This window comes from Lutra lutra, chromosome 10 (genome assembly GCF_902655055.1).
Source record: "Lutra lutra chromosome 10, mLutLut1.2, whole genome shotgun sequence".
NCBI classification, from domain to species: domain Eukaryota; kingdom Metazoa; phylum Chordata; class Mammalia; order Carnivora; family Mustelidae; genus Lutra; species Lutra lutra.
Window position 1 is genome coordinate 80,222,872 of NC_062287.1, and position 144,179 is coordinate 80,367,050.

General features: G+C 38.5%; 1 protein-coding gene and 1 pseudogene across 2 annotated transcripts; both read left to right on the plus strand.

Annotated features, from left to right (window-relative positions):
* The first annotated feature begins 42,927 nt into the window (after window positions 1–42,927).
* Window positions 42,928–104,962, plus strand: BBOX1 (gamma-butyrobetaine hydroxylase 1). Of its 2 annotated transcripts, none has more exons than XM_047747275.1 (8): window positions 42,928–43,270; window positions 51,225–51,652; window positions 52,909–53,023; window positions 70,597–70,795; window positions 91,205–91,310; window positions 95,361–95,557; window positions 102,555–102,721; window positions 104,429–104,962. In XM_047747275.1, the coding sequence occupies exons 2-8, from the start codon at window positions 51,434–51,436 to the stop codon at window positions 104,587–104,589; spliced, it is 1,164 nt and encodes a 387-aa protein (XP_047603231.1). In that variant the 5' UTR covers window positions 42,928–43,270; window positions 51,225–51,433; the 3' UTR covers window positions 104,590–104,962. The 2 variants fall into 2 exon arrangements, with proteins under 2 accessions (XP_047603231.1, XP_047603229.1); XM_047747273.1 differs by lacking the exon at window positions 42,928–43,270 and adding an exon at window positions 43,296–43,768.
* On the plus strand, window positions 68,634–68,759 carry LOC125080321 (uncharacterized; annotated as a pseudogene).
* Window positions 104,963–144,179: the final 39,217 nt, after the last annotated feature.

Sequence of the window (144,179 nt, forward strand, 5' to 3'; positions counted from 1 at the left end):
TTCCTTTTACACAAACACACACACACACACACACACACACACACAGGAAAATAAATAAATGTTCATAATCTACTCTTCAACATTGAAGCATTTTTTTCTCTCCCATGCATGAAGAATCCAGTTTTCTATTCTTATAATGTGTCCAGTATATTACTGTAGGGGATACTGACACCCAGAATGGCTGACCCTTGTTGTAACAGCTTGAGGACTCTTAACGTGCTCCTTGCAAGGATGTTGAGGCCTGAAACTTTGCATAGCTACCTCATTGTTTAAATATAAAAAAAACAACGCATGGAATAATACTTAAAATAACCGTTTGTAATTTCTTTGCATCACTCAGGAGACTGCTTTTAGCTGCCTCTATACTGGTGTGTGGGGAAAATGTAAATGATTGTTGAAAAGTGTTTCCTTCTTTATGCTATGAAAGACGAGGGAAAAACAGCAGAGGCAAAGGAGATGACATTTGGCACTTAAATGATTGTAGTTTGCAGTTACAACATTTAATATCTCAAAATTTTCCTATCACTCACTTCACAGGACTCAAGTCTAATCCATGGACATATTAAATGTCATCTCTTCAGTCTCCCCATCTGTAATAAGAGAATATTAAGCACATGACATGGTTAGAAAACTGGCTTCACTGTGCATGCTAATTTCAATCAACCCGTAACGGGCTGCATACACTATTAGGCTAAAAAGGATTTAAAAGGCACAGATGTAAAGAAGGCTGTCCCCAGTTAGAGATGCCTTCCATGGGTGCAGAAGGAGGCACAGTGGCACATCTGCTACAAATTTGAAAACCCTGAAACAGATTATGTATGAGGTTCTTTCCAGGGCGAACATTCTATGAGTCCTGCAAAACCAGAACGAAATTATCTGACATTGAATCATCCATTCAAAGCTAGATGTATAGCCAGTAATCCCACAGCGTCTTATGTAAATGGCCCTAGAGGGCAAATGAGAATTTCCAGGTGGGGGGACTGAGCCACCCTAGATACCAACCCAGAGACTAACATCTCAAGTCTTTTCCAAATCCTCTTATTGGGGGATTGTGGGGGGGGGGGTACAGACCCACTCAGCTCTTTCCTCTGGACTACCTTGTTATGCTTATTAGGACCTCCTTACTCCCCAGGTGACAGATTCTTTTCAATAGTGCTTCTTTATTTCTCAGACCATGAAGTAATATTTTGAGAATCTGAAAAAGACTACATACTTTCTTCCCTGAGAAATCTGACAAAAATATCCATATAATTTAAGATATGCATTATTTTTATAAATACCAATCCCTTAGCTTGCATCAGGTAGGTTGCATCTCTTAAGGATGGGATGCATGCATCCCTTAGCATGCATCAGGAGTTAGGTTGTGGGTAATTCTGGGATACCACAAAGCTATGGGACTTAATCTAACTAAAAGTTTTTAAAAGCCTCTTGGAGTTTTATTTGAGTAAGAGACATTTTTGTTATTGTTATAGTTTTCAGTTAGCTTATTTTTAATGTTTTATTGACTTATTCGAAAGAGAGAGTGAATGAGAGAGAGAGAAAGAAAGAGAAAGAGAGCACAAGCAGGAGATGGGGGAAGAGACAGAAGGAGACACAGACTCCCCACTGAGTGGGGAGCCCAATGCAGGGCTTGATACAGGACTGGACCCCAGGACCCTGGGACCATGACCTGAAGGCAGACACTTAACTGACTGAGCCACCCAGGAATCCCAAGTTTTGGTTAGTTTTAACAACAAAACTGCTAACTTTTTTGAGAACTCAGAGCCTGTGCTAAGAACATTGCCTGAAATACTTCCCTTAATTCTAGCAACAAACTGTGTAAGGAAAGTATCATAGAAAAGGAATTATTCCATGCCAAGTGCTTCAAACAGTACCTGACACAGAGTGAATCCTCGATAAATGTTCATTATTATTATGATTATTTTGATAATTGAGCCCAGAAAGCCTAGAGAATTTTCCCAAGGTGAGAACTGTGTCTTATATACTTCACTATGTTCTCCCCTTTTAAACTGATGGTTATCTAGTGGAGTATAGATCAAATAAAAGAAGAATGTGGAGGGTAGGGGTACCCTGGGGCCACCAGCTGTCTACTGCAAATGTTGTCCCTATAGGTCTGTCAGCTGACATCCCACAACAGTTCAGATGTCTGACCTCTGTCAGTCAGAAGCTGAGTGGCTCCTGTGTTTACAGAATTTCTCACTGCTACTTTCTCTGTGTGATGCATTGTTAAATACCACTACTCCCCATTCTCCCAAACTGATCATGTGAAAATTTCCATATCCCTACTTTGAAACATTCCATAGGTGTCTGTCTGTCTAGAGTCTGTTGATAAAGGACACCAGGCCGTGTTAGCCTCTGCAACCACAAAGCCACACTCCTAGAAGCTGGCAGAAGCCTGCTGGTGGAGATGTGTTATGAAAGTCAGCAGGGAGAGGCTGTGCCACAGATCACATACTTTTCATTGTCTTTTAAATTCTTTCTTATAACTCTGCTAAGGAAATAGGCTCAAAGATTTCTGAGAGAAGCCTTGAAACATAGATTATAAACTATTTTAGCAAGTAATAAAAATGTCCATGAAAACCACTAAAGATAGGAAATCATTCTAAATGGTTAGGATGCTTCTCTTGGGACATTTTTCCGAGGATGTTAATAAAATCTTCTTGATAAGAAACAATAATCGGTTGTGAAATATAAATGCTAACTGTGGTTTATCAGTGTTTTCATACAAAATCAGTGTTTTCATAAAGAACAACTGGAGACAAGTCTTGGTTAGAAATAGAATACAGAAATGCATAAGCACAATTCGCTGATCTAGAGAATGAGATTCTGTACGTCATCTTAGCAATTTTGGAGTTGGGGTTATCCTTAGGAATACTATCTCCAGAGTCAAGATCCCGATGGGTATGTCATTCATCCAGCATTTTTAAAAAGCCACCATATAAGGTACCCATGATAGAAAATGGCATGTAGACATGTGAGAAAAAGGACAGCTAGACGAAAGATCATAGTACCATGTAGGATTGGCAAAGTACAAGCTTCTATGGGAGCTTAGCAAGAATGTAAGCTAGAATTGTTTGGGAAATGTAAAGCAGTGTAAATAAAATAAGGATTTGGTATAATCATACATTCAAAAGACATAAGGGTTTCATTGTTGTTGGTATTATTGTTATTCTGCTCTTAAATAACATTTTTTTCCAACTATACAAGCCATAGCTTTGTATTCTAATGACATGTAAACAGCAAAACACAAAGAAAACAAAATCATTCCTAGTCTCAAACTCCCCCAGCAAACACCTACTATTTGCATTTTAGTGTACTTACTTCTTTAGTATTTTTTAATGCATACCTATATAACTGTATTTTCCTTTGAGAAAAAATGATATCCTAGTAATACATTGTTTTGTAGCATGTATCTATTTTAGATATTCATTATGTTCAGTAGCATAGATCTTTAAAAAATGCTTAAATCTCCCCAACGGTACTTCAGGAGGCAGAGGTTCTGGTTTCTAGATCTTGTCCTACTATGTCTTAGTTGTACAACTTTGAATAAATCCCTTAAGTGATCTGAAATTCCTACCCTTTGTTTGCAAAATGCAGATAATAGCCAATATTTATTAAACAAGCACAGCTCAAAGTATTTCTGATACATTATCTGACATAATCTTCCCAGAGTTATATTTTAGGTAGCTGTTATATTTTCTAAAATTTTGAATAAAAAGACTGAGGCACAAAGAGTAAGTTAAGCGACTTACCCAGGGTCTCATAGCCAGACAGGAATGGAGTCAAGATTCCAAAGCAGACGGGTTGTCTCCTCTACTAACCACTAATGATGAAAGTTTTTTCCTTTCTAAAGGTAGGAGACGAGACACATGATTTCTTAACTCCCTACCTATTCTAAATGGCCTATGAAATGAACATTTTCCTAATATGATTTTCATAATTGAAAAAAAAATGCAAACCCAGGTTTTCTCAAAGAACTTATTTCTCTGCTTAATTTTATGTTGGATGAAGAATCTCCTTCACATGCATGTGTCGCTCCATGATTCTTTGCCTAAGAGCAACCGGCTTCTTGCTAAATCTTGTATTTTCCAAGCACTTCCAGCCATATTATCACATTTGACAACAAATGATTATCAATGCTGAACTGGCCAGGACAGTTTGTGGTGTTTAGCATTTGGTGCTGGGAGCCCAATGTTCATATCTAGACAAGTTACTCAGTCAGGACGGATGCCAGATGGAAAGATTCCTTGTCTGGGCACCATGTACCTTATAGCTCTGCCTTTCCTGCATCCATTCATCCATTCAAAATACACTCACTGAGTGCTTGCTAACATGTATACTAAAAATGGAAAAAAAATACAGCCATTGAATCCCTCCTGGGTATCAGGCCCTGTTCAGGATACAGCAGTCAGACAAAATCCATGTTCTCCTCAATCTTATATGGAAACATACAAGTTTAATGAATCATTAGGACTCCTCTTGTGGGGTGATAACAAATAAATGAAAATATCTATAGAATGGGATATTAGGCAGTGATATATACTATTTTAGTTAAGATGGCGTTAAGGAAGACCTCTCTGAGTAAATAAGAGATATTAGAACAGAGCCTTAAATGTTGAGTAGAAGACCAAGAAAATAAATGTTAGAGGAAAGAGTATTCCTGGTAAAAGAATAATAAATTCTTCAGACAGAAGACAAATTCAAATTCCTTCAGACAGAGACAATTTTATGTTTGAGAAGAGAGGGCAAAAAAACAATGGGCCTATAGCAGAGCAAATCAAAGAAGGAATTAGTGAACTTGAAGTCAGAGAGGAGATCTGGACTAAGTAATATAGGAACTAGATGGCCATCATAAGAAATTTGGATATAATTCTAATTTTAATACACTGGAGATCTAAGGAGAAGACATATTTGAATACTAATTAACATATTTTATATAATATATGTAACTAATATATTTGAGTACTAATGAATAATATTTGGATATTATTCAAATTTCAGCGATCTCATTTCCATTTTAATTTCAATACATGGGGGCCTAAGGAGAGGAGTGATTTGATCACTTTGATACCCAAAAAAGATAGTCAATTTTCCCAGACATTTACATATAGTCTGGGGAAGATTCTCTGTAGAGGAGCAAGAACAGAAGCAGGAAGACCATGTGGTTTGGTGAAAGGTCATCTGAAATGAGATGATGGAGGTTTGCTCTAAGGTTGGGGTGGTGAAGGTGACAGAAATGTACTTCAATCTTCCACATGTCCCATTGTTGATTTTTGTCTCAGAAGAATGTGCATCATTCTTCTCAATCTTCTTATATATTATTCCAACTCCCTAACTCTTTTTTTTTTAAAGATTTTATTTATTTATTTGACAGAGATCACAGGTAGGCAGAGAGGCAGGCAGAGAGAGAGGAGGAAGCAGGACCCCCACCGAGCAGAGAGCCCAATGCGGGGCTCGATCCCAGGACCATGGGATCATGACCTGAGCTGAAGGCAGAGGCTTTAACCCACTGAGCCACCCAGGCGCCCCCCCAACTCCCTAACTCTTAACTTCATTTCTTCTCTTCCCCCAACTTTGGATTTGACAGCACTGATCCCTCAGATTCTTGACCACCTTCCCCTCCCCCACCAAGGTAGTTAGATATGTCTGAATTGAATTCAGCTGCTTTCCTGACTGCATCAAGATATATTCGGACCCCTGCGGACCCCTCTAACTCAAAGCCCCAACTCCGACCCACCAGCCCAAGCCCCGTCTAACCTACTTGATGGCCTGGGATAACAACACTCTGCAGGTGGAGATTTGCACTCAACCATGGGAATGCCTCACATGACTGACAAGTACACAAAAATAACTGTGATTGCACTAAAGCTTAAATATCTATCTTCCCTTTACTAATGATGTCAAGCAGCATCATTGTATTTCTGCATTTTTCCTCACAGACACTTTAAGTAGATAACCTATATCTAAAGATAAAACTTTTCTCTTGAGGCTTTCTGATGATTTCAGAATTTTGTATTGCCATATATTCAGTACATTAGGATACAGAGTATCCTATTTTGACTCTAGGAAGCATTTTCTCAGAAGGCTTGTACAATGCACCATTTCCTGTTTTTTGCTATTACACACACACACACACACACACACAGACACACACACAACCCAAAAAGTCACCAAAAGATATTTTGTATCTCAACAGCTTGCTGTTTACAGAAAGGAACCTGACAGTTGTGATTAATGAAGTAAAACCTCCATGCTCCAAGATTGGCAGTAATGGCGTGCATTTTCCAGTTGTGAAAAGTTTCCTCCTGCAGGCAGTTGAAGAAATGTGTTTCCTTAATGTCTTCTCTTGCTATGATCTTTGCCCAGCGTTCATTCCAAGACCAAGCAAATATGGGCGCTCCACTCAACTTTCAAAATATATGCTTTGCTGGCAGTCCCACTGAGTCAACCACTAACATTTTCCACATGATTCTACTACGAATTAAATTATAAAGAACAGAAAACCTAGTGGGTTTACTTTGCTCTGAATTATATTTCCCTTTACCCCTCAAGTGTCAGTTTTCTCTGTCCTGGTTTCCCCCTCCTGCTTGCCATAGCCAAGCTCTTCTTCTCCTGTTTCCTCCTTTGGTCTCTCTTCCCCTCTTCTTGGTGTTAAGAGCATGGGAAGTTGAGGCAGCAAACTCTGTTTCCCATAATGCCTCTGCAACTTATTAACTGCAGGACCAAAGCAAATTGTGTAACTTCTGGGAGCCTCCGTTCTTTCTGCTCTACAGTGGGGATTATGACACATAGTTTACATGGTGTTTGTGAAGATTTGATGAGCCCATGTATGGAAAGGAGTTACCAAAATCCTGCACAATAGCAAGTGCCACTCATCCCACACTGTTTGACCATGCAGGTCTCATTGAAAAATCCTCTTTTGAGAAAGGACAATCTTTTGAGAAGGGACAATCTTTTAAGAAAGTTGAATTTTTCTTTAAATGTATTTCAAATAAACCTTGGACATTCTATGTATGCCCCCTGGACCAGTATTGGGCTTCCTTCCCATCCTAGGCAGGTACCTCAGAAGCCAAAGATGCATTTGTTCCCATCCATATAAGAGATGCTCTATGCAGGTGTTTGCATTACAAACATTCCTCGCTATTTATGCCAAGAGAATGAATTCTGCAGCAGAAAATAAGTTAGGCATCTTGCTTACCTCTCCTTTCCAAATGTTAACAGTGCCTCTGCTCTCTGCCTCTAGCATGAGGCCGAGGTACATGAGACGGGAAGCTCAGCATGTAGGTGGCTACTGTGAGAGAACTCTCAAAACTTGTGAATGGGTCCACCAGGTGAGAAAGAATAAGAATATTAATTCTTGATATTTATTGAGCACCAATTACATATTTGGTTCTGGGTACCTTGGAAAAGTTCAGTTGTTAGGTCTCTAAGACTGAAGGCCAGACACTATTTGCAGTGGTCTCAATATGGAAAGCAGTAGGGTAAAAACACGAGTCTCTTTAGAAAACCAGACTCTCTCTGTGTGGTTTGCTGTCCCCAGCTGCCTGACAGGCTTCTAGAGTCTCCACATCGTGAGCTCGGCAGCACTGATAGAAAGGAATGATCCAAGTGGGTTTCACTGGGAGTACCTGGGGGCATTTATAGTTTTGCTGACTTTCTGAAGTAAGGAGGCAGCTTCATAATTCTGTAACTCACCTGCTCCTGTTCCTGAGCAACCTCTCCCCAGTCTGCGAGGGAAGAGGCCTTGACTCAGCTGAACACAGACTCAGGATAAGGCACGCTGACCCCTGCAACTCAGGCCCAGAAGAGACTTGAACCTACATCCTCTTCAATAAGAAAGCAGACACGTTGGCTCAGTGAACACTAATATGTGCATATATTGAGCAATAAATACAGGGGTGGAATAAGCAGTGTTTCTTTTCCAATTAGTGGCATTTTGGTTCCTTGGAACACTTCAGAAGCAGAACAATTTTTCACTGTTTGGCTCAAACAAAAACTCATTCAGGCTTAGAAATTGGCAAAGGGCAGACTATCCTAATCTACTTATCCTAAATCACATTTTCCATAGACCCTCTAATTTCCAAGAGTTTTACCTTAAAAAGAATCACAGAGAAAAATCTGAACTGACAGTTCACAATAACGACATAATATTAACAGGATGTCAGAGTTTACAGGGCTTTCCCATTTCCTCTGTAAAAGCCTTACCATTACCAAAACATGCAGTCACCACTTTGCCTTTCAACCGCTGCTTTTCAAAGCTATTCCTTCATTTATTTTTCATGTTTTTCAAAGCTATTCATTCATTTTCCTATTCATTCAACAAATGTTTCTTGAGTACCTACTATGTACAATTACTGGACTAGATTCAGAGGGTGATAATTGTAATAATAATGGTAATAACAATAAAGCAAGACAATAACAATAACATTAAAACCCATACAGTATTTTTATGCTATTTACCATGTGCCCAGCACACTATTCTGAACATATCACATATATATAACACAGGTAATCTTTGTAACGACCTTCACAAGTATTTCTTGTAAACTGCTCAGCAACCTTTCTAGAATGTCACCTGATGCCTGTGCCAACCCTTGTTGTCAACCTTTCCACAGTCCCTTCGCTGACCACCAGTCTCTTCTGGACCATCTTGTCCTCTAATGGAACCCTTATCCTGAAATACCAAGAAGTCTTTAAATCAGGAGCTCAGGAATATTGGAGAAAGTTGTTCCTCAGTGACCCAGGGAGCTAAATAAAACAAACTTTGGATTTAACTGAGAACAAAATGAGAGGAAATTAGCAAAAGAGAACCTTGACCCCCGGCTCAAGTTCCCAGGACTGAGCTGGCCAACCTGAGAATGAAACCCAAGATTTCAACATTATGTTAACCTCTGTCAGGTTAAAAGAGTAATAAAACTGTACTTGTAACTATATCCCTATATATAGTTTTGGCCCCGAGAGCTGAAAACTTCAGAACTGGAAATAACCTTCACACATGGAGAATCTGAAGTCTAAACTGGTAAAGATACATATTCCGGGTCAGATAAATTCATGGTCTTAAGGGCAGGGTAACACAGAATTACAACCCAGAGAGCCAAGCTCAATATTCACCAGGTCATCGGCTGCCTGAATCTTCCCTACAATATTACAGCCTTGCCAAGTGATTATAGAGCCCACACTTGCACTCCTCAAATTATGGGGCACTCTCTTATCTCTGGAGGAGTGCATTCATCTGTCGGATAGTCCCAACTCTTCTGAAGTGCTTCCATATTTTGACCTGCAATCTCTCCCCATGTGGCTTTCTTCATTCAGGGACCCACAGCCCCCATTTATCCCTTTTCCATGTCAAGTTAATCAAAGACCTGGCAGCTCCTTTGGCCAGGCTCAATATCCCAAGTTCCTCCAACCCTTCCTTTTGTAATTTAAACAATAACCAAGTTCTCCTAGCTTTACAAGAAACAAGGATTTACGATGGTTAAAAGCATGAGCTTTGCAAACAGATAAACCTGTGGGCTGAATCTGTTCTATACTTACAACATCAGTGTCTAAGGGTAGTTTACTTCCTATAACCACACCATGGGTTCCTTTTATGTAAATCGGTGATGGCAATATGCACCTCAAAGTGCTGTTGGGGTGAATAAATGAAAGGCTATACATGAAACTCCAAGCATCGTATCTAACACTTCATAGGAATTCAAAATCTATTTAAATGAATGAATGAACTCCTGGTTGGGGGCTAATAAGGAAGTTTAATAGAATGAATAGCAAACCTGAAGAACTCCCTGTGGAGGAGAGTGCCAAAGGAAATATAAAGGAGAAAGACCCAAATGAGAACCCAAAGGGGCCACAGTTGACAAGCTCCTCTGTGCGGGCCACTCTATCACAAGTTCATCAGCCATCTAACGAGCAGTGTGTTTCATGCTCATGACTCTGCTCATTAAGGGGAGAGGAGGGAAGAGTATTAAATTCAAGTCCTTTTAAACTGATTCTGGACGTTCTATAAAGGTCTGATCACATACTAATTTGAAAGCCCAAACACGAAGTTATTTTGGGAATGGGAGAAAAGGTACTTTATAATTTTTTTTCCCCCTTCTACAAAAACAGCTGAACAGACTTTCCTAACCCTTTCCCAAAAGTTTCATGTTTGGGCTGAGCTCAGCCCTGGAAGTCCTCACTCTCAGGAGGAAGGCCTGAGAAAGCCATTAAAAGCAAATGAAAGCCTGGAATGGAAATACACAGGAAAGATGGGAATTCAATTGGCTTTTTCTCCCAGGTGATCCATCTTGCAATAACAGGAAGATGAAACCAAAGCAAAGTATCTCAAAGATCATATCTCCTAAATCACTATAAAGTTTAGCATAACATCGAGGAGAGACCAACAGATAACCTGATTTGCATTGGTCATGGCTCATCCTTTGATTATCAGGGCTATCTGTGGTAAATGACTGACACTTCCTGAGATTTTGAAGAAGATCAAATAAAAGAATCCAGCTTGGTATATGGTGTGACACAGGTGTTATACCATTTCATGAGGTGTAAAGTGACATACAGCAATCAACCTTTGTCCTATTAGTATAATGGGCTTGAAATAATTAATACCTGGAATCCATACTCTTTCTCCTGTTCTTTGGCTGTTTGACCTCTCCTCACCCTCCTCCTATTTCTCTCCAGGCTCTTGGTAGTAAACACGGCACTGACACATTATCCACCCCACTTCCCAACAAACTGTATCAAAGTGAAAGAACCACATGCATTGAGGGATAAAATGTGACACAGGAAAAAAGTGGGGGAAGAGACCAAAGAGTCTGATAAGCATCTTACAATGCATGGAACAATCCCCACAACAAAGGATTATCTAGTCCAGGTTGAGAAACCCTGACCTATAACATGTAGAACCTAAGGATATAGTGGGATCAGGGGCGGGGGGGTGGGGGGAGGTACTAGTTAGACCGAAAGATCTTGAATATCAGACTAAATCCTTCCCAAAGGTAATGGGTGTATTACAGGATTCAAGGTATGAAGAAAATAGAATTTTAGCAAGATGTGTATTACAAAGTTTTGTCTAATATGTTAGGGCACAGAGACACCAGAGAGTTCCAAGTATCCTGATGCAAATTCATATATTTTACATAGTATTATGGTTATAATGCCCCAACACCTAGCTGAAAAGTGAAAGCATCTTTCAACAGGCTAAATTTATCTCCTTGGCTTCTATAGACAAAAAGGCTAGATTTCTGTTCTTTCCATTTTAACCAATGGAAAGGGCTTCCTCTACACGTTGGCAAGACAATTAAAGGGGATGAGAGGTGTTGATTTAGTCTAACTAATAGTTTGGCATGATGTAGACAAAACATCTGGTTGATTGGTGCTTTCGTTCTTCACTTGGTGGTTTTGACATGAAGGAATCATAATCATTGTTGGATACTTGCTAGTCATCATTGTAAGCCCAGATGATAACAGGGTAGAATGAACTGGTCCTAAAATAAAGAATCATAGGTATGAATCTTCAACCTGAAAGACCATTGCTTATAAGAAAGGGGAGCTCTAGAATTGAGAATGATGGACTCAAGAATAACCTTCATTTATGTTTCCCTGTAACTGCTCCTATCCAAATACGCTCTCAGTTTCCCTATACTCATGGGAAGTTTGTGCAACCCATAAAAGCCTCCATAAAAGTTTCTCTGACGATCCTGTCAATAGTGTTATATATAATGCATAAAAACTTTGATTGGTAAAAGCATCAAAGTCTTGTTAAAGTTAGAGGAGAAAAAATTCTATGGTTCATAATGTAGTGCCTTTCATGATTACAAGATGGGGAGGAGGTAACGTGACTCCAATATCGGCTTTCCTCATCCTTTCCTGACACTTACTGACATTGTCATTCATTTTTGGTATCAGTGCTACATACCTATGTAGCAATAGTTGAACAACAATAGATATTATCTCTATGTTCTTAGAACTTAAAGTCTAGTAAAACAAATTAGTAATCAAATAATCATATAACTTCTGATGAATTAAAAACAGTCCCATTTCTTTACTACTTCATTCATCAGAAAGTGGTGTTTTACTTCCCTCCCTTTGAATCTGGATGGCCTTGTGACTTACTGTTATCCACAGAATGTGTTGAAAGTGACACTGAGCCAGGTCTGGACTCAAACTGTAAAAAACCTGTCAGCTTCCACCCTTGTTCCTGGAAGTTAGCCATCAAGGGGTGAGGAATATTGGTCTAGACCGTTGAATAAAGGAGCCCACGTGAAGAGAGATCGGGGAAGGTGAGAAGCCGTGTTGATCACAGCAGGGCAGAAAGATCTCCCCGCTGAATGTAGCCACATCAGCAAACACATCTTACAATGTGGAACAGGAAAACTACCCAGCTGAACCCAGTCAACCCAAAGACTTGTGAGAAATTTAAATTGCCATTGGTTTAAACCACAAAGTATGCAGGTCATTTGCTGCATGGTGATAGCAAAAATACATCATATCTAAGGTAGACCTCTACCACATCCTCTTTCTGTCACATTACCCTTTTTTATTTTCTTTAAAGTTCTAATTGCTACCTAAAATTATTTTCTTTATTTTTCTGTTGTCTCCCACAACAAGAGAAAAACTCTGACAACAGGGACTTTGCCTGTACTGCTTCTTGCTGTAACGCTTGTGCCTGGAGCAATGCCTGGCATAGAACTGAATGCTCAATAAATATTTGTAAATATTTATATTACAATATTAAATATTTATATTACATTTATTATAGATGGACAGTTGCAACTAGGATAGATGAAGTTAACTAAGAAGAAGATGTTGCTGGAACAGTTTCTTTCTTTTTTTTTTTTTTAAAGATTTTATTTATTTGACAGACAGAAATGACAAGTAGGCAGAGAGGCAGGCAGAGAGAGAGGAGGAAGCAGGCTCCCTGCTGAGCAGAGAGCCCGATTCGGGGCTTGATCCCAAGACCCTGAGATCATGACCTGAGACGAAGGCAGAGGCTTTAACCCACTGAGCCACCCAGGCACCCTGCTGGAACAGTTTCTACATGAGGAAATTAGAAGGGCACCTGGGTGGCTCAGTCCGTTAAGTGTCTGCCTTCTGCTCAGGTCATGATCCCAGAGTCCTGTGATAGAACCCGCATTAGGCTCTCCACTCAGTGGGAAGTCTACTTGTCCCTCTGCATCTGCCCTTCCTCCTGCTCATGCTCTCTCTCTCTCTCAAATAAATAAATAAAATCTTTAAGATTCATTAAGTAAATAAACAAATAAGTGGATTAGAACTGGTGAGGGAAGTCATAGAAGATATGACTTTTTTGATAAAATCTTCACATGATCATGTCCAGCAGGAGAGTGGGGATTATTTTCTTCCTAGTTTATTGTTCAATTAACTGTTATCTCATAAGGGATATTATCACTTTAAACTTTCTATTGAGGCAGAATATAAAATATTTTTTAAAGATTTTATTTATTTATTTGACAGACAGAGATCCCAAGTAGACAGAGAAGCAGGCAGAGAGAGAGGAAGAAGCAGGCTCCCTGCTAAGCAGAGAGCCTGATGTGGGGCTCGATCCCAGGACCCTGGGATCATGACCCAAGCCAAAGGCAGAGGCTTTAACCCACTGAGCCACCCAGGTGCCGCCTAGAATATTTTTAAAACTATTTTTAAAGCACCTTCTAAGGATACAGCTATTAATTAATTAAGTAGGTAAGGAATCCCCTAAGCTATCAGAAATTCATTTTACAAAAATTGCTCAGGAAAAGAAGATGTAGAATCTGCTCTATTACTCCACTAGAAATTGAAATTAAAAAGAAAATTCTTGCTCAATTTGAAGCAATACTTTTTTCTAAGTGTGAGGAAAGTTTTTAAAAGAGCATTTTGTTTCCAAAGCAGAGTTCATTTGGGAATTTCTTTACATAAAGAAAGGGTTGTTGGTTTTTGTTTTTTTTTTTAAGATTTTATTTATTTATTTGACACAGAAAGAGAGCGAGAGACAGTGAGAGAGGGAACACAAGCAGGGGGAATAGGAGGGGAGAAGCAGGCTTCCTGCTGAGCAGGAAGGGCAATGTGGGGCTCAATCCCAGGGTCTTGGGATCATGACCTGAGCTGAAGGCAGATGCTTAACAACTGAGCCACCCAGGCGCCCCAAAGAAAGAGTTCTTAAAAGAGGAAGTCAGCAAGAGAGAAACATGGAAATATCTTTCCTCCTTCTTCCTAGAAAATACTTGCTGGGAAAGAGGAAAGCAGAAGAGGTCCAAAGTTGAGTGATCCAAACACCAGAATGCTGTGGACCCATTGTCTCAGGGCTGTGAGTGAGATGTTGAGTAAGCAGCTAAGACCCTTCCTTTAAAGCCAAACAATGAAGATAAGAAAATGAAGATCAAAAAGAGAAAAAGATTTAAAGTGTAAAAAGGAAATAATACAGCTAATGTCTCTTTTGATGTGTGTGTAAAATATATATCGGGATGGTGGTAAAATTAAATAAGTCTATTTTCTTCCTTATACTTTTATGTATTTTATAATTTTTTTAAAGATTTAGTTTGTTTTAGAGAGAGAGTGTGAGCAGGTGGAGGGACAGAGGGAGAGAGATAATCTAAAGCAGACTCCATGCTGAGCACAGAGCGCAATGCAGGACTCAGTCCTGCAACCATGAGTTCATGACCTAAGCTGAAACCAAGAGTCAGACACTTAACAGACTGAGCTACTCAGGTGCCCCATCAATGTTGGTTTTATATACATACACACATACATATAATAAATATATATACATGTACATACAAATATATACATACTTATCTATATATATGTATTTATACAAATAAAATACATGTGAACACATATATATAAATATATGTGCATATATGTAATATCTATGAATATATACATATATGCATCTTGGGTTTCTATTTGTCTTAAAATTTTTATTTACATCACTGTTTTAGATGAATGGATAATAAAGATGTGGTATATATACACAATGGAATACTATGCAGCCATCAAAAAATGAAATGTTGCCATTTGCGAGAGCGTGGATGAAACTAGAGGTATTATGCTTAATGAAATAAGTCAATCAGAGAAAGACAATTATCCTATTATCTCCCTGATATGAGGAAATTGAGAGGCAATGTGGGGAGTTTGGGGGTAGGAAAAGAATAAATGAAACAAGATGGTATTGGGAGGGAGACAAACCATAAGAGACTCTTGATCTCACAAAACAAATTGAGGGTTGCTGGGGGTGGGGGGTAGGGATTGGGTGTTTGGGTTATGGACATTGGGGAGGGTATGTGCTATGGTGAGTGCTGCGAAGTGTGTAAGCCTGATGATTCACAGACCTGTACCCTGGGGTTAATAATACATTATATGTTAATAAATCACTGCTTTGATCTTGACTCAAAGCTTAGTTTGTCTGTCTTAACAGGAGATTAGGTAAATTGTTTAGCATAAATGGGATGGATATTCATACTTATATAACTCTGAGTTGAGTCTGAGCAAAAAATACTGTCACTTGATGTACAGAGCGGTAAGATTCAGATCAACAAGTAAACAGACTTTGGATTCATTTGGATTTTTGTTTGAATCTTTGATTCACCACTTGCAATCTCTAGAAACTGGGAAATTTATTAAGCTATTTATCTCTGAAAGGCAAGTTCTTTCCATTCAATTCAAGAAATATTATGGAGTACCTTCTTTGCTAGCATCTGAGACTACAGCTGTGGGCAGGACAGCTAGCCACTGCCCTCATGGAGTTCATAGTTTGGGGAGAGACACATTTACAAAGAAGATGATAAGTGAGCAGAGAATCCCCACAAAAGATTTTCATTTGGGAAATTTCCCTTATAAAGTGGCTAGGAGAATTTTGTAAAATAATTCATACAATGTCACTGGAACTGTGCATAGTCATACACATTCAATACTTTAGAGTTCTAAGCTCCTCAGCTCCAAAGCAAGCAGGAAGTAGAAACCCCATACCTTCCATGTTCGAAGAGTTGATGAGGGCAAGTTCTTATCTGTGTATTCTCCATGACAGTTCTGGTGCTTAGATTGGATTGGTAGATGACTGAATTGATCCCTCTTCAGGTTTAAATACAAAATAAACTATGTAAGCACGTAACTTTGTAGTATTGCCTGCTCTTTGTGGGCCAGAAACTGTCTCACCCACTTTTTACAGTCCCACGGTGATCACCACAATACTTAAGAAATTACGGGAAGTGTAGACCAAAGGGAAAGCACTAAAGAAGAAACAGCTCTCTATCCACACTTCTCACCTGCAAATTATATAATCTCTAAAGGCCAGAATCCTTACTTTCAAGTGGGTTTTGAAATTCTTCCCTCACAAAATAGTCAAATGAGATAATGTAAGTGAAAGTGTTCTGAAAACTTTATGACACCAGGAACGGATACAAGAAGTTTTATTAAGATATTTTCATGGTTTAACCCCCTGAAGTCTGGCTTTACCTGGCCATCATTTCTCTGAGACTCCTCTCTTCAAAGTTACTCATAAGCTCGGTCTTATTAGTTTCTCGAAGTTGATTACATTTGTGATGATGACTCATGCTGATTTGGATGTAGAACCCAGGGTATATGTGTAAAAAGAGAAATAGAACAAACTATTTCCTTTGCATGTTCTTTCCCAGTAGAAAAGTCACATGGAAGCCAGTTTATCAGAAGGTACCTTAGTAGGCAAAGAACTAGATCTCTTGTAGTCTACTCCAGTGATCGGAATGTTTAATGACTCCAAGGGTGTCTGCTTCCAGGATAAGGAGGCATCTGCCTGTAAAACAAAACAAAACAAAATAGGATGTTTATACTGTCTAATCAGGGCACTCATTTCTCTGGCTTGTGCCCGTCTGCTCCTCTCTTGTTGGCCAACATCCTTCTGAATGACACATTCTTTCCTTTGATAAGGTAATGCCTTCAATCTGGTTTCAGTCCTGTCTAACTGGCCTGGGCAGCAACTGTCTCTTATGTAACCCTGCTTTTCTCTGATCCATGAAACCTCAAGTCCTTGTTTTATGGCTTCACTCTCCGTGGCCATCCTATTTCACTTTCTGTGTGTTCTTAGAGGGTCCCTCATCGTTATCTCATCTTTCACCAACAGTGATAGTCTTCTAATTCATCTCCAAATTCGATGGCACAGGTTAATTCCTGCCTTGCAAATGCCTACCTCCAACTATGGACCAGACTTTTGTTCAGTCAGTTTAGGAATGTGGCCAAATCTCAATCAATCAGAAGCTTTTGGGATTTTCAGGTGGCATTCTTATGATATGGGAGGACAGAATAGCAGTCACTACAATGTCATACAGAATGCTGCAGGTATTTGCCAAACAGTCCAAGTTTACTGCATCTTGGGTTTCTGGATTGATATATGTAGATTGATATTTTATGTACACATATATATATAATAGGTATTATATAAACATACACATATACTTATATAATAAATGCAAAGTATATAATATACAAACTACATATTATGTATTATATCTATTATAATACATGTTACATTAGGTTATGTCATAACATATTACACATTGGTTTCTACCATTTCTAAGCCTTGCCTTTCTACTATATATATATTTTTTTAATATTGTAACACTTTCATTGCATTTGAGGACATTTTCTTTTTCTTTTTTTTTTAAAGATTTTATTTATCTAATTGACAGAGATCACAAGTGGGCAGAGAGGCAAACAGAGAGAGAGGGGGAAGCAGGCTCCCCGCCGAGCAGAAAGCCTGATGCAGGACTCCATCCCAGGACCCTGAGATCATGACCTGAGCTGAAGGCAGAGGCTTAACCCACTGAGCCACCCAGGGGCCCCACATATGAGGACACTTTGAATAAGTATCTTGAGTTTGAAGCCTTGGCTAGGTAATCTTTTTGCACTAGAAATCAGAGTTCTCTAAAACAACTCCATTGCCAGCTATGGGATTTATCAAAACTATAAATCCCTTCAACACTTTATTTGGTTGTTCATATCTAACAATCTCATTTGCACTGAAACAAATCAAATATAAATATTTAATATACAGTACAAATCAATAGATTTTTCACAGAAGAAAACAACAAAAGACTAATTTTCTACACCATGTCCCCTGCTCATGAGATCTTCAGTAATATTACTCAGGTTATTTCAAAGATAATAACACTTATATACCATTACTCATGTTTTCTCAAATTTTTTGTCTGGCTTCTACAAAGTAGAAACAAGGATGCCTATAGTCAAAATTGTTTTTGTAAACTTTTGATGTTTATTTTGTCCTACATCTTACAAAAATGAATATATGGAGAGGAGGACAGATGTACAATGACAAATGTACATTTAAGTCATTAGTGGTTATATGAATTTTGTTTATATGGCTATTTGCTCATAATGGCATTATAAATGATAAGAGAAAATAATTCTGATTCTATGATCTCTTGAAATTCTTCTACTAAATTCATTTTCTTCAAGTATTGAGCTTTTATTGCTAGCTGCCAAGAAATGTTTAGTCTCTTTATGAAAGCAGCAAAATGGCTTCTCATCACCTCCCCAGCACAGTACCTTTTACATAATAGGTGCTCAATAAAGTCTGTATAATTGACCTATTGTGTATTAGGTATTCAGCAACTAGAGTTGAATTGAATTGAACTGAAATGAATTGAACAGGCTTTGCTCAGACCCATAGCAACAACGAAACTAGAATATTTCCCACCATTGAGAAAACTGCTCACAAGATTACATTCTGGAATCCTGACAAATAAAATTTCAGCAACTCTTTATTTAAACACTTCTTAGACAAATTATGTGTTGCACTGTTACTAGGAGTTCTGGCAAGGTTCTATCTACAAGTCATGTTGTTCCAAAGCAACTGTGTGTGTTTGCTGGCAGTGTGTCATCGTGAAGTGGCTGTAAGGGACTGTGCAGTTAGTCTGGGCCTTTGGTTTCCACCACAGGCTGTGATTCAATAGTGACATTGGTTTGCAGAATCAGATGGAAGAATGTATGCTGAATCAGAATTTCAGAAAATAGTGTGGGTTGGTTTTTTCCTTCTGAAGCACAGAGAAAAATTGTTTTCTCCCTCTGTTACAGGATTTCTATAGTACCTCCCTTATCCAGCATTGTATCAATTCTACTTGGCAGTTGTGCAAAAGTCTGTTTAATAAAAATGAGAGATCGCAGTTGTGTTCCTGGAAACTTCTTCTTAAGCGACTTATTCAGTAAAATACATTTTAAAAATATTAATAATTGACTTTTTTTAAAAAGGATCTTATTTATTTACCTGAGAGAGAGAAAGTGCAGGGAGGAGGGGCAGAGAGAAAGGGAGAAGTAAGCTCCTGGCTGAGCAGGGGCCCTAATGTGGGTTTCTATCCCAGGACCTGAGATCATGATCTTAGCTGAAGGCAGACACTAAACCCACTGAGCCACCCAGGCACCCAAGAATCAACTTTGATTAAAAAAAAAGGAGAAAAAAATGCAAGAATTTATGTGACTCAAAAGTTTACCAAAATAAGACTATGCTCTAACTTTGTCAAGTAGTATTTTTACTTCCTCCTGACTATGAACTTCCCTCCCTGAAGAGAACTGCCATTGAAAACCACCAGTTCTTGCTATCCACAGAGATCTGAGCTTCATCAGTAAGGCCACAGAACTTGCTAGACACCACCCCATGCTTCTATCAGGCACACGGATGCCATGGAAACAGTACCATCTCAGCAGTTTTTCATTCCCAACACAGTGCATCCTTCCCCAACTTTGCGGAACACTCAAGCCTTGAAGTGTCAAAATGACCCTGGAATGTCATTGATGAAACCTCCATGGAGGGAGTACGATCAACTAAGACACCCAAGGCACACATGCTTCATCTTTAGTCACCAATGACTATTAGGGAGGGAGGTTGTGGGGGTCCAGGACCTAGCCAGGTCCAGGAAAATCACCCTGGAAGAACTTCTTTAAGAAAAATGGCTTAAAGCAAAACAAATAAAATAATTTCACCACTAAGAAAAATGTAAGAAAGAAAGTCTAACTGGGTTCACTATAGAAAAAACAAAAGCCTTGGTGAGGAGACAACCCTCCCTCTTTTGGTTAGAGTATAATAGGGACTTTGTCTCAAGGAAAAAAAAAAGATGTGGTGGTCTCTTCTGTCCCATGCATAAGTTTAACCCATAGAATATGGGTTAACCAATATTCCAAAGATTACCAATGATGTAATAGATAAACCACCAAAAACTGGTTATCCATAAAAGAAAAAATAAAATTAGATTTCTACCAGTCGCACAAAAATCGGTTCCAGATGGATTAAAGATCTTAGTGCCAAAAGTGAACATTTTAGTGGGAAATATGGGTGAATTTATTTCTGACCTTAAGAGAGAGAAGGATTTCTTAAAACACAAAATGTGCTAACATGTATGAAATAAAGGGATGAATTTAACTGTCTTAAAATCAAGAGCACTTTGCTAATGAGAAGACACATTAAGGAAAATGAAAATTCATCTTATAAACTGGAAGATATCTTTAATATGTAAATTATAAGAAAAGCACACATAACACAATAACAAACGGTCAAATGCACAAACAAGCACTTGAAGATAAAGGAAATATATTGCCAATATACATAAGAAGAAAGATTTAGTTTCATGAGATATCTGGAAAATACAAATTACAACTTAAACAAAATGATAAAAATGAAAATGTTAATGTTTAACAATGACCAATTGTTGAGAAAAATTTAGATGAATAGGATTGAGAGGTAAAGATTAACTTTCAAAGACCAATCCAATTCAAAATGCGATCAGTTCAAAGACTGATCTCCCAGTTGTGGAGCTGGCCTCCTGCAAAGCACCATGGAAACCAGCATTAGACAAATACTTAAGGTGACATCAATTCTAGTTAACCCCAAGGCTTAGACCACAGCATCCTGATTATGCCCCATGATTGACTGGTGATTCTGAAAACATGAATACTCATGTCAGGCAGCAAATTCTGCCATTCACTCACATCATCCTACAGCTACAAGGGATAGATGGGGAACTTAACCTCCTGACCACTGCAGGAGAGAGGTTGATGGTACAATCTACTAAGACTCAACCAGTAAGACAGGGCTGGACTAAAAGTTCTGCTATGTCACTTTGCTATTTTACTTTGGACTCTCATCACATTGGGAGAGGGGCAGATTAACATCAACTGTAGAGATTAAATTCCTACAACCCAAGAACCAGAATCTTCTGTGGTCTGACATCAGCTATGATAGATTACTATGACCTACACCATATAGAGTGGCCAAAGTGGACTTTGCAAGTCAAATTCTGGTTCTCATATTGAGTGGTGAATCCTTTAGTGATTGCTGTACAAATAAGTAATTATGAACAATAAGCAAACAACTAAGCAAGTTCATGAGTCAGTGATGAGAGTGCTTCATGGCCAAAGACGATGATTAATTCAATGCTGTGCTCCTAGGTGCAACACAAAAGGAAAATTGACTTTATATACCTTTAACTTAGGTGGTTTATATAACTCATCTAAAATTCTAATAATAATTTGTGATGTATCTACTTTTTTAGAAAATTTTTTACTTATTTATTTGACAGAGAGAGACACAGCAAGATAGGGAACACAAGTAGGGGAGTAGGAGAGGGAGAAGCAACCCCCCTGCTGAGCACGGAGACCGATGTAGGGCTCGATCCCAGGACCTCTAGACCATGATCTGAGGGGAAGGCAGATGCCCAACCAACTGAACCACCCAGATACCCCATGTAGCTACTTTTATATCCATATTTTACACAAAATAACAGACTCATAGAGGATAAGTGAACAGCCCAACATCTAATGATGGCCCAGCATCTAATAAAAATTAAATATCAGATTTGGATGTAACTCTGATTATGTGTTGGTTGGACTAAGCTGCAGTGATACTAACTCCCAAACTTTAGGTGGCTTAACACAATAGATATTCACTTCTCATACACATGAGGGTCTCAGGTTCATCATTTGAGTTACTGGAGTAGCTATCCTCTATGTGGTCATCCCATGGCCTAAACTCCTTCCCCCTGTGGCTCCATAACCCTCTAGATCCTTACCATTATATGTGGGAAAGAACATGAAAGAACACACTAGGGAGATGTACAGGCCAGGTTTAGAGTGATAGTCATTACCCATTGAAGTTGCATTACAGTAAGTGTCACATGAGCATACTTAACTGTGGGGGAGGCTGGCCCATGTGGGAAGAGTAAATTTGAGTGGCCAGCCAGTGACTTCCACCACAGGCTCCAAATCTCATGGTCTTCCCAAAGTAATATAAGTTGTTTCCTGTAAAGATAAATGTTGAAGATCAAAAATGACTTTGGATAATCCCTTGGTAATGGCAGGCCATGAGCAACAAGTTCTGTGATGTTTGGGAGCATGTGCTCCCTGGGGACCGAGTTTGCTAGAGAAGAGAAAACATAACCTAAGAAAAGCTGTGAGGTGCTTCCTTATTATGCTTGAATCCATGGATGCTCACTAACCAGCTGCATTATGCAGAGAACTAGTCACCCTGGAATTAGCAACTTGTAGAAGAAACCACACTGAGGTGGTATGTGTGTGACCATGGGAATGAACAGAGGGAGATAATGAGAAACAGAAATAATCATAGCATTGAATATCAGTGTATGTTCATTATCATCTAAGACCACCTTTCCTGGGAATTGCTTCACCAAATATAGAATTTTTCTTTTCTTTCTTTTTTTTTTTTTTTAATTTTGGCCAGATAGTCAATTAGAGTCTAATGCATTCAAGAATTATCAATATTAAATAAGTTCTTAAAAATTAAGACATAAAAAGAGAAGCCTTCTCAAACAATTTCTGCAGCCTACGTTACTGGGAGACAGTAGCAGATATTGTCCAGCTAAGCATGTCCATGTCCTACTAACCCAATGATTTATCTGCTTTCTTACTGTTCTAAATAATAGTAGTAACCATTTGTTAAGCAAAAACTGTGTGCTAAGAGCTTTATATACACTGTGCCATTTAATCACAATGATGTCATCTGGTAGTTATTAGGATTCGTAATTTTCAGATGCAGACACTGAATTTAGAAAGGTTAATTGCCTGAAATCACAGAGCTAGGAAGCAGTACATCAGGATTATAATGCAGATTTCTCTCATTCCAGCCCCCCTTTATTCCTCCCCATCATGATAAGCAGCCAAAAGTCTAGCTCTGAGTCAGTAATGTTATCCACAGTGTATTGGAAAGAATAACAGTTTCCTTATCTTGATGCAAGTTTTTCTACTGGGAAGGCTACAGCTGGTACTATATATGGTGAGTATAGATAATATCCTTGCATTTTGTATCTCAAGATTGTTCCAATTATCTACCCAATTCTGGCCCACCCAAGAAACAGGGTCCCTGACAGCTGAATTGAAAATAGAAAAGATTGAGATATTCTCTTGGGTTAGTCCTTATGGAAACAACATTTATCCCTAGGCTCCATCAGTTTAGAATTTTTAGTGTATTTTTCTCAACATGGGACTTGAACTCACTGATCCTGAGATCCAGACCTGGGCTGAGATCAAGAATCAAACACTCTGGGCACCTGGGTGGCCCAGTGGGCTAAGCCTCTGCCTTCAGCTCAGGTCATGATCTCGGGGTCCTGGGATCTAGCCCCACATCAGGCTCCCTGCTCGGCGGGGAGCCTGCTTCCTCCACCCCCCTGCCTCCCCTGCCTGCCTCTCTGCCTACTTGTGATCTCTCTCTCTCTGTCAAATAAATAAAATATTATAAAAAAAAAAAAAAGAATCAAACACTCAACCAACTGAACCACCTAGGCACCCCTAAGAATGTGTGTTTCTAACAATACGGGATATTTTCGATGACACTCAAGTTATATCCTTCAGGATGAACAATTTCCTTAGTAGCATGGCTGCTCTTGACAGGAAATCCATTTTACATATACTATGTAATATGAAATTGAATGGGATTTTTCTCATTTCCTTAGAATTGACTAAGTGCTGATGGTGAAAACGTGACATTTTTAAATTAATGAAAATTATCATATGGTTTCACTTACTTGTGGAGCATAACAAATTCATGGAGGACATTGGGAGAAGGAGAGGAGAAGTGAGTTGGGGGAAATCAGAGGGGTAGACAAACCATGAGAGACTGTGGACTCTGAGAAACAAACTGAGGGTTTTGGAGGGGAAGGAGGTGGGGGTTGGGCAAGCCTTGTGGTGGGTATTAAGGAGGGCACATGTTGCGTGGAGCACTAGGTGCGGTGCATAAACAATGAATTTTGGAACACACACACACAAAATCAAATTAAATTAGATTTTTTTTTTAAAAAGGAAAGAAAAACAAAGTAGAGCCAGACTCTTTCTAAGATTTACTTAGAAGCAATAGACCTGGCTCCTCCAAACCCAACCATGTCTCAGCTACATGAATTCATCTTCCTCTCCCCATTCCCTCCAACCTCCAGCCCAAATAAAGAAAATGTTAGAGCAGAGGTGCGTGGGAGTAAGGAGTCAGTCATTGGGCTGGGAGACAGTGCCCCTTAACTTCATCCCAAACCAAATCATAAGGGCACTTGGGGAACCACATTAGAACTTGGGGGTACCTACCGTAGTATGAAATTGTCATCTCATCCCTCAGTTGGACTTTCTTAAGCAATACACATGCTAATCTACCTACTTCAGCATGGGAAAGGGACTAAGGAAAGATGGCAGCAAGCAGATAGGCACATCGATGGTGAGAATTCCAAAGGCGTGTGAAAATAGCACGTTACTTGGACATTACAAAAGTAGTTAAACGGAAATACCTTGCTGGTAACACATATGTCGAAGAGGGCTGGGCACTCAGTAAATACCAAGAGCATCAAGAAGCTGTGGGATAAACTGCCAGGAGTACAAATTGAATAATTTCAAGAAAGTTAAACTAGAAATAATCTCATATTAGAGAACTATGCAATAAGGAAATCTCAAAGGCCCTCTCACATCCCAGAATAGAGCCAACATTGAATGTTTGCATCAGCAGCCAGCCGGTCTTAGCCAGAGACTCAGAGACTGCCAAGAGACATGAAGAATTGAAGTGACCTGCTAAGTTAGACACTTGTCCTATTCCACCTTCTTCCATATGAGAGAGACCAAGAAAAGAAAGACAGAAAAGTGAAAGATCTTTGCCCCGAGTCAATCTGAAGTTGGATGCAAAAGAGCAGGACAAAAGCAACAAATTGATTATGACACTGAGTCCTTAAATTAAACTAGATTGGATTGCCCTTCTTTGTGTTTAAAGTTTGCTGGAAACCTCTCAGATCTGTCTAAAGTAGTTTAGATTATTAACATAATAGTTGTCATTAGGTTATTTGCAAATGGTCACTCCCTTCCCTTTGACCTCCGCTATAGGCTGGAGGAGAATTACATGAATCCTGCCCATTCATTAGGTCATGGCTATGGCACTTGCTTTGGTATATGGGATATGGGATATTGGCAGACTTGGTATAAGCAAGAACTTAAACAGCGCTTATGTGGATTGGCTGGCCCCTTTTCACTCCTGCCTTTCACCATGAGAACATGCCTCAGTTGGTCACTGGTCCGAAAAGGATGGAAGACGCATGAAGAGGACATGAACACAACTCAGGAACTACAGCAAACCTTGTCTCGTACAGCTGGAGCCCAGCCAACTGGTGCAATGTAGGAAATAATTGGATAGATATGAGTTAATTTAGCCATTCTACAGTATTGATAAGCATTAGGTTTTTTCTTTTCATTTTTTTTAAATTCAGAATTTGCTTCAATGAACACATCTTTCCATATATCATTGTGCATATGAGGGATTATTTCTATAAGCTAGAGAACTGGCAGAGGAATTTCTGCTCAAAGGTATTGCACACTAAGACTTTGTTATACATTGCCAAAATTACCTGGAAAGCTGTTGTAACTATTCATATCATCACTATTGACATGCCCTCCCACTGGCATGCCAATAGAGGACTTATTTTTCCATGCCCTCCTAAGGACAGGCCTTAACAATCTTTTCCAATTTTACCATACCAAGAGGGGGAAAAATCTCATTGTTTCAATATCATCAGTTGAAAATAGCAAAGCATTACTATGTGTGCACACATGGTAGGGTTTCTACAACATAAGTGAAAGATCAAGTTGCAAAATAATATGTAATATGATCTTATTTCTTCTATATACATGCCTCATGTATAAATGTATAAATGTGTGCACATGTACGTGTGCATGTGTGGGCATATCTTTATGTAAGTCTATATAGACATTTAAATATGGAAAAACATTCTCCAAACTCTTACCATGATTTTCTCTTACAAAGTGGTTTGAGGACAAGGGAATAAAGAGAAAACTTGAATTTGTGCACTTCATTAGTTCCACGTTGTTTAAAATTTTATGATCATGTAAGATTTTATAACAGAAGAGGGGCACCTGGATGGCTCGGTGGGTTAAGCCTCTGCCTTCAGCTCAGGTCATGATCTCAGGGTCCTGGGATCGAGCACCGCATTGGGCTCTCTGCTCAGCAGGGAGCTGCTTCCTCCTCTCTCTCTGCCTGCCTCTCTTCCTACTTGTGATCTCTGTTTGTCAAATAAATAAATTAAATTTTAAAAAATTTTATATCAGAAGAAATGATACAGATAAAAATGTTTCTTTGACTATAAAACAAAAATCTTCATTTTCCTGAATTATGCAACTATAATCTCCATTTAATGATTTCTTTTTTCTTCATCTTCACTGAGAAATAAGTTAGCTGAGTCATGTGCTATATCACAATTCTTGTATGCTTGACATTTACATTAATATTATTCAACTTAGTAATATATCAAATATAGTAAGTTAAAAATTTTTTATTTTAAATTTTAATTACATTATTTATTTAATTAAATTTATTTATTTAAACTTAAATTTAATTATTTTATTTAAGTTTTTATTTTAAATAATATTTTTATTTTATGTAAAATTATTTATTGATAAGGCAGTCAGTAGTAATAATCCTCTTACTAATTACAGAGGGACAAAATTTTTAAAATCTTGATTTTTTAATCAAGTGATTAATTAGTGATAAATTAGTTAGTGATTAATTAGTGATACTAATTAATTAATGATTGATCTTTTTAGTTTTTAAGAAAATCTAAAAATTTTTAATTTCAATTTTAATTAATTAATTAGTGATAAATATATCACTAAACTAGGCACATGGGAGTAACAAAGTAGTGCTAATGTACTCTAAAACAAGTAAGTCCAGGGATGCCTGGGTGGTTCAGTCAGTTAAGCATCTGCCTTCAGCTCAGGTCATGATCCTGGGGTCCTGGGATCCAGCTCTGAGTTGGGCTCCCTGCTTAGCAGGAAGCCTGTGTCTCACTCTCCCTCTACCACTATCCCCAGTCATGTGCGCTCTCTCTCTCTCTCTCAAAAAAATAAATAAATAAAATCTTTTAAAACTGAGTCCAGATTTCCACTTGTATTTCAGGAGGTTTTCAGTCTCAGAGCTCTGTGTTTATCCTTTTTTTGTTTTGTTTTGTTTTTTTTTGAAGCTGTTAATGGACCAACTTAATCCTCTAGTTAAAATAATTTCTCCTTTGAGATGTTTTTATACCTCTAATTTATCCCTAAAAGCATCTCAAAATTGAAATATACTCATATATTTGCAAATCAAGTACACATGTCTGGATGAAGCATTTTTTAGTGGCTTTTGATATTCAAGATGACATATTCTCTGAAGTAGGAAAAAAATCAAATATTTTGAGAAATTGATATTTGGCTAGACAAATAATGAACATACAAATCATTGTTTCTCAAATGTTTTATATAAACAGTGTATCCTCTTCTCCCGTTGTTTCAGTCATTCAGTGAGTAAGGAGTTACACTCTTGTAAGCCAAAAATGCAATCAGAGCCTTGTGAGCTAATTGGAAAAATGATCATGAAAGAAAAACAAAGAACCCTATAAAGTTAAGAACAAATAAAACATATTGTAAATACATCTGGCTAAGAATATAAGATTTAGGATCTAGTTTCAAGTGTGCAAAAGACATTAATATGCTTTCCCGAATGCAAGTTTGCCCATGAATTACACACATTTGGACAATGTTCTTGAAGAGATTTCAATGTAGCATTTTTTCCCCAGTCACATTCTAAATTCATCTTCCACAACATATTATCAAATCCTAAATCCATTTTCCCAGGCATATGTTGAAGTGTTTTGTTGAGATATTCAAACACCCTGGAGAGTACTTCATTTGCTAAACAACAACTCAGCAAACAGAATTATTTTTTACTTTGTTGAAGTAATTTGATTGCTGGTTTCCAGAAAGGGTTCAAGCAGGAGATATACTTACAGGAAAACAGCATGGAAAGTTTCCTTGGGTCCCACTGGCACTCCTAAAATTTAGCTAAAGAATAAAAGCGTGATCCATCATTAAGATCACGTGAAACTTTGTACAAAGACTCAAAAGAAATTCATTAATTTCAAGGTAGGCCAATAGGATTCAGGCCAATATTACCAAAGTTATGATATTGGTTTGAGAGCCATTTGATAACCTTGGGAAGTCAACAGTGTATCAGCTACTGTACTCAAATCCACAGGTAACATTCATTTAGTCTTATTTCCAGCTTTTTGAGTTAACCTCAGCCACCATCAGTGTGTTACACATCCTTCTAAATGTAAAAATTCTAAGCACTAACTTCCAGAGAGGAGGAGGTGGCTGAGGTCCAGATGTTTGTAAGAATGTTTGCTGGAGGAGCCCCTGGGTGGCTCAGTCAGTTAACCACCTGCCTTCTGCTCAAGTCCCTTTTCAGTGTAAAGACTGCCCTTCCCCCATTCTCATGCACATGCGCACACTCTCTCTCTCTGCCTCTCTCAAATAAGTAAGTAAAATCTTCTAAAAAATAAATTAAAAAAAAAAGAATGTTTGCTGGACCCAACTATTGTCAGTACTGTACATAATCTCCTGTCTTGTGTTCAACAGGTGTTTGAAGGAATACAATGGTTTGCATATCTACAGCCAAAACTGTGGTATATACCTCTGGGCCTTGGGGGATAAAAGTTAAGCATTCCTAGCAGCAGGGCTAGCCCCTGGAAAGAAATACATGTATATATAAAAACTTCTGCCTTCCAAGACTCTTCACCTTTTCCCTCTTGAGCCTTTTAGTGACATCCAAGAGTGAATGTTGTTCCCCTCTTTTCCTGTCCATCTGTCTAACTTTGATTATTTCTATTTTCCCTTTATCTGCGCATCTGCAAGGGTCTCTCTGTTCCTCAAGTGCACCATCCTCCCCTCTATCTCAAACATTTGTGCATTGCCCTTTCCCTTGCCTGGAATGTTCTCACACTGTCTCCTATCCTTCTGTTCTTTCTGCCTGGAAGGTTTTTCACCCTTTCCCAAAAGCTGACTTTGTTTCATTACTCAGGTCTCAGCTTAAGCATTTTCTCCATAAAACTTAAAAAAAAAAAAAAAAAAAAAAAGCTTCCCTGGACCAGCACACTAATATCCTTTCACTCAAATTTCTCCATCCAATTACCCTGTTTAGTATTTTTATATCACTTACCACTAACTGAAATCATCTCATTAACTTACTTGCTATTTCATGTGTTCCTCAATGGAATAACAGCTCCTTGAGAAGCATCTTGAAGAATTCATAGTGGGCTCTTAAACATGCTTGTTAAATAAATGGGTAAATGATTATTTCAATTGCTTTTAGTCTCTCCATTGCTACATAGTAATGAGAAGCTCAGTTTTGTTTTGGTTTTTAAGACTTTATTTATTTATTTGACAGAGAGAGACACAGTGAGAGAGGGAACACAAGCAGGGGGAGTGAGAGAGGGAGAAGCAGGCTTCCCGCTGAGCAGGGAGCCCAATGCGGGGCTCCATCCCGGGACCCTGAGAAAATATCCTGAGTGGAAGGCAGACGCTTAATGACTGAGCCACCCAGGCACCCCAAGAAGCTGAGGTTTTGAACTCATAACTACATTCGAATCCTACCCTTGCTAATTATCAGCTTAGTAATTGGACCACTTACCACGTTTCTTTAAGCTTCAGTTTACTCATCTGTAAAGTGGGAATAATAGCATTTACTTCACTGAGTTTTATGAAGATTAAACAAAATAAAGCACAAACACATACCAAAGGTTCTGCTCTGTAAAATTTGCTCAGTAAACATTAGTGACAACGTTAAATTTCTCTCAAAGGACATGCATATTTGAAAAGATCAGGAAGAGACTCAATCTTAATAATCTTACTGCCTACAGTAGGACACCACCCACTGTTAGAGTAGGCAGTTATACCTGAGCAGGAGGGAAGAAAGCCAAATGGCAGGTGGGAGATTGCCTGGGACTACCCAGTCTCTGCCCAGGGACTGCCCTGTCTCTTAGACCAACCCCTTTTGTGGTTTATCACAGCTTGGTAAGTAGGAGATAGGGGCCGCAGGGAGTGGCCCAACTTTGGAGAATGTACACTTAAGGAAAACCATGTGTGCTAGTAACCCAAATGCTGTATTAATATCATAATATCGTATACCTTGCAGTTTTAGCCACCTTCCCCCATCCCCCAGTGGTTTTGCTTAGGTGCTCATGGGAAGAGAGTGTACATGAGCCTGCATCAAAGGTTGGAGGTGAGGAAACACGGGCAGATCCATAGGGTGGCATGACAGTGACAAGATAGGAAGGAGAAGACCCAATAGACCCCCATAAAAATAACCCGATGTAGAATTCAACAGGCTGCTAGCATACCTTCCCAGTCAGGCTGCTCCTACGACTGGAGAGTATTTTCACATTGCTAAATAAAACCTTCACCATTTTAACTCTCTTTAACTCTCTATCAAGTCTCATCACTGGATTCTATCCTTGAAGAATTCAAGGACAGAGGAGTTGTACAATTCACTACCTGGTCACACCACAACTGGACTTTCTTTGGGCAAAAAGGAGATCATATGAAGAAGACGAGTTAGCTAGCATCTTTCACATCATACTTTGAAGAGAACATTGCCAATGGAGAGGGCAAGAACTGTCTTTGGAAGACTGAGACAGGAGGCCAGATGCTGCCAGACTACCTGACTGGTGAGTAGAAAGTCGTATCCAGTAGCATTTCCTGAGTGAATTTCCCGCAATCAATTATTAGCCCTGTAGATCCAGAAATGTCAATCTCCCAGAGTTGATAAGACTCAGTGAGGCAGGCTTGCAATATCCAAACTAAAGCATATAAACTAGAGGCCAACTTGTTGAATTAGAATAAGAATCTTGGGGCACCTGGGTGGCTCATTCACTTGAGCATTCTCTTGATTTTGACTTAGGTCATGATCTCAGGGTGGTGGGATCCAACCAGTCTTGGGTCTCCTGCTCAGGTTGAAGTCTGCTTGAGATTCTCTCTCCCTCTCTCTCTCTCTCTGACCCTCCCTCCACTCATATGCCCACACACTCTCTCTCACATACATAAACAAAATCTAAAAAAGAAAAAAAGAATAAGAACTCTTAAGTTCAAAATGTCAAATATTCACATTAGCCTGAGAAGTCCCTCTAAGAAAAAAATCCAAGAGAATCTAGTTTTGGTGTAAAAATGGCTTGGTGAGCAAGAAAACTATTCGTGCATGTCAAATGTTATTGAGAACGTGCTACCAGACACTAATGTACCCATCTGTACCGCCAGACCCACTGATGGTGTTGGAGGGACAATATCAGTTTTCCTCTTCTAATTTCTGTTGTTTTTTTTTTTTAAGATTTTTTTTTTATTTATTTATTTGACAGAGAGAAATCACAAGTAGGCAGAGAGGCAGGCAGAGAGAGAGGAGGAAGCAGGCTCCCTGCTGAGCAGAAAGCCCGATGTGGGGCTTGAACCCAGGACCTGGGATCATGACCTGAGCCGAAGGCAGCAGCTTAACCCACTGAGCCACCCAGGCGCCCCTAATTTCTGTTTTTTTAATGTTCCCTCACCTTTCAACTGATCCCTTCCTTAGATATCTTTACAATTTCCTGCAACTCATTGTCTTATTAATTTAGCTAGGTGAGAGATGGAAGAAACTTTCAGCCAGTTAACCATTAAATTCCATTGTAATTCTCTAGAATTAATTTTCTATAATTGCATTCTCTAATCACCTTTGTAAAGATCTTATTATACTCTAGTATATTCCATGTTTATGGAATAACTGAGTTCATACACATAACTGAGTTCACACTTTTGAAAATTGTCAGTGACTATAGGAGTAATAATGATTTGTACACATTGGGGTTGTTCATAAATATTCCAGTTTCCTCCTTCCAATAACATAGCCGGATTGCAGTTCCCTACCTCCTTGAAGGGATACATGACTGTTGATTTGCTTAGCTGATGAAATGGGTGGAAATGATATGTGACACTGACAGGTGGGAACCTTTAAATTCTAGGCATGATTAGCCATTCTTACTTTCCCTCTACCATAGCATCTGGTGATGTTCCAGAACTTCATCAATCCTGATCCTTGAGCTCATGCAGTATACCTCACCACCCACCCGTGATGGGCATGTCACATGTAAGAAATACCAATCCCTCTATTGTCTTAAGTTACTGAGCTTCTACAGTTATTTATTTATGCATGATAACCTAACCTATTCTCACTAATAAAGATGTGAACATCTCTGGAGTATCTCCTGATGATTATCTTGGTTTTTTGTTTTTGTTTTTGTTTTTGTTTTTAGCTTAGAAATGTTTCAGATTTGCCATCTATAAAATAAGATTATTAGATCAGAAGATGTCTAAGATTCTTCCAAATGGGAAATTAGGCTCTACGTTTAACTGAGTTTCCTGAGCTCTGCCTTTAAGCTGATGTCATATTGATGAATCTGTGGTTTCATTAACTGCATTTCAGATGAGTTTTCCCATTCTTTTGGGGTCTGATCATAGAATGCTCCTTTTTGAAGATATTTTTTTTAATAGTGTAAGGGAAGATTCCCAGACAAGATCTTTTCTATGTTTACAAGAGATTTCTTTCCAAAGTTTTGAGTTCATAGAAACAGAGCTCAACTAAGCAACATTTTGGTAGGAATTGGTAGGTAAAACAAAAGACTACTTGTGGCCCTGTGAAGGGAAAAAGATGTCTATCGAATTCTAAAAATGTGTTGAGGAGGGGGGAAAATGGCTCATTGAGCACACAGTAGCAACACTGAAATATTTGGGGAGGAAGAAAACATCCTCAGGTGAAATAAGATACCTGCTATTTAGGAATTACTGAAAAGAAACAATTCTTATACTAAATATATCAATTACCAGCCAATGGAATATGTTCATGGGTGACAGCATTCTCAAGTGGAAATTATTATCAGAAATTATCAGTTGATTAACTGAGCAAGTGAGAGAGAGAATGCCACTGCTGAACCCCTTAGCCTTCCAATTTCTCATGTATTCATCCTGAAAACTCAATATATTCCTCGCTGAGAGTAACATATGGGATGACTAAATCTTTAGTATTAATTCTAAGCCATTTTTTTTTCCTCTCTACTATCCCAGGATACAAAAGACAGCTGAGAACAAAGTCAAAGCATAAAAAACATAGCCTTTCTCTCCTAGGCTCAGATAACAGACTTGTAGCCAAATGGAATTTTACCAAACTTTCTAAAATGAGTAACATTGTGTGAGCACTGTTCCCTTGGGAACTGTGTAAAAATGAGATGTCTATCTCAAAGTGTTCTCCAAGAAAAACCCTAAAAGAAATGGGCATTTGTCTTGACCTAGAGACAACTGCAGAAAATTACAAACACCTAAGAATAGCTTAAACTAAAAACCTTGAATTTTTCCCAAATGTGATAATAAAAAAGATATTAAAATTTATTGAATGCCAATTATTCATTCTTTCAACAACATTTATTGATTGTGTATAAGGTGCCAAGAACTATGCCAGATGCTTTCACATAAACTGCATAATTTGGTCAGGAACTGTAGAGTACAGATTACCTTAGAGACAAATGGCTTATCTGAAAAGTCACACAACTAATAGGGCTTATTTTATTCAAGAAGTATTTATTAAGGGTCTACTACATGCCAACAATTTTCCATGCCCTGAGGTGTGTCATTAACTTTTGGAGGGCCAAGGATGAGAGTACGAAGTGAAGCCCCTATATCATATGTCTATGTATTTAAAATTATAAACAGTGATGTGCTGGATCCAGCTTTTCTCAGCTCAGAAGAGCCAACTATATTTATCTCTTCCCAAATTCAGATTCAGTAATGTTGTTATACCTTGAAACTGGCCATGGCAGGAGCATTTATACACGAAAACAAATGGCAAATGCTACAAATGGGTTGGTGATGGGTGGTGTTTTCAGGGAGCATCTCATTGAACTCTTACCAAAATACCACTGCTTATAATAATCTGACTGTTGAATAAAATGTTTTATCCTCCAACCTTGAAAAATATACCTAGAAGTCCAAGTTTGAACTTAGGATTCCCAGACACCATATTATACTATATGCTAACCAACTAGAATTTAAATAAAAACTTGAAGCAACGACCACACACACACACACACACACACACACACACACACACACAAATAGAATTCCCAGATATCTTGTTGTTTCATACCAGAATTTGGGAAGGGGGGAAAGCCAGTCCCTAGACTGTAGCTCCCAGCCTGCAGCCCAAGAGCCACAGACCCCTCCACTTTTCATTCTACCCCAGTTTCACCCTGCACAGGGAGGGAGACAGTGTGGATACTCCAGAATACACATCCACGCTTCATCTATCCATACATCCTACACACATATACCACCACCACTGGCTCATCCCACTGGCCTCAGTGTGTCTATACTAGGGCAGTAGTACAACCTCTATGGCCTAGAGAAAGAGAAGAGGTCACTCACAGAACCTAGAAGAAGACCCAAGTCTTTGCAGGTCTGAAATCTTAGGGCCTGGGATTTAGAGCATTATCTAGGATGGAGGGATGGTGAAGGCTCTGGGTGGATCCCTTGGTCTCACAGATGGATCACACATGGTACAGATGAAGGAGTGCCAAAGTAGAGACCCCTAAAACACAGGGCACTATTGTCTATTCTAAAAATGGTACAAAATACAGAAATCCCAAAGTCCTCATGGAGTTCATGTTCCACTAAGAGGAAATATAACAGTTTAAGTATTTAAAACAAATTATTCCAAGATCAAATTGGCTATATTACGACCACTTTTTTTCAGCCCAAGTGAAAAAAAATTAATATCTATCATTTGTTGACAGCTTATTATTTACTCAGAAATTACTAAATTCTTGGAAACTGAATGACTAAAAACTCAGAGCCTAGTTATTGCTTTTATTTTTTAAAAAATTATTTATTTATTTATTTATTTATTTATTTTTAATGTAAATTTTTAAAATTTTTTTAAATTTAAATTCAATTACTTAACATAATTGTCGGACCCTATTGACTAGTATTTTGATAAAATTTTGTATCTGTGTTCATCAGGGATATTGGTCTGTAATTCTCCTTTCTGGTGGGGTCTTTGTCTCCTTTGGGGATTAAGGTAATGTTGGCCTCATAGAAAGAGTTTGGAAGTTTTCCTTCCATTTCTATTTTTTGAACTAGTTTCACAAGAATGGGTATTAATTCTTCTTAAATATTTGGTAAAATTCACCTGGGCAGCCATCTGGCCCTGAGCTCCTGTTTTTTGGGAGGTTTTGGATTACTGCTTCAATTTCCTTGCTGGTTATGGGTCTGTTCAGGTTTTCTATTTCTTCCTGGTTCAGTTTTGGTAGTTTATACATCTCTAGGGATGCATCCATTTCTTCCAGATTGTCAGATTTGTTGGCATATAGTTGCTTATAGTATGTTCTAATACTTTGTATTTCTTCAGTGTTGGTTGTGATCTCTCCTCTTTCATTCATGATTTCATATTTTTAATTATCTAAGCTTTATTATTTCTCTTCTCCTGCTGAGTTCAGGCATTATTCGCTGCTCTTTCTTGAGCTCCTTTTGGTGTTAGGTTAGCTTGTACATTTGAGAGAAATTTCTTGTTTCTTAAGAAACACTTTTATTGCTATATATTTCCCTCTTAAGACTGTCTTTGCTGTATCCTAAACATTTTCAACAACTGTGTTTTCATTTTCATTTGTTTCCATTATTTTTTAAAATTCCTCTTTAATTTCTTGATTGACCTCTCCAATCTTTAGTAGGATGCTCTTTAGCCTCCATGTTTTTTAGTTCTTTCCAAATTTCCTCTTGTGGTTGAGTTCCAGTTTCAAAGCATTGTGGTCCAAAAATATGCAGGGAATGATCCCAATCTTTTGGTACTAGTCGAGACCTGATTTGTGACCCAGGATGTGAACTTCTGGAGAATGACTCATGTGCACTCAAGAAGAATGTGTATTCTGGGATGTATCTGGGATGGAATATATCTGTCCATCTGGTTCAGTGTGTCATTCAAAGTCCTTATTTCCTTGTTGATCTTCTGCTTAAATGATTTGTCCATTGCAGTGAAGGGGTGTTAAAGTCCCCACTATTATTTTATTATTATCAGTATGTTTCTTTAATTATGTTATGAATTGGTTTATATAATTTGTTGCTTCCATGTCAGGGGCATAAATATTTATAATTGTTAGATTTTCTTGTTGGCTAACCCTTTAAGTATGATATAGTGTCCTTCCTCATCTCTTAATACAGTCTTTGGTTTAAAATCTAATTTGTCTGATATAAGAATTGCCATCCCAACTTTCTTCTGATGTCTACTAGAATGATAAATGTTTTTCTAGCACCTTCACTTTAAATCTGGAGGTGTCTTTGGGTCTAAAATGAATATCTTGTGCTTTTTTAACCCAGTCTGATACACTGTGTCTTTTGATTTAGTGCCATTGTATTATCTGTAAAGTGTCCATTTTGGTATATTGTCTCTGTTTCTTTCTGGTCTATGTTACCTTTGGACTCTCTCTTTGCTAAGAGGATCCCTTTTAATATTTCTTGTAGGGCTGGTTTGGTGATCACAAATCCTTAGTTTCTGTTTGTCCTGGAAGCTTTTTATCTCTCCTTCTATTTTCAATGACATCCTAGCTGGTTAAAGCATTCTTGGCTGCATATTTTTCTCATTTAGCACCCTGAATATATCATGCCAGTCCTTTCTGGCCTGCCAGGTCTCTATGGATAGGTCTTCTGTCATTCTAACGTTTCTACCCTTGAGTTACAGACCTCTTGTCCTGAGCTGCTTTAAGGATTTTCTCTTTGTCTCTGAGATTTGCAAGTTTAACTATTATATGCCAGGGTATTGATCTATTCTTATTGATTTTGGGGGGAATTCTCTGTGCCTCCTGGACTTTGAAGCCTATTTCCTTTCCCAGATCAGGGAAGTTCTCTGCTATAATTTGCTCCAATATACCTTCTGTCTTTGTCTCTCTCTCTGTGTCTCTTTCCTCTTCTTCTGAGATCCCAATTATTATAATATCGTTTTGCTTTATGGTATCACTTATGTCTCAAATCCTCCCCTCATGATCCAGTAGTTGTTTATATCTTTTTTCATCAGATTCTTTATTTTCTATAATTTGGCCTTCTATGTTACTAATTCTCTCTTCTGTCTCACTTATCTTAGAAGTTAGAGCCTCCATTTTTTATTGCATTTCATTAATAGCCTTTTTTATTTCAACTTGTTTAGATTTTAATTTTTTTATTTCTCCAGAAAGGGATTCTCTAGTGTTTTCTATGCTTTTTCAAACCCAGCTAGTATCTTTAAAATCATTTGGAACTTTAGCTCTGACATCTTACTAATGTCCATACTCTTCAGGTCCCTGGCAGTCACTATGTCCTCTTGTTCTCTCTTTTGAGTGAGTTTTTCCATCTTGTCATTCTATCTAGAGAAGAATAGATGAACAAGAGAACAAAATACTAAAATGGCAAAAATGAGCCCAGAGATATATGCACTAAATAAATCAGAAAGGACCCAAAACCAAAAGAAAGAAAGAAAGACAGACAGACAGATAAAAGAGACTTTAATCAGACAGGTGAATATAATAAGGCAACACACTAGATTCTGTGTGTATTCTGATCTGTTTTTTAGAAAACTAGATCCCAAAATTGTAAAGAAAGAAAAACTTACATATGTACAAAAATAAAATTAAATACAATGAAAGGATAGACTGCAACTGTAAAAAAAATGAAAATTAAAAGAGAAGAAAAAAACAAAAGAGAGGGGCGCCTGGGTGGCTCAGTGGGTTAAGCCGCTGCCTTCGGCTCAGGTCATGATCTCGGTCCTGGGATCGAGTCCCGCATCGGGCTCTCTGCTCAGCGAGAACCCTGCTTCCCTCTCTCTCTCTGCCTTCCTCTCCGTCTACTTGTGATCTCTCTCTGTCAAATAAATAAATAAAATCTTTAAAAAAAAAAAAAAACAAAAGAGAAAGCAACAATAATAAAAAGTAAGGGATATAAACAGACATGTGACTAGAACAGAGCAATACAATATCTCCTGAGTGGATTTTGATTGCTTTGTTAGAAGAAACTACATCTCAAAATCGTAAAGAAAGAAAAATTTATATATATGTATATATATATAAAAATTAAATACATTGGAAAAATAGAATGTAACTTTAAAGATGAAAATTAGGGGCCTGGGTGGCTCAGTGGGTTAAAGCCTCTGCCTTCGGCTCAGGTCATGATCCCAGAGTCCTGGGATCAAGCCCTGCGTCGGGCTCTCTGCTCAGCAGGGAGCCTGCTTTCTCCTCTCTCTCCCTCTGCCTGCCTCTCTGCCTACTTGTGATCTCTGTCTGTCAAATTAAAAAAAAAAAAAAGATGAAAATTAAAAGAGTTTAAAAGAACAAAACAAAACAAACAAAAAAACAAAACAAAACAAAAACAAAAATAAAATTTAAAAAAAGGAAGAAAAAAAGAGAATATGATTAGACAGGTGAATAGAACAGAGCCATACACTAGATTCTGGGTGTATTTTGGTCTGTTAGAAGAAACTGCACCCAAAGTTGTAAAGAAAGAAAAAAATATATACATATATATACATATATACATATATATACACACACATATATATACACACACATATATATACACACACAAAAAAAATTAAATACAATGAAGGGATAGAATGTAAATGAAAAAAATGAATATTAAAAATGTTTTTTAAAAGAGTTGATAAAATAAAAAGTTTGTTGAAAAAGGAAAGAGAAAAAAACTTTTAAAAAGACTAAATGAAAGACTAAAGAATCATGGGGGGAAAAGCCATGAATTCTATGTGCTGTATTCCCCTGGCGCTGGAGTTCTGCAATTCTCACTGATTGGTAAACGTGGTCTTGTCTGGATGTTCTGGCTGATCTTCTGGGGGAGGGGCCTGTTGCTTTGATTCACAGGTGTTTTTGCACAAGGTAGAATTGTACCACCTTGCCAGGGGGCCAGGCTCAGTAATCTGCTCAGGTTTGCTCCCTGAATGCTTTCTGCATAGCTTTAGAGGATGAGAATGAAGATGGCAGCCACCCAATTTCTGGCCCCAGAGCCGAAAGCTCATGGCCCCACTCCTCAGTGCACCCTCAGAGAAAAATAATCACTCCTGTCTCCGTGGCCTCTGGCTGCACTCCGCGCTCACCCAGCCTGTGACCAATTATTTCTATCTCATGCACAAGACCTCGTTTCAAGTCTCCAAACCATGCACGCTCCTGTGGTGTGCTCCTGCACCACTCCTCCTGGGGAAGAAGAAGGGGTCTCACTGGTTCAGTGTTTGTTGGGCCCCTGCTCAGAGAGCAGTCACCCAACTCTGCCGTGGTTTGAGGAGTGAGCTGAGAGCCCACTCCTGGGCTGACTCTGCAGCCAGCCCCCCACTCCAATGCCTGGAAGCTCTGCTGTACACAGCCACCCCCAGTCTGCCTGTGACCCAAAGGATCCTGAGACCACACTGTCCCACCCATGATTCCGCCCCCGCTTTGCCACCTGAACACCTTTCAAGCAGGGGTGTCCCTCACCGGAGCAGACTTCTAACTAAAAGCTCTGATTTTGTGCTCTGCTGCTCTATCACTTTCCAGTAACCGGCTTGTGGAGGCTCCCTCCCCTCACAGTTTGTGTTCCCATATATCACCTTGGATTCACTTCTCCCACCTCCTACCTTGCAGAAAGTGGTAGTTTTTTCTATTTGTGGAGTTGCCCTTATTCTTTTCTTCAATCTCTGGTCGACTTCCCAGGTGTTCAGAAGGACTTGATAGCTATCTAGCTGAATTCCTGGGACCAAAAGAAACTCAAGACTCCTACCCCTCCACCATCTTCTAGCTATTGATTTTAGTTAGCAAAATGATTCCTAATATTTATTTAGCATCACAGTATTTGTTATGGGACAGACTTGGGATAGCTTCCCACTCAAGGCAAATGTTCTTATAACCTACCTGGGTGAATCCTTTTGCAAATTCCAGACTGGGCTTGCTCTTTACTCATGGGACCTGTCAGCATGGATGGTAAAAACACTTTTGTTATTTATCTAAGGATTAGGACCATGTGGGCACCAAGAACTGGTTATTCATTGTTTAATAGCACACTGCTCAGTTTCCCTTTTTTATAGTAAACACCTCAGTATAGGCCAAATACAAACAAACAAACAAACAAACAAAAAACCAGTAATTATATTTGGGAAAAGGAATCCAAAAGAAGGAGAAGATAGAATTAATTTTCATTTAATTTTTCTATATTTTTCTCAATAATGTGAGGACAATCGGATTATGGGCCTTGGTTTCCTTCTTTATATAAAATTATAAATCATTACAGTCTTTTTTTTTTTAATCTTATTTATTTCTTGGTGAGAGAGTGCAGAGCCAGAAAGAGAGAGAACAGGAGCAGGGGCAGGGGGCAGGGACAGAAGGAAAGGGAGAAACAGAAGCAGACTCCCCACTGAGCAGGGAACCCAATGCCGGGCTTGATTCTAGGACCCTGGGATCATAACTTGAGCTGCAGACAAACGCTTAACTGACTGAACCACCCAGGCGCCCCAGTCTTTTTCATATCATTAAAACACTTTTTGAGCTTTGTAAACCTTTTGAAAATGACTAAAATTTAAACAAAAAGAATGATGCTATATATCAACTGCTTATACTGTAAATATTTTTCATAAATCCTGCTGTTTTTCATTCTTCCAAATAGGAAATTGTGTAAGCTGCAGAATTTTTCCATAGGTCCTAGATTTCACTGACGCTAATGAGTCCTGCCATCTGTAGTAGCTTCTTAAGCCCAGGACAACTCCCTGAGCATCACCATATGTTAAATATAACACGATGTACGTCTGCCACCGCTGAAGTCACCAGGCTTTCTCCCCCGGAAACAGCACCCACCTTCAGATCTCTGAGTGGGATCATGCTCAGTCCCATCCAGTCTTTCTGCAGGGGCAATACCGAAGAAGGCTTTCAAGAAATCCAGAGCCGCTTTTGTTGGTGCACGCTCATCATATATTTCCATGTTTCTCCTGTGTAACACACTGGCTGTACTTAAGTTCAACTCACTGCACTCGACATGCACTTAATTTTAAGAATAATCTTAGACTCTCAATCTCACAAAACAAACTGAGGATTGCCGGGGCGATGGGTTAAGGAGGGGGCGGTTATGGACATTGGGGAGGGTATGTGCTATGGTGAGTGCTATGAAGTGTGTAAGCCTGACGATTCACAGACCTGTACCCCTGGGGCCAATAATCCATTATATGTTAATAAAAAATTAAAAAATTTTTAAAAAAGAATAATCTTCTTAAATATGAAAAAAGAAAGAAGGAAAGAAACAGATGGGCAAAGTGTCAACAGTTCTGGTTCTGGAACCAATGCTACCTCCTGCACATTTGGTTACCGTTTGTGGTTCATGAACCTCTGTGGTCTCATTTCCTCCATCTAAAATCCGGACTCGTGATATGGTTTGCTACTTCCCAGATAGAACCCTAAACAGCCATATGTGAAAGCAAGCTGAAGACTCTGAAGGAGGGGCACAGATAGGAGAGAGCCCTCGAGAAATGCTCATTTATTTATTTATTTGTTAATCTTAACGAGGCTTCTCGCAGTCAAGAGTACGATTTGTTTGTTCATTGTTCGTTTTCAGTGTGGGAATTCATTCTTTAGGTGCAGGATTTTAAACTAGAATTGTTGACAGGTGTGTGTTGTTTTGTTTGGTTTTACTCTTCTATTAGAATACATTTTTTCAACAACTTTCTTAAAGCTGGAGCTGAGTTTACCTAATTTATTCCAGTGATGGTTACGAAAGCACAAAGTGTGAAAGAAAAATTAGTGCAATGTGTTTCTATGATGTCATCTGAATGTTTAGAACATAATTAACCCCACTGCTTCTGGCACACCTATAGCTTCAGTTACCGTGGGTTTTAAAACGTTGGCAACATATATGGGGGCACCTCACTTGCACATACCCTCCTCCCACCCTTGGGGGAAAAAACAAACAAACAAACAAAAAACTGCTATTATTTTCACTGGACGCTGGGTGTCAGTAATTTGACCTAGGGACTTGGGGAAAGGAAGAAGGAAGATGGAGGAGGGAACCACACAGATGAAGAGACATGGTTTAACTTTTCCTGTGAAAGGAACCGACAGGGCATCCTGGAGGGAGGGGACCCTGCAGTTCTGGGAGGGGCAGTTGTCCTGGGCAGGAACCCACAGCAGAAGCTATGGGAGAGTTGGGCTGCATATTCTCTCTCCTGGGTTAGCTCTTTTGTTCCTGCCTGTCTCGCAGCTGTGAGAGTCCTTCAGGCAAGAAGCAACAAGTTGCTGGCTGAGACGACTTCAGTGTCTTGTGGGTAGGGTGGTTTTGTGGGAGGAGGGCAGAGGGCTCCTGTGGCTCTCTCCTGGACCTCAGTTGCCACCTGCAGATTTCCTTTTAGTGGAATCTCCCACTCTGATAGGAACTACGACTTGAGACTTGTCTTCCAGCCCTCCTCTGCACTGGGCACTCTCCATCTGCATGTCTGGCAGCCAGGCTTTGGGTCCCTGGCCCACCGCCCACCTCCGCCTTTCCCTTTTGTTGTCTTCAGGCCTGTGTAATTGTGAGTCAAGTCACTGGGCAATCGGGTGCCTTCAGAAAAACCCCGTGTTCTCGGGCAGCTACTGTTCATTTCAGCGGTTGCTGCCCTGAAAGGAGGGCATCGGGCTTAAGGGGACTCATCCCAACCTTCCTCCCAGTCCCAGAAGTAGTCCGGCATCCTTCAGAGAGGCTCGAATGGAATATTCTATAGGCAAGCAAATACCACCTCACCTCTGCTGAGGTGGGAGCTGGTGGGTTCTCCCTGTTAACTGTGCATCTCAGTGTCTTTTCTCCAAGGGAGCTTGACCTTGAAAGGACTGTCACTGTGAACCAATCAGACAGGAGTCTCCTTCACTGGCTTCCACTGCTGCTGCTGGCTCAGGGTCAGGAGAACAAACAGGTGAGAACTGCTCTACCTTCTACCAGGAAAGACTCTGAACTAAGACAGTGCTTTGCATGGAGTCCTGGGGTTTTGTGGCTTCAGGCACTAATTGGAAATCAAATGTTTTCTCTTTCTAACTGCTTCTCCTCCAGGCCATAAAACTCTTTCTTTTTCCTTTCCCTTCCTCTACCTTCCTTCCTGCTGTCCTTCCTTTCTTCCCTCTCTCTCTCTCTCTTGCCCAACCACCTCTCTCTCTCTCTCTCTCTTTCTACCTCCAAGCTCCCTTCAGGAGTTGCTACACCTTCAGATTGGGACATCCTTCTTCATTTGCAAACCTCAGCTGTGTCTGGGGGCAGGGCTTCCTTGGAGCTGCCAGGAGCAGAAAGAAAGGCTCCCAAGTAATAGTGCTACATCACATGTCAGATGTAGGGAAACTGCGGGCAGATCAACTGGGATGTGCTGGTTACCAGAAGGCTCCCTCCCCAAAGGACGTGAGGATCAAAGCTGCTGTCCTTGGTAAGTTTTGCATGGTTTGGTGCCTGAAGCACATCTGAGAACAGGGAGGACTGAGCTCAACTTTGCCTTGTTGGAAGAGCTTCAGGTCTGTGGATTGGGGGTGGGGGGGAGCATCTAATTGGAAATCCAGGCACATGAGTCTCACAGCCATGTGGGCTGCGAAGGGGATGGTCCATCAGGCATTTGGAGTAAGCTTGATTTTGGAATGCAGTGGATCTGATTGCTTCTTGGCAGCTTTCTTTTCCCAATTATGTTTGGCTTAGTCTAGTAGTCAAGTTACTTTACAGTCCCTAAGCTGATCTAGAAAGCCTACAGAGGGGACAGAGAGGATACTGTCTCAAAAGCAGACTTGGCGGTGGGAAAGGGAGGGCTCTGGCTGGATTGGAAACATTCACTGAATAAGCCACAATCCAGACCACAGAAGGGGACTGCGTATTATACCTTGGCCCTCTGTTAAGTCCAAAGACTTAATGAGAATGCTTCTCAAGAATACTGGTCAAGTAAGACTGATGTTGGTGTGCGTTTTCAGTTGTTTTATTCCCCAAATGTAGCTCAAGAAGAGACATAACAGGTATTTTGAATTGATTTTATTATAAAACATAGGATTTCCCATAATGAATATATGTCCTGGTTCAAAGATTTAGAAATCTTAAAATCTAGATCCAGTATGCTTCATTACACCAGTCAACAGATACTTGGATATAGGAGCTTCAATCTGAATGTGGTAATTCTACCAGAATGAGGCTTTTTATAAAAAGTTTTCTTTTTTATAATTTATGAAGGTAGTGTTTACACAAAATTTGATACTTTAAACAAGGTAGCAGGCAGAATGTTAAACGTACTCACAAGAATGGAGAGTTTTTTCCAACTTTGTAGAATTCATTGTCCACAGGAGTATATTTGTGAATTATTAAGTAGCTCAGCCACTTACTAAATCAAGATTATAAAAATAAAAAACAACAGGTTCTAAGTTGAAGGCCCTTAGGTAGCAGGTGTAATGAGTAGAGTGTGCATATATTCAAATGATACTAAAGTTCAGACACACAAACACTCAAATACAGCCTGGTCAACCTTTACCTTACCAAATGGAAATGAGTTGAGTTTTATGATTTAAAGGTTGATATATAAAAGAATAGTAATACTTCCTAAGCCTTTATGGTGGAATGTCCGGAAAACGTCCTGTCCTGTTCTTCTAGTGGTCGGATGGTGAGGTCAACTAACAACCAACAAACTTGAGATCTGGCTACTATTTTAATATTACATTTTTGGTAAATTAAAATTATTGCCTGGGAAATTATTTAGCCACAGATTCTCCATGATGTAGTTCAGTGTAGTGGTCAGGTTCCTATTTCCTCTGCTTTCAAGTCAGTTATTTCACATGTCCAAGCTCAAAATCACCTGTAACACAGCAATGACAGCACTGAACTCAGTGTTTCTGGAGGATTAAATAATTAATATAATCAAAACCATTAGCAGAGGGGCCAGAACATAATAAGTGCTAAATAAATGATTTTATACATACAGCACACACACACACACACACACACATTCCCATACATTCTGCATGTTTCTTGCATTGTGATCATTTTCTGATCCTACCACCTAGAAGCAGGAGGACAGACACATTAAGAGAATCCTGTGGTCTGTTGGCAGGTCTGATGACTTACCTAAGGAAGAGGAGATGGAAATTAACAAATACTGACCTTTGATAACATGAGTACTCTATTCTTTCCTTCTCTTACAAAAAAAAAATAAGTAAAAAATTATAGCCTTTTGTTTTAGGGGTCAGTAATCCAGTAGATGAATCAGGCTTCTTGGATTTACATTATTAATTTCCATTCGATTTAATTTTTATATATAGTAATTGTGGAGCTTCTACATTAATTTCTTGAGAATCCCATCCAAAACCCATGGTACAAATTAATACAATTAATTAGTGTTTGAGGAAATTTTGTGCTCTCTTTTATTAGAACTAGGAAATGTTTACTTTATATGTGCACAGTGAACTGGCAAACCTAGGTTTGGAGCAACCTCTCCTACTAGCCAGCATTGCTGGCTTGAACAAATCACACCCAGCATCTCTGAGCTTCCATTATCTTTGCATATCTGATGAGGGCACTCAGCCCAGTGATATCATGAGTTGTTTCTTTCAGGCTCTGAGAGTTCTCGTTCTAAGTTCTTTTATTTCCAAGAACAATGCATGAAATAACTTTCAGAACTACTTTCTTGAGTTTCCAAACAGTGCTAGAGAAAACCAGCTGAAAGAACTTGAATTTATAAAATTTTTAAAAAGACAAAACCACACCCATTGCCGAAGTAGGATAATCTCTAAAACAGACAATTTAGTTGTGCCAAACAGGAGTCCCAAATAAACTTCCGTAACTCTGAAGGGGAAAAATACAGTGAGTCAGTTAGGAAGGAATACACACACACACACACACACACAAGTGATGGGATTAAATTAAAAGAACTCTATCCTATCAGATTAGAATCCCCCTAACCCAAGATTTGTTTTCCAGGACAAGGAAATCTACTCCCTCCTACCCAAACCAATCTGATATTTTAAAAACAAAATTATAGTTGTGAGTAAGAAGCCAAATAATAATTAAGTCCTAAAATAAATCAGCATTTTTGTTTTATAGGTGCCCTTTAATTTAGCAAAGAGGACCCCTGGTCAAATATATATTATATATAGAGAGATCTCTCTATACACACACACACACACACACACACACACACACACACCTAGGAATACCTACTTTTTTCTTTTTCTCTTTTTTTCTCTTCTTCAAAGAAACACAGTGGTTTATCAGATAGGTACAAGTCTATGATGCTTCAATAGGGCTCAATTTTAACAGGTCATTTGGACTAAATGGAAAAATGGATTTTAACAAGTCACACTTATGTACAAACCTATAAACTTTCAGAAAGAATTTGCCTTTAAATACTGATGATTCTTGATTATTCTTTCTTTTTGAATGTTCATCACATTTGTCCCAGTAGAGCTTTAAGTAAAACAAGGTTAAGTTAAAGGGGGAACCATATTCCCATTTCTCTCTGCTTTTTTTTTTTTTTACTATTCACATTTATCATAAACTGAGAAAAGAATTGTGAAGAATAGAAATGACCCAACAAGCTCCTTGATAGATACCCAAACAATTTAACTTGAGCAACACCCAAGTCTTTCCAGTTCTTCCACACTCTCCCTGGTGCCTCGGGCAGCTCCCATCAGGCTCTGGTCCTGATGGCACCTATTCTCTTGAAATATCCTCCAAAGGATCTCCATTTGGCCAAGCAGGCTGGGGGCAAGAGTCAGGTTCCCCTATATCTGGAAGTACGCTTTTTCCTTTCCAGTTCAAACATGTTAGATAGAACAAGGAAAGAAAGGAAAAAAGAGAGAGAAATGGAAAGCTTCTGATGCAGGTTGGAATATAATTAGTGTTGGTTGGTACAGATGTCTCTAAGGTGTGATCACTTCAATGGTAAGTGGGACATGGGCACAGTGCCATCTTTAAGTACAGAGACAATGTATATTATAGGGGAAAACAATGTATCCATTACCTATATATGTATCAAGTTTCAAGTTTTATAAAAATCCTTTCAACCAAAACCTTTTCAAACCCACTAATGAACAAATAGGAAATGAGTGGAGTCTGAAATATACACTGACATACATGGAATTGTGATGATAAAAATAAATGAAAAGAATCTTTCCTCTTAATTGTCTTACTCCCTTGGAGAACTTATGATGGATTCTACTACCATCTGTATACTGATATTCCCTAGCCTCTTTCTTCTGCTGCTTATTCAGGTAATTGCAGCGTATTTTTCATTGGATTTTGATGAAGATTCAATAGGTTATTGTATCTGAAGTCCTTAGCTTGTATGTGAAGCCCTTAGCATATGATTGGCATGAGAAGGCATTTGGTAAATGTAAACTTTTACTATTATTACTAGTATTGTAATCTTACCATCAATATAATTAGCACCAGTATTCTTATTGTACAACCAAGCTAGTTAGTCTTTCTTAAGACCTATAAACAGTTACCACTATTCTTCCAAACTCCCAAGGTAAAAATAAATAAATAAATAAAAGTTAAAACATTTCTTTCCTCATTAAGGTACTAATTCCCCTTTTCCTTATACTAGAAATGTTATATCTCTGCTATACTGTAAAATTTGAAGCCCCACATTTTGAAAGACATTTAAAACTGGAAAGTAACCATGCATCCTGAAAAGTATAGAATCAAGAGATCATATAAAGAATAGTCTGAAAAATGGAGTAGATTTAGAGAAGATAGGGAATGAAGGAGACATATGATTTCAGTTCACTGTATGTGAAGGACTATTACAATGGAATAAATACATTCTACACTGTTTTGAAATTAGACCAGGGCCAATATGTCAAATGTATTTTAAAATGTAGCCAGGTTGGGGTGCCTGGGTGACTCAGTGGCTTAAGTGTCCTGACTCTTGATTTTGGCTCAGGTCATGATCTCAGCATTGTGGGACTGAGCCCTGCATCTGGCTCTGTGCTGGGGGTGGAGCTTGCTTGAGATTGCTCCCTTTTCCTCTCCCTCTGCCCTCCCCACAAACATGTAGCTATGTTCTCAATATAAAAAGAGTGAGCTTGAAAACTACATATGTTTATCTTGTGTGTGTAGATATTCTGAGGTATTTTTGCCTTTGATTCTTGGCAAGTGATTTTAGCAAGTGAATAATCCATCACTTTATAAATAGATCAGGTTAAGTATCAAAACGAATAAATAACAAAATAAACAAATTAGGATATATGCATGTATTTTTTTTCCTGCTTCTATTTGCCTGTGGGCTCTCCATTATCCATGTTGATATTTATTTGCTGTGAAACCAGAACTTTTTCTGTCTCTCATCAGCTTGCCACCCACTGAAAAACCATAGCCTTGTACTAAGACAACTTGTTATAGCTTCATTCTGGTAAACATATCCACATCTCCACATGGCTATCTATGGGAACAAGGAATTCATATGCATTCAGAAGCATTGATCATATCCTGTTAAGACTTCCTCAAATAGATATCCTCTCTAAGCAGGTGTCCAGGAGCTTCTCAGACGACTCTCCGTGCTATTTGTCTCCAGCCTTATTTCCTTGTTTACTTTAATAATTATCTTACTTTTTTCTTGAACTCTGGAGCTTCATGGTGAAATTTGAACTTTCTGATACAGCATTTCAGGCAAAAAGAAGATGCTTAGTATTATTCGAATAGGTTTAACCTTATGTATAAGGAGAAGTGAACTATTTTCCGTATTTAAGTATGATTGTCTACCACTGTAATAAAAGCATGCTTTACATAACTCGGTCAAGGACAGGCAAATTCTTTTTGAGATTTTATTTATTTATTTGACAGAGAGAGAGATCACAAGTACACAGAGAGGCAGGCAGAGAGAGAGAGGGAAGCGGGCTCCCTGCTGAGAAGAGAGCCCGATGTGGGGCTTGATCCCAGGACCCTGAGATCATGACCTGAGCTGAAGGCAGAGCCTTAACCCACTGAGCCACCCAGGTGCCCCATGGCCAGGCAAATTCTTGCCTGTGGGCCAAGTATGGCCTACAGCCTGCTTTTTCTAACCTATGAGGTAAGACTAGTTTTTACAGTCTTACAAAAGTTTTAAAAAAATAAAACAAGAATATGTGCTAGGGACTATAGATAGCCTGGAAAGCCAAAAATATGTACCATCTGCCCTTTTACAGAAAATATTTGTCAACCCTGACTTAAAGAGTTACTACATTTCTCCTTTTTGTCCTTGTGTATCATATGTTATTTAAGGATCTGCTTGGATTATACTGTATTACTGCAACCATCACTGTCCCTGAAACCACATATAGAAAAAACCTGCCAGCCTCCCCTTCTCCTATCAGGGAAATTAAACATCCTACCCATTCCACATAGGAACTTATGTTTGAACTTTCTGAAGTCCCCTTACTCAAAATCTATGAGGTAAACCCCCAAGTTTGAACTAAATAATATTTTTGATGATTTTTCTAAGTAGTGCTGCCCTGTGGCTATATAAATTATTAAGAAAAAAACGGATGAGAGTTCCTGAGTAAGCATCAGCATGGGGCCCTGTGAATTGTGTTTCTCTTTTATCATTAGGTAATTTCAGTGTGGTTGAGCTAACTGGAGAAAGCAATCTTTTCTTGTCTTGGCTGGCTTCATAACCTGACTAAATCATCCAAGTTAATGATTTGAGGAAGTATATGTAAAATAATCACCTAAAAGTTGTTTTATTTTAATGTGGTATATTTTTTAAAGTTATGTTAATGGTACATAAAGTCTTCCTCTCTGTAAGTTTAAGAAAGACTGGGAGCTGTTTTGTCTTTCTTGTCATGGAACCCTCCAGTGTCTATTGCAGTGCCCGATACATAGAAGGAATGTGGTTAACAGTCACTCTGTGTGTGTGTGTGTGTGTGTGTGTGTGCACGCACATGTGTGTGTGCATGTGTGTGTATGTACATGCCCATGTGTGCATGCCTCCCCTTCATCCCAAGACAGTGAAGTCTTGTTTCTATCATCACATGTCACCTTCTCTTAATGAGCTAATCATTATATGGAACAAGTTAAGAAGTTCTATTTCTTCCATATAAATTCTACCTTTTCCAGCTAAGTTCTATTTCTTCCATCTATGTTTAGAGTCCTGGCAAATTATATATGAAGAAAGTGAGATTTAGAACATTGACAGAATTTTGGAAGATCCCCCATATAGTCATCAATAGAATCATAATCAACACTGAAGTGTTCAGTCTGTAATACCTTGTACTTCTTTTTTCACTTGATTTCCTTTCCTATAAATACTTCATGCCCTCAAAATTTGGTGTGTTTCTTAAAAAAAAAGAATGTATGTATTCCCAAGTAAGGTGAAATTTCATGAAAATACTCTGTAAAGGTTTAGATTAGATGTGCATTATCGAGGCACACTCTATTAAAACAGAAAATCCCAGAGAACGAATCAAGCAAGACAAGAATGGGGACCTTGCTGAGCCTGGGAACTTTTATACTGCATTTAGAAAATGAATTGTGTAAGTAAGAAAGCAAATGATGGAATAGAAATAGCACAATGTACTGAATTATAGCACCTCTTAAAATAAATAAATAGCATTAAAATTTCCCTCAGTAGAACAAGTTCACTAATTTAGTGTCATAAAAACATTTTTCCCCAAAAGACAGGTGCAATTATATGTGTTAAAATAGCACAGATATCATTAGTGACACTTTCAATCTGTGGAGCATTTTTCTCCCTTAAAAAATTTTCAGAGCCCTTTATGCAAACATAATTATAAAGTGCCTGTGTCATTGGTTCCAAACTCATTATCTAAAATTTCTGGAAAAAAAACCCCAAAAAACAAAGAATTCTTTTCATCTGGATCCTGATTCAGCATGTTTATCTTATTTACTTTTAGTCACTGTGTTTCTGTTTACAGCTTATGAAACACTCTCACCAGAACAAAGGTCCCAGCGCTGATAGGCAAACCTCAAGCTTGGGCAGCTGAGCCAAGAACAGGAGCCAGAGTCCACCTGCATTGTTCACATGCTTAGAAGTCAAGTGCAGGCTTGATCTGCATCAGATTCCTTTTGCCCAGGATCTGTCATAGCAGGTAGCTGACGAGATTTCCCTGCAAGGACCAGCAACATGCACTGTGCCATCCAAAAGGCAGCCGTGCTGGACGGGGCTCATTTGATGCAGGTCTTCTGGCAGGACAGCACGGAGTCTCTCTATCCAGCTGTATGGCTGCGAGACAATTGCCAGTGCCCTGACTGCTACCTGGATTCTGCAAAAGCGCGGAAGCTCCTCATCGAAGCTCTTGATGTGAACATCGGGATTCAAGGCTTGACGTTTGACAGGAAAAAGGTAATCCATTCTAAATGATCTCTCCTTTCTCTCCCAAGTTCAGTGAAGGGACTAGTCTCCGATGACCTCAATAATGAATTGTTTTTCATTTGATCGTATACATAACTACAGCTAGCACCACATGTGTGTTGTGCTTGGTGCAAAATCAGCACGCTCAGTAAGTGGGAGCTTCTGTTACTGTTATTGCTATTTGTATTACTACTATTTTGAAGAAAAATTGCAGTGTTGCTCATTATTCCTTCAGTACATGGACAGCCTTGAAGACATAATCAGACGATTTCTATAATTAAAAGAACGTTTCTGGGCCTCAGTGTACTCACCTGTAAAATAGGGATACTAGCAACTTGTTCATACAGACGACATGAGGATGCAATGAGATAATATGGGTAAAAAGGTTCAAAATGGTATCTGGCATTTGGTGAGCACTCAGAAACGTGTATTGATCAATGTATTTTTAGTCAAATGAGTGAGTCAAATGCAAGCCTTGTTGCAGGATTCCCGAAAACAGAGCTCTCAAAACTGCAAACTGGATGCGGCCACCACCAGCCTGTGTTTCTGCCTTCAACATTCACTAGGATAGTTATCAGAGGAGCAGGTGTGAACAGCTGGGTCTCTCTCCCCTCTTGTCTTCATCTGGACTCAAGGACTTTACTCCCAGGGTTCACTGCTTGCGAACTGTGTGACCTTAGCATTGTTACTTAACTCTTACGTCCCTCACTTGAAAAATGTGAATGCTAGCAGTACCTTCTTTCTAGAGTTGTATGCAGGCTAGATGACTTATGTCTACAGTGCTCATTACCCAGGATGCTGTTGCCATTGTTACTTATGGTGATGATAGTCTGTCTCGTCATCCTCATTCCTAGTTCTGATACTCTTGGAAGGAATATTATATTCAATGATACCTGACTTTAAGTTATATAGAAAGTTTGGAAACAACAGGTTTAGAGGACATAGAACAAGTAAAAGAACTTCAGACCAGTTTTTATTTCTTGTGTGGTATTTAAGGGAATTCAAACCGCAAATGTATCCCCTTGGCTTTCAGTTTTCTTGTTTTCTAAAAGTGTATTCTATGTCTATGTGTACATAAGTGAAAATAAGATAAAATAAAAAATAAAAGACTAAGGACTAATTGGATCCCCTGAATATCTTACATTGACTTTCAAAAGCAGAGCAATAGTAAACCAAAGTACATAGAAGCATGATAAACATATATGTAATATACATATACATATGATATTTGCTTTCTGTGTTACAAGGTTTGTATCACGTGGCCAAATGAGCATTACAGTGAATTTGAAGCTGACTGGCTGAAGAAAAGGTGCTTTTCACAGCAGGCCAGAGAAAAACTCCAAAGAGAATTATTTTTGCCAGGTAACCTTGCTGTGGTCGTCAATGTCTTTTAAAACTTGTATGGTAAGGGGCGCCTGGGTGGCTCAGTGGGTTAAAGCCTCTGCCTTCGACTCCGGTCATGATCCCAGAGTCCTGGGATCCAGCCCCACATCGGGCTCTATGCTCAGCGGGGAGCCTGCTTCCTCCTCTATCTCTCTCTGCCTGCCTCTCTGCCTACTGTGATCTCTGTCTGTCAAATAAATACAATCTTAAAAAAAAAAAAAAACTTGTATGGTAAGAAATTTGCTCAGAAGCAAATTCAAACCCTTGTGCTTTGGTTAAAGCATTATGTAATTTATGCAGGATGTTTAATGATTTACCAGCACCAATCGTTTGGGTAGAGATGAAAGGAAATATAAAAAAGTGCAACAAACTTGTATCCTTCCTTGTCATCTACCATGAATCCTGGAACACCAGATACTCCTTAAGTGGCTGCTGCAAAGGAGTAGGGTGAACGAGGAAGGCTTCTTAATTTTATCTAAAGCCACAACAACACAAAATCAACAAAGCAGAGTTCCTGACCTGGTATTCACAGAGAAAATTACGTGATCCCTGAACGCCATGGAATGGTATACATGGCACTGAGTGAGCACAGGAGCGTGTGTGTGAGCACATGTGTGCATGTGTGTGCATAGCAGGTTTGTGCGGGGAGAGAAGAATGGGTCTCAAGAAAATCTGTGACCACAAAAATATTTTTTTTTAAAAACCGCAATAGTTAGATTCAGTGGAAAAAGACTCTATTCTTGAGCTGAGAGACAGAATAAAAGAAACACTTAATATAAGTAAAAAGTTAATTATTTACCCTCTGTAATTTGGACAGTGGTATCATAAGACTATGTGGGTCAAAGGCAATTCTATAAATGTCACGATTCTTATGTATTTACTGGAATTTGGACTTCTACAAACACACTAACAAGGCAAATGCCCCTCAACTTTCTTTTCCACTGTTAATCAGATATATTGGACCAGCCTTGTTGAATTCTGTAACATCCCTTCTGAGAATTCTGGGTCACACACCAAGACAGAGACCTCACCTACTGCTTTCAGAACTGAAATTCTCAAATACATATAGTGAGTGGTTTTAAATTCGAGTTTCCTGGGTATGGAGATATTACTAATTAATTAGCTTGAACCACACAGCTCTGCCTTGTCCTACAGTTATCAATAGGGCATGATATTGTCCCTTTCTTGTTCAGGCACAGGCCGGTGTTAAGAAGTAGGTTCCTCTATAGCTTTGTCTCATCATTCCAACAACGGACAAGTTTTTGTTCTAATGCTTTCTGTCTAAACCGCCAGGAATCCACCTTCTTTATCTAGCTAGTTGGTGGAATCCAGATGGGCATCCAGGGAAAGATGTCTATCCTACCTTTCCCCAGGGAGGGAATTGTTAGAGTCTTCGAGGAGTCTCCAGTTACATAACTGAGCAATGATCTGGGTCAAATAGCTGTTTCACAAATGTATTGCTATTTTTTATTTATCTTAGACTTCTTCTGGTACTCAAAATATTTTTCCTTAACTCTGCCCTAATTTTGTAATCCTCTTGGATTTTTCTTTCATTTCCTTCAAGTTCTTCTTTTGATTAAGTCAGGGAACAAAAGCCAACTTTTTATTATTACAGCTTAAGCTCTTAAGCATTGTAAAAAGCTACAGCCACTCTCCACCATTAATATTTCTTGACGAATGTAGCTTTGTAGCTTAGCTTTCTCCATACTATCAGGCAGTAGCAAAATGGAAATGATGCTACACTCAGTTAAGTAGTGGAAAAAACCAGTCACAGGCTGCAGTCATGAATAATATAAGGAGACCTGGCTGCTATTTAGACACTGGAAAATACTTTAATGATTTAAAACAAGATCAGATTTTTAAAATATATTCTCAAGCTGTGCAATTGGTCGGGTAAAGGGGAAAGTGAGGGGGCCATTTTTGGAATATTGTTTCTATGGCTTTTTGCCTGTAGAATTTGACACCTTATTGTCCTACCATTGCATATTTTCCAAACATTTATACTCCAGAACATGAAAACAAACTCAGCTACGTTTGTGAAGGGGTTTTGTTCTTTGTACTCAGTGGCCATGTTGCCCCTACTGCTCTTTCCTTAGAGTGAAGAAAGACTTTTAAAATCTGGCATCAAGATGCAGACCACTTTTCCTTGATCTTCCCTTGGCACTAGCTGTTGAACTCAAAAATGAAAAGACCCGTGATGATCAGCCAGAAAAACACTCTTGTCAATGGACAGCCACAGCTGGAAGGAAAGACATGGATAACACTCATTCCCTCATAAATTTCTATTAAGTTGCACATATATTGGGCATCTATTTCGTGCTGGAAACTCTAAGGAAATACCAAGTTAAAAAAAGACACAGATTCTGTCCTCGAGCATTTATCATGTCTAAGAGGGGGATCCGAGCCATGAAAACAGATATATATAATATTTTATTTTAAGTGCATGAAAGCCTGCAGAGAAGGTTAATTATAACAAAGAGGAAGGAATTGGAAGAGACAAGAAAGTAATCCTTAGAAGGCAGGTGACACGTGAGCTGGATTTTGAAGAATCAGTTTGTCAGGCAAAGATAGTGAGGAAATTCTTGACAGAGAAAAGGGCATGAAGAAAATCATGGATGTGTAAAATAGGAGAGTATGCTTGGAAACTTCAATTTGTTTAATATGGGTGAAGTTAAAATTGTTAAGGCAGCAGAGAAGAAGGAAGGGGCCAAACCATGAAGCAGCTTCATGCCCTACTAAGGAGCTCAGTCCAAACCCCTGCAAAGACGTTTACTCAACATAGAACTCAGGTATATTCCCTTCCATTCATTTTCCAGGCTGATTCTCTTCCTATAGGGCCAGAGAAATGAACTCAGTATCTTTATAAGTTTAAGAAGATTGCTTCATTTTCTTTTGAATGCATTTTTCATCTTCAGTATATCGTTCTGATTTTGACCAGATGTATATAATTTCTCAAATGCTTACACACTTGTGAATATCTTCTTTGCTTCCTCTTTCTCTGGTTGCATTCTCCCCTCCCCCAATAGGTCCTTTTGGTTCTAGGTTTGTATTTATCTTCCAAAAGAGGGTGGAACAATCAGATCCGTGTTGCAATTTCTTGGTCATGGTCATCTGTACTGGATGGGCTGATGTGGGGAGCAGGACAGGGAACAGGGCAACCATAGCATGGCCTAGAAATAGTACTACAAGAGGCACTACAAGAGAATTTAAGCTAGGGAAGGAGCAGAGATGATGGGGAAGAATTTGTATTCAAGAGAAACATATATTGACCAGTAGGATAGGAGATTCCTTGCTTTGTTCTATATTCTCCACCAATTTAAAAGCTAAATATTGAAACCTAGCATGTAAATGTTTCCAAACATATGAATGAAAACTGAAAACTTAAGACATTGGAAATATGAAGAATTTTATTAATGTAGTTGTATTTTAGCTTCCATGTCAAATTGAAATGATTATACACTCATTTTTGTGCTTCACTTTGAGATGCAAAATTCTCAAAATATAATTGATAGAACTAAAAATGAGATAAATCCATATATCGTATGATCTTATACATAGGAACCTAAATATTCGTCCTTTTTACTAACATTCAGTGTCAGAATGAATGCTTGTTTTCTTATCTTTTTGAGTTGGTACTAATATATTTATGTACTGTTCTCTGACTTTAATAATACTTGTAATTTCAACTTGAGGTTTAAAAGATTATAATTCAAAGAAAATCTTTTTCCCATGGAAACAGTCTACTCACTTTTCTCAGCAGTCCAGGGATTGAGTATACTGCATAGTCAGAAAAGAACATTTCCCCTCAATTCGATATAGCAAAGCAAATCTTAACCCTCGCATTTAATTGGATTACCACCCATAGGTCCATAGCTATAAAACCCTCTTTTCTTTCAAGAGGAATGTGCCATTTCCGTAGTGTAGTGGTTATCATGTTTGCCTCACAAGAGGAATGTGCCACAGAGGGAGTCAGAACTCTCCTGTAACTGTTAGGGCCCTCTAAAAATCTCTGTGTCACTCACATAGCAGGGGGAGTAGGGGAGTAGCAGAGCTCCCCCTTTCTTTGCTATGCATTTCCTTGAAAATAAAGATTTTTTTCAATTTTATTTATTTATTTATTTATTTATTTATTTATTTTTGTCCATCACCCAGCCACCCCATGGCACAAAGAACAGAGTTGATCTGGTGCAGATATTATTTTTATAGAGATTTGTGAAAAAAAAATCACTATTTTTTTAAATTAGCAAGTAATGAGCACAGTATGTCTAACTCCAACTGCTAATTCACCCATGTTGCTAAGCCTTGCTCCACACTTGACCCATCCTTGAACCCTCAGAGGTGGGAGTTTGCCGTGCAAGTCAGGGATGGAGCCAGGAGGGTATTTGCTTCATATATTGCTTGGTAATTATAAAAAGGGCTGGGAGCTTGTTTTTTTCAGGATGCCTCAGCCTGCTCCAACTGGATCAGGGCTTTTCCTTTCGACTTTGGAAAAGCTCTGTGAAAACAGCTACATCGGGGGCGCCTGGGTGGCGTAGTCGGTTGAGTGTCCAACTCTTAATTTTGGCTCAGGTCATGGTCTTGGGGTTGTGGGGTTGAGCACGTGTGGGACTCCTCACTTAGTGGGGAGTCTGCTGAAGAATCTCCCTCTGCCCATTCCCTGGCTCATATGCTCTCTCTCTCTCTCAATCTCATAAATAAATAAATATTTAAAAACAAAACAAACAAAACAAAACAATCTGCTGCATCAGAACAATCAAGCCACCATGTCAGGTACCCAAATGTATTCCCTTCCCAAGAAAGACCTAGTCGACATCCCCTACCTACCATTATCCAGGCTCACACTCTGATGCACAGGTGGGAGACGAGCTCCGAGTCTTCATGTGTTTAAGAAGCAAGTCTCTGGGGCACCTGGGTGGCTCAGTGGGTTAAGCCGCTGCCTTCGGCTCAGGTCATGATCTCAGGGTCCTGGGATCGAGTCCCACATCGGGCTCTCTGCTCAGCAGGGAGCCTGCTTCCCTCCCTCTCTCCCTCTCTCTCTCTTTCTCTCTCTCTCTCTCTGCCTGCCTCTCTGTCTACTTGTGATCTCTGTCAAATAAATGAGTAAAATCTTAAAAAAAAAAAAAAAGAAGCAAATCTCTGTTCTGTTTTGCCTGTTCTCTCTGAAACGGACCTACTGAGTTCCAGAGAAATGTCTTTGGGGTGTTGATGAAATGAATACAGGTATCTTCAATGTCTGTGAGTTTACAAATGGGTATTTTTGCTTCATTATTCTTCTGTGCCATATGTATTCCAATGTGTCTTTTTTTTTTCCGAATTATCTGTCATTTATTAGCCCACTCAATGTCTGCATTGTGCTTGACAAAGGGGCATAATGGTTAAAGAGTGTAAGGTCCCTACATGGATTGTCCCGTCAGTGTATCCGAGGTGGGAGACTAGCAGCTTGAGAAAAGCCCTGCAGGGCCCTCCATAAGGTAGACGCCACGGACGTGGAGGCTGTTCTCACAGCCCTCTGCCTAGTTTGGGATCACTTCTAAACATTAAGTAAAAACTTCTTCCTTTCACCCTATCTCCATCCATACTTCCAGCAAGAAAACACATAACCACATTCTCAGAGATAAATATTCAAGAGAAATCTATTTTACAACTGGTTACATGACAGAAATGAAAAAAAAAAAAAAAAAAAAAAAAAAAAAAGCCTGTATATCCTTATTCCTTTTAAGAATTCTTAAAATAAGAAACATTAATTACATTCTTTTGAAGAAATCAAAAGATGATTTCTTAATTACTTAACAACTTCCTAAAACAAAGTATCATTGCATCATCCAAAGTTAATGCTAAACAGGACCTTGAAAAGCTGGTGCTGAGGATATTTGAGAACCTAAAGCAAATGTATGTTAAGGAAGAATTATTGCAGGATGTTTCTTTTTCATGTCTTCTCAGTATACTTACCACATCCAAAATTAAGGAAAATATACTAAAGATTTTACTTTTGGAAAAGTAATTTTCTATTATTATACTAAAGTAAATTTATTGTTTTCCTTCCCTTTCCTTTCCTTTCCTTTCCTTTTTCCTTTTTTTTCCTTTCCTTTTTCCTTTTCTTTTTCTTTCTCTTTTTCTCTTTTCTTTTCCAAAGAGAATAAAAGTAGAGTGGGCTTTCTTCAACGAGTGAAAAACTTTAGTTTCTCACAAACTTAACTTGCTTTTTCTTATAGCCCAGGAATGGACTTTATAGCATAAGGCAGCTGGACAGCAAATTTTTAATTTATAAATTTAGAAAATTCCAAATGGTGGCAATTTCAAGAAGTAAAATTGGATTACTTTATATGCTGGCTTCATTTTTACCAAACCTACACGAGTTATATATTTAACCTGTCATCTTTGCTAGTGCCTACACATCAGGAAATTCACCAGTCAAAAAAAAAAAAGAGGACAACTGATTAAAAAAAAACAATTATTCTCACTTCTGATTCTACTTTGTTTCTTCAAGATGGCAGACCACTGAAATACACAACTTCAGTTCCGGGAATAGATCTTTCATTACACTTAAATTTCTTCCTTGAAATCTAATCCCAAACTTCCATATGTGCCCATGGAAAAAGTTAAATTTTTTTTTTCAATGTTTCTATCCCGTAGGGGAACAAAAAGTTTCAAAAAGTGATGTGCTATTTATACATTCTGTTCATTTGTCTAATTTCCAACTTAGTAAATCAAAAAATATAATTTTTAAGCTCTACTTCATTCAAACTAATTTTATTATTATTTATGTTATTATTTATTATTCATTATTCTAACTTCTTATTTTTCTCAAAATTTTATATTTTTCTCAATCTGCAGCTTTGCTCTTAATCAAAAGAGCGATATAGCGCTAAAATCAGAGTGCTCTTGAACCTAGGCCTTGCTAGGTTTGCAATTTTGAGCAACTTACTTTTCTATACCCCAAAATCTTTATCTGTATGATAGAGATACCACCTAATTACCTCTAAGTAATGCCAGGTTGGGTGAAAAGGACTGTCACACTTTTCATATAAACTCCCTTCATCTTTACACCACTCCCTCGAAAGCAATATAAATGACTAGAGAACAGCCCTGAGAGGGGCCTGACTTTCTTGAACAGTGTATCAGTTTACAAAGAAATTAAACTTAAAATGAAAAATGCAGAATTCTATTAGTGAAATTCTTTCTCCTTTACTCCCTCTGGCTGTCAGGCTTCTATGGACATGGCCTGTTCCTATGAACATTGTCCAGAGAAGATTGATATTCAACAGGTTATAGAAGAAATGTTTGGGTTGTCCCTCTTGCCAACAACCTAGTTGGAGCTTTTTATCATCTCATATCTAGATTACTGAAATAACGTGGCCTTGGTTCACACCTGCTTGTACAATCCTGCAGGGTAATCTTCCTGATGCCCACCTTCCTCTCTCTTCCCCTTTGCTCTGCTATCTCACTGCAGCATGATAAAGTCTTAAGTCTTCACCGGAGCTTTCCAGTCAACCCTGAATTTGATGCCCCCTCCATGACCATGTAGATTTTGTTCAAACTCTGCCTATTTTCTGGATCACTTAGTCCATTCTTTCTGTCTGGCCAGACTTCACCTATCCATTCTGTAAGGCCCACCTCACATCCCAGTGAAACCCTTTACCAACACTTCTGCCTTACTTTTATATTATCCTTAAGCTGAATGACAAAGATAAGAAAGAAAGCCCCGAAAACAGATCTCATTTCGCTGGTAATACTAAAGTGCAAGGCTGTAACATAACAATGGAAGCACATGCATCTTTCAGAAGGAAAATTGTTAGAATGTGTTAGGAGAGAAAGCGAAGTGTGGTATGTCAAGAAAACTCGTCACCTGTGAAACAGCATTGTGTTATGGAATGAGAGCAGGTTTGGAATCAGCACAGCTGGCTTTGACTTTGCTCTGTGAACTTGACTGTTTCATAAATGACCTGTACCTCACTTTTCCATATGTTAAAAAAAAAAAAAAAAAAAGGCAAGACCTCTCAATTTGGGAATTTGAAGAGTAAATGATAAAACCTAAGTACTTACTCCCTTTTCCCTCCAATTTAGACAACCATGAACATGGATAAACATAGGAGCAGAGGTATAGCAAATAGTGTTTGGGAAAGAATGAGAAGAAATAAACAGCAGTGACATGACAACATCTTATGTTGAGTTTCCCTTACATGGAGAATAATCATGTTCTGTTCCTGACTAAAAACATGAGAGTGGCTTAGAGGTGAATTGTTGTCATGAAAAGGATATTAATAGCTCAGACATTGGTTTGAAGTCTGGGCCAAAATTTTACCTACATGGCAGATAGTTTCCTTAAATAAATTTAAGGAAGTCCATAAAAGGACTGGTCAACTATGAACCTAATTCCCATCAGGGATGTAGAAATGTTTGCAGAGGCTGGGGTGATCAGCAAACTTTGGGGAAAATGGCTGTGTTATCTATTAGCTAAGAATTGCTACAGATGAGTATACCAACCATCAGCGGACATATTTTCCATATATGAGCTAAATACTTCAATGAAAAAATCCTTGGCCCAAAGTAGCTACAATCTCATGATCGTACAAAAACAGATAATCTCAATAATCAAAGATAAAGGGATGGTCCCTAAAAAGAACAGTGTGCTCATGCAAGAAGGAAGCACAGTCTCTAAGCTCTAACTTTAATAGAGCATAATAGAAGTTTCTAGCCCAGAATAAATTCATCAAAAAGAAAAAAAAAAAAAACAATTTCTTTCTCTGACATTAGCCCTAGTCAATTTATACAAGAATTGTGGGACTGTACCTAAACTTAGACCAGTCTTAGGTGACTTAGCTAAGTTTCATTTCCTAAGTTTGGTTTGCTCTATCAAAATCTGTTCTTTTCCAAGTTCATTGACTAAAATATGTGTATTTATGATGAGATGTGTCCTTCCTAAAATCTGATTATTAAAAAAAGAATAAATTCATCAAGCCAACAATGGACAACAAAAAGGGGATTTATAAAGTGATTTGCTTGGAGCAATTAAAAAAAATGAGGAAAGCAAAGAAAAACAGCCACCCTGAGGAACAGATGATTTTAGAGAATCCTGCCCCGCTCTTTCCCATCTTAGTTGATACAACTCCATCTCTCTGGCAGCAGGATCATGCCTGACTCCTCTTTCTCTCTTTTACTACACATCCAGTGTATCAACAAAATCTACTAGCCCTATCAGCAAAATAATCTAGAGTCCATCCCCATCTTACTACCCCCACCACCAACCTCTGTCTGAACTACCAGCTTCATTCGCTGATCTTCTTCCTCACATTTTAAAAACATTGCTCTATGTCGGGCACTGAGCTCAACACCTAATATTTATTGTTTTATTTAATACTAACAACAACCTCATAACAGGAGCATTATATTATAACTAATTTACACATGATAGAAATTAAGTAAGTCATCCAAAGTCAAAGACACAATATAGCGAAGACAATGTAGCAAGGCCAAGATTTGACTAAAGAGTATCTGTTCTAGTAAACACCATTCCATGGCTCTCATCTGGTTGCTGTAGTTTCTGTGGGCTTCACTCTCTGTGTCACTGCAATTATTACATTGGAGAGTCATTGTGTATTTGACTCTCTTCCCCAGTCTGAGGCTAATCCAGGGAAATAATTAATATTAGTAAAGGTGTCATTTATTGGATACCTCCCATGCACTTTGAATTTATACCGCGAATATTCAGGTGTCTTCCATGTTCTGGAACAGATACTGTTCTAGGTGTCAGGGATGCTGTATTGAACAAAACAGAGAAAGACTATCTATAGGGAGCTTACATTCTGTTAGAGAAAGATATTAATAATTTTTAAAAATACATATATATGCACACACCATGTATAAGATATAAATTTACAAGTGTGTCTACAAACATCAAGAGCCATAAAGAAGGACATAGACACAGGCAGATTGGTGGATGAGATGGAGGAAATGTATGGAAATTCTCTCCTGAGTCCTTCTATTTTTCCACTGAAATAAGAGGCAAAGCTGTCAGCTGAGCATAAGGAGGAGGATGAGGTAGAAGGGTTGAGGATAGAGAATGTAAGAAATGGTCAGCTGGTAAGAAAGAATGAGGCAGACAATAGTAGACAAGCAATGAGACCAGTCATCATGGTGTGTTTTCCTTCAGTCAGGTTCAGCTGCTCTGGTTCATGGGCAGATTTAATCAGATACGCTGTGTTAAGTTGTTTATAGATAGCATATCATTTAAATTTCATAACAACCCTGCAAAGTCACTTTCATCCCGCATTTTCCATAACTGGACTGAGAGACTGTATCACTTTCTGACATTCTTGCAGATGGGAAGTTTCAGAATTCAGGTTTGAGTCACCTTCAAACCTCAAGTTATTAACTTTGACACAATGTTCCTATCAAACCTGTATCCCCATCTCTACACATGCTTCACACATTCTCAATAAACTAGCTTTGGAAATGAAGACGTGACAGACAATTTTTACACATTTTCATTGACTGAAAAGTCAATCTGAGTCAACAGAGTCGAGACAGCCAAATAAGATTGAGATTTAGGTTGCATAAATGAAAATGTGGTAGCGAGCCCACCATGCAGGCATGGGCCAGACCACATCTATAGTACTATGTCTGGTTCAAGACATCAGTGCTGTTGGAGAGTGTCAGCAGACTTGAACACATCATACAATGGAGAGCAGAGAACAGAGCCTAGGGCAGAGCTTGGAAGCCATAAGACATGAAAAACATGGGGAATTAAAAGGCTATTTGGACTTAGAAAGAAAAAGAGCACAGTTCCTTATATACATCTCCAAGACTGTCATATTCTGTGGGATTATGGTGCACAGAATTACGGCCTAAAAGAAAGGTGACAGAGGTAGATTGTATTTTAGCATAAGGAGGAAGCTTGTGACAACTGGGGCTTTCTGGAACCAGCAAGTGCCGCTCCATAGGAAGATGTGTGCAGTGTACATAACTGAAAGTGACCAAGAGGGTGTTCCATAACCTTTACATGGATGTCATAGGGGACACTCACAATAAGAACAGAAGGTAAAACTGAATTTTCTCTTTGCCCTGAAACTCTAAGGAAGTCTGAATTTATCATCTCCCTTCCTGGCACCGTAAGTGATTACTTTCCTTTCTTCTAAAAGGAAAAGTGGGTTAGGCCTCTACCTTCGGCTCGGGTCATGATCTCAGGGTCCTGGGGTCCAGCCCCGCATCGGGCTCTCTGCTGAACGGGGAGTCTGCTTCCCTCTCTCTCTGCCTGCCTCTCTGCCTACTTGTGATCTCTCTTTCTGTCAGGTAAATAAATAAAATCTTTAAAAAAAAAATAATCAAATTATTTGTGTGGTTCCCCAGTTCTGAGGAGCAGGAGCTGTGTAATTCTTTATAAATTATCTAAGATCCTTACACCTATGTCACCTTGTCTATAAAATGGGAACAATACTAGGACCTCTGTTACAGGGCTGTTGTGACGATTACATTAATTAATCCATCTCAGGTGCTCAGAAGGGCACCCAGAATCCTAGCGGCTCCATAAATGGTAGCTCTTGCTTTTCAAGTACTCATCACTTTTAGAGTCCCTGCCTCATTTTCTCATGTGTTCTTGGATTCTCCAACGAGAAAGCCACTGTTGTCATAGGGCTAAGCATACAGAATATGCCAAGTACCTAATAGTCCAGAACAAAAATATATTTCTCTCCTTTTAAGCAACATAAACTTGTGTAGAAGTGTGTGTGTGTGTGTTTTAAAGATTTTTTTACTTATTTATTTGACAGACAAAGATCACAAGTAGTCAGAGAAGTAGGCAGAGAGAGAGGAGGAAGCAGGCTCCCTGCTGAGCAGAAAACCAATGTGGGGCTCAATCCCAGGACCCTGGGGTCATGATCTGAGCCGAAGGCAGAGGCTTTAACCCACTGAGCCACCCAGGTGCCCCTAGAAGTGTGTTTTATACATCCTTGAGAAGACTTTTTGAGTTTGGTGGGATTATCACCCAGGGCAAAGGTTTTATGGATTTCTCTATCTTTTAAAATACTAAAGAGTGGGGCGCCTGGGTGGCTCAGTGGGTTAGGCCGCTGCCTTCGGCTCAGGTCATGATCCCAGGTCCTGGGTTCGAGCCCCACATCGGGCTTTCTGCTCAGCAGGGAGCCTGCTTCCTCCTCTCTCTCTGCCTGCCTCTCTGCCTACTTGTGATTTCTCTCTGTCAAATAAATAAATAAAATAAAATAAAAAAATAAAATAAAATACTAAAGAGTGTTCAGACACAATCTCACTTTTCAGGGATTGCCTCCAGTCTCTAGTCCCCATCAGAAAATAAGCAAAGATTTGTTTATGATACAGAACATAATAGTTTTCTGGAAATCTGCTGCGTACCAGCCTTGGGCTCTGTGCTAGAGGGCAGCGGGAAAAGGGAGCAGTAGATCTGAGGAATTAAATATACATGACATGCTCTCCATCCCTTGCAAAGAAGAACTTGTGGTCTAGTGCAAGAAAGAGAGATGAAGTCCTGCCTGATGGACCCTGTTTACTTTTCCACTTCATCTGCCACTCTTCTCTTTGCCTGGGTTCTAGCCCTAGAGACTCTGAGTTCCCCCAGCAAGATAAGAGATTCCCCCTCTTCCTACTGTCCCTCCCGCCAAAACACTCCTGTCCCTGCCCTTTGCATGAATGCCCTCTCCCACACCCTGGCCTCTGGCTTAAGAGGCATCTCTTTAGCTAGATGGTTCTTAACTGCCATGTCTAAACAGATTCCCCAACCCGCTTGCAGTAACTTGGTGCTTGCTACAATGTTTGCTCTTATGTATTTATTTGTTTGTTTCCTTGCTTACTCACTTTTCCCTTCACAAAATGGATGTGCAATCACATCAATTTTATTCACTAATGTGATCTCTTTAGACTAGCAAGGCTTTCAAGACTATACTTTCAGGGATCATTTCTATAGTTCATTACAAGAATCGCAAGGCTTTCTACAAGTATGTGTGGAATAAGTGCAAGATCATTTCAACACAACATGGCAAGCACTGGGCTGGAGTTGTGTTTCAGTGCTGGGGGGCCACAGAAGACAGCCATCTAATTCATTCTTACAGAGCCTAAAGGAGGGCATCTCAGAGGCTGGCTGTGCCTACCCAAAGCCCATCCCCCTCCCCACCCCTGCCCAGTACTCTGCCTGTGCATGCCACCACTTTCTAACACAGACTGCCACTTGGCTAGAGGGGTTTCTCTGCCTTGGCTAACACATGGAGAAGGTGTCCAAAGGTGCCCAGAGAAGTGGGGTTGGTTTAGGTAGCCCGGGCATCCCAGCTCCCTTGCCCCTGGGTGGGACAACTCTGAAATACAGCCTTCAGTATTGCCAAAAGGCCCAGCAGTTCAATTCACCATTCATTAAAATGATTTCCAGAGGCTTCCTTTCTTGCCTTAGTTCCCCACCTCCTATTAGTTCTTCCAGGGATCCCTCCCTTATACATTGCTTGCATTCAGATCCTCATCTCAGGTCAGCTTCTGGAATATCTCAGTCTAGAAGAGAACAAGTGATCAGATTCTTAAGATATGCCAAGTTCACTAGAGAAGAAGTAAAAGAATATTTGAAGAGACAGGATCCCCTTAGCCCAGGGAAGAGACTCAAAGCCCTACTAGCAGCCAGGCATGTTTCCTTCCTCGAGGGTCGGATTTGGATTTTGGCTGGACCCCTGCAAAGTACTCACAGGAAGAGATAGTAGGTGATTGGCCGGCCATATTAGCGTATTAGACTTGCTACTTCAGAGCCAAGAGCACAGTTCAGTGCAGGTGGACTGAAGGTTCTAAATCCAAAATAACACATTGCAACTCAACCTGGTGCCTTCAGGAATCTTTAAGCAAAGAGCTTTGTGTCTTTTCCCTTTTTGAAATACAACTCAAGAGCCAGGAATGTGATGCCTAATGCTGAAAAGGAAACCTTGTACAAACCGTTCCTTGAAAGCCAGCATGTAGAGTGTTCATAAATTTTATGATGTGTGAAGCACATGTTCAAGGAAGTATTTATTAGTAGGCCGTAAGTTAAATTAGAAAGGGTGGTTCATGCCTTAAATATTCCGTCATTTTCCATACTGTTTATGTATCCAGACCCAAGTGTAAAATTTAAATTTGCTTTTAATGTGTTCACCTGACAAATGATTTACTCTTGTCAATGTGTTTTCTCTTGAGTCCACAGCAATTCTGTTCTGTGGTTGGGGGAGAACAGGGGAGGTGCTTCAAAATCACTTTTTCAATGTTAAATTTTCTGTGCAGGTACATGAAGTGATTTTACTGGTAGATTTATTGAAACATAGTTTATTTCTCACTGCAAATTAAAATATTTTATATTGCGGATGCTAAGCTGAGTTTAGAAACTGGGTAGTCAGAATACTATCTTGGAAAATCACGTTTAGCACAACTGAACAGATAAGTGGTTGGTATTAGGACACAGGTTCTATAACGAGCTGTGGCCCTTGTTTGCTGATTTCTGTAAAGTCCTTGCCGGGGCATGCCAGAATGAGAGCTAGAGCTGGAAAATGGTGAAATTTTGCAGAACATAAAAGGCATTGTAACCACCCTCTGATAGTAAAATCCTATAAATCTGAAATTACTTACGGTAGAGACTACGCTGTGTGTAGTACTGAGAGCCTTGCTTTATATTGGAGTCTTAGTGTGAATATGGTTAATTTTATACATGGAAAGAGTAATATGTTTATTGAAAGAACCTAAGTCATTCTGCGATTTTAAAACAAAAAAAAATACTGTGTGTGCACATGTGTATGCACGTGTGTGTTGTCCTATAATGGGAAAACGAATCACATAGAAACAAAAACTCATTAAAACATGCTATAAGTGGGGGTGCCTGGGTGGCTCAGTTGTTAAGCATCTGCCTTCGGCTCAGGTCATGATCCCAGAGTCCTGAGATCGAGCCCGGCATCGAGCCGGGAAGCCTGCTTCTCCCTCTCTCACTCCCCCTGCTTGTGTTCTCTCTCTCTCGCTGTCTCTCTCAAATAAATACAATCTTTTAAAAAAATGTTATAGGGCGCCTGGGTGGCTCAGTGGGTTAAAGCCGCTGCCTTCGGCTCAGGTCATGATCTCAGGGTCCTGGGATCGAGTTCCGCATCGGGCTCTCTGCTCAGCAGGGAGCCTGCTTCCCTCTCTCTCTCTCTGCCTGCCTCTCCGTCTACTTGTGATCTCTCTCTGTCAAATAAATAAATAAAAATCTTTTAAAAAAATGTTATAGATGTATGAAGTTTGTGTCCTAAGGAGACCCTCCTTGAAGCCACAAAGTACTCAAAATATGAACTCAAAGTTTTTAAAACGTTCACATTTTGGAAAATGTTTTTTCAATCTGTGTATTCTACTTCCCTGACTCACAGTCACTGACACTCTCTGGAAAGTGATAATGGCCTTAAGTAAAACCAAACCAGCTTGGAGCCCTGAAATACACTGGCATAAATTAAAAGAAGTGAAGCTAGCTGATTTTTCAGCCTTGGTTCATTACACAAAAGGTAGACAGCAATGTCGTACAATGAAACCTACTCATCATGTTTTTTCTGCATCTAAAATCCTGAACAGAAGCCAAGCTTTATTTTTCATTTTTTTAAATTCCATCATTTCTTGGCTTTTTGGCTCAGATCAAGTGTAGTATTTTTTTTAATTCCAGTATAATTAACACACAGTGTTATATTCAAGGTTTATCTTTAAATACCCATACCTGAACAAGTTCAGACAAAGTGGTCCTAAGTGTAACTTGCTTTGCTTTCTTTTTTATCTAGTAGATTTCCTTTGTAAGGGACAGAATAAATGATGGACATGCAGACATAAGGCATAAAAATACATGTGACAACAGTATTTCAAGGCACCGCTTGTTTATTTTATGCATAGTTGTTAAAATTATAGACTTTGGAATCCGTTGTCTGGATTTGACTAACTTGCCCTGCAAATCATTAGCTCTGTGTGATTTGGATGGCTGTTCCCTTCTTTATAACTTGGGAATGCTGAAAGCATCTAGTGGGTATTTTTATTGTGGACATTAAAAGAAATAACATATGGAAAGCACCTAGCACTGTGCCTAACATCTAGAAAGGAGTCAGTAAATACCGACTATTATTATAGGTGGTGAGAAAGTGGTTTTCTACTATGTACTATGCACTATAGTAGGCTCTTTGCCTGATCAACAAATGGCCTGCACAGTAAATAGAGTTATGGCTCTTTTACAAATTAAGAGATGGAGGCTCAGAAAGGACACCAAGAAACTATCTAGCAAGATGCAGGACAATGATTCAAATCCAGGCCCCTCTGCCTCCGTTCTTGACCTTATTAATATCCTGGTCCATATGGTACCAGCTGCATGTGGCTGTTTGGCTGGTGGCTAACTAGCTGATGGGAGAGCAGGAGGTGGCCTCCTGAACCTGCAGGCATCTTTTCACAATCTATTGCTACTATCTGACTCCTTAGAAATCCCTGTTGGACATCAAAGAGAAGGGAATGATTTCCAGTCTACAACAACTACACAGGAACACTGATCCATTCCTCATTCTTAAACTGGGAGCTTGGGGCTGTTTTCCATAACACGACATATATTCCCCAGTTTGAGAAGTGAGGCTTGCTTAGGATGACATTGAGATCATAAGATCTCATTCTGTCACTTGTTCAGAAGATTTGCCTTCCTAAGGCAGATTCTTTCTTCTAAAACTGAAAAAATCAAATGGATTAGCTTGAGCTAGGTCTCTCCTGAATGCAGTTGTTAATATCTGAGTTATTTCCCTTGGCAAAATGACATCTCTGTGTTCTGCCTCCTTTGGGGAGAGCCCGGTTTGCAAAGCAAATTATTTTTTCCATTTCATTTCCTTTCTGTTTCTTCAAGTAAACTTTTCTCATGAGCATTTGATCATGAGGAATCAGAAAGCTAATGAAAGCACTTGACTTCATCTACGGTCATGTTGTCATCAAAGGATCTATGCAAAATGCATTTTCTATGCATCCCAGGAGCACACCTTTCATCTTATCTTCCCCATGGATAGGTTTTTTTGTTTTGTTTTGTTTTTACTCCAAAGAATGATTTGACCTCAGAGAAAGCTTCTGATCAGGTGAAATAAGAGGAAGACGGAGCTGTACCCACCAAGGCAAACACTCCTCCCACCTCTAGGAATGTGCATATACTATTCTCAGTCCATCATCCAGATTTTATCATCTATTTGGAGTTGAACAATGTGACATGGCCATTAAAATACACAGTATCTCAGTAGAGACGTTTCTAAGCAGAGTCCAGGCAAAGAAGCCCTACGGATGTATAGCTCAAGAGCTATCCATGAGCTAAACATTCTCTCGACAAATGAGCTTAGTGAATATATACCTGTCATGGGTTTGGCAGTGGTAGGCAGGAGGTATATAGTAAACTGGCATGGCCCCAGGGAAGAAAAGTTAGTAGCTTGAGCAATTCGAGTATGACTGAAATTCCGTAAATCCCACGAGAAATGAAAGCTCAACTTCAATGAACTAGTCCCTTCTCTGAGGTTCTCATTTTATATAGAAACAATGTAATCTCATCTGGTTTCTTTTCTTATTCACAGAATGTCAGTACTGGGGCGCCGAGCTCCAGCTACCCACACTGGATTTTGAAGATGTTTTAAAAAATGATGAACATGCCTACAAGTGGCTCTCTGCCCTCAAGAAAGTAGGCATAGTACGACTCACAGGAGCATCTGACAAACGAGGACAAGTTTTAAAACTTGGGAAAAGGATCGGTTTCCTTTATCTCACATTTTATGGGTGAGTTACCAAAGAGTTTGTATCCTGCCACTGAGTATAAAGTTTGGTATATTTCCCAGAAGGAAGAGACTCTTTTGATTGGAGATAACAAAATTCTCATAATGCCCTGAGCAGGAAGTCAGATGAGAAGACATGTCTAAAAGTGGGATTTCTCTGAGAATAACTGAGATTTTAAAGGATCCTAAAATCCAAAAGACATCAGACATCAAAGCCAGGCTAGTTATAGATGGCAGGTTAGTTTCCTAGGGCTGCCATAACAGAATACTATAGACTCGGTAGCTTAAACAACAGAAAGTCATTTCCTCAGACTTCTGAAAACCAGATGTCCAAGAGGAAGGTGGCTGCAGGTTTTGTTTCAGTGCGAGCTCTCTTCCTGACGTGGAGATGGCCACTCTCTCACTGGGTTCTCACATGGCCTTTCCTGTCTGTCCCTGCACTGCTGGTATCTCTTCCTCTTCTTATAAGGACAGCAGTCCTGTTGGAGAAGGGCCCTAATCTTAAGACTTCATTTAACATAATCACCTTCTTAAAGGCTCCATCTCCAAATCCAGTCACGTTGATGGTCAGGGCTTCAACATTTGATTTTGGGGAGAATGCCCTTCAATTCATAGCAGGTAGCATGGAAGACCATGTTTCTCCAAAACTTTTATAAATGTGAAGTTCATTAAAGTTTTACTGCCCAAGACTTGGTGCAAAAAAAAAAAAAAAAAAATAGGGCCCTGGGGAACTGAAACCAGCCACCAGCTGTGTTAAAAAAGATAAAACTAATATGCAGAAAATTAGGTCTATGCACTTCGGCAAGGACAGGAAATGTATTTGATTTTAACTTTGGAATAAGAAGCTGTTTGCATAAGAATTGCCTGGGAGGTAACATTCATTATGGATAATGAAACTCTAACAACAGGAAACACTTATTTGGAAGTGGGGGGTATGAGTGTATTTCTAAACTGTAGGGTGAACCCTCGTGCGGGATGTATATAATTATTCTTGGGCTCACAGAGCAGAGGGCACTGGGAATGAAAAGGACCTTTAAAATCCAAAGGTTGCAAAACTGGTAGCACACAGGCTGTATTCAGATATGTTTTGGTTGGCCCACAGGATGTTGAAAGAAAAGAATTAGTTGTCAACACTAAAAAACTGGGAGATTTTACATTAAATATGGATCTGGCTTTTCTTGAAAAATCAAATTTGGCAACAACTGAGACTCCATCCTGCATGCCAGGAGCCTGTTTGGTGTAAGTGGAGGCTGCCGCTTGAAGAGAGCATGTGCTCACACTCCAGTTGCACAAATCATGTGTGGTCCCCCCACCCCCGCTCAGACCTGCAGGAGCCCTGCCTGCCTTTGAGTTTGCCACCCCTAATCTAGAGTAAGGCTCTGTCTATAGATAAACAGAGAATCAAAAATAACTAATCTCTTGCCCCCAATGATTTGATCAAGTTTATTCATGGTAGAAGACTCTATCCTGTGTAGATTTAGATGACCCCACTGCTACCCCGACCCCAAGAACTTACTGCTACCATTAGCACACGGTGAGCTACTGAATTTTTATCCTCCCTACATCTGCAAGAATTTAAGCTGTTTGGGGTTCAGTTGGTCAAACAGCCAACTTTTGATTTTGACCCAGGTGACGGTCTCAGGATCATGGGAGTCTGCTTGAGATTCTCTCTATCCCTCTGTCCCTTCCCCCACTCATGTGCACTGCACTCGCACTCTTTCTCTCTATAAAATACATAATGTTTTTAAATTTAAGCTGTTTTGCAGATCGTATAAGTAACAATAGATAAAGAGTTGGAGATAGTCTTGAAATTATCAAGAGCCTCCATCTAATTATTTGTTCTTTATTTATCATTCACAATTTTCTGAAATAGGTAACTTCCTCCAGTTCACTGAAAAGGATTCTGAATTCCAGAGAATTAAACTATAACCCAAGTTTTCACAGGTAGTAGAAAAGGAACCAGAGTTAGAATCTGGGGCTGCTTTATCCACGGGCTTCCTAATCCACCTCACTATCAATGATATTAAGGAAGAACATGGGAGGATGCTTTTAGTCATCAGAAGTAAATAGAATACTTCAAAATAAATCTCTTCTATATTTTTCTGCTTAGTTTTATTTGCTGACAATGAGATTTTTGTATCTATGCAACACATGTCACAATTTCACAACAGCAGCCAAATTGGGGGGGGGGGTCTCTTTGTTATAGTATCCTAATGCTCCCCCTCACCCATCACATTTAGGGTCAGCTTCTTAGTCCTGATTTATGACTTGAATTTTGTTTTGTTTTATTATAATTTTGCCACTGATCTAATTGATCTTATCTTGTGAAGTTTATTGGAATAAATACTCAAGGTTTGTTGTCAAAAACAAATCAGACCTCCTACTACCGTTGCATTTCCTTTGTCCAAGACCTCTGCATCTAACTGGATAGGTTTAACCTACTCAATCTCATCTTCCATGCAGAGAATCACATTTCTTTCCTGAATCTCTCAAACTATACCACAGGCCAAGAAAGGCCTTTCTGACAACCTTACTGCTACTTCTACAACATATTACCAAGATCTCTATAGGTTTGTTTGTTTGTTTTCAATTTTAATTTTTAATTCTTTACCTCAAGAACTTATAGAAGAGGGCAGTTTTGCTGTTGTTGCTTTGTTATTATTTGTTGCTTATGTGTTTTTTAAGAGAATGAGAAAAACGAATATTTTCCTGAAGTGATTTCCCCTTTCTGCCTCCTCCCACGTAATGTGGAAAATGATGTTAAAATTTCTGTGACAGGAGATTCAAAAGAAGGGATATTTAGAGCAATAGTTCTCCACTGAGGTTACACATCAGAATAGCCAGTTTTAAAAATGCTGACATCTGTGCCCATTCTCCATGGATTTTTCAAAACAGGATTTGGATTTGACCTGATTATCAGGAATTTTAAAAACCCTGCAGGTGATTCTTGTGTGTAGCTAAGGTTACAAACCTCTAGTTGAGAAGAGGATTATTTCAAAAGAAGGCAGGTCTCAGTTGGTGTAGAATTTGGGTGCTTTACACTCTCTCAGCTCTCACAGTTATGTACACCAAGTGTCATTTTTCATGCTCTTCTTTGTGGTGTGGTAATGCCTGGACATGACTTATCTTTATAAGAGACTCAGTAGCTGCCTTCAATGTGGACCTTTCTTTAATAGCTTTGTTTCTCCACTGGCAAAGAGTCTTACTATTGTCCAAAAATAATTGGCAGGTGAGTGAGAGAATGCAATGAATAAATGAAGGCAATAAATAATGGAGAGGAGGGATTGCCATAGATAGAAGGATGGAGAAAGGAAAGTGGGAAGAAGAAGGCTAAAGGCTAATTTTGCGTCCCATGTAGATTTTTCAAGAAGCCTGGTTTCTACTTTTGCTTAAATGCCAAAAATATAAATAGCTTGGTGCTACTTTACACATGTCTTCTTTGGGAAACAAATATCCACCTAGCACTTTCCCATTCAAATAGAATTACAAGTTTGGAGAATTTGAATGCATGGGTCTAAAGTGAGAATTATAGTATCTATTTTTGGTTCTCGGCTGTCATCTCAATTGTTAAAGCATTGATTAGATAAACAAAAACAGTGGATCCCAGCATTTTGCATAGTCTTAGCATATAGTAGGTAAGGAATAAATGTTTAATGATAGATACACACCTAGATGTTTTCAAAAAACTATAAAGCAGCAAGTGAATACAAAAATTATTAGAGCATTTCATAATCATAAAATTAGATTAAAATACTAAATCAAAATGGTAATAGCTTTGAGGACAAAAGTAGATGTCATTTCCATGTCTATATTTTCTCAGATGATTATCATTATTTTGTCAGTGCATCATCTAGACAATATTTTTTTCAAGCAACTCTGTGAAATGCTCAGCAACCTTACTGCTTGATGATGAAAGCTTACCTGGGAGAAAAGAATAAGACTTGGTAAAGAAGCTCTCATTGTCAATTTTTTCCCACCAGAGATAGCTGGTAAGGGAAAATTACAGCACTATGTAATAAGATAACATTTTCAGAAGGATTTAGACCTTAAAGTTGGATCAATATAGTTTTTACAGGGTAGGGTCAAGAGCCTCCTCTCATGCCCCTTAACTTCCTCCGAAAAAAATCAATAAAAATATCTTTCTGAATAATTTCTCTTTTAAATTTTTGTTTATTTTTTAAAATTTATGTATAATTAATTTACAGACTTATACTCAATCCAGGTGTGCAATATAACACTCAGCAATTCAGAGATGTTACTCAGTGTGCCTCACAATAAGTGTATTCTTGATCCCCTTAATCTGGTTCATGCTCTCCCCATCCACTTTCCTCTAGCAACCACCAATTTATTCTTTGTATTTAAGAGTCTGTTTCCTTGTCTCTTCCTTTTTTTGTTCATTTGTTTTGTTCCTTAAATTTCACGTGTGATATGATATGTGTCTTTCTCTGACTCACTTATTTTGCTTAGCATTTTACCCTCTAGATTCATCCATGCTGTTTTAAGTGGAAAGATCTTATTCTTTTATAGCATAGTATATACACTACATCTTCTTTATCCATTCACCTATGGATGGACATGGGCTGCTTTCATAGCTTGGCTATGATAAATAATGCTATAATAAACATAGGGGTGCATGTATCTTTTCAAATTAATGTTTCTGTTTTCTTTGGGTTAATACCTAGTAGAGGAATTACTGGATTGTATGTTAGTTCTATTTTTAATTTTTTGAGAAACTTCCATACTGTTTTTTTTTTTAAAGATTTTATTTATTTATTTGACAGAGAGAGAGAGATCACAAGCAGGCAGAGAGGCAGGCAGAGAGAGGGGAGGAAGCAGGCTCCCCGCAGAGCAGAGAGCCCAATGCGGGGCTCGATCCCAGGACCCTGAGATCATGACCTGAGCCGAAGGCAGCGGCTTAACCACTGAGCCACCCAGGTGCCCCTCCATACTGTTTTCCACAGTGGCTTCATCTATTTGCGTTCCTACCATCAGTTTGCGTTCCCACTTGGGTTCTCACCAAGAGTGCATAATTCCTTTTTCTCTACATCCTCACCAACACTTGTTGTTTCTCATGCTTTTGATTTTAGCCATTCTGACAGGTATGAGATGATATATCCTTGCAGTCTTGATAATGATTTCTTAATTGAAGAAATTATCTGAATTTATGACACAATCTAGCCCAATGGGAAAGAGTCATTATAAACTATACTTTTTCTATATACTGCCATCTTCAATGATTATACCAAGTTAGAACATTTTCAAGAATGTAACCAGCAGAACAAATCTGAAAGGAAGCACAATCACTATAGATCACACTGAATGTCTTGATTGGTGGTATTATTGTTTTACCCTTCTGTATGCTACATTGTGCAAGGCATTGTGTTAGGCATTTTGTTCTGACCTAGATTTGGGTTTCTACTTTATGGAAAAGTATTTTTTGTCACTGTTGTAAGTGGGCAAATACCAATACTTGAGTTGACTTCATCTAAATAATTGGAGCCAATAAAAATTCCATAAAATCAAGGAACAGACTGGAAAGCAACCCTAGACTTTTGACATTCCAAATGAGGAAATGTGGCAGTCAATACATGCCAGTGGCAGTTAAAAGACAGTGAAGGGTGATGGTCTCCAACATGTGAAAGTACAGTAAAGATGGGCAAACATGGCTGCTTGAGAAAATGAAGCCAGGCTCCTCAAAATGTACAAAGGCTACCATTGTGTAAGTAGGTGTAGCAGGAATAAATATATATTTAATTAAGCCTTCATAAAGCTGGACGGTCCCTCTTCCCATCCCCATACTAATTCAGTTCAGGTGAAAGCCTTTTTTTTTAGGCTATTCTTCCTCCTTCCTGGCTATCCCACCAGAGAGAGCTGGTAAGGGCCAACTACAGCACCATCACTCTCTCAGCTGTTTGTCCAAGACTGTGTTCCTCCCATCCTACTTAATTCCTTTCCTGCATGCATCACCCTTGCTTTTCCTTCTGGCCTTTATTCTGCCTACAGACAGCATATCCTGTCCCAAATCCTCCTCTGTTTTTGGCTACTTTTTGGGCTTTCTTGCTCTTCTCACTTGATATACTAGCATTTTCCCCCCTCCCTCCCAACCACCACCTCTGTGACAGCCTCCCTTCATCTGGTAGTCTCTGTAGCTCTAGGAAAGACAACTTTCTCCCAGCCTCTGCTCTGTGAGCTGCCAGCACCTCATCTCCAAGCCCAGGCAAATAAATAAAACAAAATAAGCATTTTACTCCTCACCCAAATGAGCCTGTTTTGCATTCTGAATTACCTATTCAAAAAGAGAAGTGGAAATTCTCCTCTCTTCCGCATATTCATAACATCTAGTAAGGCAATTTCTCTTCTTTCTTTCTTTTTTTTTTTTTTTAAGATTCTGCTTTTAGCAGAGATGCACGCAGTGTGGAAGAAAACCAACCACCCTGCTGTATAATATCCCTACTGTCTATTTGCTGGGTGATAGTAATGCTTACTGGTCATGGGCTTTTGAAACCATAACTCTGATAAGGAAACACTGAGAAGATCCGATGTTCTTCCCTAAAAGGGCAAAATCATACTCTGAAAATACTCCTTTTCCAACTAGTTGGACAACTAAATAAATTGGCTGGGTCAGGTTTTGTTATTTACGTAAGTTCATATAAAGGTATGTGTGTGTGTGTGTGTGTGTGTACATGTGTGACACAGAGAGAAAGAAGAGATTCAGTGTCGATTTTTTAAAGTATTAACCACCAGTATTGTGTATTAACTAGCTGTTCTGCATGTAACAGGATAAGGCATGCATATCTCATTGCTATCATCGGCCTCACATTGATCTCCTTAAAGGCTGAAATGATGGCCTAATCAGGATGATGTCTTCAGGACTAGCTCAGTGTCTGACACACAGTGAGCACTCAGGGAATTTTAATAAAAGGGCATATATGCTAAGATATTGAGGCCTTCATTTGATCAAGAATTCTCTCTTAGCACTGTTGACATTGATAAGCCCTTTAGTGAGAATATTAACCTTGTGAGCAACTCTGAGGGACCCTTCTTCATCAGAAGGTCAAGCAGAAGAAGATACAAATTTCAACCTTAGCTAGCAAGACTGTCTTCTTTCCAGAACACAGTCGAGTAGTTTCAGATTTTCTTCTTTCTAAGAATGTTTTATTTGCTGGCATAAGCAAGTTGCATTAACACATGTAGCAGGGATTAGACTAATAAGAATAATGAGGTGAAAATGAAAAATATGTTTCTCTGAAACACCAACATGAGGAGTAAAATAGGCAGTGGCAACAAGGAGAAAGGATGAAAGCAACTTGGTGGATCTTGGTAGTAGTCAAATTTTATCTTGTGGAGACAAGCATGGAAGCTGTACAATTACGGAATAAAACTTACAAGGTTACAAATTGTAGTGGGAAAATTTAAATAAATACTTTGGAACACTTCATTCCTAAAAACTGGGGGGAGGGTGGAGAACCCAGTATCCCAGAACATCTGCACTTAATTACTGCCCACAGAGCTGCCCGTAGGACCAATAGAGAAACACAGCTGAATCATGGCTCCACACTCGCTGTTTGTAGGTGAGAAGGGGATCTAAGCTTTTCATGTAATTTCCTGGAACTCTAGGATTCTCCTCTACTGAGGACTCGCTTCTCTCTTTCTACAGGAACTGTTTTAATACCTGGCATGCCCTATGAAATCTTTAGATGAAAGGTTGCTGGAAAATGTAGGAGGTGACTCCTGCTGCCCAGTTTTGCATCTGCATGAGCGCCTGGCATGCAGGCTTCGTCAGAGGAATAAAATCATGTCAAACCAAAAAGGTTTCTAATGGGCGGTTTGTCAAGTACACCAGCCAGGCCGGTTAAGAATTAACAATATTGAAATGGCCTCTGGGGAATACAAGAATATATCCTTTCCAGCATTCACCGGATTTCTGCTAGCATTTCTGTAAGCCAGCCCAGCAGCATTTCACACATTTGGTTGTATTAGAGATTGAGGGTACATGAGCAAAAAAATATTATTATTCCTTGGCTTCTGGCCCTTTAGAAGAAATTGCTCCGACCATTAGCACTGCCTCCAAACCTGACTTTGAAAGAGCTACTTGTTTGATATACGTGTTACCAGAAAACATTTGTGGAGACTTAACAGGGAAAGAAAAACCAAGTTTATCATTTTGCTGAAGTTTCTAGACAAGAAATTGCTTGAGAAAACCAAATAGCCCTTCTTGAATAAAAATGGCTCTGAGTTATGAAAAACCAACCTAAAAGCAATTTAGACTTGGGAAGAAAACAAAGAAAACCTTTCTGAGTTCTCAATCTAGTTGTAATTCCATCCTACTTTGTAAAAAATTCACACTGGGATTTCTTAATGAGTTGTTTTAGATTCAGTACTGACCCAAGTGTTTCAGTAGGGGGGAAGAGAACCTTTAAAATGTGTATTCTTGTTTTAGGGGTTCCCAGGCAGAGTAACAAGCTGTGTTCTTTCAGCCATAGTGAACCCCAGCTTATGTTATCAGCCAAGAGACTGTCCCTGGTGTTCCCTTTGTAATACTCAGTTTTGCAGTAATTAAAGTTGTGGCCAGCAAAACCACTTGAGTATGAGGTCATCTCATGAATGAAAGGAAAAATAATTTCTCTGTCTCGTGCTCTCCTAGAAATCACTTGAGGAAATTTTTGAGACCCGAGTAAACCATTTGCTTCTCCACAAGCCCTGACTCCTTATTGCCTCCTCGGTTTTCCTCTGAGGGTTGGGATGGGACAAAATAATTTTCTGTTAAGCACCTTTGACATGCTAAGTATTGAACTCAATGCTTTACAGTGATTACCTTGCATCTTCACAATTCTAATAAGAGCCATTATTCCCATTTTAGAGATAAAGAAACTGAGGCAGAAAAATCAGACTTCAGGGCGCCTGGGTGGCTCAGTGGGTTAAGCCGCTGCCTTCGGCTCAGGTCATGATCTCAGGGTCCTGGGATCGAGTTCCGTATCGGGCTCTCTGCTCGGCAGGGAGCCTGCTTCCCTCTCTCTCTCTCTCTCTCTCTCTCTGCCTGCCTCTCTGTCTACTTGTGATCTCTCTCTGTCAAATAAATAAATAAAATCTTAAAAAAAAAAAAAAAAAGAAAAATCAGACTTCAAACCCAGGTTTACTTGACTCAACAGTCTGCAGTCTTTCCTTGGCGCTGTGCTTGAATGGTGGTTTATCTAGCACTCCCGCCATAGTTCCTAATGCCGCAGGAATTATTAACTACCAAATGGGGCTTCCACTCATATTTATAGCTCAGATGCAAGGGAACAACTTAATAGGATTATAGAGAGATTTCTCAAACTAAGTCATAACAACAGCACTAGAATATTCATTCCCATCCCATCTATTAAGTTCAAATTATAGCCAACTGTTTATGCAAAGGGAAAGTGACGATCGACAAGGAATCAGAAAACTTGTGACAAGAGAAAATGAGGTTTATATTTTAACCTTGCGCATCAAAAATCTAAACCAGCATCTAGCGCCTGTTCTGTTGAGATAAATCAAGCACAATTTGACCTACCACCACCCAAAAACTAAATATGCTTAATGTGGAATTCTCCGAAACTTTTTTTTTTTTTTTTTTTTTTTTTGCAATGCACTGTATTCTTAGTTTTTTGTAATGAAAGACTTTGGAACTTTGGAGGAAATTGCTGTAACTTTTTTCTTTGTGTTTTTAGAGGTGGTTGCCATCTTTCCATCACTACCCGTCTTTACTTTTATTATTGGGAGTATTACTAACCTTCCAAAATAAATTTTAAAAAGCCACTTCTTGTGGTAAAATACAATCCAGACACAGAAGAATCACAAAGACAAATATATAGTTTAATGAATTTTTGTAAGACACATGCTCTTGAAACACCATCCAGGTCAAGAAATAGAACAGTGACTACTCTGGAACCCATCCACATGCTCTAAGCAATCACAAACCTCTCTTTTCTCCCCAAATGTAACAGCCCTCCTGAATTTTTTGGTATTCACTATCTTGTTTTTCTGATTTAGAGTATTAGCACCAAAATGTGCATTCCTTAATGGTGGTTTGGTTTCTCAATTTTTTAGATTTATTTATATATTTTTTCCTCCCCTATTACTAATTCTATTAGTAAGTAAAATTTACTACAGCACCAGTGCTTTGTGAACATCTCTCTATTCATTTTGATTGTCTGAATCTTACTCTCTTGTAAATTCCTCAGAAAGGCCCCATGAGAACAATATTCTCTAAATTCTTGCATGTTGACAGCAATTTAAGATCTTTATACTTGAAAAATCAATTTGGCTAAATATATAATTCTTGGCTTACAACATCTTTAATATGTCTCTACAGTTTTATTGGTAATCTAATTTTCCTTCCCTTATAAATAACTTGATATTTTTACTTGGATGCCCAAAAGATTTTTCTTTTTAAAGATCAGTAACTTTACAGGCTATGTTGGTATTGGTTATTCTGGGGCAACTTTTTCAGGGACCATATGGTTTGGTCTTTCAGTGTTTCAAATCTTTTGTTTTTTTTTTTAAATTTCAGGAATTTTTTTTAAAATTATAGTTCTTGGGGCGCCTGGGTGGCTCAGTGGGTTGGGCCGCTGCCTTCGGCTCAGGTCATGATCTCAGGGTCCTGGGATCGAGCCCCGCATCGGGCTCTCCGCTCGGCGGGGAGCCTGCTTCCTCCTCTCTCTCTGCCTGCCTCTCTGCCTGCTTGTGATCTCTCTCTGTCAGGTAAATAAATAAAATCTTTAAAAAAAAAAAAAATTATAGTTCTTAATATTTGTTCTTTTTATTCTGGATTTCTTCTTTTGAGGACTCCTATTATGTATATATTAAATCATCTGTTAATTAAAATTTATTAAAATTTATTACTTTCTCTCAAATCCCTCTTATCTCTGTCTTTTTTGATATTTAAGTTTTTCTTTTTATCTTCTCATTATCCAAACGTGTTATCTGTTGTACTTATTCAATATTGCATCCCTTCTAGCTTAGTCTTCATTTTTAATGATTTTTAAAATTTTTCCTTTCTGAGTATATCACTCCATTTCTGGGTTTCTATCTCTGATGTAAGTTATTCTTTCATATATTATATCATTTGATTAATATCTTCTGGACTCAATAGCAGTAGGTATAAGCAGAAAAACAGAAGTTAGAGAAACTAGAATATTTTTTATCTTTTGGGGCGTATCCTTCTGGCATGTATTATCTATAGGTATGTTATTTTGCTATTCATTCTCTTTCTTAAAATAAACTTTAGGAAACTAAACCTTAACCATGTGATATTTCTAATTTTAATGTGAACTTTTTTCTTGATTATTAAAAGGAGATATGATTCAGAAACTTTGTTAAAGTTTTAAACTGTATTTCAAAACTATGGATGATAACCTTCTGGTTATCAGACCTCCTGGTTTCTCTCCTTTACTTTTATCTGGAACTTCTTTTTCCTTTGTCCTTACTGTTCCTGGACTGCTCAATTTGGAGTCTCTTCATGGATGAGGGTTTCATCTGTTGAGTGTTTAGAGTTCCCAAGCCCAGACTAATCCAGTCCCTTACCACAGACCCCTCATAGGCAGCTACGTTGAAATGTGAACATACCCTCCCAGGCGCCAGTAAACTGTCCCTTCATGATCTGGGAATTTTTCGGATCGATCCAATACCTAGTTGCTTCACTCTGCTTCCTCCTCTGCACCATTTCTGATATGGCATGTTGTGGCTTTGGAAAGTCTGTCTCTATACCTACTCGTATTTTGGACCTCATGGATATATCCTGTCACCTAATTTTGGTTTAGATGTTTTCCCCGAGTTTTGGGGTTTGCACACTAGATGTCCCATGAAGAAAATTCAGAGAGATTAAGAACTATGTCACCATGATTATCCCAGGACCCTCCTTGTTTGCTTTGTATCTTCATGCTTCATGGAGATTTCCATATGAGTTTAATGGATGGAGTGAGAGCAATGCTAGATATCGGACAGGTTACTTTCATTTTCCTACTTTATAGTGGGGATATTCTTATCAAAAATGGAATGGAGTTTTTCATTTTCAGGAATAAATGCAATGTAAATGAGAGTCCAAAATATAAGTTAGAACTGAAAAGATAATGGCTTTTTAAAACACAGCCTAGCAGTTCTGCCAAGTATTGTTTGCAAACAACTGTAACACTTCCCCTAGGAATCAGATAACAGAAATGATTGGTGGCCAAATTATTCATGATTTAAATATATCTAAAACATATAGCTTTGGCCGGGATTAAAGTTAATAGCTAGACAATCAGGAACATAACACAATTTACTGTTTTACAGTCCATGCCTTCATTCAACAAATATTTTTGGCAGTGGGTTAAATGCTATGAGATAAAGAGTATGTTTCAGCTCAGTTCCCTCATGTAATGAGGTTTTATTTGGTACGACTTTACAGTACAATAAGGGAAACAGATATTTGAAACAAAACCAAGAATAGCCACAGAGCAAACAGTCCCCACTGCAGCCCATATTGGACCTCTCTCACTTCCCCTGAGAGGCTATGTTCTCTCCCTCTACTGGGCCTTCTGCCCATAGTGACCTTTACCCTTCTAGGTAAATCCTACTCAGTCTTCAGGTCTCCACCTAATCTTTACTCTCTTATTCTCATAACGTCTTGTACTTTAGCTTTGAAGGTAAGTCACACTGATTTTTCTTCCCCAAAGACTGTACATTCCATGAGATGCAAGTACCATGTCGGTTCTGTTCATGTCTGTATCCTCAGTTCCTGGCCCATTGTGTGTGTGTCTAATAAGTGATGATGGAAAATTAAATATCTGAAGCTCAGAAGGGTGACTGCACCTGGGAAGTTATAGGTAGATGTGTTACAACTATGGTTAGAAATGTTAGGGGCCCCTGGGTGGCCCAGTTGGTTAAGCATCTGCCTTCGGCTCAGGTTGTGATCCCAGGGTCCTGAGATCAAAACCCACATCGGGTTCCCTGCTTAGTGGGGAGCCTGCTTCTCCCTCCCCCTGCTCTTGCTCTCTCTTTCAACCTCAAATAAATAAATAAAATCTTCAAAAAATAAAAAAAGAAATAGAAAACAAATGATATACAGCATAATATTCCTTTGGATGATTATTAATGTTTTTGTTTATTTTAGCTAAGAGATCTTTTTTTTTTTTTAAGATTTATTTATTTGAGGGCACCTGGGTGGCTCAGTCGTTAGGCGGCTGCCTTCGGCTCAGGTCATGATCCCAGGGTCCTGGGATCGAGGCCCACATGGGACTCCCTGCTCAGTGGGGAGCCTGCTGATCCCTCCCCCACTCTCCTTGCTTGTGTTACCCTCTCTCTGTGTCTTTCTCTGTCAAATAAATAAATGAAGTCTTTTTTTTTTTAAAAGATTTATTTACTTGAGAGAGAGAGCGCGAGCATGTGCTCACATGTATGTGTGTGTGAGAACAGGGGAGGGGAAAGACAGAAAGAGAGGGAGAGAAAGAATCTGAGTCTCCACTCAGCATGGAGCCCAACACAGGCTCAATCTCACGACCCTGAGATCATGACCTGAGCCAAAATCAAGAGTCACACTTAACCAACTGAGCCACCTGGGCACCCCTAAGAGATAATTGTCCATGTTAAAACTTAAAAAATAAAAATTACATATGAACATTATGTTTTAGGTCCAACAGGACAAGTGATGATAGTCAAAAGAAGGCATTCTTCTGTTACCTGATGAGAGCAACTTGCGGTAGGCTGAGATTAGAGAGTGTAGCTGTTGGTGATAAGAAATCCAGGTTGCAGTTGTAGAACATCTTTTCATATAAGTTGTACTTCAAAAAAGAAAAAGATTAAAAATAAATCCAGCATGACTTTCCAGGTGTGATCCGCTAACCAAAAGATTATAAAATCTATCACCAAGGGTATAAGAACAAATCTAGTAAAAACAATATTTAAACACTCCATAAACACTAAAGGATTCAAATTTGTCACAAAACACTATTAATTTCATGAAATAGCATGAGTATCTATGATTGGCCATCTAGACCGGGGTGGATCTAGTGAATAAGTATTCAAACCAAGCCCACAAAATAGTCTCTAAAAATCATGATTTTAATGTACAGGAGCTTTTGACAAAATCCTTAAGTGGAAAATATAAAAGACATTACTTTTTTAAAATTTTAATTCCAGTAGAGTTAACATGTACTGCTGTATTAGTTTTAGGTATACAGTATAGTGATTTAACAATTCTATACATGGCTCAGTGTGCATCATGGTAAGCGGACTCTTAATCCCCTTGACCTGTTTCACCCACCCCCAACCCACCTCCCTGCTGGTAACCACCAGTTTGTTCTCTAGAGTTAAGAGTCCGTGTTTTGGTTTATCCAATTTTGAGAATGACACAAGTAGCTCAGTGGAAATCCCTAGATTTGTTTAAAATAGCATCGCTGGCAAAAGCAGGATTATGTGCACAGTTCCAATCGCCTGTCCCAGCACAACACCAGGCAGGTCTATACCAGTGGGTTAAGATGCTATGCTGAGCCTGCCTCTTGAGTTTTAGAAAAACCTGGGTCCTGCTCCTCTGCTTTGATCACGATACTTTCTGACAGTCTGCTTGAGTTCCTTTACTTGGAGGAGTGTTAGAATCTGTTTCTAATGAAAGATGCCTGTAAATACACCCTCATCTCACTAAGGCCCCACAAGTGGGCTTTTAAAAAACACTTTCTCCACAGGCCCATGGATCACATTTGCATTTATTTCTGGTGTGTTTTCCTTTGGATTTGAGAAGGATGCATGAAAGCTTAGGGTCACAAACAATCAGCAGCAGCCTTCTTGGCATGATTCATTTCTATAAGGATGTAGAAAGGTAGACCAAATGATATTTCGAGGATTTTTCCAGACTTACACTATGACTGTTATGAGAATGTTTTATGATTGGAATTGGCAAGCCCCTTTCCTGGGATTTATCATTATGTGCGAGCATAGACTTTTAGGATATGTATCCCACACCGTGCCTGAGACACTTTAGGGCTGAAAAATGTTTATCATCCCCTGCCAGTTAGTGCAGAGGGCTGGAGAACTGCTCTGATGATGCCAAGTCACAGGCCCCATCCCTGTAGAAGCCAGTTAATGTCAAACGAAGGAAAGATCCGTTCCCCGGCTAAAACGTGCACCTTGAATCTCAGCCAGCTCTTGGCTGCATGAAAATTCAGTGAGCTTACCCCTGATCATAGGAAACACCATGAAAGGGAAGGTAGGTGAATCAATGCAAAGCCATCATCACTCTTGAAAAGAAAAATCTAAATATAATCATTTCTTATTAACAATGTCAAAAGCATCATCTTCTTAGAAGATGCTATAGATTCTACTACTTGACGAAATTACTTTTTTCCTGTCCTTACATCCTTTCCTACATGTTGATTATTATTGGAATGCTGATGGTGACAACAGGCAGAATCTTCATTAGGTTTGGGTCACGGAGTGACATGAGGTTCATGGAGAACATGTATTCCTGGGTACAGTCACTATAGTATAATGGATTGTTGGATTCATATTTGAAATTAGTTGGAGCAGGCTACATACACTCTTTTTCTTTCACAGGTTCTCTCTCTGGTTTATAGCCACATAGAGATGGTTCCTTAAACTTTGGTGGAAGATTTACCAGGCTTTCCATTTTTAATTAATTAATTTATTTATTTATTTATTTTAGATTTATTTATCTATTTATTTGAGAAAGAGAGAGAGAGCACAAGCAGGGGGAGCAGCAGGAAGAGAAAGAGGGAAAAGCAGGCTCCCCGCTGAGCAGGGAGCTTGATGCAGGTCTTGATCCCAGGACCCTGAGATCAGGATCTGAGCCAAACGCAGTCACTTAATGACCAAGCCACCTAGGTGTCCCTATCTTTTTTTATATTTTTATCACAGAGAGAGAGCACAAGTAGAGGGAGCAGCAGGCAGAGGCAGAGAGAGAAGCAGACTCCCCACTGAGCAGAGAGCCTGATGTGGGGCTCTATCCCAGGACCCCGCAATTATGACCTTAGCTGAAGGCAGATGCTTAATCGACTGAGACACTCTACAGCCCCTCCATTTTACACTTAGATGAAATACAATACAAAACAAGACCAAAAAACAGAGCCAAATAGCTAGTTTCATCCTCAATCCCAGAGAATGGGGAAGACACCCTATCTCTCACTTCAGATTCCTCTCCCTAAAATACATCCTCCAGAAATTCACATATCTCCTTTTCTTCCAGGTCTTCTGGAACACTTCTCAAAGCATTATCTCTGCCATGATATTCTACTAGCCCCCAATCCTTACCTCCTTGTCTTGCTTTATTTTCTTTGTAGCACTTATTTCTGTTATTACATTTGGTAATTACTTGTTCATTTGTTTCTCTTGTTCCCTGCTATATCTCTAATGCTAAAACAATGCCTGACATAGAATAGGGGCTCAATATAATTTATTGAAAAAGGATTTGATGAATATGAATATAAATTAATAAATAGACATTATGACAGCAATAAAATGACATGCATTTATAGTGATATATTTTTCAAACCAGATTTGCCTTATTTTAAAACACAACTTTCTTCCAATTACCCATTTTCTCAATCTTCTCAGGGAAAAGTCTTACAAAATCTGAATACTGGTTTATTTTCCTGACACAGAGTTGCAAGTAATCCCTAGTTCATTTATTAATTTTTTTAAACTATAAAGGCAAGCTATTTCTTTTGGTACTGGAGGTAAAATTGACATAACATAAAATTAACAATTTTAAAGCATACACTTTTGTGTTATTTAGTACATTGACAATGTTGTGAAACCATTACCGCTATCTAGTTTTAATGCATTTTCATCAAAAATATTATTTTTTGAAAACTAATTATTCATCTTGGAATGGTAGAAAACTAATCCATTACATAATAAAATGGTAAATAAAGGGAAAGGATCAAGTTCTTATCTCAGTATCCCTATGTAGCTCTTACATGGGGTAACCAAATACTAGATGAAGGAAAGTAGATATTTTTAAAAGCACTGACAAGTGAAAAAGAAATTAAAAGAAATTATTAATTTGGCACTTTACTATTTGGGACTCCCAATGAATTAGTGGATCTAGCCACTGAGCATAAGTATGTACAATTATCACAAAAACAAAGACATCTTGACATTCTGTGTCTTCTAATAGAAGAGCACAATGCCATCTATAGTTTTGCCAAAGAGAGAAAATAGAGTTTGTCCAAGCCTCTGCATTTAGTTGCAAATTTTCTAGAAACACAGAAGACAGAGAAACATGTTGAGCCACACACTGATACGCAATCAGCAAAGTACAGACTGTGAGGAACTCTGGAGGTCAAACTCCCTAAGTTCTTCAAACAATAAATTGTAGGAAGAACAGGCTGGAAGGGAAACCTGTAGATGAAGACACTTAAAATACATAACAACTGTTGCTAATATTAAACAAAGTGTCTAAGGATGCAGATTCAAGGGTAAAAATATAAAGAAATGCAAAGAAATTATAAATACAGAAGTCATGGTATGGTTACTTGGGAGAAGAGAGAGATGAGATTATGGCTGGGACAAGACATATAACCTTAAAGTTATATTTTCTGATCTGAGTAATAGTTATAAGAGTATAATTGAAAATTCATTAAGTTCAAATAAAATAAAATAAATATGCATTGAGTTCCCTCTAAGATCAGGAACAAGATAAGAGTGCTTGTTTTCACCACTGCAATTCAACATTGTATTAGAAGCTCTGGCCAGAACAGTTGGGCAAGATATAGAAATAAAGGCATCCAAATGAAAAAGGAAGAGGTAAGTGTATCTCTATTCATAGATAACATGATCCTATATATAGAAAACCCTCCAGAATTCACACAAAAAAGCTAATATAGATAATAAATGAATTCAGCAAATTTGCAGGATATATGAGCAATACACAGAAATGAGTTGTGCTTATACATACTAGCAATGCATGATCTGAAAAGGAAATTTTTTTTAAAATTCCATTTATAATAGCATCCAGAAGAATAAAATACCTGGGAATAAATTTAACCAAGGAGATGAAAAACTTATAAAATGAGAACTATAAAACATTGTGAAGGAAATTAAAGAAGACCTAATAAATGGAAGGATATCCTGCATTCATGGATTGGAAGACAGAATATTGTTAAGATGTGATTACTACCTGAAGCAGTCCACAGATTCAATGCAGTGCTTACCAAAATTCCAGTGGTTTTCTTGTAGAAATAGAAAAGCAATGCTCAAATTCATATGAAATTGCAAAGGGTTCTTAAGAGCCAAAATAATAATAACAAACAAGAACAAAGTTGGAGGACTCATACTTCCTGATTTCAAAACTTATTACAATTCTATAGTAATCAAAATACTGTGGTACTGGGATAAAGATAAACATGCAGATTAATGGAATAGAACTCAGAGTTCAGAAGGAAGCCCATGCATCTATGGCTAACTGATATTTAACAAGGGTGTTGAAACCTTTCAATGAGGAAAGAACAGTCCCTTCAACAAACAGTGCTGGGACAACTCTATAGGCACATGCAAAAAGAATAAAGTTGGACCCCTTCCTCACATATTATTCAAAATTAGCTCAAATGGATCAAGGATCTATATATAAAACTGTAAGATTCTTTGGAGAAAACATAGGTGTAAATTTTCATGACCTTAGATTGGACAATGGATCCTTGGGTCTAACACCAAAAACACAAACAAACACAAAAATAGATGAATAGAACTTCATCAAAATTTAAACTTTTGACCATCAAATATCATTACTAAGAAAATGAAAGGACAACCCTACAAAAGGGGTAAAAATAGTTACAGATCATATGCCAGGATATCTATAGTGCTCATAGAAATTAAAAAGGGACAAACCACTCAATTTAAAATGAGCAAAGGACTTTAATTGACATATGTCCAAAGTAAATATACAGATGGCCAGCAAGCATATAAAAAGATACTTAACATCATTAACCACTGAGAAAATGCACATCAAAACTATGATATACCTTGGGGGTGCCTGTGTGGCTCAGTGAGTTGGGCCTCTGCCTTCAGCTCAGGTCATGATCTCAGGGTCCTGGGATCAAGCGCCGCATCAGGCTCTCTGCTTGGCAGGGAGCCTGCTTCCCCCTCTCTCTCTGCCTGCCTCTCCCTACTTGTGATCTCTGTCAAATAAATAAATAAAATCTTAAAAAAACAAGTTTTGGGGTACCTGGGTGGTTCAGTTCATTAAGCGACTGCCTTCAGCTCAGGTTGTGATCCTGGAGTCTCAGGATCAAGTCCCACATTGGGCTCCCTGCTTGGCAGGGAGTCTGCTTCTCCTGCTGACCTCTCTCCTCTCATGCTCTCTCTCTCTCTCTCTCTTTAAAAAAAAAAAAAGAAACTATGATATACCACCTCACACCCACCAGGATGGTTAAAACCAACAACAGCAGCAACAACAACAAACCAGAAAATAACAAACGTTGATGAGGATGTGAAAAAATTGGAAGCCTCAAAAATCCTGGTGGGAATGTAAAGTGGTCCAACTACTATGGAAAATGGTTTGGTACCTCCTCAAAAAGTTAAAGGTAGAATTAGGATATGATTCCATCATTGCACTCCTAGGCATTACCCAAAAGAATTGAAAACAGGTGCTCAAATAAGTACATGCATACCCATGGTTATGCCAACACTAATCACATCTCCCAAGGAGTAGAAATAGTGCAAATGTCCATCTGTTGATGAGTCAATAAACGAATTATGGAATATCCATACAATAGAATATTATTTGACCATAAAAAGGAATGAAGCAATGATACATGGTCCATCACAGAGGAATCTCAGAAATATTCTGTTAAGTAGAATAAGCCAGACACAGGAGGTTACACCTTGTATGATTCCATTTATATTAAATACCCCAAGTAGGTAAATCCTTAGAGCCAAAATGCATATTGGTGTTTGCCAGGGACTGGGAGGAGGGCAGGATGGGAAGAAAATGCTTCATGGGTAAGAGGTTCCGTGTGGAGTGATGGAAATATTTTGCACCTAGATAGGTAGAGGTGATGCTTACCAACATTGTGAAAGTCCTAAGGGCCACCGAACTGTCCACTAAATGGTTCATTTTGTGTTATGTGAATTTCACCTCAATAAATGATTTTAAATGCACTAAGCTATTAAAAAAAACCTAACCTACAATCCCACACATACCTCTTTATAAGCTCTGTGGGATAGACGAATGTGTAAATGTACTTTTCTCTGGAGAAGAGAGAAGAAAGGGGGAGGTACATACTCTCAAATGGTAACTTTGGATAAGGAAAAGCCAGGCTCTCTTCTTGGCTCACATCATTACAGTAATTATTTCATAAAATCAAAAGTTTCCATTTCCCCCATGTATCCAGTTCATTCTAACACATTTCCTCTGGATTACTGACAGACCGTTTAAACATATGCTTCTTGTATTTTACAGACATACTTGGCAAGTGCAAGACAAAATTGACGCAAACAATGTGGCTTACACAACTGGGAAGCTAAGCTTTCACACTGATTATCCAGCCCTCCATCATCCACCTGGGGTAAGGTGAGCCCCAACATATTTTCCACAAGACAGGCCAAGGACCAGTATCCTCCTGTATTTTGAGTCTAAGTGACTCTAGTTTTCACTAGCTAACTTGTCCTACATAGATCCTTCTTCAAGCATAATCCAAACATGAAATCTCTGTGCCTAAATCCTGAATAGCCTGAGATTTCCAAGGGATAGAAGATTTTTGTGTATTTAAAAAAAACAAAAAACAAAAAACCTTTCTTTGTTTCCTTTTGGAAATTTGGCACTTTTTGCTTTGCTTAGATGAATTTTATGATAGCAGTACATCTTCAGGTCCTTTTGCATATTTGCCATTCCCAAAAGAGTTAAAAGAGAAAATGAAACCAGGGAACACAATGTAGGGTTTTCCCATAAAGTCACACGACTACCATTCATATCAGTTAGCTATCACTGCATAAAAAACAATTTATAACTTAGTGGCTTGAAAGAATACCACTGGGGTGCCTGGGTGGGGTCTGCCTTTGGCTGGGGTCATGAACTTTGGGTCCTGGGATCAAGTTCTGCATTAGGTTCCTTGGTCAGCCGGAAGCCTGCTTCTCCCTCTGCCACTCCCCCTACTTCTGCTCTCTCTCTCTCTCTCAAAAAAATAAATAAAATCTTTTGAAAAAATTAGACTAGAAAACTAAAAATTCTAATTTAATATTTTAATTATCTGCTGTTTTAAGTGAGGTTAGGTTTTGTTTCTGGGTTAAAATTGAAAGCCTAAGGAAAAGTGATTACATGGCTTTGTAAATATTCTTGAAGTATAATATAATGCTTGACATTTTCATAGCATTTTATACTTTTTCAAAGTATGCTATATATATTACTTTGTCTGATCCCTCTTAACATTCCTGTAAGGCAGGTGATTGATCATGCCTTTTTATGTTAGATGACAAAATGACACACAGCAACGTTAAATGCTTTCTCTGAGTGACATCCGAATAATAGGACACTTAAAACGGAGCCCAGGCCTCCGTCTAGTTAGGTTTTTCACCATACCGTGCTGGCCTTGAGTTAGACTTTCTAATTACCATGATTTATATAATGCGATGAGCATAGACATCATCAGACATTACAAACTAAGGCTTAGCTCAGCACATTTCATGTAATAGGGACATCACAGATATGATATAAAAAAGGCAAAGAAATACCACAAAGTTGTGCCTATCTCCATCAGCAAAAGACACATTCAAAGATAAATGACCTGACAGAAGCTTTTTAAGTGACAGATGATTCCTAAAATGTCTAGATTGTTGTAAGAGAATAATTAGAATGTAGGTAGCTGTTTCTGCTATTGGTCAAGTTTCCATTTGGAATAGTTCAGGGGTCTTTGTAACAAAGCTTGAGCTTTTTTATAACAAACAGAATAATTCACTTTTCAATGCAGATGAAATGATCTAAATAATGAGTTACCTGTTGAGAGTTGAATTTCATCAATTTGGATCATGTGGGGCAGGGATGAGGTGACACATCTTTAAAGAAGCACAGATGTTCCTTTGCTCACTGTCTTTGGGCCAAAAGTCTCATGCTGCTTGGGATGCGTAGATGAAGTAACATCTAGAAAGGAAATAGTTTTGGTTCTTAATGAATGACATGAAATAGAATTTGATTTTATACACATCAGGTGAATATGTACTGTTTGAATTAGGTGATTGAAGTGTTGTTTGCCACCATCATCTTTTTTTCTTTCACAAGATTGCATTAAAATATAAATATATAAAAGAAGATTATTACTTGGCCTTGCCATATATGTAAAAGACATCAACTGACATTTTTTAAAGATTCTTATTTGAAATATTCTGTGACTTCATTATGGCAAAATCTAAGAGGATTTAAAGAACACTGGTTCTCTCAAAGACAGAGTTGGGCCATTGTTTTGCCTTCTTGGAGTTTGGCAGACCGGAGGTTGATGTTTCCATTTCATCCTCTTGTTAATCATGCTGCTTCACCTTTCACAGCCCTGGTGATGAGATGGTTTTCTACAGCAACTTGGTCAGCTTGTGCACATTTTTTTTTTTTTGAGCTTAAAAAATTGGCACCAGTTTAAGGTTGGAACCATTAATAATGTAGACCAATTCTCTCCTAACATCAGAAAATAAGGCGTAATCAACCTGAAACAGGAATTGGAGTTTACAAAGCACATATATATACACAACTCATGATACTAAACTATTAAGAGTCCCATAAAAGAATCCCCCCCCCCCTTTAAAAGGAAAAGAACTTGCTGTATGATGATTTTGAGGCAAATAGACAAAGGTTTGAATGACAGCTTCACCATGTGTAGCCGTGTTCTTACTAGGGGCCAACTTTTTCACTTCTGGGTCTAGGTTCTTCCACCATAAAATGGAGAGGAAAGTCTGACCTTCTAAGGACTGTTGTAAGGAAGTGATAAGTGTACAATCATAACTTGAGAACAAGTATGTGTGAGATTTAAAATATTGAGAAAATGTGAACAGTCTGAGGAAGAAGGCAGGATTTGTGTTCTAGATCTATTACCCAATATATAGTCACTAGCCATATATGATCATTTAAATTTTAAATTAAATTAATTATATTTAAATAAAATTTAAAATGCAGTTCTTTGGTCACATTGACCACATTTCAAGATACAATAGCCATGTGGAACTAGTGTCTACTGTACTGGGCAGTAGAGGAGGACATTTCTGTCACCGCAGAAAGTTGGAATGGACAGCACGGTTCTAGATGATTTATGGAAATAACCAAGTGGATATTTTTTCCACTCATATTCCCCCTAATCTGGATGTTTGGTGATGTTTTTCTCTTTCTTATTTTTGTTTAACTGAGAATAAAGTTTTCACAGCTAGATAGTATTCATTTCTCTAAGTAGAAAATCTGGGTCTAGACTTACTCAAGCTTATTCAACAAATTCAAGCTTATTCAAAATCACTCACTCATGCTAACTAAAGGAGTCACAGAAACCCCATCCAAAATATATATTTCTAAATTTTACTATTTGGGGGATACCTGGGTGCGTCAGTTGGTTAAGTGTCTGCCTTCAGTTTGGGTCATGATTCCAGAGTCTTACACTGGGCTCCTTGCTCAGTGAGGAGCCTCTTTTTCCATCTGCCTGCTGCTCCCGCACACTTGTGCTATGTCGCACACATACACTGTCTTTCGCTGACAAATAAAGAAATAAAAGCTTTTAAAAAATAGTAAAGAAAGAAAGAAACAGATTTTACATTTTTTTGCTTTTCAAAATGAAATAATGTTGAACATTTCCCCCTAAATCAGTAAAAATAACCATCCTTTTGGTTTCTTATTTCCAGAGCTTCTTAGGTTTATCCATCCTCATAGCCCCACCCAACCTCCATTCCCTTCTTATCCTTTTACCTCAACTATCTCATTTAACTCTCGAGTAGTTACTGTCTCACCTCCTTTAAAAAAATATGTCCTATGTAACACCACTGGACTAATATTCTTCAACTCAGTCTTGGCTACATTACAACTGTAATGTAAAACCCTTCAACAATTCCCCTCTGTGCAGAAGAGAAAATCCAATATTCTTCATCTGACATTCAAGACTCTATAATAAGTGCTTCAATAACCTTTTCAACTGGATCTATCCTTTTCAGTCATGAACCTCTATCGCGACCAAACTTTTTGATACATAGTGAGGTGTGCATTTTTGCACATCCATTATGACTGCACCTGATTTGCTCTCTCCATTCTGCTCTGCATATCCAAAATCTTACCCATCCTCCTTTGCTCAGTTTAAATCCCACCTCTGTAAAGTCAACATGAAGTGAGTAAATACTCCAACACGAAGTGTTCGCTCCCTACAGCTATTTTGATCTGTGCCTTTTGTTTACTAATGGACATTATCATGCCTGTGTTCATGTCTCACACTGAAATAGTGTCTAAAGCAACCTTCTCTCTCCAATCCCTTTCCCTGCTGACACAAAAGAGATTTAAGAGGTTTGTTGACTTTAGTGCATTCATAACTTTCTGAATCTTTAACAATGTCAAAAAATGTAAATGTTTACCATTTTAAAACATATTTCTCTCTTTCTTTTTACAGGTTCAATTTCTGCACTGCATAAAGCAAACAGTCACTGGGGGTGATTCAGAAATCGTAGATGGGTTTAACGTATGCCGAAAGCTCAGGGAAAAAAATCCTCGAGCATTCCAGATTTTGTCCTCCACTTTTGTGGACTTTACAGACATTGGAGTGGATTACTGTGATTTCTCTGTGCAATCCAAACACAAAATTATAGAGTAAGTACCATTTATACATTTCTCAAGCAATTAAATAGCTGACTGCAAAAGCTTTATTTCCCTAAACCTAAAGCTTAAACAGAAGAAAGCTTCAATTAACTACAGAACTTACTTTTTATTAGCAGTTTAATCCAATTTTAGAGGGAAAAAGAAATATTTTCACCATAAAAAAAATCATTATCAAATTCCATGAACTCTCTCTACTCTCTCTTCTTACTTAGTATAAGAGAAATAATTAAGATGTAAGATACACTTGATTTTTTTTTAACATACAAATTCTACAGAATTATAATCAGTATGATTGTAGTAGTCAGAATCCTTTTAGCAGGAAGGGGAAAAGATTCTAACTCAAATCAGGTAAATCTGACAGACAAACAATGTCATCTGATATTGATCTCTTTTTTCTACATCTCTTAGCTTTGTCATCCTCTGTGTTGGCTTCCTTTTCTAAGATGTCAATAGAAGCTCTGCATTTGCAGTGTCCTCAGAGCTAGGAGTCACATGCACAGAAAACCCTTATTTCCCAATAGTTATAACAAAACTAGATGACTCACTGTCAGATTTGTATTTGAATCCATCCTTGAAGCAATCACCATGGCCAGGAAGTCAGCGAATTCCGATTGGCCAATCCTGGATTACATGTTCATCTCTGGAACAAACTCAGTCTCATTTGAACCACATGGACTGAGAATGAAACAGGAATGTCTGCCTAAATTGAAGCCAACAAAAATCATATTTCCCTGCATAGAACATTTTATTATTGTTTCATTCAACATTATTTTATCATACGTTTTTGAAGTACCTACGAAGGCCACAAATTTATCCTTCTATTTGAGAATTGTCTTACCTTGTCTTTCTTGGACATATTTAATCAGACCTCAGTTCATGAATTTTGGGGTGTTTCTAATTTTTATTTATCTTATTTATTTATTTATTTTACTTAGTTAACATACAGCATAATACTGGTTTCTAGAGTAGAATTCAGTAATTCATCACTTATATACAATACCCAGTGCTAATCCGAAAAACTGCCCTCCTTAATACACATCACCCATCTAGCCCATCCCCCACTGACCTACCTCCATCACCCTCGGTTTATTCTCTATCTTTAAGAGTATTTTATGGTTTATTTCCCTCTTTTCCTGATCCCCAGCCCTTCCCATATGTTCATCTTTTTTCTTTCTTAAATTCCACATATGAGTGAGATCATATGGTATTTGCCTTTCTCAGACTTATTTCACTCAGCCTAATACACTCTAGCTCTATCAATGTTGTCGCAAATGGCAAGATTTCATTATTTTTGATGGTTGAGAAATACTCCATTGTGTATATAGACCACACCTTCTTTATCCATTCATTAGTCAATGGACATTTGGGCTCTCTTTAAAGTTCGGCTATTGTTGATAATAATGCATTTACCCCCTTTAAATTTGTATTTTTGTATCCTATGGGTAAAAACCTATTAGTGTAAGTGCTGGATCATAGGGGGGTTTCTAATTTTAAAGTTGAGTTTGTATTCTTCTTTTAGTAGAAACAGCCAACAGCCAAATGATATGAAAATTAATTCATTTAACAAATTATGAAATCCCCAATATGCAAACTCATCTTTCTTATATATTATATGGCCTTCATTCATTCATTCAACAAGTTTTTATTGAAAGCAGCCACTCGTCTTGGTGGTTGGGATACATCCATGGACAAAACTAGGATTCTTGCCTTCATGAAGCTTAAAGTTTAGTGAGGGAGGAGGAAATCAGAGATTTTAAAACAAATGAGTAGATTACACTGACTGTTAATTTTGTTTAAGTATTTAAGTATTTTAAGCATTTAAAATACTTAAAATTAAGTATTTAAGAAAAAAATAAAATAAAGTAATTATTATATATAATAAAATATAATAAAAATTTTAAAAAGAAAAAAATACTTAAAATTAAGTATTTAAGAAAAAAGGAGAAATAGGGCAGAATAAGGGGAATCTGTAGAACCACAGACTTAAGGGGAGATGGAACTTGTGGTGAGGAAAACCTTTCCTGAGTAGGTGATATTTGAGCAAAAACTTAAAAGAGTAAAGGAGTTTGTCCAGAAGAGGAGCATTTTCCAGAAGCAGCTAGAGCAAATGTCCTAAGAAGGCTCTAAGAACACATCTGGTATGTTCAAAGGACAGCAAGGAGTCTGGTGTGGAGCAGAGTTTTAAGAGAGGAGGTCAGAGGGGAGTAGGATCATGCAACCCTTATTATGCATTGTTTAAAAACACATTGCCTTTTACTCTTAGGGAAATGGGGAGGTGCTGTGAGATTTTGAGCAGAAGAGAAACATTTGTATTTACATAAATTTATTTACATTTTAAGTGGGTCACCCTGGCTGTTGTGCTGAATATAGTGAAGAAGGGCAAGGGCAGGAACAGGAAGACCAGCCCGGAAGCCACTGCAGGATGACAGGCTGGAGGTGAGGGTAACCAGAATATGAGTAGTCCACGTGGTGGTAGGGGCAGTGTGGAGAAGTGTTTAAGGATGTGTTTTGCAGGTTGAAATGGCGTATTTTCCTGACAGATGGGATGAAGGGTGTGAAAGAGAGACAGGCATCAGAAATAAATTCTAGTTCAGAATAATGTTCTCTTGAGAGGCCAGTCACCAAGGTGGAAAAGAAAAGAAATAACTCTTGGATTTCTAGTTTTAACTGTTCAAAAATTACTTAAAAATTCACAACAGATTGCATAATTTTGTTGTGGCAGAATATAATTGCAGATTCTGCAAGGCTGGCAAATGGAGGCAAAGCAAATAAACCCTTAGTTACTGAGTGAGATTAATTGAATGCTCCTCATCTGAATCATAATATGTGTTTGTTATTTTTTGTAGTAGAATTCCAGAATTTGGCCATTGTCAAGTGTTCAGGTCTTGGGGATATCCCCAGAGATTATCAAGGGGTTAATGTTAATCCACTCAAAAATGTATTTTTAACAACGGGGGTGAAATGAATAGGGTTTTCAATTAATTGAGGGATTTGGGTCGCCTGTGTGTTTGGGTTAATATTCCTCATGGTTAAATTTTTAACTCCTTTGAGATGTTTATGTTCTATCTATCACAAAAAGATCTGCTGGCAGAGTTAGGGTACAATGAAGTAAAATGAAAAACAAACAGATAAAGAAACTAGGAAAAAAATAATAATGGTGAGATTAAGCTACAGCAGTGCATCCTCATGGTTACAAGTTCAATCCTATGAATACCGTTCCTACTCCTTGCCTCATTAGCAGTTCAGTCATGGTCTAATAACTCAGGCTTGCTAAGCTACTGTCTCTTTGCCAGTACAAAGGGAGTAATATTAGTGCCTACCACATACAACCAAAGTGGGAGTTATAGAGACAATAGATAGGCTCCCCTACCACAGTGTCTGGCTTTGAAAGAGCAGAATAAATTGCTAATTCTATAAACTCCAACACAACTACTAGTGATAGACTTCAGTTTCAGCTCTGAGCTTCGACAGACCAAAGCAAGGAGGAATATAATCAATTTGCAAGATTCAAAACACTTCTAAAGTGTGAAATAAATTTCTCCTGCAGATCCCAGTAAAATGCGATGTGGTAGGCAACACCACAGTGATACATATATCTCCACAACAAATTCAAGTGGTTCCATCAAATATCACCTCTCTCAATGAGACAGACTAGTGTAACTAACAAGGAGTATTCTTGGCACCAACTCTGATTTCAGGAAAGGATACTGCAGTCCTTTTACTGGGTTTTTTTGTTGGCATCACTGATGACATTTTGCTTTTGCTGATTTGCAGTCAGTAGGATGCTCGTTTAGGTTTAAACATTTGCCCCTTATGCATTGCTATAATGTAACCAGTTACTCCTTGTCTTCAGAGACATTTTACCCTTCCTTAGCATGTAACCCTGCATTGGGACCTCCCCTTCATTCTCTGGCTGCACACAGAATGCTTACAGAGACTCAATTTTGCATTTTAGGTTGATCTTTGAGATGTCAACCAATCTTCTCCTCTAACACTGTTCATCCTTAGAATGTCTTCCCTAGAAAAAACTTCCCTAGTAGAAAAACTAAATTTTTCTACTTCTCCTGATATCATTTCTGAAAATGCTAAATTATGAATTTGTATCTTATTTTTTTTCTCAAATAGTAAATACCAAGAAAAGGAGACAGAGAATGTCTCTCTCTTGATATCTCTCTCTCTCTCTCACTGTGAGAAAAAGAAAGAGAAAATATTGATTATTATTATCTATATATCTGAACTCTTTAGAAATGAAAGTGTAATACAATGGTCCATGGGGCACACAGTTCTGATTTTCCTTAAACTGATGAGTCCCAAAATTCCTTTCATCATATTCCTTTCATATGTGAGGATATACACATGGACTCTAAAAGAGAGAGTTCATTACTAGCATAACCATTTCCGTCAAGGAATTAGAGTGTTAATGAAAAAAGAAACAGATCGCCAGCATGGCTTGTGTAGATCTCCAAGAAGTTTCAAAGTCATTTCAACCTTGTCAGTGACACAGAGGATGGCACAAAGGGTGTGATCATTAGATGTATGGAAAATAGCATAGGGAAAGAGGAGGGAAAGTGAACCAAGAGCAGTAAGGCTAGAATCTTAAGATTAGAAGACAAAATCGCCTCAGACTGAAAGGTTCTGAAACCCGCAGTGTAAATGCTAACAGAGCAAATGAAATGTCAGACACTGGCCCTTGTGCCACTCAAACCAAAGGCCCACAATATCTTCTGCTGACTGACCTTTTCCTTGACTCTGTTCATCAAGCTGCAACCTGCAGGTCACAGAGCATTCTTTATCTATGTGGAGGGGATGGGGGAAGGAGGGAGAGCACTCCTTGCCTACTCAGACATATTTGCTTTTTAATCAATATATATAAATTCTGATTTTAAGAATCCAAGAGCCCTATTGAAAACCTTTTCCTTTCTTTCCCCAGTGTGGGTTCAATAGGTAGTTTTCCATCACTATCAAAAAGCAAAGAGTTAGAGCTAATGACCAGTTCTTAGAGTTCACCATTACAATTGCCTTTGGCTCTGAGGATTGAATATTAATCTGAGTGACAAAGCACAGGGACCCAGAGAGCCACAGTTTATATAGCACAGGCAATCACATTTTCCTTCTATACCTTGACTTGTTGATAATGGTTTACTCTGTGTCATTGGTCAGCTAAGTGTGATCTAGACCCCAAATCAGTGTCACCAAGCCCTTGGGTACATGTGACTGTCTCTTTGGTTTGACCCATCCGGTCTGGTCCCCTACAGCTGTAGGGTCATAGTACCACCTCCTGGGCTGGCCCAGGAACAACTCTAGACACTTTGCCACCATCTTTGCCCACCTTCAGTTTTTATCCATCCTTTCTTTTGGAGTTAGTAGATGTTTAGGACTGGCTCAAAGTTTACCTTCCCAATAAGCTTAAAAATATATCTTCTTTTTGCTTTGTGTGTAGACAGTGCTCATGCTGTGCTAATGATAATAAGCATAGATTAAATTAAAACATAATGGTATGTTTTTACATCAAAAATAATATTACCTTACATTGTCATGATCATGATGCATATTCTAAGGAAGGATAGAGAGATCACAATATACTATCTCAAAAGTACTAAAAAGACCTTGGTATTCTCCCAAGGAACTAAAAAAAGTTTAGAGAGTCACATATGCAATGAATATTTACTGCTTATTACATGCAGGCTCTATGTTGTTCTGAGAATACAATATTAAATGAGATAGAGTATTGGTCTTCTAAAAGCCTATATACTAAGATACAGAGTATAGATAGAGAGATACGAAGAACATATCTTTGGCAGATTCTTCTTTTGTCTGTGTCTTGGTTTCCCTACCTGTAAACTAGGGATTGAATTAGAACAGTGAATTTCAAACTTTACAAAATAGATTTTTCTTCCCAATCATGCTTCAAAAAAAATTATACCTAAAACCCTAATAAAGTGTTGACCCATGAACTTGTAACATTAAAAATACTTCGATACATAAAAGCTACTATTTTAAAGAGTGAAGAATGAATTCATTTCCTGAAATACAAAAAAAAAAAAAATTTAACTGGAATCTTTCAGCAACAGTTATTTTAAATTAATTTGAATCACTCTAGCACTTACATAGTAAGTCTTCAAAAAATACCTGTTAAATGGATGGAAAACATGAAAAGATACTCAACATCATTAATCATCAGGGAAATGCCACCACAATGAGCTATCACCTCATTGAGCAACACCACAGTTGAGCTATCACCACAATGAGCAACACCACAATGAGCTGTCACCTCACATCTGTCAGAATGGCTAAAATCAAACACACAAGAAACAATAAGTGTTGATGAGGATGTACAGAAAAGGCATCCTTGTGCACTGCTGGTGAGAAAGCAAACTGGTACAGTCACTGTGGAAAACACTACGGAGGTTCCTCAAAAAGTTAAAAATAGAATTACTCCACAATGTAGAATTTAAGAAACAAGACAAAGAAAAAAAAAAAGAGAGAGAGAGAGACAAACGAAGAAACAAACTTTTAGCTACAGAGAACAAACTGATGGTTGCCAGAGGGGAAGGGGGTGGAGAAAGGGGGAAAGGGTAAAGGGGATTAAAAGCTCACTTTTCTTTTTTTTTTTAAATTTTAATTTTTTAATTTTTTAATTTCTTCTCAGTGTACCAGAATTCATTGTTTATGCACCATACCCAGTAAAAGCACACTTTCCTTGATGAGCACTGGATGATGGATAGAACTGCCATATCCCTATATTATACACGTGAAGCTTAATATAACACTGTATGTTAACTATACTGAATTGGAAACCTTTTAAAAACTGCTAAATGAATAAAGAACAAATGAATAGATCATACCGCAGATAGTCTTACTACCTTTTGTACATGTTTTTGGATTCTTTAATACTGTATTTCAGACACATCTTCCAAGACAAATCGACCCTCGGAAATGTAAATAAATACCTTATGGCTTTTTAACTTTTTTTCTCTTTAAAAAACAGATTAGATGATAAAGGCCAAGTGGTTCGCATCAACTTCAATAATGCAACCAGAGACACGGTATTTGATGCACCCGTTGAAAGAGTTCAGCCTTTCTATGCTGCTCTGAAGGAGTTTGTTGACCTCATGAACTGTAAAGAATCCAAGTTTACTTTCAAGATGAATCCAGGTCAGTGGAAACACATTTTCTTAAACAACTGGATGTTCTTCAAGCTTAACCATGTAGAGCAAGATCTCGAGCAGTTTCTCTCAAATACGGCATGTGAAACACAGAATTTTGTGAGCAGCCCCAGCCCCTGCTCTGTTGCCTCTCCAGACATAAAAATATTCGTTCTTAGCAAACTCCTAGGTAAACTTTAAGCACACCGAAATTTAATAACCTCCAACCTAAAGAAGAAATATGTGAAAGACAAGCTACAAGCCAAATGAAATCTCATGTCTGCGGTCAAGGCTGATGACTTATACTTTCTGTCCTGATAACCAGACAATATGAACTGCAGATTCTACTTAATTCTTCTATCCCAGTAAAAAAGTAAAATTATCCCCATGATTCTCACTCATGAAGTACATGAGTCATGTTTACTCATTTAGCTTATCTGATCTGGAAGAGACAGTGCTACCTGAAATAAAGTGGTATTTGAAGTAGTCCAGCTACTTGAAATAAAGGAACAGAAAGCATTGTGTTTGTTCTGGACCATCTCTATGCAGTGAAGTGACCTCAAACTTGAGGCTTTCCCTATCTATAATAAAAAGCAGAATTTCTCTCTACTACTGATGTAGCCAAGTGAAAGATATTCTTAAGTTCTGATTATTTTTTGAATTGATCTTTGGCATGATAAAGTGATACTAGAAATCTTTATAAATCCACTGATATGCAGTCACCACAGGCTGATTTTAAGAGCAGTAACATTTAAAATTGAAATACCAGGAAAGAAAAATAACAAAAAATAGAAGTTGGAATCTAAACTCCACTATGTAACGGTAGTGTAGCTTCAGGCAAATCTCTCAGCTTCCTGGAGCCTCTGTTTTTTCACAGGAAAAGATGAGCTAACACCCTTTTCAGGACTTTTATGAGGCTTAGAAATAATGTACACAAAATACTAGGAACATAGAAGACAAACCAAGTCACTATCCTTATAATTATCTGAAGCTACTTAATTGGAAATAAATATTTCTAAGTAAGAGCAAAATAACAACCAGGAAGAACAATTCAAAGTTTTACACAAAGATAATATTTTAAGTAGAAATTATAAAAATGTATACAGAATGCTTATACTTTAAAAGTCAAAAGTCTAAAGCAGTTTGCATCCAATGGTCTGATTTCTGTGAAAAAATAAATGTACGGTTTTCAGCCAGAGAAAAATACCATATGATTTCACTCATCTGTGGAATTTAAGAAACAAAACAGATAAATATAGAGGGGAGAAAGAGAGGGGGGGAAGCAAACCATAAAACAGACTCTTAAGTATAGAGAACAAACTGGGGGCTGATGGAAGGAGGTGGGTGGGGGGTGGGCTAGATGGGTGATGGTTATTAAGGGGGCAATTGTTGTGGTGAGCACTATGTAAGTGATGAATCACTAGATTCCACTCCTGCAACTAATATTACACTATATGTTAATGAACTAGAATTTAGATTAAAAACTTGAAACAAACCAAAAAATGAGACAAAGAAACACAGTTTCTTTTTTTTTTTTTTATAATTTTTAAAATTTTTTATAAACATATAATGTATTATTAGCCCCAGGAGTACAGGTCTGTACACACTGTTTCTTGATGTGAACAAAGTAGCAATGCTATCTTACATTTTACATTTTCTAGCTCCGCAAATCATTTAAACTCATGATTATTTACATTGAAAAAAATCTTTTGTCTAGGTGATGTGATTACTTTTGATAACTGGCGTTTACTTCATGGCCGACGTAGCTACGAAGCGGGAACTGAGATATCCCGCCATCTAGAAGGAGCTTACGCCGACTGGGATGTGGTCATGTCAAGGCTTCGTATCTTAAGGCAGAGTATCCAGAATAGAAACTGAATCTCCTGTCTGTAATTTCAGTAAGATTCCAACTATAAGGCAAGGTTGTCTTCACAGACCATGATCCATGTCATTTCTACATTAATTTCTTTCAAATTGAACATACCACCTTTCTTGGACGGGTTTTCTTTTCTTTGTAATCATATATAATGCCAACTTTTTAGATGTTTTAGCAGTGTTCTTTCTATATACAAAGCATTTCTTCTGCTCTATTGCATGTATGATCTAATTTCTTTTGCCTATATATGAGTCTCCAGAATGCCTACAAATAGTTGTATCAAATAAAACTTTTTCAAATAAACCCTTTTTTAAAAAAGATTTTGTTTCAAATAAAGCTTGTGTTTCAAATAAAACTTGTCTCAAATAACACATGTTTCTGCTCTGCTGTCTGTAGAGTCTCAGTTTTCATGACTGCATGTGACTGTCCTTGGCATGATTGGGAAAAGGCTTTGTATTTTCAAAGACCTGTTTTATTCACTTTTATTATAGATATTTATTATCCAAATTTTCAGAACTCAACAACATGTGATCTCAACATTTACTTTAACAGCTAAATTATGACACCAAACCCAAACATGTCAAATTAAGAGAAAACCTAGTCTCCCTAAATTTCTCTTGCTCTAAGTAAACACTCCTAAGGATTGCCAGAATAGCTTATACCTGTCTGTGAATCAGTTCTCATTGCTTGCCTTCAACTAGAAACTAAAAACCTTTCCTTCAACTAAAAGCACACAAGCAAAGTGCATGTAACCCTCCATACACAGACACAATAACTACTAACCTTGGGACAGCTTCACCTGCTGATCTTGCCTTCCTCTATGGCCAATGGTGGAACACAGATGTCACTGTCAGCCATGGAAGTCCCGCTCCTGTTGTGCCCACTCCCCTTGCTACCCCTGCTGGAAGCAAATTACCATTTGCTGAAATCCTGGTAATACATAGATTTTTAGTCAATACTTGTGGGGACCTAACAAGTTCTCTTATTTTTAAAGTGTTAATGACTGTCACCACTGAAGAGCTCTACCTGTTGCCATAAGACCAATTGAAAACTCTACTTCTATTCATGTGTTACTTCTACTTTGCACCCCACTGGGTGTCCATGGTACTGGGAGGCTAGATCGCAGGTGCTATGAGCCCACGCCAGCACACCTCTCTGATTCTCTAAACTCTGGTATTGAGTCCACATCACCAGTTCAGACTCCACTTTCCCTGACAACACTGCCTTTTTCTGGGCCTTCATTGTCCTTTTCTATTATCTGGTCTTGATCAAAGTTATGGTAATATATCATGTATGATTAATGTCTTTGAACTTCAAAAGGAATCATTGGGTTCTCAATCCCATCTCTCGTAAGGCACTCTTATGGAACAGGTGATTTCAATAGAGGCATGGCTTGATTCTAACAGGCAGCATCCAATACCTAAAAATAATTTTCCAGAGTGACTTAGCTTCATCCATTTACAGCATCTAAACCCTAGGCACTTGCCAGGCTAAAGTGACTTATTATAATTTCATTCATTCAGCAGATATGTATCATACAGCTGGTATATGTCATGCACTCTGCTAGACTAAGGATATAGAAGGACTTGAGATGTGCCTGCTTATAGTCTGGTAGGGGAACAGACAAGGATATAGATAATGATCTGGTTCACAGGAACGCAACGAAGCCAGACTGGGAAGATTGATTGAAGCTTCAGTCTCAGTTGAATGGGTGTCAGTTGTAGTTTTTCAGGCAAAGAAGGGAATGTGACTAAGTTGAAGGGCAGATGAGGCACAGAGAACTGAGAGTGAACAGAGTGCATGTGTTGACTTAAAGTGAAAAATCATGGAATAGCAGTGGTGTAAACTCTGGGACTGGATGCCTAGGTTCAAACTCTAATGATGACAGTTAACTGCGTGCTTGGACATATAATCATCTCCCCTGAGGCCTCAGTTTTTCTATCTATAAGTGAGACTAGTAACAGTTCTTATCTCATTAAATTTTTATAAGCATTAAATGAAAATTCATGTAAAGCAATGTTTTCCCAAACATCTCAAATGATGAGTCAGACATTGATTTGTGTGTATGTGTGTGTGTGTGTGTGTGTTGTTTTTAAGTTTTTAAAGTTAAGTTTATGTGCATGCACACACATTTTTTTTTGCTTTTTAAGTTTTTATTTTAATTCCAGTTAACATACCATTAGTTTGTTCTCTATAATTAAGAGTCTGTTTCTTGATTTGTCTCTCTTTTTACCTTTCTCATTTGTTTTTTTAAATTCCACATATGAGTGTAATCATATGATATTTGTCTTTCTCTGACTGACTTATTTCACTTAGCATTATATGCTCTAGCTCCTTCTATGTCATTGTAAATCATCAGATTTTACTTTTTATGGCTGAATAAAATTCCATACACACACACACACACACACACACACACACACACACACATATCACATCTTCTTTGTATACCTGGACTGATTCCATATCTAGGCTATTATAAATAATGCTGCTATAAACATAGGGGAGCATGTATCCCTTTAAATTAGTGTTTTTGTATTCTTTGGGTAAATACCCACTAGGGTGATTGCTGGATCATAGGTAATTCTATTTTCAACGTTTTAAGGAAACTCCATACTGTTTTTCACAGTGGCTGTACAACTTTATGTTCCCACCAATAGTGTATGAGAGCTCCTTTTTCTCCACATCCTTGTCAACACCTGTTATCTTGTGTTATTAATTTTAGCCATTCTGACAAGTGTGAAGAGATCTCTCATTGTAGTGTTGATTTGCATTTCCCTGATAATGAGTGGTGTTGAGCATCTTTTCATATGTCTGTTGGCCATCTGGATATCTTCTTTGAAAAAACGTCTATTCATGTATTCTGCCCATCTTTTAATTGGATTATTTGGCTTTTGGGTATGGAGTTTTAGAAATTCTTCATAGATTCTGGGTACTAGTTCTTTATCAGGTATGTCATTTGTAAATATCTTCTCCCATTCCATAGGTTGGCTTTTAGTTTTGTTGACTGTTTCCTTCTCTGTGTAGAAGGTTCTATTTTAATGAAGTCCAAATCATTTATTTTTGCTTTTGTTTCTCTTGCCTCAAGAGATATATCTAGAAAGAAGTTGCTATGGCTGATGTCAAAAAAAATTACTGCCTGTGTTCTCTTCTAGGATTTTTATGATTCCAGGTCTTACATTTTGATCTTTAATCCATTATGAATTTATTTTTGTGTATGGTGTAAGAAAGTGGTCCAGTTTCTTTCTTTTTCTTTCTTTCTTTTTTTTTTTTCTGCATGTTGCTGACCAGTTTCCCAGCTCCATTTGTTGAAGAGACTTTTTCCCATTGCATATTCTTTCTTGCTTTGTCAAAGATTAATTGACCATATACTTGTAGGTTCTTATCTGGCCTTTCTATGCTGTTCGATTGATCTATATGTCTATTTTTACACCAGTACCATACTGTTTTGATTACTACAGCTTTGTAACATAACGTGAAGTCTGGAACTGTGATGCCTCCAGCTTTGCTTCTCTTTTCAAGATTGCTTTGGCTCTTCAGGATCTTTTGTGATTCCATACAAATTTAAGAATTTGTTCTAGTTCTGTGAATGTGCATTTTATTTTAAGATTTTGTTTATTTATTTATTTGACAGAGAAAGAAATCACAAGTAGGCAGAGAGGCAAGCATAGAGAGGAGGGGAAAGCAGCCTCCCTGCTGAGCAGAGAGCCCAATGTGGGGCTCGATCCCAGGACCTGAGATCATGATCCAAGCTGAAGGCAGTGGCTTAACCCACTGAGCCACCCAGGTGCCCAAATGTGCATGTTTTTTTTTTTTTTTCCCTTTATTAGTTCGGGAAAATTTCCCAGATTTATTTTTTTTTAATTTTTTTATTTTTTCAGCATAACAATATTCATTATTTTTGCACCACACCCAGTGCTCCATGCAATCTGTGCCCTCTACAATACCCACCACCTGGTGCCCCCAACCTCCCACCCCCCACCCCTTCAAAATTCTCAGATTGTTTTTCAGAGTCCATAGTCTCTCATGGTTCACCTCCCCTTCCAATTTCCCTCAACTCCCTTCTCCTCTCCATCTCCCCTTGTCCTCCATGCTATTTGTTATGCTCCACAAATAAGTGAAACCATATGATAATTGACTCTCTCTGCTTGACTTATTTCACTCAGCATAATCTCTTCCAGTCCCGTCCATGTTGCTACAAAACTTGGGGATTCATCCTTTCTTTCTTTTTTTTTTTTTTTTTTTTTTTTTTTTACAGCTTTATAAACATATATTTTTATCCCCAGGGGTACAGGTCTGTGAATCGCCAGGTTTACACACTTCACAACACTCACCATAGCACATACCCTCCCCAAAATCCATAACCCCACCCCCTCTCCCAACCCCCTCCCCCCATCAACCCTCAGTTTGTTTTGTGAGATTAAGAATCACTTATGGTTTCTCTCCCTCCCAATCCCATCTTGTTTCATTTACTCTTCTCCTACCCCCTCAACCCCCCATGTTGCATCTCCTCTCCCTCATATCAGGGAGATCATATGATAGCTGTCTTTCTCCGATTGACTTATTTCGCTAAGCATGATACCCTCTAGTTCCATCCACGTCGTCGCAAATGGCAAGATTTCATTTCTTTTGATGGCTGCATAGTATTCCATTGTGTATATATACCACATCTTCTTTATCCATTCGTCTGTAGATGGACATCTAGGTTCTTTCCATAGTTTGGCTATTGTAGACATTGCTGCTATAAACATTCGGGTGCACGTGCCCCTTCGGATCACTACGTTTGTATCTTTAGGGTAAATACCCAGCAGTGCAATTGCAGGGTCATAGGTAGTTCTATTTTCAACATTTTGAGGAACCTCCATGCTGTTTTCCAGAGTCGTTGCACCAGCTTGCATTCCCACCAACAGTGTAGGAGGGTTCCCCTTTCTCCGCATCCTCGCCAGCATCTGTCATTTCCTGACTTGTTAATTTTAGCCATTCTGACTGGTGTGAGGTGATATCTCATGGTGGTTTTGATTTGTATTTCCCTGATGCCGAGTGATATGGAGCACTTTTTCATGTGTCTGTTGGCCATCTGGATGTCTTCTTTGCAGAAATGTCTGTTCATGTCCTCTGCCCATTTCTTGATTGGATTCTTTGTTCTTTGGGTGTTGAGTTTGCTAAGTTCTTTATAGATTTTGGACACTAGCCCTTTATCTGATATGTCATTTGCAAATATCTTCTCCCATTCTGTCAGTTGTCTTTTGGTTTTGTTCACTGTTTCCTTTGCTGTGCAAAAGCTTTTGATCTTGATAAAATCCCAAAAGTTCATTTTTGCCCTTGCTTCCCTTGCCTTTGGTGATGTTCCTAGGAAGATGTTGCTGCGGCTGAGGTCGAAGAGGTTGCTGCCTGTGTTCTCCTCGAGGATTTTGATGGATTCCTTTCTCACATGGAGATCCTTCATCCATTTTGAGTCTATTTTCGGGTGTGGTGTAAGGAAATGATCCAATTTCATTTTTCTGCATGTGGCTGTCCAATTGTCCCAACACCATTTATTGAAGAGGCTGTCTTTTTTCCATTGGACATTCTTTCCTGCTTTGTCGAAGATGAGTTGACCATAGAGTTGAGGGTCCATTTCTGGGCTCTCTATTCTGTTCCATTGATCTATGTGTCTGTTTTTGTGCAAGTACCATGCTGTCTTGATGATGACAGCTTTGTAATAGAGCTTGAAGTCCGGAATTGTGATGCCACCAACTTTGGCTTTCTTTTTCAATATTCCTTTGGCTATTCGAGGTCTTTTCTGGTTCCATATAAATTTTAGGATTCTTTGTTCCATTTCTTTGAAAAAAATGGATGGCACTTTGATAGGAATTGCATTAAATGTGTAGATTGCTTTAGGTAGCATAGACATTTTCACAATATTTATTCTTCCAATCCAGGAGCATGGAACATTTTTCCATTTCTTTGTGTCTTCCTCAATTTCTTTCATGAGTACTTTATAGTTTTCTGAGTATAGATTCTTAGTCTCTTTGGTTAGGTTTATTCCTAGGTATCTTATAGTTTTGGGTGCAATTGTAAATGGGATGGACTCTTTAATTTCTCTTTCTTCTGTCTTGTTGTTGGTGTAGAGAAATGCAACTGATTTCTGTGCATTGATTTTATATCCTGACACTTTACTGAATTCCTGTACAAGTTCTAGCAGTTTTGGAGTGGAGTCTTTTGGGTTTTCCACATAGAGTATCATATCATCTGCAAAGAGTGATAGTTTGACTTCTTCTTTGCCGATTTGGATCCCTTTAATTTCCTTTTGTTGTCTGATTGCTGAGGCTAGGACTTCTAGTACTATGTTGAATAGCAGTGGTGATAACGGACATGCCAGCCGTGTTCCTGACCTTAGCGGAAAAGCTTTCAGTTTTTCTCCATTGAGAATGATATTTGCGGTGGGTTTTTCATAGATGGCTTTGATAATATTGAGGTATGTGCCGTCTATCCCTACACTTTGAAGAGTTTTGATCAGGAAGGGATGCTGTACTTTGTCAAATGCTTTTTCAGCATCTATGGAGAGTATCATATGGTTCTTGTTCTTTCTTTTATTAATGTGTTGTATCACATTGATTGATTTGCGGATGTTGAACCAGCCTTGCAGCCCTGGAATAAATCCCACTTGGTCTTGGTGAATAATCCTTTTAATGTACTGTTGAATCCTATTGGCTAGTATTTTGGCGAGAATTTTTGCATCTGTGTTCATCAAGGATATTGGTCTGTAGTTCTCTTTTTTGTTAGGATCCTTGTCTGGTTTTGGGATCAAGGTGATGCTGGCCTCATAAAATGAGTTTGGAAGTTTTCCTTCTATTTGTATTTTTTGGAACAGTTTCAGGAGAATAGGAATTAGTTCCTCTTTAAATATTTGGTAGTATTCCCCCGGGAAGCCGTCTGGCCCTGGGCTTTTGTTTGTTTGGAGATTTTTGATGACTGTTTCAATCTCCTTACTGGTTATGGGTCTGTTCAGGCTTTCTATTTCTTCCTGGTTCAGTTGTGGTAGTTTATATGTCTCTAGGAATGCATCCATTTCTTCCAGGTTGTCAAATTTGTTGGCGTAGAGTTGCTCATAGTATGTTCTTATAATTGTCTGTATTTCTTTGGTGTTCATTGTGATCTCTCCTCTTTCATTCATGATTTTATTTATTTGGGTCCTTTCTCTTTTCTTTTTGATAAGTCTGGCCAGGGGTTATCAATCTTATTAATTCTTTCAAAGAACAAGCTCCTAGTTTCATTGATTTGTTCTATTGTTTTTTTTGTTTCTATTTCATTGATTTCTGCTCTAATCTTTATGATTTCTCTTCTCCTGCTGGGTTTAGGGTTTCTTTCTTGTTCTTTCTCCAGCTCCTTTAGGTGTAGGGTTAGGTTGCGTACCTGAGACCTTTCTTGTTTCTTGAGAAAGGCTTGTACCGCTATATATTTTCCTCTCAGGACTGCCTTTGTTGTGTCCCACAGATTCTGAACCGTTGTGTTTTCATTATCATTTGTTTCCATAAATTTTTTCAATTCTTCTTTAATTTCCTGGTTGACCCATTCATTCTTTAGAAGGATGCTGTTTAGTCTCCATGTATTTGGGTTCTTTCCAAATTTCCTCTTGTTATTGAGTTCTAGCTTTAGAGCTTTGTGGTCTGAAAATATGCAGGGAATGATCCCAATCTTTGATACCGGTTGAGACTTGATTTAGGACCAAGAATGTGATCTATTCTGGAGAATGTTCCATGTGCACTAGAGAAGAATGTGTATTCTGTTGCTTTGGGATGAAATGTTCTGAATATATCTGTGATGTCCATCTGGTCCAGTGTGTCATTTAAGGCCTTGATTTCCTTGTTGATCTTTTGCTTGGACGATCTGTCCATTTCAGTGAGGGGAGTGTTAAAATCCCCTACTATTATTGTATTCTTGTCGATGTGTTTCTTTGATTTTGTTATTAATTGGTTTATATAGTTGGCTGCTCCCACGTTAGGGGCATAGATATTTAAAATTGTTAGATCTTCTTGTTGGACAGTTCCTTTGAGTATGATAGAGTGTCCTTCCTCATCTCTTATTATAGTCTTTGGCTTAAAATCTAATTGATCTAATATAAGGATTGCCACTCCTGCTTTCTTCTGATGTCCATTAGCATGGTAAATTCTTTTCCACCCCCTCACTTTAAACCTGGAGGTGTCTTCGGGTTTAAGATGAGTTTCTTGTAGGCAACATATAGATGGGTTTTGTTTTTTTATCCATTCGGATACCCTTTGTCTTTTGATTGGGGCATTTAGCCCATTAACATTCAGGGTAAGTATTGAGAGATATGAATTTAGTGCCATTGTATTGCCTGTAAGGTGACTGTTATTGTATATTGTCTCTGTTTCTTTCTGATCTACTACTTTTAGGGTCTCTCTTTGCTTAGAGGACCCCTTTCAATATTTCCTGTAGAGCTGGTTTGGTATTTGCAAATTCTTTCAGTTTTTGTTTGTCCTGGAAGCTTTTAATCTCTCCTTCTATTTTCAATGATAGCCTAGCTGGATATAGTATTCTTGGCTGCATGTTTTTCTCATTTAGTACTCTGAATATATCATGCCAGCTCTTTCTGGCCTGCCAGGTCTCTGTGGATAAGTCTGCTGCCAATCTAATATTTTTACCATTGTATGTTACAGACTTCTTTTCCCGGGCTGCCTTCAGGATCTTTTCTTTGTCACTAAGACTTGTCAATTTTACTATTAGGTGATGGGGTGTGGACCTATTCTTATTGATTTTGAGGGGGGTTCTCTGAACCTCCTGAATTTTGATGCTTGTTCCCTTTGCCATATTGGGGAAATTCTCTCCAATAATTCTCTCCAATATACCTTCTGCTCCCCTCTCTGTTTCCTCTTCTTCTGGAATCCCAATTATTCAAATGTTGTTTCGTCTTATGGTGTCACTTATCTCTCGAATTCTCCCCTCGTGGTCCAGTAGCTGTTTGTCCCTCTTTTGCTCAGCTTCTTTATTCTCTGTCATTTGTCTTCTATATCACTAATTCTTTCTTCTGCCTCATTTATCCTAGCAGTGAGAGCCTCCATTTTTGATTGCACCTCATTAATAGCTTTTTTGATTTCAACTTGGTTAGATTTTAGTTCTTTTATTTCTCCAGAAAGGGCTTTTATATCTCCCGAGAGGGTTGCTTTAATATCTTCCATGCCTTTTTCAAGCCTGGCTAGAACCTTGAGAATCGTCATTCTGAAGTCTATATCTGACATATTACCAATGTCTGTATTGATTAGGTCCCTAGCCTTTGGTACTGCCTCTTGTTCTTTTTTTTGTTGTGAATTTTTCCGCCTTGTCATTTTGTCCAGATAAGAGTTTATGAAGGAGCAAGTAAAATACTAAAAGGGTGGCAACAACCCCAGGAAAATATGCTTTAGCCAAATCAGAAGAGATCCCGAATTGTGAGGGGGGAGAAAGGGGATAAAAAGGGGTTCAGAAAGAAAGAAAAAAAAACTATTAAAAAAAAGAAAGCCGATAAAGAAAAAATATAAAAAGAGGAAAAATATATATATTAGATAAACTATTTAAAAAACGTTAAAAAAAGAAAACGGTAAAAGTTAAAAAAAATTTAGCAGAAGAAGAGAAAAAGAAAAAAAATTGAAAAAGAGAAAAAAAATTAAATTAACTGCAAGGCTAAAAAATCATGGGGAGAAAGCCATGAGTTCCGTGCTTTGCTTTCTTTTCCTCTGGAATTCCGCCGCTCTCCTTGGTAGGTGAACTTGGTCCTGGCTGGGTTTCCCATTGATCTTCTAGGGGAGGGGCCTGTTGTACTGATTCTCAAGTGTCTTTGCCCCAGGCGGAGTTGCACCGCCCTTACCCGGGGCCGCGCGCTGAGTAATCTGCTCGGGTTTGCTGGGTTTGCTTTCGGGAGCTTTTGTTCCCTGAGCGCTTTCCGTAGAGTTCCGGAGGACGGGAATAAAGATGGCGGCCTCCCGGTCTCCGGCCCGGAGGAGCCAAGAGCTCGGGGCCCCACTACTCAGTGCGCCCTCAGAGAACAGCGCCCAATGACTCCCGTCACCCTGGCCTCCGGCCGTGCTCCGAGCTGACCGAGCCTGCGACCGGTTCAAGGCAACCCCGAGCTGAGAGTCACTCCTCGGCTCTGTCTCTGTAGCCGGCTTCCCCATTCTAATACCGGTAAGCTCTGCGACACTCAGACACCCCCGATCCTTCTGCGACCCTGCGGGACCTGAGGCCGCGCTGACCCCGCCTGGGCTTCACCCCAGTTAAGCCTCTGGAGTGATGTCCCTCAGCGGAACAGACTTTTAAAAGTCCTGATTTTGCTCCGTTGCTCTGCCGCTCGCCGGGAGCCGGCCCCTCCCCCCGTGGTCTATCTTCCCGTCGCTTTGGATTCACTTCTCCACCAGTCCTACCTCTCAGATAGTGGTTGATTTTCTGTTTCTGGAATTGCTGTTCTTCTTCTCTTCAATCTCCCGTTGGATTTGTAGGTGTTTGCAATCTTTAGATAAGCTATTTAGCTGATCTCCCGCTACCCGAAGTAGTCTCAGCCTGCTACTTCTCCGCCATCTTGACTCCTCCTCCCAAATGTGCATGTTTTAATAAAACTTCCTAGTCTCCTTCCCTAAGGATTATAATTCAGTGGGTCTAGGATAAGGATCAGGAACTGTATTTTTATCAAAGATCTCAGGTAATATACCTCATCAGAAAAGTCTGAAAAATATTGATGTAAAAGCATTTAGTATCATTTCTAGGTGAAAAATACTCAATGGATGTTAACTATTATTAGTTATAATAACAGAGGTTGTAGAAGAAGAGGGTAGATTAGGATAAAAAGAGATATATGAAGATGGAGACAGAGATGGGGCCAAGTCATGAAATGTTGAAATGTGGGCACCTGGGTGGCTCAGTGTGTTAAAGCCTCTGCCTTCAGCTTGGGTCATGATCCCAGGGTCCTGAGATCGAGCCCCACATTGGGCTCTCTGCTCAGTGGTGAGCCTGCCTCCTCCTCTTTCTCTTGCCTTGTCTCTCTGCCTACTTGTGATCTCTGTCTATCAAATAAATAAATAAATAAATAAATAAATAAATAAATAAATAAATAAAATCTTTAAAAAAAAAAAAGAAAGAAATGTTGAAATGTATGTTGCGCTAAAGAGCTGTTATTTTTATCTTGAAAGCAATGAGGAGCCATTTAAAAGTTTTTAAGCATTAAAGTGCCTTGACCAGATATCCATTATTTAAAGATGCATTTGGCTACATTGTGGACAGAATTGTAAATGAGCAAGACTGAGGCCATAAGTCCACTTGTGAGACTGTGAATCTACTTACTGCAAGAAGTTGGATGAGAAATTAGGAAGGACTGAATGAGAATGCTTGGGAGAGGGACAAGGAGAGGAGAGATATTTAGAAGCCAAATCTAGAGGACCTATGTAAAGGAGGGAGATGTTTAAGACGTCTCCTGGGTTTCTACTTGGGAAAGATACATTAACAGTGATTCCAAGTACAAGGAGAGAAACCACAACAACAGAAACAAGCTCGTGGGCAAGAAAACAAATCCACTTTTGAACGGACTGAATTTGAATTGCCCCCGAGTTAGTCCACTTGGCAGCTGGATGTATAGGCACACACACAGCTCGGGACAGACACCTGGAATGGAGCGCTCCATTTGGAAAGTATATAGATGGTGGATGAAATCATCACTTGTTTTCCTGGAGACATTTAGTGATTGTGACCAAGGTCACAAGCCTCATGGTAGGATGATAAGCTAATGATATTGGCCTAGTTTGTGGAATCAGTTACACTTTGAACATAAAGAATCTGCAGTGGCTTATATTCAAACTCAGCTAGACCTCTTACATATCGTATTTTGTTGTTAGAAGACAGCATTCCAAGCCAGCACCCCATGGCCTGACTGTTTCCTTCTCTGTCAGGAATTATTTCTACCCTGGAAAGGAGGGATAGAAGGATTGGATGCAGTTGCAACAATTTCTAAAGTGTTATATAGGACATGACATATTATGGGCTATGGCAGCTGGTGTCGACTAAAGATGATTGGGTTTCCTGGATATAATGGTCTAAAGATTTGACTTTCCCCCAAACTCATAATAGATCTGAGGTAACTTGGAATGGAATTTACCCATATTTGGCAGCATGGATTCTTACTGTCTGTTCCATTGCTCTGATTTGACTTGGAGAATATTAGCTGCTTGGCTGGTGAATTGGAATAACTCCACAGGTCACGAGAATGACATGTCACAGAGTATCTTCACTGGTCTCTATTTCTCCCTCTAGCCAACCACTAAAAGGTGAGTAAGTGAATACTGGTACAGGGAATTTATGCAAAAAAATGAATTCCATGGAGAAACTAAGTGTCACTGAGGGTAATTTCACTGTTCAGGAATTTAAACTGGGAAAGAGGAAACATTTTATAAACAAAAGTACCCCTTTATGTTAAATATTATTTTGAGGACACATTTGAACTGAAATCTCTTGCAAAGAAAATGGGATTTGGTTGTACTTAATGGCTTGGAACATACCTCTCTGTCTCTGCACAGCTGCCTGGAATACTCTTCCCTACTATCTTTTAAGCCTAGAAAGTTCTCCTTCCTCCTTCAAAATTCAGTTTAAGTTTCACCTCCCCTGTGAGGCCCTTCCTTATTTTGCTAGTATGGCTTAAGTATCCCCTCTCCTCTGGCTTCCATTGAGCCTTACATACATGTTTGTATATCTATCCATTCATTCTAGCAATATTCTTGAGCATGATGTACTGTGTACCAGACAATGTTTGGTGCACTGGTAATACCATGATGAGCAAGGCAGACATAAGGGCTCTCTTAGAGCTAGTGGTCTAGTGGGAATATCAGGCATTGATCAAATGATCACAGAAATTAATAATTTTGAATTATGGCAAATGCTATGGATGGAAAGCCCAAGAAGCTACAGGAGCATAGAATAAGAGGATAGGACTAATAAAAAGAAAGTGGGCCTGAGGAAAGTCTTCCCTGAGGAAGCAGCTTTTGAGCTGTTTGATGAAGAATGATATACAATGATGATGCTTTGCCTCAATTAGCAGAAACTCTAAACCTAACAATAAGGAAAATTTTTTAAAAGATTTTATTTGTTTATTTAGAGAGAGAGAGCAAGTGGGGGAAGGGACAGAGGGATAGAGAGAATCTCAAGCAGACTACCCACTGAGCTCAGAACACAACACGGGGCTCAATCTCACAACCCTGAGTCCTGACCTGAGCTGAAATCAAGAGTCAGATATTTCACCATTTGAGCCACACAGATGCCCCAGTAAGGAAATTCTTACCTCACAAAACATGAAGTCCAGAAACTTCCCCATACTCTATATCTCCATTCCCACCTCTGTGTAGCTATCTTGGCTCTATCTTACTTCAAGAGTGTGCTTCATCCTCTGGTAAAGCTGGCAAAAGGGCTACTGAAGTTCCAGGTCTCACATTCAGACACAACTGCAGAAAGAAAAAGAAAGAAACAGACTTTTCTTATGTCTCCTTCTTTGAAACATAAAAAACTTTCCCAGAACCCCTCTGACAGACTTCTCCTCATGCCTTCTCAACCAGAGTTAGGTCAAATACACTCTCCTAAACTAACTACTGGTGGAAGGAAATGGGATTTCCATGACAAACTTAAACAAGCCAGGGCCTGCCCTTGGGCTGAGGAGATGGTTTTTATCTCTAGTACATAAGGTTGTGTGGAGAAGGAGTGAATAACTAAAAAGTTGGGCTGAACATGAAGGTTAGATGGCATGTGGGCAATCACCAGTGTGTGTGCTAGTTAGGAGAGACTTGTCTAGAGGAAGGGGAAGCAGGCAGGGAGAGCATGCCAGTGAGAGCAAACAGAGTAAGGACTCTGATATGGAAGGCAGCATGGTGCCTTGAAGAAATAAAGGAAGTCCATAAGTCCAGAAGCCAGGTAGGCAACCAACAGTCTCTAATATATTGTGAACTCTTTAGGCAGAGATATTTTCATTTGTGTCTCTCCAGTACCTAAATGTTTGTGGCATTAATGAGGGGAACTAAGGTGGTTGTTTCTTGGAGTTCTCTATTTTATATCCTCAATGAAATCAAGTTCCATCCTCAGGATCTCATCCAAAAAATGTCTCAATTTTTTGTGCCAGGCGGGACCGCGTTTCTTTCCCTGCCTCCACTGGGTAACACATTTTATCTATGCACATACCAAATTTTAGCCTCAAAAGCTTTCCTAATTTTTCCCACTCTTTCCCAGAATCAGTCCATTCACCAATTTAAAATACTCTGATAGTTTCCAGTTTCCAGTCCTTGCTCCATCCTTACAGCAAGTAAAAAAGCTGAACACACTGAAAAATCACAACTCTTAGCTCTGTCAGATAAGTGAGGTTATAGGGGAAATCACTGCCCTGAAAATTGCACAGACAGAAGGCAAACAGAATCACAACATACCTGAATAGAAACTTCAATAGGAACCAGTGCTAGGGTAGGAAGACCTGAATTATAATTGGTAAACTGCTGAAGGCTCAATATGGACAAGTCTAAGAGAAAAAAACCTATCAGACTATATCAGAACTTAACCTACCTAGAAGATAAAAAATACACAATTCTAGACTTCTTTAGCCATCCTGAGCTACCTAAAGAGGGGAACAAATTGAGAAGCATTGAAGTTCATGGTCCAGAAGCACAGGCTCACCAAAAGACTGAAACTTAAACATAGGATTACAGAGCACTTCCTTTCCCCAATTACATCGTATCACTACCTTATAAAGGACTATTTATCACCAATCCTTTTACCTCATATATCATGTCCACCTTTCAACAAAAAAATTATAAGGCTTACTAAAAGATTAAAAAAAAAAAACAACAGATCTTGAAGAGACTGAATAAATCTCAGAATCAGAGTCAGATATGGTAGGCATGTTGGAATTATCAGACCAGTAATTCTAAAACAAAACAAAAAAAAAACTATAATTAATATGCTAAGATATTTAATAGAAAAATAGACAACACACAATAACACATGGGCAGTATAATCAGGGAGGTGGAAATTCTAAGAAATAATCAAGAAGAAATGTTAGAGATCAAAAAAACTCAACAGAAATGAAGAATATCTTTGATGGGCTCATAAGTGAAGTAGACCAGATGAGGAAAGAATATCTGAACTTGAGGATATGAAAGTAGAAATTTCTAAAACTGAAAAGAAAAAAAAAATAGACCAGAGCATCCAAGGACTGTGGGACAGCTATAACTTGAATATAATTGATTTGATTTTCTATCTAGATGGCCTATGCACTGCTAGAAGTAGGATATTGAAGCCCCCTACTGTTATTGTATTATTGTCTATCTCTTGTTTCAGAGCTTTTAGTATCTGATTAGTGTATCTAGGTGCTGTGATTCATATAAGGGGTTCATATCCAAAATATATAAAAAACTCAGAAAACTCAATAACCACCACTACCACCAATCCATTTGAAAAATGGGCAGAGGAACTAAATAGATATTTTTCTAGAGAAGACATATGAAAATGATTGACAGGTCCATGAATAGATGCTCATCATTAATTATCAGGGAAATGCAATCAAACCACAATGAGATATAAGCTCACATCTTAGAATAGTTATCACCTAAAGACAAGAGATAAGTCTTGGCAAGGACACAGAAAAAAGGGACCCTTTATGCACTGTTGGTGGAAATGCAAACTGGTGCAGCCACTATGGAAAACAGTGTGGAGGCTTCTCAAAAAATTAAAAATTAAAATACCATATGGTTCAATAATTCCACTTGTGGGTATATATACAAAGAAAATAAAAGCAGGATATCAAAGATACATCTCCATCCCCATGTCTATTACAGCATTATTCATAATAGACAAGATATGGAAACAACATAAGTCCATCAATGGATGAACAGATAAAGATGATTTTATATAGATATAGATATAGATATATAGATATACACATACATATATAATATATAGTACTGTATAAAAACAATAATACAGATAATATTCTATTGCATTCATATAATATATATACATATATGCTATATATATCTGTATTATTTGTATATATACAACAGAATATTATTTAGCCTTGAGAAAGAAGGAAATATTGCTATTTGCAACAGCATGAAGGGACCTTGAGGGCATTATGCTAAGTGAAATAAGTCAGAAAAGAAAGACAAACACTGTATGTTAGAGATAATAATACTATACTGTATACATGAAATTTGTTAGGAGATTCTATCGTAAATATTCTCACCACAAAAAGAAATAGTAATTATGTGACATTATAAAAGTGTTAGTTAATAGTACGGTAGTAATCATATTACAAAATATAAATGCAAGAAATCAAAACATCGAATATCTTAAATTTATACAATGTTATATGTCAATTATATCTCAATAAAGTTGAGAAAAAATGATATACTATAAGTATACCATGAACAGATTTGGAATTTCATTTCTGCTTAAAGTGTAATATTTTTTATAACTCCATTATAGTTTTAATATTTTGAAAAAAGAAATAGATGGAATTAGCAAATGTAATATTCTTGCTTAAATACTATGTACCTGATATAATCATTTAATTAAATATTTGAGTAACATTAAGTGCCATTTCTTTTGAGGAAAAAAGATAATTTTTTCTCAGCTTTTATTATAGAATTTTTGTCCAATAATCACCTATCGTTGATTTTTCAGAGGTTGCTTTATAAATTTGGACTTCTTTTCTCCCAGAAATAATGAAATAATCATTTGCATGATAGTCTAATAAACATGTAGATTTATAAAGCAGAAACTAGTCTTAAATAGTATTTAATTCATTGTTTCCCAAAGTATCATGACAATATCATTAACACTAGGTACAATTGTTTTAGAGCTTCAGGGATAGACTTTTAAAATTCTTTGATTGTTCTATATTTTATAGTTATGACTTTCTAATTATAGTAAGTGATGATTGACTTCCATTTGTGGCAATAGGATAAAGTTTTTAGAAAATGAACCTTAAGTAACTATTAAAAGAAAAATATTTCTAATATTATAGGTGGTACTATTTTGAAGGTGGTAGCACATTGGCCAAAGTTTGGAAAATGCTGATCATTTTATGAACAAGCAAGCAGAATGGAGAAGAGAAATTACTTTTCATGATCATATATAACAACATGTTTTATTGTTCATATATTGTTATATGAACAATTCAAACACAAGTATGGATTTCCAGTTCAGTCCTCTTTCCACTTTTCTACACTATGAGTATTTCAATTTCCTGTGGAATTGGGTTGTCTATTTGGTATTTCTAAATTTCTGACCCTCTGAAATCATCCCAGAAATGATTCAGAGACAAAAGTGACAACGGTCATTTGAGGATTTAATAAACATGAGGATCTAAATCAGTGCAAAAGTGATCAAATTATGGAGTGCAGAAGAACATTGGAAGCTTGTTTAAAATGTGGACTCCTGATATAGCTCCCTTTGGTTCCAGTAGGCTCAGTCTACAAATCTTGACATTTAACAGGTATCCCAGGGATAGGGATGTAGGTGGCCTACAGACCACACTTTCAGAAACAGTGTTCTGATCACATGATCCCAAAGAAGCATTCCAGTCCTGACCAAAAAAGCCTCTGGAATCTTTAAGCCATGTATTGTCTAAACTTGCTCTGTTCTCCTTGCTCAAGACATCCCTTCTTTTCCTTTGGTACAGGAGTAGCAAAGGGAGACTTCCTAGAGAGGGTCTCCTTATACTACTGTATATTATTAGGGGTCACCAACTCTCCCTGCAAACTGAACATCCCTACAAACTGAAATCAAAGGGTTTTTTGGGTAATTAATTAACCAGGGTCTCTTTTTTGCCCTGGACATTGTTAAATTCACAATATGCAGTACATTTGGGAGGCAGGACATACTCCATGAATAGTTGCTGATTAAAGAGGCAAAGTATCACCTTTGGGCATAGATTTCTTTTTCTTTTGAAAATAATTCAAATTTTACATTTGGTAGAAGAGAAGAAATGTTTTCCTTCCTTTTATTTTTGGAGAAAGTGGCTTTTCCAATGGTCATACTGTAATGTGCCCAGGAAGATGCTGGTGGTAAATGTTCTCAAATTACTGAAATGAATATAATGAGAAAACACTTACACTGAGTGCATAAAGGGTGTTTTTTGGCTTATTTCTGTATGATGTAAGCAGTGGCCCTGCCTGAGCTTTACATTCTTAGGAAGCCATATGGAAACAATCACTGTCAATGATGCTTGATAAACCCAAACACTGCTATGATTGCTCTCCAAGAAATATCAGAATGCTGACCGAGCTGCATAGTGTCCATTATATATTTAAAGACATAAATCACAAGGTTTCCCTTTTAATACATTTATGCAAAATTACAGATCTTACCACCAGAGTTGTCCTGGGTTAAATCATACATAGAGAGACCTAATCCTTCGGCTAGTGGTGGGGAAGCAGGGTAAAAAAGATGCAATGCATATAGATATGTGGTTTTATTGTGAGACATAAATCACAGCATTTCCTTTCTAATACACTGGGGCAAAATTGCAATCCTACTTGTTTTGAGTTAAGTCATGCAGAGAGAGACCTAATTCTTGGACCAGTGGTGAGGCAGGACCAGATGGGGGAAAAAAAAGAAGCAATGAATATAGCTATGCATATTAAAGTAATCTCATTTAGTGGTTTCTATTTTTCCCCTATATAATTTGCTTTTAAATTTTAAGCAATGTCTTTGAAATGCTGGATTCAACAAAAATTCAAATGAAACTCTGGTGAAAGCTAACATTTAACAATCCACCGAAAGTCTTATATTTTTTCTTGGGCACAATGGGAAGTATTGGTGAGGAATAATGTACCTTTTTCCCAGGAACCAAAGGAAGACCTGATCTCAAGTCTAAAGACTACATCTGAAACCACCACCAAATTGTTTCCCCCTGGCATTATCTGCCGAAGAAACTGAACCAAGATCCAAGTGGAAGCCTCATAAGGGAAGACTAAGATACCATTTGCTTTCCTTAAGCAGCAACCACCAGTTACGTAGCCTTTTAAAATAAATTTGAAAAACATTGTGGTATCTACAAAAAAAATAGGAAAAAGCTTGATTTACTTATTTAATAAACTAACCAAACCAGACAGCCCCTACACTGAATGCTAATTTTTGGCAACTTTACCCTCTATATTTTGGCACACACAAAAAGTGATTCAACAAATATTTCCAATTAAGATAGGGAGCCATAGCCATCATTGGTGACTCTGGGTATGTGTCTCATTCTTTGTGACAGAATGAGTCCTGAAAGTAACTACAGTTGCGCCACTAGTGGTTCAAGACTTTAATAACAAATCCTCTTTAATCTATTCGTTATGGTATTGTTACTGAAATAGCCAAACTGATCAGTGAAATGTAATAGGGAATCCAGAAATAAAACCTACCATGTAAAAGACCTTATTGTATTGACAAATACTGTAGTTCAATTCTTAAGTAAAAGGATGGGTTATTTATTGAGAATGACATAGCAGGCTATCTTTCTGGAAAAAGAAACAGAAGTTTCCCCATCCCAGAAAAGAAAAAGAAATTTCCCCATCCCAATCTTACACCATCCACAAAAATAACTTATAGAGGGACGAATGACTTCAATTTTTTTTAAAAGAATAAAATCCTGAAGATATACCTAGGAGATGCATGTACAATCTACATTGAAAATTTGAAGTTGTTAAATAGAAATTATAACCATTAGACTATATGGAACAAATTTTTGCAACTTTTTTGTCTGAGTACAAACCAGCAGGGGCTGCTGCTGGCTCCCTGCCAAATGTCAATCCTGATGAAACCATAGACATAAGTGGGGAAATATGGGTTCCCAAAACCATCAAGAAAATGCAAGAAGTCCTGGAGAGAAAAATGATTATCTTGACCAGGGTTGGGTAGGAAGTGGGTAAATGCAGCATGCACTGATGGTCTGGAAGGCAGTGAGGAGATCCATTGGGGAAAATCTTTTTTAATTTTCTTCTTGTCTCAGCCTTGTTAACCCTGGGGAAATCATGGCTTGTTCCTTCAGCACCCAAATCAACGATAGCCAGAGCAACAGGCGTCAGCTCAAAAGCCTTAACAAGGTGAAGAATAATTGAAAATGGGTACCACTGCCCAGATCCTACCCTCTACTTCCAAAATCCCCAAGACTGGCAATATTACAACCTATAGCCTTCACCTCTTCACGATGCTATTTTTTCCTAAGAGTTAAAAGTGATAAAAGTCCTCATTCTTTCCTCCTCAAACTCACTGAGGTAGACAAAGATGAAAGCCTGGCCTTGGCCCTTAATTAACACTCATTTCCAGAGTAATTGTTACCTTTAGGGCAATGTGATCTCACAAGACAAAATAACAATTCACCTAAGGATATGACCACTGTGAAAGAGAAGCAAAGAAACAACTAAAGAACCAGCCAGAACAGAGGGGCCAATAACTTAGAATAAACATGAAAACATATTGTTAAGGAGATAAGAAAAGACAATAGTAATATGAAGCAACAATAAATATTTATTTAAAAGGTTAGGGAAAATAACATATAAAAAATGTTGAAATAAAGAGTAAAATATATGAGACAAATAGCAGGATGAGTTCAGCTAAGAATGGATTAGGAAATTCATCATTAGGGAGATTAGAGCAAGCTAAAAAGACAATAGAGTAAATTTTTTAAATAAAATAGGATGGCAAAAATAATCCCAGTATAACTGACATTCTATAAATAAATGAGAGCCACCTTGAAGGTATTCGACTGGCCAAATGTGGGACAATTTGAACCTCAAATAAATGACTATAGCTACAGATTGCAAAAAGAGTCATTCCGGAGTCCATACTAAGATAAATAAATGGATGGAGGTGAATGAAAAGCTCCACCTTTCAGTAGAATGCCCATTAATCGTGTGGAAGAGATAATGGAATTAAAATGCCATGATAGGGGCGCCTGGGTGGCTCAGGAGGTTAAAGCCTCTGCCTTCGGCTCAGGTCATGATCCCAGGGTCCTAGGATGGAGCCCTGCATCAGGCTCTCTGCTCAGCAGGGAGCCTGCTTCTTCCTCGGTCTCTGCCTGCCTCTCTGCCTACTTGTGATCTCTCTCTCTCTCTGTCAAATAAATAAATAAAATCTTAAAACAACAAAAACAAAAACAGAAAGAAACTAGTAGGTGAAAATTTGTTGAGGAAAAGAATATTTGCATAGTCTCAAAGTAGTTGTCCATAAAACTTATTAATTACTTATTAATATGATTATGTATTAACGAGTACAAAAGTACAAAACACAGTAAGTGGACTTTAATGTAGAGAAATCTTGCAGACACCATCTTAACTAATGAAAGTCAGCATCCGAAGTGATGTTTCAAATAGACACCATCTGCTTCCTTAGGAAGAACTCGGAGGAACACAGTATCATCGTGCTATTCTTGCCAAAAGAAGAAAGTGTATAACATCAATTCAAACGTGAGAAAACGTCAGATAACCCAGACTGAAGAACATTCTACAAAGCAACTTGCCTGTACTTCTCAAAAATGTCAAGGTCATGAACAACAAAGAGAAAAAAATGAACAACTCTTCCTGATTTAAGGAGACTAAAAAGATATGACAATATCTTTTAATCTTTGCATTTATCTTTTAATGCAACAGGTGATCCTAGATCCTAGAGAAAAAGAAATGGATATGTTTACAGGGACGTTATTGAGACAACAGGCCAAAATTGAAGTGGGCTCTGGGTTTGAAAAATGGTATTATATCGATATTATTTGCCTCTAACAGCTGTCCAGTGATTTTGCAGAAGAGGGTTCTTCAAGTTCTAAAGAGCGATAAGGCATTTTATCTTCAGTTTGTTCTTTCTCTAAAGTTTGAGAAATAATAATACAATCATAACAATTGTAGGTTAAGTATGTGGAGGGGAAGAATGAAAAGGCAAATATAATAAATAAAATATTCATATAAATATATAATTTTAACTTTTAGAGAATCTGAGTTAAGATTATATAAAAATCCTTTTTATTATTCTTGCAACTTTTCAGTAAGTTTAAAGGAGAAAGGAAAGAATCTTTAAAATGGAGGTAATAATGTCTACCTTATAGATTTAAATAATATGTGTAAAGCACTTAGGGCTGTAACTCAAGCATAGAAGGTGTCCAGTAAAGGAGAGCTATTCACAACCAAGAGCTCTCAAAATATATCTCTGCAGTGGTTCTAATGGGTTTTTTGAAAAAGTTTTCAGACAATTTTTTATTTCTCTTTAACTTACAAGGATATTATAGCATGTAGGGATATTTCAGTTATAGGAATCTCCCAGAGCTTCTTAAATCCATAAATGTGTTGACTCTTACCTTTTATCTTAGGATTTTAGTAAAAGTAAGAATTCTACTGATAACCTACATTGATTATAAAGCATGTTCCCAAATGGATACTTATTGGATTCTTACAATCACCCTGTATGAAGTTAAAATGATTACTTCCGTTTTACATATGAGAACAGAGAACAATAAAAATGTTCAATGATTTATATATAATAAATAGTGGGGCACAATCCCGCTTTTTGTGATTGTAAATCTAGTACATTTTTTTCTAGTTAGAATTAATATTACCATATTATTTAACATAACAGAATCTTATATGACTCAAATCAGTTTCTCTGAGACAAATAAAATCTTGCCAAAACAAGATTGGCAATACTGATTAGAGGAAGCAATTTAAAAGGAAACCTGGAATATATAGGAATAAATAAATCTAGCAACAAATGTAAAAGATTCAAACAAAAAGCAATGTTAACCTTACTAACATACTTTGAAAGACCTGAAGAGTATAGAGATAAACCATGGTCTTTGGTATAAAAGTTCCATGTGGTAAACACGTCAGTTCTGTTTCAGTTAATTAATTCATAATAAAATGAAGTTAGAGCCATAATTCCATAATTCATTTTTATTTGTTTTATTTATTTATTTGAGAGAGAGCACGCACATGAGCAGGAGGGTGGGGCAGAAGGAGAGAGAGGGGAAAAGCAGACTCCCTGCTGAGCAGGGAGCCCCATGCAGGGCTGATCCCAGGACACTGGGAACAGGCACTGAGCCACAGGCAGACCCTTAACCAACTTGAGCCACCTAGGTGCCTCTCCATCTGGATCATTTATGAATCTGACAAGCTATTCTAAAATTCACATAAAAGATAAAATGTGTAAGAATAACAACATTAAAAACAGAGTAAAGGAAGAACAAGGGTCTTCCACCCTACCAGATGTCAAAGAGAACTATGTTGTAGTAACAGAAACCATGATGTTGGCACAAGAATAGAAGACTCCTTCATGGTATAGTGTAGAGTCCAGAAACATATCCACAGTTTTATTTATTAGAAAAGTGATATTTTATGTCAGTACAGAAAGATGTTCTTTCCAATATTGGAAAACTATTGGCCATCCATTTTGAAAGCATTAAATTCAGACCATCTCTATCACAAGACCTCACTCTCTCTACACACACACACACACACACACACACACACACTCAGAAAAGCCCTTCAAACAGAGTTTGGAGTTATTATATATGTCCAAATAAGAACTATCAGAGAATGTTTTATAATCAAGGAGTAGGGAAGACTTCATAGACAAGATATAAAGCCTAGAAGATAAGGGGAGGACTGGACCTCACAAAAATGTAAAACTTCTATACAACAAACACCAACATAAATAAAGACAAAAAAGTAAACGATGGACTGAAAGAAAATATTTGTAAAAATATTTAACAAATGATATTACAGAGAAATAATGAAAAGCTACAAATTAGTTTTTAAATTACAACTTAGCTTCAGAAAGCTCTCCCATTTCTTTTCATGCTGTGGGAGATGGTCCCCTGTATAGCTCCTCTATACAGCCCTCTATCAAAAGTTATTTCACTCTGCATTATATTTATCTGATATACTTAATCTCCTCTAGTTGATGAAGTTACCCAAACTGAGAAACACTAGTATTTACTGAGTACCTCCAATGTGAAAGGCACTGCTTAGCATTTCACACCGTTTTTCCATTATTAATGGAAATTATTTGGAATGGCAATTATTAATGGAAAATGTGGTTAAGAAACGGATGGTAAATATCTTGCCCAAGGTCATTGGTGACTAAGGTGGAGAGTCACTGTACAAATCTAGTCTTTCTACTCCAAAGTCTGTATTTTAATTCCTATGCCTTCTGATTCTTGGTGCTCTAAGAAACTGCTACAGGATTTAGTGAATCCTTGAAGAAATGAAAAACATAATGTAGTCAAATGGAGGGAAGAGACATTTCTCTTTGGTAGAGTAAGCCCCTAATAAAACAGTTCTCTAACAGATGACCATAAACATGGGAAAACACAGGAGTCAAAAAGAAAACAGGGCGCCTGAGTGGCTCAGTGGGTTCAGCCTCTGCCTTCCACTCAGGTCATGATCTCAGGGTCCTGGGATTGAGTCCCACATCAGGCTCTCTGCTCAGTGGGGAGCCTGCTTCCCCCTCTCTCTCTGCCTGCCTCTCTGCCTAACTGTGATCTCTCTCTGTCAAATAAATAAATAAAATCTTTAAAAAGAAAGAAAGAAAGAAAGAAAGAAAGAAAGAAAGAAAGAAAGAAAGAAAGGAAGGAAGGAAGGAAGAAAGAAAGAAAACCTACCGAAGATGTCTGCAGAAGGAAAAAGACAGGCAAATTTTGAAGGGATATCAGAGCCTGGGAGGAGAGACTGGAATAGGATGAGTGTTTCCATTTTTGCTTCTTTGGCCTGTGGACCAGCTGCAGTCACAACATGATGCAGGGTGACTAGCCCACTCATAGAAACCCCTCTATCCTGCTCCCTAGACAAACTGAGTAGTGGAGCCCAGAGAAACCACAGGCACTAGAAAGGGAAGAGGAGATCTCAGATGGGAGAAGTCTAAAGAAAGAGGGGCCCCAAGTTTTGCATAAAAACGCTGAACTTTATGTGCTGGACACGTTTAGACAACTCACCTATAACCAAGAGAATTAGTCTGAGATTTAAACTTCCACCACAGTTAAGACAGACTTTCCAGTTTGAGTTTCACCAAGGTAGCTGCCCACTAGAACAAAAATATCAACACTCTTTGGAGCATTAAAACAGTATACAGAGTCCTGAAACATAAACTCACAATCCAAAATCATTCAAATGTGAAGAACAAGGAAATGGAGAGCATATGGGTCATTTAAGTCCAAAAGGAAAAACGAGAGAATGGAAAGAAAGATCTATTTGGAGAAAGAATACTGAAAAATTCCTAAATATAGTAGAGGAGATAGATAGATAGATAGATAGATAGATATAGATCGATTGATCCACAGGCTGAAGAACCTCAGCAAACACTGAACAGGAAAAGCATGAATAAAAATAATATCTTGGCATACTATAATCAAACTGCAGAAACCAAAGATGAAGAGAAAACACTGAAAGCAACCAGAGATAAACATATCACACAGAAGGAAACGAGGACTCAAATAACCATGAACTTCTTATCAAGAATTATAGGGACTGGGCGCCTGGGTGGCTCAGTGGGTTAAAGCCGCTGCCTTCGGCTCAGGTCATGATCCCAGGTCCTGGGTTCGAGTCCCACATCGGGCTTACTGCTCAGCAGGGAGCCTGCTTCCTCCTCTCTCTCTGCCTGCCTCTCTGCTTACTTGTGATTTCTCTCTGTCAAATAAATAAATAAAATCTTTAAAAAAAAAAAAGAATTATAGGGACCAAAAAAACAGTAGAATCACATCTTTCAATTGCTTAAACCATCAATCTAGAACTCTATATCTGAACATAGTTCAGATACACTGAACTTATCTTCAAGAATGAAAGTGAAATAAGCCACTTTCATGTAAAATAAACTAAGAGAATAGATTGCCTGACTTATTTCACTTAGTGTGGAGTACCACAGGGGAAGGGAGGGGAAACTGAATGGAAAGAAATCAGAGAGGGAGTCAAACCATGAGAGACTCTGGACTTCAGGAAACAAACTTAGGGTTATGGAAGGGAGGGGTGATAGGTACTAAGGAAGGCACGTGTTGGAATGAGCACTGGGGGTTATACACAACTAATGAATCGTTGAACACTGCAACAGGAACTTATGATGTACTACTATATGCTCGCTAACTGAACATAAAAAAAAAAAAAAAAGATAGAGGGAATAGATTGCCAGCAAATCTATACAAAGAATACTAAAGTTCTTCTGACTGAAAGGATTTTGTAGCATAGGTAAACACAGGTGTTTAAGAATGAGCAAAAAGTATCCAAAATTGCAAAAAGAGTAAACTAAAAAATAAGCTTCTTTTCTTAATGTCTTTAAAACACATAAATGTTTAAAGCAAATATTGTTGTGATCATAGATTTTATTTCTCAAGTTGACTGGGCTCAGGATGTCCAGACAACTAGTAAAATATTATTTCTAGGTGAGTTTGTGAAGGTGTTTCTGGCAGAGGATTTTCGCGGCAGCAAAATTTTCTGTGTGATAGTCCAGTGGTGGATACACGTCCTTATACATTTGTCAGACCCACAGAATGTATAACACCAGGAGTGAATGCTCCTGGAATCTGTTACAGATTTGGGGGGATGATGAGCCCATGTCAATTCATGGATTATAACAAATGTACCACTCATGGTATCAGAGGTTGTTCACGTGTAAGTATGTGGCATGACAGTAATTCTATGTACTTTCAGCTCCATTTTTCTGTGAACCTAAAACTTCTCTTTAAAAAATTAGGCTATTAATTTAAAAAATAAAAAATGAAAATAAGTGGTCTTATTATAAAAGACCACATTATAAAATAAGCACATTTACACATTCAGCACATCTATCCACTGGCTATAGATCTAATAGAAAGACAAAGACAGCAGGCTCTAGTATTGCTAAATCACCAGAAGTATTTTACTTTTTAATATTTTACTTTACTCTCTGAAGAGATCCTAAGTTGGATCCAACCACTTAAGTGAAAAAGAATTTGGACTGAATGAAAAACTAAATTTTACTTGGAAAATTTTTGAATAGTTTCCATTGTAAATGCCCTTAACCTCTCCTTATTTTCTATTTTGGGAACGGAGGGCCAAGAAGGGTGTTTAGGCTACTGTATGGTCATCAGTGCTTACCCCTATGAGAATAAGGAAGAGGAGGAGGAGGAGGAACAGAGGGAGGAAGAGAAGGACAGAATGGAGAAGTGGGAGAACTGAGGGAGGAGAAAGTACTTTTAAATATTCCCTTTTTAGATGCCTGGGTGGCTCAGTTGGTTGGACGACTGCCTTCGGCTCAGGTCATGATCCTGGAGTCCCGGAATCGAGTCCCGCATCGGGCTCCCGGCTACGTGGGGAGTCTGCTTCTCTCTCTGACCTTCTCCTCGTTCATGCTCTCTCTCACTGTCTCTCTCTCAAATAAATAAATAAAATCTTTAAAAAAAAATAAATATTCCCTTTTTATTACTTTGCCCTCTGCTTCTACGGCGGATCATACTTTGATAGCCTAAAAACGGCCATTTTACTATTTTCAGATCCTCTCTTATGGGAGAGAGATTATTCATGATGTTTAGGTTTAGAATAAAAGACAGGCCAAATGTCAATTTTGCTATGTGCCTTATCTGCATTGTCCTGCCAGGAGATCTTTCTGTAGAATCACAGTAAATGAAACCATTTTGTATTGTGTGTTGTACTTTATGGGGTTTGCAAAACTTATTTAGAAGGGGGGAAAAATAAAGGAAATATAGTTCCTAATAGAATCAGAATGAAAAGGGTTTTGTGTGTGTGTGTGTGTGTGATTTCATGTGATCTGAAATGCTACATAGCACTATCTGAACCTAAAATAGAGAAGAAAGAGATCAGACTGGAGGACTCCATATTTAATAAAATAAACTCTATATACAGAAATTCTGGCAGGATGGCAAAAAAAAAAAAAAAATGACTTAGTAAACATTTATGTTCCCCTTCCAGCCCCCTGGCCTGGGCTTGCCCAGAACAAAATGGTTCCCTTGATGCAGAGATGTCTGCCATTCCTGCATAAGGGGTCTTCTCTTTCCTGGGATGCCTAAGTCATTCACTAAGCATTTAAAGGAAGGACTCCAGAGGTCAGCCAGAAGGTGCGATCCCCCAGGCAAGTTAATTTCACATCTTCCCTTCTGTTCACACTTGCTTCTCTACCCTGAGTCCTACATATAGGGTATGTTCACATATTCCCCTCCATCACCTGCCCCCTCACCCAAGCCCTATGAGCAATCCATGCCTTTCCCCCTCCCTCAGTCTCAGCATCTATCTCACCTAAGCCCCTTGCTTCCACATTTAAAATCAAGTTAGATGCTGTACACTCCCCCTCCATTCCCATTGCAACTCTCCAAGTAGAAGCCTCATCACCTGCTTCCTACACTACTGTAATACAGTCCTCCCTAGCCTCCCTCTAATCTTGGAGGGATGCCGCTCATCTATTCTGCCCTTGACAGCTAAATCAATTTCCAACATACAAATCCAGCTGATCCTCAGCCATTATGTACCCATCTTGCCATAACAGTTGTGGGAATAGTTATTACATACACTACTTGTTAAATATTGAGCATCATGCCCTTTGCTCATCTGTCACTCTCTTCCTTAAAACCATTCTCTTTTGATTCTCTTTAAAATGTATTGCCTTCAGGGTATAGTCCAACCACTTAGCAATGCAAATAAGGCAGGATAATTCCGCAAAATAGCAGTATTTGTTTGTTATCACCATATCCACGCAATACCTTTTCCAGGCCAGTAACCAAACTTTGCAATTTCTTGCCTTGGGAATTCTGATGAGAAAAAAATGAGAAGCTTAAGTTTTCTGTAAATATCTAAACCTTTTGAAGACATTAGATTATGTTAGACTGTCTGGAAGGTAAGGGAGAGAAATGATGAGGTCATAGCAAAAAAATCGTAAGACATTTCAGGGAAGGGAGAAGTTTGTGAACAGTAATAATCCAAGCCCTACTCCCCCACCTTCTAGCAGGAAGGTGGGGAGACCTTGGACAGGAAGAGAGAATGGCCTATCCAGGGAATCTAGGTTCTAAGTGTTAGGGTTCCCACCTCAACAAAGATTCTCATGAGTAATGAAATCACAAACCCGCAGGGACCATGAAGACTGAAGCAATGGGTTTTTCATGACAACCACTGTGGACAGATGACTGATACCCTAAAGGGCCTCTCTAAAGACACAACCTTGGGAACATGAGACACTCCAAAATAACCAAAGGCATCCTATAGTATATTTCCCATCATGGATCTTATACTCAACACAGTTACCATTTACCAGCCCAGGGAATGGCAAACTTGATTTGTAGAGGGCAAGTTAGTAAATATTTTAGCCCCAAGTTGCAAACTATGCAGTCTGTTGTAGCCTTTCAACTCCACCATTGTAGCACAAAACAGTCAAAGACAATATCTGAATAAATGGGTATGGCAGTGATTCAATAAAATCTTATTTACAAACAGAAGTAGTAGATGAGATTTGGCCCAAGGGCCAGAACTTGCCAACCTCTTGTCCAGTATATTGAATTATACATTCACTAAGGTCAAAATCACATCTTTCCTTAATTTAGCAAAAATTTGTTGAGAATTTGCCATCAAAACCCCTGAAAAGTTGGCATCAGCATTTAGTAGTAAATAATACAAAATTTGTGCCCTATTGTAGCTTAGATTCTAGCATGTGTGGAGACAATAAGCAAAATCAATAAAATCTGAGAGCAATTGGTCTTATTCACCAGTTCTGTTCTCTAGCCTACTGTTCAGTACCCAATAAGTACTGAGTATAGACTTGCTCAATGAACATGTCTGGTACTAAAAAGTTTTGCAGCCAACTTTTAGCTCTGTTCTCCTAAACAACCAGAGCCCTAAGCTGCAGAGAACTGCAAGAGAAAGTGGAGTCCTAGGCTAGGACTTAAACAGCTGGCTCAATCACTTACATTTACTCAAGTCTTGAAGCACTGTCTGCTTTCAGCTCCCACCAGGAGAGTGGTGAGGACCAGGAGCTGACCACCAGGCATCTTCAATGTGGGAGTTTCTGCAAGGACACCGTGCCATCTCCTGACATGATGAGGGATAGAAGCTCTCGTGATAGATTGAATAATGACTCCCCAAAAACGTCCACATCTTAAACCCCTGACTCTGTGCATGTGTTATCTTGCATGTCAAAGGGGATTTTCCAGATTTAGCTCTGATAAATTAAGGATTTTGAGTTAAGGAGATTATTCTGGATTGTCCAAGTTGGCCCAGTGTAATCACCAAGGCCTTTATAAGAGCAAAGTAGGGGGGTTAGAGTAGGAGGTCCTCGTGGGAAATGGAAAAGGAGAAGCAGGGGAACCTGTTGGGCGGTGCTTTGAAGACATGACCTTGCTGGAAGATGGAGAACAGAGCCAGAAACCAAGAAAGGCAGGCAGTCTCTAGAAGCTAGAAAAGGCAAAAAACATATTTTCCCCTAGAATCTCCAAAAGGAATTCACCCTGCCAACACCTTGAATTTAGGCCCATAACATTCATTTCACACTTGTGACCTCCAGAACTGTAAGAGCACAAATTTGTGTTGTCTTAAGCCACTCAGTGTGTGATGATTTGTCGCAGCAGTAATAGGGAATGAATACAGCCCCTCACTCCAGAACCGGCGCAAGTAAGAGCGGGGTCTTACCGTAGATGTTCTGACCCCACCGGGTCTGTGCTTGGGGCCCCTTAACCAGAGGCAGCGGTGGCTGAGCCAAGCTGGGGCTGGCCCAGGATCATAGTCTACTCTGCAACCTTGTCCCCTTTTCCAAGCTTTCTCCATCTGCTCCACCAAATCCAGCCAAGGCTTCTGCAGGGCTATCCTCCTCTACCCCCTTCCTCTGCATCAGCCTTGACTCACCAAGGCCAGCAGGGCTTTCTGTGCCCTTGATGGGAAACCACTGTTCTTGGACACATCTCAGCTGTGCAGCTCAGCTCCCTCCCACAAATCTAGTCAGCCCAGGGAAAGGATATCAAGTAGGCTGATGGACCATCAGGCACATCAAGCAAACTTGTGTCAATTCCAAAAATTTCAGATGCAAGAAAAAGGATTATTTGAAAGGGTTCTGAGAGTAGGATCTTCTATTGGACAGGCTAGCTAATCAGACGGTATTGCCAAGAAAGGTCCCCTATGTCTCTTTTGATGGAAACTTCAGAGGTTTCTCTTTATAGATTTAAGCTGCATTCTGGAATTCGCCCCATAGCACTGAAGGCCCTCTGCATTAGTATTCTATCTGCAGTTTTGCTCTAGAATTTCCAGGTCTGGTTTAGCCAGTAAGGCCAAGATTATTTTCACGTGACAGGGTGAGACAAAGAGCTCTTAATGAGGCCGAGTCCTCACCCAGTCTTCAACTGATTTAGTTTTTATAAATCAAAACCTGAACTTACTTTCCTCTCTTTTTTGGCTTGATTTATCCTTTGAATCTTTTGTTCCTTTCATTTTTACTCTTTACTGTATTTTCATGGTCCTTGGTCTACTCTGTGTTTTTGTTATTATTTATACAGCTTTCTTGTCTTCATTCTTTTTAGGGCCTGATCATGGTTTTATTTTATTTGATTGTTTGATCTTCGCTGTTTTTGTTATAATTTTCATGCTTTCACATTCTTTTTTGTTTCCTACCTGGAGTTATTTTATTTGTTTGTTTTATCTGTTCTGGTTATCTAACATATAATTGGAAAGCATAAGGATATCATCTGCAGGAATAACCTGTAATCCAAGCAAGAAAGAATACAGTATTTTCTCCTCAGGGGACCAACCAATTTGTTCTATGGGTAATTTCTGAAACTTTAAGAAGAACTATCAGCAGTCTGCTGTCAGGGTGAAGAATGAACATGAAGTACAATATAGAGTCTCAATGAGAAATAGGGGTTTAAGCCCTCCTACCAGGAAGATAAAGTGTCCCTAAGGATGTATTAAGGGAAGTAGGGGGTGAGAGGCTCTGTCCTCCCCTCAGAGATGCTACTAGGGAGCTCAGAGTCCACAAAGAGCACGCTGAGCCTGACAGCCCCTTGGCAAAAGTGGGTCTTATTATTTATTTCAATAGTTATTTACTGACCAACAAACTGCTTTTATTGCATTACTGGCTCTATAGAATAGATTCGTTTTAAAACTGTTTTTAATTCATTTTAAAAAGTTAAGATGACATATGTCCATGTATATTGAGTAATTTTTAATGCTTCCTTAAGTTGACAATATGAATATTAGAAAAATGAGCAGAATATTTTTGGAACATAGACCTGTGTCTAATACCATGTTACTAGAGTGCTACTGAATGCCTTGTGTTACATAATGTTATCTTTAATTTTTTTCATAAAATTGTCTGGAAACTTCACAATTGCATTTTATAGTTAATAACTTGGCACCTTTAATTGACTTTTCTCAGTAGACTCATACATTGAATTAAAAAATACTTTCTCTACAGGTGCTGAGTTTCCTAGAAAATTCGGAACAAAATCTGCTGAATAGAAGATATTAGCTTTTTTCTATATTTTTTGATTAAATGGAAAAAAATTCAGCCAAATGTGTCCAAAGATACTCCCTTTTTGCTCTTATTTAAAATATCTTGATTTAATAAGTATTTTATTAGAAGGCAACAGTGATCGAAAAATTGTATAATTCTTTGAAATGTGTCACCAGATTTAGATACTACAAAATTGTTGGCCTTCTAGTTTTCACTCCATTTTAGAATAGAATATAACCATACCCAATTCAAATTAGAAGTCCCATCAAAAGACCCTTCTCTGCAATAGAGATAGTCCAAGCATTATTTACTTCCTCCTGTGCTTTGTCTTTTATTTGAAGTATTTAGTCCTTTGGCAGGCCCTGACTTCCTACTTTTACTCCAGGTAACTTAAGACCACCAACGGCTCTGTTTCTACCTCATCCTCTTAGAAACACCTTTCTATTATGTCCCCCTCACTCGGCCCTCTCCCCTTCTCTCCTTTACTTTTCCCATGCTAGTTTTCTCCCTTTTAGCAAAAACATAAGCATAATAGGAGACCACAGTCCAGCCTGTAGGACCCCCTAGCTACAATACTCAAAAGCAACTGACACTAGTTTCCATAGGCCCTCGTAATTCCCGGATGAAAATGTTGGATTGGTGTCACTTGGTATGGATGTTTGCCTGTTGCACTTTTCCTGGAACCATTTGCCCTTCCTCTGCTTTGCTCTATAGCCAGGGGCCTGGTCCCCGTAGAAAGTATTTCCCAAGATCCCTGTCAGCTGGCTTCTGGTGAGTTTAGACAATGGAAGCCTTTATGGAAAGACTGGAAAGCCAATGAAGGGGAATGCCAGAGTATTTCCCCCTATTACTCTGCCAGGGTGCATCCCAGGTAGGGAATGCATCTTCCCCATGGCTCCAAGTCCTGCTGTGGGGGCTTCTACAGTTCCAAGCTCTGACTGGTGATCCTAGCCCCTGGGTTCAGGTCACACCTCCTTCCTTTGTCCCTTCAAGCCCAGAGGCAGTAATGACTTCCTGCTGTTGTTCGTACTGGGTTGCCTTCCTGCCCTCTTAGTCTTTGCAGCCAGGCTCTCACTTGTATAACCAATTATGCGCATTAAATTTCCTATGTTTTAAATACTCAGAGTACTTGAGGCTATCCTGGGAGACCCTGCAGGAATCACCTGGTCTAGTCGTTTGGAATGGTAGGATAAGGTCGCCCTCTTCCCAGTCCTCACCAAGGGTAGAAGCAAGCAGGCAGAGCGATAAACATGGCGCCTGCTACGGACTGCAAGAAAGGCAGAGGTAAAGAGGGGCAAGGTGCAAACTGAGCATCAAAGACACTGGAGAGAAACATCTTCAACCCCCAGTTTTCCTTCAGCCACCTTGACCTTGGTCAGCCTAGCCAAGAGGGATTCAGAGGCTACTTGGTATCAAGATTTCCCAAGGCTAACATCATGTGACCTAATTCTCCATCTGGTTTAGCTAGAAAACAAATCATTCTTTGTCAAGTGCGAAGTTGTTGCTTTCTTACCCACAAATGGGAAACAGGCAAACCCTGGGAATTGTCAGTTCACTCATAAATCTCAGGCGTGAAGCTTGTTGTTGGCAAAAATGTCAAATATTTGTGAGTTCATAGCTCATTAAATCGATCTATCGTGTGTTTAAATTAATGGAGTTTTATTTGTAGAATAAATGCACACTTGCTTCTAGTAATCCTTGTAATAAAAATAAAGCTGTCCCAAGTTCCTTAGCTATGGGGTAATTGGTATCAGTCAGAAAAACTCAACTCAACACCCAGAAAGAGAAGCTGGCTAGCCCCAGATCCAAGTTTATTTACTGTCCTGTTTACATGCAAAAGCCATACTGGGAGAATTACCTGTGTTTGCAGGGTTTCCTTTCAAGGAACCAAGAGCTCTTCACAGGACAGGCAGACCTTAAAGCTCATGAAATGGAGGGGAAAAAAAGACAAAACTGTCTGTTCAGTCATTCAAAGGGAAAGAACCATTGGAAAAGTAAACACTGCAGTAGTGGTCTAAGCTTAATAAGCCATGTGGCACTGAATGACCCATATTTGGGGCAATTCTTGAGAAGAAATGGAGAAAGCAGTTTGAGAGACAGCATATTCCACAACAAAACAAGATTACAGAGCCCTTCAGACAGATTGGGGTTTCACCTGGTGCCCCCAATTCATGTTTTCATCTAGAGGAGAAAATGCGCAGATTGGAGTCCTGGATCCAAGCGTGTTCTTTAGGCAGGAACTCCATCTAGCGGTTTGCACTAGAAATTACCCCACAGTCTTTATTTTAGGGGTATGTGCGTGCCTGCACACACACACACACACACACACAATTTCCTTTCACGGACTCCATGAAGATAGAGAAACCGTTTCCTCTTGTTGCCCAGCAAAGTTTTCCCTGAGCCCACGGAACCCCGTGCCTTTGTCACCAAGAACTGTAGATTTCTTAGCCCCTAGATTTTGCTGGGTCCTCTCCACTCATGGAGGTCTTACATCTAGTTTATCCTGTTGCATACAGAAAAAAATGATCCCTGATGACCAAAAAGAACAAAGCTGTCTGTGTGGGAGAAAGGGGTGAGTGTGTATCGTGTAGTGTACAGTGTATGTGTGTTGGGTTCGGGTATGCTGAGAAAGAGCCCAGTTGTGGAATAGAGTAGACAAAGGCATTTGCTAAAATTGGAGATAATGGGATACAAGTCAGACAACAGGAGAATGAATGAATGCACGACGAGAACAACAATATATAAACTTGCAAGCATAGTGTCTCATGGGACTTGGAGGTAGAGTGTGACCAAAATGAGACACATTATCAAAGAGGATATTTAGTTTCTGGCCCTCAACAAGCAACCTCAGGTGGCCAGAGTTCCCCTGCTCTTATCAGCATGTGACTTTGATTAAGTACCTCTCCATATGAGCTTCTGACCTCATTACCAAGGTATTTTAAAGCTTCTTTGCCCCCATACCTCTTTGTTGTTCTGATAAGTGCTGTGGAACTTCTTTTTATTCTCAATTTTGATTTTTTTTTTAAAGATTTTATTTATTTGACAGAGAGAGAGACACAGCAAGAGAGGAAACACAAGTAGGGGGAGTGGGAAAGGGAGAAGTAGGCTTTCCGCTGAGCAGGGAGCCTGATGCGGGGCTTAATCTAGGACCCTGGGTTCATGACCCGAGCGGAAGGCGGCCACTTAATGACTGAGCCACCCAGGTGCCCCCACAATTTTGATGGTTTAAGGATGTCCCCAAAACCCATCCCTGATCTCTTAGTTCATTATTCCATATATACTAGGCCTATGACAATTCTTAGCACTGGTAGGGTCTTCCCCATTCTTTAAAATTTCCTCACATGCACTCTTCAGAGTTTTTCGGTCCCCTCTTTGCATGCTCCCACACATCTTGCCATGCCACTGACTCTGCTTCCTCATCATTGTTCATTCCCACTGGTATTTCCATTATTCACTGGTGTCTTTTCCCTCTACAAGCTTCTTTCACTTGACATGTTTCCTTTCAGCTTCACTGAGAGCAAACGGTGTTTTTAAAGGAAATCTTTATGCCCCTCAGGGGAGTATCAGAAAACATGACCCAGGAAAGCAGATGAAGGATAGTGGGTGGCAAAGGAGTTCTAAGAAGTCACAAGAGTGTGAAAATGGATGGAGAGAGATTCAGAAAAACACCAATTAAAGGCCCGTCAGTTTTAAGGCAGCAGATTCCAATTTTTGTGGGCTTATGACACATTTCCAAATGCTAGAAATCTTGGTAGCATAGCTGTGGTGATTGTGTGGCAAGATTCTTTCCCTGAAGATGACCAAAACAATCTCTCTCATTCCACAGACTCTTCTTAAATATGACTTTGGCTCTCCCCCCATTGAAAGGTGGGTCTGTGTCCCTTTCCTTGAATCTGAGTGGTCTAGGACTCACTTAGCACCAACAGAATGGAGTGCAAGGAAGTTCCAAAGCTAGATCAGAAAGGGGGAGGCTCCCCCTGCCTTGTGCCCTGAAGTGCCTGCCCTGGAGCCCTCAGTGGCCATGTAAGCAGCACACCAGTTCAGAAGCTGCCATGCTGTGAGGAACCCAAACTAGCTCACATGGAGAAGCCCTGAGGTTATTAAAAGAGAGAGATCTGGCTGGCCCCCAGATGCTATAGACACCTACTGCTCTAGCTGCAGCCACCAATTGATTAAAAGTGGATGAAAGACTCCAGAATCATCTGTCAGAGCAGTTCCCCCAAATCATTAACCCACAGAAACCAGAAATGATAATAAAATAATTATCCCTTTGAACCACTGAGTTTTGGAGGAATTTGTTGCATAGCAGTAGAAAGTGTAACAGAATGAAAGGCTTAAAACAATACAGAACAAGCCAGGAATCATTCAAATGGGAGCACAACTGCAGAATCACCACATCTCGTGCGGTCAATAAACACATGCTCAATTTCTTCTACCAGCTCCCCGAAGCAGGGCTCCCTTCTCAAGCTCCAGGAAACACTCTCTTTTCTTTGACCCTGGCTTGATATTATGATCCTATACCCTGGCCTACAAGGCCTCCCTAACCAACTCAATTCTGTTACATTTAATAGACATTAACATAACATCAGACGTATTTGGATCAAAATCTAGTGGCTCACCCATCACCCCCACCTTGGTTTCTTCTTCCTTCTTCCTTTTTTTTAAATACCTTCCTTCTCAAATTTTCTATTAAAATTAATGTAGTCATGTGGCTTATACAAGTTATAACAAAAATACATAATACATAATGTATATATTATGTATTTAAAATGTGTATTTTAAATATGTATTTTGTATGTATAATATGTATATGTATAATATGTATTATGTATAATATACACACATCCTTTTTTATATATAATATATATGGCATATATATGTATATATACACATACACATACACGCATACACATCTCACATTTTTCTTATCCATTCTTCTATTGATGGAAATTTAGGTTGTTTCCATGTGTTTGGATACTGTAAATAACACTCCAATAAATGGAGAGGTGCAGACATCTTTTCAGGTTAGTGTTTTCATTTTCCCTGGGTAAGTACCCAGTAGTGGAATTATTGGATAATACTATATTTCTATTTTCAATTTTTTGAGAAGCCTCTATACTGTCTTCCATAATGGCCATTCCAATTTACATTCCCACAAACAGTGCAGGAGGGTTCCTTTTTCTCCACAACCTTGCCAGTACTGACTGTTTCTTGTCTTCTTGATTGTATCCATTGTAATAAGCATGAGATGACATCTCATTGTGGTTTTGATTTGCATTTCCCTGATGATGAGTGATGTTGAGTATCTTTTCATGTCCTGTTGGCCATCTGGATGTCTTCTCTCTGCAAGTGTTTATTGGTTTGTATATTTGTTTGTTTTTCTATTTTTTTTTAAATAACATATAATGTATTATTTGTTTCAGGGGTACAGGTCTGTGATTCATCAGTCTTACACAATTCACAGTGCTCACCATAACACATACCCTCCCCAATGTCCAACACCCTGCCACCCCATCCCTCCCAACCCCCTCCACTCCAGCGATCCTCAGTTTGTTTCCTGAGATTAAGAGTCTGATATGGTTTGTCTCCCTCTCTGGTTTCATCTTCTTTCATTTTTCCCTCCTTTCCTCTGTCTTGTTTCTCAAATTCCTCATATCAGTCAGATCATATGATAACTGTCTTTCTCTAATTGACTTATTTATCTTAGCATAATGCCCTCTAGTTCCATTCATGTTGTTGCAAATGGCAAGATTTCAAATTTTTGATGACTGCATAATATTCCATTGTATATATGCCACATCTTCTTTATCCATTCATCTGTCATCAGGCTCTTTCCATAGTTTGACTATTGTGGACATTGCTACTTAAACAATGGGGTGCACGTGCCCCTTTCAATCACTACATCTGTATCTTTGGGGTAAATACCCAGTAGCACAATTGATGAGTCAATGGGGTAGCTCTATTTCCAACTTTTTGAGGAACCTCCATACTGTTTTCCAGAGTGGCTGCACCAGTTTGCATTCCCACCAACAGTGTAAGAAGGTTCCCCTTTCTCCACATCCTCGCCAACATTTGTTGTTCCCTCTTTTGTTAATTTTAGCTATTCTGACTAGTGTGAAGTGGTATCTCATTATAGTTTGGATTTGTATTTCCCTGATGCCAAGTGACATGGAACACTTTTTCATGTGTCTGTTGTCCATTTGTATGTCTTCTTTGGAGAAATGTCTGTTCATGTCTTCTGCCCATTTCTTGATTGGATTGGTTACTCCTTGGGTGTAGAATTTGATAACTTCTTTATAGATTTTGGATACTAGCCCTCAATCTGATATGTCATTTGCAAGTATCTTTTCCTATTCTGTCAGTTGTCTTTCAGTTTTGTTGACTGTTTCCTTTGCTGTGCAAAAGCTTTTGATCTTGATGAAGTCCCAATAGTTCATTTTTACCTTTGTTTCCCTTGCCTTTGAGATGTGTCTAGCAAGAAGTTGCTGTGGCTAAGGTCGAAAAGATTGCTGCCTCTGTTCTCCTCTAGGATTTTGATGGATTCCTGTCTCACATTTAGGTCCTTCATCCATTTTGAGTATATTTGTATGTGTGATATAAGGAAATGGTCCAGTTTCATTCTTCTGCATGTGGCTGTGTACCTTTCCCAACACCATTTGTTGAAGAGACTGTCTTTTTTCCATTGGACATTCTTACCTGCTTTGTCAAAGATTAGTTGACCATAGAGTTGAGGGTCCATTTATCAGCTCTCTATTCTGTTCCATTGATCTATGTGTTTTTGTGCCAGTACCATACTGTCTTGATGATTATTCTTTTGTAACAGAGTGAAGTCCAGAATTGTTATGCCACCAACTTTGATTTTTTTTTTTCAACAGTCCTCTGGCTATTTGGGGTCTTTTCTGGTTCCATACAACTTTTAGGATTATTTGTTCCATTTCTTTGAAAAAAGTTGATGGTACTTTGATAGGGTTTGCATTAAATGTGTAGATGGCTCTAGGTAGCACAGACATTTTCACAGTACTTGTTCTTCCATTCCATGAGCATGAAAAGTTTTTCCATTTCTTTGCATCTTCCTCAATTTCTTTTATGAGTGTTCTATAGTTTTCTGAGTACAGATTCTTTACTTCTTTGGTTAGATTTATTCTTTGTTATCTTATGGTTT

Bases quoted from the DNA above. Each gene is read 5' to 3' on its own strand.
- BBOX1 (XM_047747275.1), top strand. From the start codon at position 51,434: ATGCACTGTGCCATCCAAAAGGCAGCCGTGCTGGACGGGGCTCATTTG. The intron at 70,796-91,204 runs GTGAGTTACCAA...TGTATTTTACAG, and splicing joins CTTTATCTCACATTTTATGG to ACATACTTGGCAAGTGCAAG. The intron at 91,311-95,360 runs GTAAGGTGAGCC...TTCTTTTTACAG, and splicing joins CCCTCCATCATCCACCTGGG to GTTCAATTTCTGCACTGCAT.